Below are 143,877 nucleotides of genomic sequence, written 5' to 3' on the forward strand. Positions count from 1 at the left end.
GCACCAATTTTCACAGTAAAGTCATCTACAGTGACGGATGTCATGTTGAGGCATTGGTTTCTTTCGAGACAGACGTCACATTGGAAAATTGCTTTCTTTTTAGTGCCTACTGATGATAAAATTATGATTCATCGGTCAAAAAATCATTTTCCTGGCCCCACGCTTGAGATAATCTCTAAGAAATTTGACGAACGACAGAGCAGTAGCAGATTCGTCACTCGCGTGCCATGAACTGAGCGATTTGCATCATGCCGAGAATGTTGCGTGCCGTAAAATCCAAAGTAGAATTCACCGTAGACTCTAACCGAACGATAAGAATTTGGAGTTTTAATTTATGTATTTCTTCATCCATTTAATTATAAATCCGTTTTCACTCGCCCTTTTCACGTGATTTAATTTCATTTCCGATAATGCCGTGGTGGCTTACGCGATAAATCTGTCTTTTATTCCCCAACCATATTTATCTCACCACTATTTTATCCGGTTGTCGTGCAGTTTTTATTACACTCTCTCCCTTTATGGCGATTTCCTGGCCTTGTTATATCGACGAGGGTGCTTAAGACTTGGGTTTCCACCCGACGAAATAAAAAATGTTCGTTTCTTCAGCTCACTTCTCACGCCTTCACCCGCATCTCGGCCGCGGCCCCACGGAAAAGTTCTTCAGCCCTGTGTGCCGTCAAGTCCTGGGGTCCTCTGAAGTGTTGAATCTCTTGGTGGTTGTGGGGCCAGGCGCTGAATTAGCGGTGGCGTTTTTTTTCTTGGCAAGTATCGGCCCAGCGAATGGAACATGTGAAAGAACAAAGAGTCTCGCACAAGAACGGTCCACGAGGTTAACGAATGAATCGTGGGTTTTACAAGAAGATCACTCGGTGTGAGTCGTGGCAAAGGGATTCTCCGCATGAGCAACTCCGGCTCGAGGAGGGAGAGAGCTTCACGAGTGGTTAGCGACGAGAGTAAGAAGTTTCCGACGGAAGGGAAGTTTTTGTGTCTGAGATGCATAATATTATCGCAGAGAGAGAGAGAGTAAACAAAATTCAGCATACTAATCTTGATTCATTAGTCTAATCAATTCTCTACATTTTGCCATGATGCCATTGTATTTGACCTGTAATAATATTGTAGCGCACGACATCATAAATTTTGAAATAATTGCGTGTTAATGGGACCTCTGGTGATGGCCCAATGGAAATTATATTACGTATGCGTCTTGTCTATGGTCATTAATTCAATTATTTTCATTGACCACCCGCCTACGTAATCTCGTCGAAGTAATGCTTTTTTATAATTGTTTTGCATCATCGTCGGTAAACAGTGCAGAGATTAATGGGTATCAGATCGCTATTTTACTTCCTATTCCACAAAACTAATCGTTGTTTAATTGGTTTTTGACATTTATTTTCCCCATACATCCCATCGGCCATCGGCTTTCCTTTTCTGATGCATCGTATTACCATCTTCTGTGACCCGTTTTAATTCATGATATGTTTAATTAACCCCTTCATTTATTCTGGTCCGGGTCCTCTCCATTGGAATGACCGATTCGAGTTCGGGCCTGCCGATCGGCCGCGGAGGACAGAAGCGTCCGTTCAGTTACTAGGTTTACAAATGAAAAACATCCGAAGTCTTACTCGCATCCACCTCCTATTGCAGAACTTGAGAATTAAAAAAACTAATAAATCCCTGCGTCAAACCCTTTTCAGTTGTGCAAAGGAGTAATCCTTGGGAGTTAATGGAGGATCCGATGCGGTATAAAATTGTTTTTGATGTTGTATTATGTTGAGTGGTGCAGTTTTGCTCCTTCATTGAGATTTCCTGAAAACAAAATCGCAAAAAGTGCCTCGTGAATTTTTCTTTACTTTTTAGACCTTAAGGGAGAATGGGTGGGGAAAGAAAGTTTTCCGTCCGGAGTGCCAGAGCGTACTGGCCCCACCCTAACCTTAAGCCCTTTTTCTTCGCCCATTCTTGAAAGTTCTTAATTAGCCTCTCAGTTCGGCCATTCATTCTGCGTCTTTCATCCGTGGAACGGCTTATTACTTAAAAAGAAGTACAAAAGTCGGGATCGCCGTATTACAGACGGGACTTGAGGGATGTGACCTCCACATGCGTTGAGCCCAACCCGCTCGCAGTGTTTACCCATGCGTTCTTCATGGTAAAATCAGAATCCTCGCGCACGGTAGCTGACGGACAAACTTTATACAGTATTAGGCACTGTTTCGTATTCTGTGGTACTACAGCATGTGGCCCTTTGGAGACCTTGAGGACGTTCGAAGTCACAGCACGTGGACGCATCTTTGATCTTCTTCCATCCCCTCCTTCCATCTTCTCCCTCTCCGTCTTATTTCCACCGCTGTGTCTCCCCGTCTCTCCCCTACGGTTTCCCTCTCCCATTCATTCTATCTTTCCCTCTGTCTTCTTCAAAAGGACCGTCTCCCTCCTCCAAATCCAATGATAGCCAAGCTCCCAACATCAGAACGGTCTTCCAAAGTACTCCCGCAGCCTTTGGATCACGAGTCTCGGGAAGACGCGGCATGCGTTCGCCCGCGAGAGCGCAACCACGAGCGGGAGTTGTCGTTTCCCGGGAAAATATTCAAGTCCTTACGCTCTCCGCTCATCCCATAAAGTCGCAGTACCATATTTCACGCATTCCCCCACCCTCGGCGTAGCTTCTCACCGTGTAATCCATTGCCTCAACGGTCAGTCTCTTCACGGTGCATGGTTTGTATTTTCGAGGAATCTGAATGCGAGTTACCCCAGCACCCATGTCAGGCACCGTTTAAAGATCCTATCTTCCGGCCTTCCAGGAGAACCGTTCGATGCCTTCTGCATTTTAAACAGTATGGCTCTCTCAATTTTTATTATCCGGGAGGAATGGTGAGTTTCAGGTGCACATGAGAAATGTAAAACTGTGTTCGATCGAAGTATATTTTTATAAATGATACGAGCCAAAGGAGTAAATAAATTGCTTTCCTTAAAATTTCTAAGAATATGTTTTCCCGTAATTATGTGAATACGAATGGAATAATTAAATTGGTTTTTCCATTATATTAATTATTTTATTGCATTGGTTTTTAAAGTTTTGATAAAATGCAAATGATTTTTCCGTGGGACATAGTTTTCGGCTAGAGAAGTAGTAGTAGTTTTTAGGGGAGGCGACCGACAGCTAAGGTCATTTGCGCCATAGGGGATGGACAGGAAAGGATGAAGGGTGGAGAGAAACCCGGCGTCGGCACTAGTCTATTCTTTACGAAAGGCGCGCCAAGGGGTCCGTAGTTAAACATCCCATCCAACGGACGGCGTACTTACTCAAAGTGCCCTCCACAAAGCACCTCGAGTAGGGATCGTGATACCTCTGAAAATTATTCAACCCCGCACCCTCAGGGTGGGAAGCCAGTACGTTAGCCCCCGCGCCAACTTGATCCCCGGCTAGAGAAGTTGTAAGATATTTGGAAAATGGAAATCAGCGAAAGGAAGAGTTCTGCCGAAAGAGGGCAGACTAATTCAAGACCTCTTTCATTTTGTCGACTTCCTAAGGTACAACGCTTGGTTCTCTTTAAATTAAATAGGCTTTTTAGTGTGAGAAAGTGGATCCGCAGACCATAAGGTATGGAAATGTATCTCTGGAGCATATATTACGACTGACGTGAGATCTGGGATAAGTTAGGCCGTAAGCGATGTGGCTCCCATGTTTTTTTTAGTTGGAGTATGTCATTTTTTACCTTCGTTTTTATGCATAATCTTGATTGCCATAATTCAGGGATTTAATTTAGGACGTGTCATGGCGAAAACCTTTAAGCTGCAGTGCATGCTTACAATCATCCTGTTTCGCTGACTATGCATTTCGGTAAACGAAGTAGGCGTTTGTTTCAACCATATGTTCAAATGCATATTGTATCCAAACGTTTCCATGACTAACAGGTTGTATGTATGTGCATGTAGGTATGTAATATGGTTAATACGTATGATATACGAGTATAATATGTATTTTCGACGGTTGATACAGTAAAAATATTATTCAAAATAGTTGAGAAACGCAAATGAAATATGTCTGTCTGAATCTTGACAAAGGTGTTTCTCAATTGGCTTCGGCGCAAATCCTAGACCTATCTCTGCCCTTGAAATGGAGTCTATTTGGAAATGAAAAGAACGTATTCCTGAAGTTATCCATCGACTACGTAATTTTAATATAGTGACTTCGATATAAAAATATATACCTCAAAAATAGCCGCAATCACCTACTGAGTCATTTTTAATGAAGATTGAAAATCACGCTATCTTTAAACGGTAGCTCACGGTTCTCTGAGTGGCTGAAAGCATTTAATAGTTCTCGTAGCTGTCTTCCGCTGTTCTATATGTTTACTTTTAAAGTAATTTTTTGCGTTGCAATCGCACGAAGAAGTTTGGCAAGCATTCTATAAGATTAATTCAATTAAGATGGACAAAATGCTTAAGAAAATGCCCCATTCGAAGATTTACGTCTACATCAGCGTGATAACTCACGAATAAAACTGAGCTTCTATCCATCGTAGCGTAATATTCATCGCATATCCTCTGCATGTTACTTTCATCTCGATTGCACACGAAAATCTAAGGCCTCGTTTGTGCGCTGTTAGTGTCGACATGATTCACCCGCATGTACTAATTATTCGATCTACATAACTGGTATTTCGGCCGGATTATATCATGAGTAAAAAGCCAATTTACTCCACGTAAAATGTAGAGGAGCAAGAAAAGTACTCCGCAACAGTTTTTGCCAACGTTCGCGACATAAGATTGGGTCGGGCAACTTACGCGAGGATAAGAGTCACGTTTCGTTCGTTTATCGAATCGGCATTTAGGGAAACAAGAATAGATTCCGCGGCTCGCGTATGCACGCAACCTGTCTTTTTGACAAGAGTCTTATAAACAAAGAGATGCTCTGGGTAATACTCTAGTGCAATTTTTTCCTCGGGTAAAAAAGACAGGACCTTGTCCCAAAAACGGAGAATACACTCCCCCACCAAAAAGAAAGCTGGAATTTCTCCCGGGTATTCATTGCACTGGATACCGTAAGTATGTTTCGATAGTCACATTTCCCTCCCTGCAACCTCTCAGTCGTATCTCGCTCGATCCCTCGGACCCCAATATTCTTTCAATCCCCTCACTCTTTTCCCGTCCTGCCTTCACCGGTATCCTATCAATCTCCCTTTCCGTTTCGTGCACCCTCCCACAAAGCAACACACCCCCCTCCCTTCCCCCACGTGTCCCTCTTCTCCCTTTCTCTCTTCCCCCACCCTCGATCGCCCGAATTACTCCCCCCCTCCACCTCCACCGCGGCCACTCCCATTAATCACTCGATGCATTCCATGTTTCTCTTGAAAAGTTTATTTCAAATCCCATCTCCCTCGGAGTCCTTGCTGTATCCACTCGGGAATAACGCCCCTCCCCCGACGCGGCGATCGGAAATAATATTTTGCTCCCGTTTTTTCCTCTCTCTCTATCCCTCTCCCTCCCCTTCCTAAATTTCCCCCCCCTCCCTCTCCAGTCATTTATTCGTGTTTTTTTTCTTCTTCTCTTTCGAAAAATCTCCCGGGCCCAGTCCTTCATTTATGTCCCCGTGCCCTCCCGACCCGCCATATTTTTTTTATAATGCACGCCCGCGTCATTTCGTGCGTTTGGTGTTCATTTGGACCTCCCCATCCCCCACCCTCTTAATCTCATCGTATTTTGTTATTTAAATTTTTCAATAAAGTGAAAGGGGATTGATGTTTGTCAGTTGTCGTTAAAAAAATCCCCCCCCCTGGCTCAACTCCCCCCACCCCAGCGAAGGCGGTGTGCAACTCTCTCTCTCTCGGATCGTTTTCATTTTCTTCCTTTGTCGACTACTCGAAGGATAGAAAAGATGTTAAAGGTAGGGGTTTCCCTTTCAGAAGGAATAGTGTTTCTTTTGACTCCGAATGTTTTCTCTCCGTGCTCCGCGTGTATCGTTACTATTGACTTTATCCTGCCGTGCGCTTGAATCTCAAAGGTTGGCTGCGATACAAGTGGGAGTGATGAGCGACATTTTGAACGTTGTTTTTCATGCCCTTCGAAGCCCTCCTCCGGTAATCCCCTCCGGGCCTCCTCCAGGGAGGATCCTGGAAAATAAATGAGCTCTCGAGATCGGACGCGATTGCCTCTTCACCTTTCCGGGTCCTTTTTTTTCCTAACTGGTTGAGTTTTATTTCAGGTGATTTTTTTTGTGTACGGGTACGCAGATGTAATAGTCATATAAATGGCGCGAGCGGTAGGGTACGTATATGAAAGTCGTATCCTCCCATTCACTGATAGCCAAAAGTTTGGATGGTAATTGGTATCTCATAATCCACAGCGTTGGATACATTTCAATAATTCAATTCATTTCGGTCCTGAGGCTTGTTGAATGTTTTTCGATGAGATTAATGCAAGACTCGTCGTGACTGTTTCTGTTGAATTCGATCTCTATGATGTGTCCTGGAACTATTAATGCAAGGGCTCTTGAAATCGGTAATTTTTGTGAGATTGAAGGAATTTTTCATAGTGGATGATCGATATTAATTTATGGGATTGGAAAAGGTAAAATGAACGGGAGGGAAACAAGTGAAGAAATGCTGGCCTTGGTGGGGGAGGAGAGATTTTTTTAATAAATGTGCATTAAGCAACAATTAGGCACCAGTTAAATCTTAAAATATTTTATCTAGGGAGAAGGTTATATTGGCGAGGTAGATGGAGGAAAAGAACTGTCACGTTGGACGCAATGATGGGAGATAGAAGTAAGATGGGGTTTATTGTAGTATAGAGTGTCAAATTATGTCGTGTTAGGCGAGGCGTAGAAATTTAGCGCTGGTTTAGTGACGAACTTAAAGTTTATTAGGTCTAGTTGCGTGTTTATTTTATATTGATTTTCTTTGTACGTTGATAACTTCATTCTGAAGCCAAACTAAGAATTTCCACGTTTAAATGAACAATGGAACATTAAAAAAGAATAAGTATTCATTATTCTTGATCACTTTTTATTTTATGAAAGAGTTCGCCAGTATTTATAGTTCATTTTGTGGATTTCCGTTGTAGGAAGTATACTTTCATGCTCTGTATTGTGTTTTGAAATTTAATAAAAAAATTATCGGAAACTGGGTAGTCAGAAAATGTCGTCAAATAAAGCATGACTGTGGGAGTCAATAGAAATACTGTAGTTGCGCTTACTTCGGATCGAAAAATGGGACGGTAATTGAATTCTGAGTGGCTAGTGAAAGTTGTCAAAGATATAGTAAATTGAAAGCTTTTAATTCTACGTCAGTTTGGCTGGAGTTACAAAATATGCCATGAGATATGGTTATTACTTTCAAAATGAGGAAAACTCCGACTTTGTTTTATTTCCGAAAAAAAAGTCTTTTAAAGTTAATATTCATTTGATGGGGATAGAAATTTCTTTTCCTTTCAAATATCTTCTCTAAGAAAGCCTCTGAAGTGGGAAAATTAATAGTTTTTATGTTTTCCATTCCGGAAAATGGAGATTTAAAAAAAACAATTCTCAGAAATAATGCTCAATTTTCCATTCCTCAATTGGCCATTTGGAATTGGCATTCCATTTCCCAAATGCTCCAGTGGTCGTTCGGTGAAATTTCGGAATGGAAAAGTAATTACGTCGGCATCAGTTTAACGCGTCAAGATTTTCATGTGGTGACCGGATATTATCCGAATATTATTAGCTCAATATATAAAACAATCCAATATATATGATTGCAACCATTGTCTCCTGATTTATATCATCGGAACATTTTAGTGCTTTTTCCCTCCATTGTATTGGTTAAATGCTTTTGTGTGCTTTCTTTTTTTTTAACGCTCACTTTTCGTTGGTTGAATTAACATTCCCTATTCACATCAACATTGGGATGCGCATTGTGTCGGTTTTGAGGCTCAAATCGTTCCTTTTGTGGCCGTCAGCATATGGTCAACTTCATTTTCGGTCCACGCGTCGATCTTCCTAATGAGTCAGGCGTAGCAGAAAAAAATCCTGGACCCGCGTTGAATGTGTCCTTTCTGTATGAATAGATGATGAGTCTATTGAACCTATCGGTGGCCGCTTTAAATCTTCAAATGACCCGAAGCAAATGAACCTGATATTTTGGCGTCACGGCCAACCTTGGCCTTTTGAAGGTTGGTGCTCCTGGCGAGCACGCTCCTTCCGTGTCAAAGTCAAGACCTTGCCCCGTCATTGACACTAGTATTGGCCGTCCCTTCGGAATCTCTTGCCCGTGGCATTTAAGAGGCGGCAATGCATTCCTCCGAGCGCCTCGCTCGCTCCAAGTCCTCCCGATCCCAAGGGCTGCCTGCACCTCCGCCGTCCGTCCTATTTCTATCCTTAACACCGGCGCCCTGGTGTCCTTTTTTTTCGTTTCCTCTTGTTTTTCGACCCCCTTCCTACTCCACCTCACTCCTCTCCTCCTTCCTCAGGGTATCCCCCTGATTCTCGTCCTCACTGTTGCCAAATTTCCCCTTTCCAAACCACCCCTTCCAGAAGGGCATTTCATGAGTGCCCACTCCCCATCGCCGTGGTGCCGTGATGAAATTCACCCCGCTCAGGAATGAATGCTAATTTGTTTGTTTTGTTTTCCCGCTCCCCATGCCTCGAGCAGGCGTCGGCGTGGCTCGGATGTTGCCCGCATAAGTTAGCGAAAGAGACTTGAGGTCGGGAAGGGGCGAGTGGGATAAAATGCGGCGTCATTTCTTTCCTTCAGTTCGGGGTTCGAGTGTTGATAGTACTTCTAAACAGTCGATGCCTTGGTTCGCGTCTATCGTCTTCGAGCTCTCAGATGTTTTCGAATTTTAGTTTCTGGATCGAGGTTGCAGGGAGAGAAGAAGATGCGTCAAGCACAATGATTTTTGCAATTGGTAGGGAATTGATGATAGGTACGCAAAGAAAGTACGGTGAAGTTAAGATTTGTGGATATTTAGATATTGATCGTTGTACTTTATAGATCCAAATCATGGTATTTGAGGCATTAGTATGGGTGTAGTTTTAAACGCTATTTAGATTCGGGTGTGGAGAAAAAGGAGCAAATTAGTTGGACAGGGTAAAATGAAGTTGGACACGCTGAAGTTTTGAGCAAGGTGGGCAAAGAGAGGAAGGTGCTTGGGTAAATTCAAATCCACCATCTAGGAAATGCTATGGACCAAGTTGGTGCAAGTATTAGGAAAACAAGGAGAAGAATTTCATTAGGCAAAGAGGCTTTCGCAAGAAGGAAGGAGTTGATGACTGGGAGGTTGAGTAAGAATGTTAAGAAAAGGATCGTTAAAACTTTGAAATGGAGCATTGTGTCGTACGCCGCGGAAACATGGTCGTTGAAGCAAGATGTTAGGCGTAGATTAAGAGACTTTTGAGATATTGATGTGGAGAAGAAGGGTAGAAAAGGTAAAAATGGATGGAAAGGAAAACAAGCAAAGAAGTACTAGACGTGGCGGAAGAGGAGAGAGGATTGTTGGGATAAGTCCAAAGAAGGCAGGAGAGATGGATGCAGAGAATTTTGATTGACGAACGAAATTTGAAAACTGCGATAGACGGTAGAATTCAGAGGTGTTGAATAGGGAGGCGATGTAACGGGAGGAAAAGTAAAAGCATGTTCAATGGAATGGAGTTAGAATGTATGAGGAATTGAAGAATGGTTTATTGTGTACGAGTAGTGTATCGTGTGGTGTTGTGTTAGTGAGGTAAATGTTACACGTGAGGTGTAGGCGGTTAGTCTGCGTGGGTTCACCCAAAACCTAGCTTAAACGGTGGACAATTTGATAAAAAAATCATTGTATGCGATATCTTTTGAGATTATTTTTAAGAAAATACTATGATTAACCAATACCATACTAATTTTTATGCTATGTTCAGCGGATAGTTTATCAGGATCAAGTGACTTCATTCCGTAATTGATAACTCATATCATTCCCCTCAATGTTTTCCAAATATGCGAATTTTGTCCATGTGCAATCTGCTGACTTTATCTCATATTTGATTTTATGACTTTTTTAATATGAGCAATTCTGGGAATTCAAATGCTTTAGAAAGTTTTAAACTCTAGTCATTTCTTCTGTCTCCCGTTCCATTATGTCCCACCGATAATTTGAAAATAAACATAGAAATTTCTCAGGTGATTCCTCTGAACTTCCTTCCCAAGCATGCACTCAGCCTCCGCTGTTTTCGGTCACCTTGAAATACCACTTGTTGATCTATAGTAAACCAAATCGACCTTTCTGATGCAATTGCCGTGTGATTGAATGGTGATTAAGCTGACTATTCCCAATGCTTCTGTTTTTCCTGGTCTGCGAGAGTGACCATCACTCCATCCATATTTTTCGAAGTCAATGATGGAGAGCGACATGTTTCCCGGTTCGCAAAGAATATTTGAAGGATCGTATAAAGTAAGGAATTATATAAAATTGCATCAATGAAAATACTTCAGAGGTCTTGAATAGTTCGCCATTCAATTTTACCATTAAGGGCTTTCCATTGAAGATTTTTGCGGATATATGAGGAATTATTGACCTACCCTGTTAGGCTATAAAGGTGTCTGCAAATCTGAAAATTGTATGACTCTTAAACTTAGGAGAATTCCACGACATGATACGTCATTTTTGGCGAATGTGGAGTGCACTTCCCAAAAGAAGAGAGTTCGAAAATTATGGTCGGTAAATTAATTCCTAAAAAATTAAGTAAATTTCGTGGAATAACTCTTTTAAAGACGTGTAGCAGCGTACATTGGCGTGGTTAAGTGGCATGGCGACGATAGATCTGGCGAACATGGGGGATACCTTGGGTAAATTTAAAACTCTGAAAAAGTTTATGCAATCTAAAGGGATTTGTAAAAAAAATAAAACGTTTAATTGGGAAATTTTTAGGGAAATACTCGATCACTTTCACGCGGCAACTCAGAGCCAGAGCTTGGTTTTTTTTAACGTTACCATAAGCAAGGGAGTAAAAATATTTTAACCGACTTTATCCATTTACGAGCAACTAACTGATGTTAGAGAGAATAAAGTGGGCCGCGGAGCAAGCTGCGTGGCAATAAAAACTCTGGAGGAATGAATAATAGCATAAATCTCCCAAAATAATGGAAATGGTGGTGAATTTTGATTGTTTTCGCCACCATGTGTAACTTCTACAATGCATCTGCGGTGCCGCTTTTTTAATTAGAACATGCGTTGGGATTTCCAAATTGCCGCGTCTCCCTCGCTGCAATTTTCTCCTGGAAGTACATACTTGCGCTTATAAATTTTGTCCGAAAGGGTCTCGTGCATTCGCAAATTCAGTGAAGTGGAAGCTTTTTCACTATATTCTACCCAATTAACCAAATTTCGAGGAATCGCGATAAATAAAAGCGTGCGTTTATTTTCGCCTGAAGGCCATAATCAGGTTGCCAACCGGATTTCAATTCCAGAAAATTCTAAAAGTAGAAGTGGATGGTGTTCCCTTTAAAAAAAAATTGGCAACATCGACAGCTCCCTTTCCCCTTCCTGAAATATTTTGTCAATGAAAAGGAAATGGTGTGAAATATTTTTCCGCCTTCCACATAAGTCTTAATGGCCATAGTGAGGGCGCGGTTGACGGCAAGAGATCTTAAATGAAGTCGACGTTCGAGGAAACATAAGGTACTCTGAGATCTGTTCTCCCTCCTTCCAACAGCAATGCTTCAATTGTTTCTTGCCTCATATTTTTTTTATTTTTTCCTCCCTTCGCCCCAGGTTTAGCTTATCCCATGGTTATTTTGTATATTTCCTGCAGCTTGCCTTCTTGGATAAAATAGTCCTTCCAAGTTGTGAATATGCCATCATGGTGTCTTGTCTGTTTTCAAATGCTCTTCATCCTCCCGCAGCTCCGAGGTGTTTTCCGAGCAATCCGCCTCACTCACTGCAAAATGAAGAAATTTCAATAATAGGAGAGGTCGTCGTCCACTCGCCACCATCCTCGTCCCTCTCATTGTCGCCATTGTCTTCCCATTGCTCCAGGACCTTGCGCGAATATCACCTTTCACCCTTGCACTCTCCTCACGCATCGAGTGACCGGAGTCCGTCTACCGTTCCCAGGAATTTCGAGTGAAAATTTCATAACCCATTTGTCCTCGTCGTTGGCTCCTTGTTTATGTCACGAGAGCGCTCTCTCTGCTCCCTTATTCACGCCTGCCCTGTTTCTGCTTTGTGAATCTCTGCTTTGTCCTTGATACTCTGTGTTAATATTGGACCAACTCATCTAGTAAAACCCTTTCGTTTGCGTAACTATACTACTTACCAGCAACTGACGCTGGTAATATACGATGTGGATGTACCTATTTTTATATATTGATTTTTCTTGATTGATATTTTATTAGTCGTCCTCGACGTCGGTGTTGAAACGAATATCCCCAAAACTGCTAAATAAAACTGATTATATTAGTAAATTGATTGTTTTCTGTTTGTTTCCTACTTGATGTTTGTGTTGTGAAGTATTTATATCTCCTCACGTCCTAAAAATGTTAGATATTTTTGGAGTCAGAAAATGAGGAACGTTATTCATCGGAGGATTTAGGGATTCGGAGGTATTCTCGGGGATAATTTATTTATTGAGTTTGATATTCGCCCGTCAATATACTATTATCTTATCTAATAAACGAGAAAAAATTCCTAGTCAAACTGTGGATAAAATCCATAACCGATAAATTTATTTTCAGCGATCTGTTTGTTTACTCGTGCATTCCCAAAATAGAGTGGAATGAAGTTGATTCTGAAATTTTTTTTCTTCTATGAGAGCCTCTTCTTTGAAGGAAAAGAACTGGTTCGAGTGATCCAGTTTTTAAAAAACTCTTCCGTCTTTGATTACGGGTATTTTTTTTCTCATGCAAATAGGACTTGACCAAGTTATCTGGGCGAAATGAGAATACTTTCCGCTGAATTTTGTTGCAAATTTAAAAAAAAACGAAGCGAGTATTTCTGTCAGAAGTTCATCCTTTCATTCATTTGGATGCATTGCGAAGAGCTCATGATGTTTGCCACCTCTTTGGCACCGTGGCCTTTATTTGCCGAGTCCTCTCCGACATCAGCCGTGCGAAAAATCGCCCACGGTCTTTATTAATTGGAGCCGATTTCAAAAATTTTACTCGGCTTGAAATTTTCGTCAGAAATCCGTAGTCGGGGAGAAAACGCCGCGTGCAGTCCTTTATATCCCTTAGCGCGGCCGTCTGTTGTTCCTCGGGTGTTCACTGCATTGGCACAACCCCCCTTGCCTCTTTCCCTCCCGCTCCCGTTTCCTCACACCACCTCCCACCCGACGCCCTACCCCATCCGTCCTCCCCGAAAACTGTCTACTCCCGCCCCCCTTCCGCTTGCTCCATTTTTCCCCTTTCCTCGGGGTCGGAAGGTGTGTGCTGGGACTCCCCCAACGCCCCCCTGCAGACTGTCTTACCCTCCGCTGCATGCCCCACCCCCCCTGGGTTCCCTCGTGTCTGTCTCCTTGCGTGCCTTTCCCACACCCTGGCGAACTCGTCCCCTCGTTCGACCCCTTCCCCCCTCCCCGGGATGCCTTCCTCTCCGCTCCCCCTGTCACACCCCCGCACACAAACAGACCCCGCCGGGCCCACCCCTCGTTCCCTTTTCCTTTTCCTCCCTCACTGCTCTGTTCACGCGCTTTTCGAACTCTATTCCCCCTTCTACGCCTCCCCCCCACCGCCCACCCATCCCTTCACAGTTTTCCTCCCTTCCTCTCTCTCTCTCTCCTATTTCCCAATCGTCGCCACATTTCCATTTCCTCTTCTCTCCCCCCTCTCTTTCTCTCTCCACATATCCTTTCACATCAGTGGTACACAAACCTCCCAGACGAGCGGGTCCACGGTCGCTCAGTGAAGACAGGGCAGTCTCCGCGAACTCTCCCGCTTCATCTTCCTTCACCACTCCCCCCTATATCTCGTTCACTCTCCGAGGCTGCCAATCCGTAGCGTATTCCCTCACACGCTGCTTTCTTGCTCGCCTCGCTTGTTTTATAAACTCCTAGTCTGCTTGTATATCTTCCCCCGTCCACCCAACAACCCCTCCCCTCGCCCCAATCCCGGTAAACGTAGACCGGCTGCAGCCGCCCGGCTTAATTCCCTTCCGTGAAGCTCCTCACTACGCCGACCCCCCCTTATTAATACTCCTCTCTCCGCCACATCTCCCCCGGAGCACGGTAAACAACTCCACCTTGCGTGGGGAACGGAGAGAAAGGGGGTGAAATCAAAGACTCCCCTGGCCTCCCTCCCCCCACCCCGTTAAGTCTTTTAGGGGTTGGTTTGATTGTATTCAACAGTCGGCCGGCTCGTCGGGACAAACGAGTAGTCGTGCCGGGACCCTGGAAAGCTGAGCGCGCTCGTGGCCGGCGACCCTAGGCTCTCAGGACTCCCTCTCTCCCGGCCCTTGCCCCTCCCGTTGGACGCGCTCTGCTCCCTCGTCTCCCTTCGAGGAAGTATTCGATGGTTCGACGTGCAGATCGTGAAGTGGCGACAACCGCCGCATCCACGACGGCAACGGCCGTTCAACAAAGCCCTCAGGGATAGTGGTGGTGTTTCGAGTGGTTGAAGCCGCAAGTTGCCATTCGTTTTTCCGTAATTGTTGTTATCGTTTTATTTTATTTCTGGATTTCAAGTGCTGTGAGTCTTGACGCCCGTGGGAGAGGAGGAGGGAGTTTGATACAAACCCCCGGTTATAGTGCCTGTTCGGGGGGAGTCTCTGCCGTCGCTAATTTTAGAGTCCAGTGTTTTCCGTCTAGCCATCGTGGCGTTTTATTTTCGGTTTTTTTTCCCACTCCTCTCCGCCGTCTTTCCCCTCGCATTTCCTCCTCCCCCTTTCCTCCCCTCGCCCCCGCAACCAAATTCCCCCCTCCTTCCGTCTCTTCTTCCTCTCGACAAGTGAGCCGCCCTAGTGCGTTGGACTCCCCGCGGAGGGTTGGGCCCAAAGAATCGAGGCGCGTGCCGCTCAAGCCCGTGATACACGCCCGTCCCTCCTCCTCCACCGGACTCGTATAGCCCCCCCTCATCCACATCCCCCCCTTACACCCCCTCTCCAGAGCGGAGGCCGTAGCCGGCAAGTGGATGGGCCCCCGGTGGTGGTGGGGGTGAAGCCCCAAGGGCCGACCTGGAGTGGTCGGGGTGGGACGAGGTGGAGGAGGCGGCGGCAGAGTTGTGGCGGGGGACTGTGTGGGGCCGGGGAGGGGAGGCGGCCAGGATGCCCGAGGAGGGGGGCGGGGGTACTCGAAGGCTATCTCGGACGCTGCCGCGGTACGGTGTGGCCGCCGGCGTCGGCAGTAGGGCACCGGGAGCGGCCCCGCCGGACAGGAGGCCCACCGCCATCGACGCGGGCTGGACGACGGACCTCAGAGCCGCCGCGTCCTCTTCCCCGCCGTTCCCCGAGTCGGGCCGGCCTCCGGAGTCGCTGTCGGAGGACTCGGATTGCTCGAGCGCCTCCGACTCGGATCCGTCTGGCGGCGAGGGCGTCCCCCCGCTCGCCGGGGAGGACGACGACGAGGATTTGGTATGCGAGGAGGAGGGCGGTGGGGAAGGCGGAGCGGAAGGGGCGAGGCCGCGGCTGGCCCAGCAGCCCGTCCATCCCCTGGAGACCATCAGCGAAGGGGACGAAGGGTGCTGCTCTTCCTCCTTGGCCCTCTCGGGTGAAGGTCAGCTTCGCTCACCGCCTGACTGCAAGAAATTAATAAAGAATCGTGGTGATGGGGTGGTGTTTTCCGGGGGATTTAAGTGTTTCCAGCCTCGTTCTTCGGGTGAAGCTTGTGAATCAGAAACGTTCCGCGGAAGTTGTGTGGTTCAGCTCGTTCCATTTATGTGTCTTCTCGAGCCCGGTGCTCCAGTTTTGTTATTTATAGTGATGGTGTGATGAGCGGCCCTCCTTTCGTGTTTGTGGAATCTTGCGAGATGTGTGTTGCAACGTGCAGCCAGCGTGGTAATGATTTCGTCCGCTTATCGTCGTCACCGGAATGGAATGCGTGGCGTAGGTTGTCCATATGCATCACTCTATTTGTGCCTCTTCACTTTTGAAGTGTCGCGTGCAGGGTGGATGAGAAGGGATTTCGGGTCTCGTCAAAATCTACATCTTTTACGCGAGAGACTACGGCGGGCGTCTTCCTCTTCGGAAAGGGAATATCGGTGCGATTCCCATGAGACGTCTTGACCGTACCGTCTTCTGTATATGCCCATTCTTGGATGTAAATCGCATCCAACTGTGTACTCTCTTTCTTTTCTGAACCCATAATTGAGGATTGATGAATTTTATTGGAGCTATTTGTGAGCAAAGCCTATAAAATCGCGAGGTACTCTAAATATATATGCCGTCCACAAGGTCTTCATTTGACCTTGAGCACCTCCATCTCTTTTACAACCATGCGTAATAAGTTAGCAGCAGCAGAAGAGTGAACATCTTGGCGTCTTGCATTGACCTAGCAGCCAGGCCTGCTGCTCTGTTAAGAAATATTAATACCAATGTTCATCTTATTTGCTCAACGTGGAGAGCTTTTAGCGTCAGCAGTGGACTTTTTTGCAATATCCCCCTCGTCAATCGTTCTGGGATTTCAATGTGTCCATTGTCACCCAATCTACTATTCTCGTCCATCAAATACTCTCGTCCGGTCGATTTATACTCTCGTCTTCTCTCCCCATAGCGCTCGTATTTTATTTTAACCCCTTTGCTTGACCTCTCCCGTCGTAATGAGTCTCCGGTCGCCTTATCTGTTCTATAGTATCGTTTTGCGTCGTCTTCGGATCAGTGGAACAGCCTCGGCGCTCGCGAGTAAATTCGTGCCCAGGCGGTCGTGATCTTGCGTCTGCTCCCTCCCACCCGTGGCGGTTCTCACGCGTCGGGGCGGCCCCCGGTGGATCCGTGCCAGTGTGAATATAGCTTCGCCAGCACACGGATTCGCGGGACGCGGAGGATTCTTCTCTCGCGTTGATTAATTCCTGTCGAAAGTTTCTTTGGTGACCTCTCAAATTTGTATACCACCCACCCGTCGGAAGTGCACTGTCGTCCTAAAGGCGTAAGTTTTTATTTCCTTCTGCCATCGGCCCTCATTTCGTGTGTGGGCATCGTGCTTTATCGGGAGTAACGTTATGGATATTCCTAAATGTAGTTAGCCGTTGACTTTCTGCTTCATCGCATCTTAAGAATGCAGTTCTGGCAATTTTGAATCTCTCTTATTTTACCTCTTCTGCTTACTTGCGTTCGAATTCTTTAGTTTTAAGTTTTGTATGTTGTTATTGATTGAAAATATGTTTTTATATTGTGTTCCCTAAGTAAGAACAGCTTTCTTAAGGTCATATGCATGTGTTGGTCCTTAACCTCAGAACTTTCATTCTCACCTGTAGTTGTTTCCTTTGAGCCGCTCCGAAACCGCAGTTTTTGTTCCGGGTCGTTTCATTAAATTATTTACCAATGTAGTGAGTGTTTTATTATCGGATAGCCACTAAATGAGACTCGACGAAGTCACTTCAGAGTCATATCTCTGACTTTGTATCATGTGTAGCCAACGCGCGCTTGATAATCTTCAGAATCCATACGAATGCCGGACGTTTAGTATTATGTGACGCCACGTGCAAAAATAGAACGCTACCGTTGATTTCCTCACGAACTCGAGTAAATGTCATCGGCTAAAATAAAGCCTAGCATAAAAAAGGGAATCATAGAAATTTCTCCAATGGATTTTCTATCATGTGACTCCCATTGGTGTACCTATCGCGTTCGTCGGACGTTTTGTGCGTAAAATTTAGTCTTTAAGTCCTTGCAGCGTGTTTAAGTAGGATGGAATGGATTCTTAAACTCTTGTCTAAGTTGAATGGTCGGAAATAGTGGCCGATGGTTAATTTAACGGAGATTAAGGATCGACCCCGTCATAAAACACTATCTTGCCTTTCAAACAAATTTGACAAATTCTTAAAAGATTTTCCGTTTAGCCTTGTTGTTCGTCTTTCATGCGTGGATTTGTTTATTTTTCTTGCGGAGAAACTTACTTATTTGTCTTCTCATTTCATAAATATTTCAATAAAACAATACTGAATTCCTGCAAGCACTTCAAGTCACTGATTTCATTCCCTTGGTTATTTGCGTGCTCCCCTTGTAGAATGAGGAGGATTGATAAACCGTATCTTCTGGGGGAACGAAATTTTTAATGAGGCAGTGACATAGTTAATCATTATTCTTCAATAATTGTCAGAGGGAGGAATCAGATTAAAATTGGGTTTTGAGATATTAAGTTTCTCAAACAGTCTTTGTGGCCCTAAATCTGCAGAAAATCGACGAGTCTCCTCGTGTAAGTTATCCCTTAAAGCAAATAAACCACCTCCTTAAGTCCCTTCATGATTTAACGCCCTCGGCTTAATTCGTCTTGGCATGAGCAATTCAAGATCATTTTGACTTATTACTTGGCGTGTTATTTGAAGTCTTCGGTTGTAAGACCCGAGGAGTAGATACTCTCAATCATCCTCGAATTTTACACGGGCTTACATTCGAAAGATCAATGAGTTATTTGGTTGCCTTCGTAACGAAAAGTTTTTTCAGTCAGTAAGTTAATCAGTTAGTAATTATGTAAAAAATCATCTCTTATTATATATTCCGATGGCATTAATGATGAGGGAGATGGAAAACGTTGTCATCTCGTCATTTCCTGCGAAGCCCTCGAATCGCCAGTTGACATCTTGAGATTTGACCTCCTCATTGAATCATTTCTCGCCTTTTCATTTCCGGATGCCACAGGAAGTGTCGCTAGATGTTTTCTATTCCTTTGGGCTTAGGTCGAGGCGTATTTTAGGGATCAATTCTTTCGCGCGCATTTGGCCAGTTGCCCCAGTACGTTCTTGGGGCGGGGTCAATTGTCGTCGCTCGCAATTGCCTCGTATCGCGAAGACCCTGAAAGCCTTTTCGTCTGTCATTGTCCGTCAATTGCCCGTGCTTGACGTGCCCGGTCGGAGATGACCGCAGGCCGAACGGGGCTGCGGCCCGACGGGGAGCCCGTGGTGTCTGCTTGCGTCGGGGCAGTGCTGGCGGTGAATAGTGATGGCAGACAGGCTTCCAATTCGTGGCTGTGCGTGCGACTGACATTAACGAATGCGTTGTTGTTGTGTGTGTCTGTGTGGGTGTGCTAACCCGTACAGTGTTGCTGTGCGTGGAAACATCATCTTTCATTGCGGCACGTCGTGCGCCTTATCTCATTCCTGAAATGAGATTTTCCGACAGGCCCGAGTGTCAAGCGAATGACCATCACGAGTGGCTTCCGTCGCCAGTGTTTCGCTGGGGAGGCGTCCTTAGTTAGCCATGGGAGTTTGATTGATCCGTCCCGAGCTCTTGTCTAATTTTGTCTCGTCTTGTTTGAGCTGCATTGATGTCAGGTTTGTGAGAAAACTTAATTGTTGTGTTGCGTAATGTTGCGTAAACGATTACTTGTTGAATTCGCGTCCCCACGTGGCACAATCGCATACTTATTTCCTTGTAAATCAAGCATGCGATTTGTTTATTGAATTTTTTATTTTTTTTTGCTCTCTTCTTAGACTTCCTAAGTTTTTTTAGATTGAATCAAATTTGGATCTCAGCGTAATTGACTCAATTGATTTAAAATTAGCTAAGTGTGAATGAAGCTCGTTCCCGGTTGAACTCTGAATCATTTTCGTTTGGGTTTGTATCCGTTAGTTGCATTTAGGTTTTTACTGCGAGAATATTTTACATTATTGAGGTCCTGTGTTGGAGCTTAGGTTTTAACTCTACATTCGAAATCTAATAGAGGTTTGCGTAAGAGTATCGTAGGTACGAGTACATCTCCAAGATATTGGTGAATCTTCATTATCGAATGCGATATTTACATATATGTGAATAGGAAGATAGTATTAATGTCTGAGGGACGTGGTAGTCCAGTGGTTGAGCGTTGGGCTACAGACCGCGTTGGGTTCGATTCCCGAGCAAGCCTCTGGATATCCTAAGCTTCACCCATGCTGTGTCATTTTTTGGGCACCAGATGTTTCTGGGAAACCACAGGCGGAACGGAAAATAACTGGCCTCCCTTCTCCCTTAGTGTGTGAATTTCATACACCGTTGGGGCTAGTAATAGGCGAACTCGATCATATATCTGTGTGTGTGTGTATATATATATATATATATATATATATATATATATATATACACACACACACACACACACACACACACAGATGGAAATAGATATTTGGAAAAAGGGATTGGAAGACACATAAAGGATGAACACAGGAGAGATGGTGAAGGTGGAATCGAGCAATCACAAGTGCAAAAATATTACCTCGACCGGGACTTGAACACCTTCTTTCGACTTGCCGGGCCGATGCTCAAACCACTTGGGCTATCGAGGAAACATAATTTACTCTGGAATCTGCTGGGGGGTTTTTTGCACTTGTGATCTGCTCGATCCCGCCTTCCTCACCTTTCCTGAGTTCATCCTTTATGTATGTTCCTATCCCTTTTTCCTTTATCTATTACCATATGAATGAGTAATTGTTCACCATACGGCGGGTTTTCGTGTTTGAATGTTTATGTGTGTGTGTGTGTGTATATATATATATATATATATATATATATATATATATATATATATATATATATATATAATGTATAACACTTAGCACTAGTGGACACATAAAAAAAACACAGAAATACACAAAAAAGAGAGACTCACTATTTTTCGAATTTTCGGTGGTCGTTACCACCTTTATCAAGGAAGAGAGGGACAGAACTGACAGTTCTCAGTTCTGTCCCTCTCTTCCTTGATAAAGATGGTAACGACCACCGAAAATTCGAAAAATAGTGAGTCTCTCTTTTTTGTGTGTTTCTGTGTTTTTGTCTGTGTCCACTAGTGCTAAGTGTTATACATTATTATTCGCGTCCGTGAGACTTTCATAAAGTGTTATATATATATATATATATATATATATATATATATATATATATATATATATATATATATATATACACACACACACACACATTTATATGAGACATATTGTCTCGTAAGCCTTTATTCATGTAACTTTACTCTCTGGAATCATTTTTAGGAATCTTGTTTTTCTTATATTGGTGGGCTCATTTCAATCATCTGGTCATATAATTAGTAGAATTCATTTCTTTATTATGCCCCTGGTGGATTGTCACCAAGTCACCACATTTTTTCAAATCCCATCCACATTTATTATGGTTAATTATTTTTGATTTAAATTTGATATTTGAACCTTTCCTGAATTCTGGATTTTACCATTATTGCTGCTGAAAACAGGTATAATTGGCAACTCTCCAAATTTTTTGGGGACTTCCGACTACTCGTCGTCGGGAACCGAGGACGACGAGGAAGAAGACTCAACTCTGAAGCTTTCGCCTGGGGGAACAGCCTCACACAGGCTCAATTCTTATACCGCCTCGTCCTCTCCATCGCCTTCGTCGACCTCAGTCAACTCTGAGGACGAAGAAGACGTGGTCCCGAGGAGCCACGTGGCCGGCCAAGTGCTACTGCTTGGCAGCCCTCAGAACTGCACGGGTGTGGGGGGCTTCACTTCGAGGGCTGGGGGTGCAGTCCGCCTCCCACGCCTCAAAAGCATGGTCACGAATGAAGGTGTGCATCATCGCCCTCCCAAAGAAATCGGAAGATCATTTCAAGTGCATCGCTTGTATCGTGAGAATTAGCTTTGCTCACGACGACAAAAGAAAAGTATTCATATTGAGTGTGGAATTCTTCCACCGTTCCCAAGTTCTGTATGGAGTGCTGTTGCTCCTGCTGGAAAGGTTAATATCAGGAAAAATCCCTCCATGCAATGCTTCAAATACAGAAAGGGCATGAGTTTAGTGTTTTTGAAGTCTTCATAGTAAAGCTCTTGTAGATTAAGATCGTTGGCGATGCACCATGGAAAGTTTTGTTCAAGTGCCGTAGTAAAGTGATAAACATTATTTCACAAGTATATTACTTTAGTAATAGTAGAGTATTACTTTAGTAATATACTCGTAATGTATGCATTAAATTAGAAAATCACGCAGATCAAAATTTTCATTACTAATTATCATGATAAATATTTTACTTGAGCGATTTTTAACGTCGTTCACCGGCCATTCATCATTATATTATTATAGAATCGACCCGGAAAAGGCAATTCCTCATTTTTTTAGTTTTCAATTTGTCTTTGTAATCATGTAAATCTTTCATTTCTGTTATTTTTAAAGTTGAGTAAATTCTTTTTCTTTATTAAAATCACGTGACTTAAAAATAAGTTATGAACGCCACATTCTTCTGAATCTTACTTATTGGAAAGTGGGTTATCACAATTTTCATCTTCAAGGGGGTCCTACACATATTTACATTTAAATATGCCAATTCTGTTCAATTATAATATAGATTGTTGCTTTAAATACATATTTTTATTGAATCTTATTATTTTTAACACTTCCATATCCCTTAAAAACTACGGAAGGCTTTTTGAGTTAAAAATTTAAATGACTGTTTAGAACCACAGATAAGGAGAAAGCCCTCATTATGTTTGCTTTTGCATCCCATTCCTGCTTCTCGTGGAGAGAAGACCTGACGACGACTGAATGCGAGGAAGATTTCCAGTGGGTTAGAGGGAGCTCACCGTCGTATGCGCGAGCAATGGGGATAGAGGAGGAAGAGCCGAGTATCCCTCCTCCGAATCACCCCCCACCGGATCTTCCCCTGCCCCCGCCCCTCCCGGCGAGGGAAACCAAGTGCCCCTCCGGCAAAGAGTCGAGGTCTCCCCACAGTTGCAAGTGCGACGGGAGCGACGACGAGGTGTTGTTCAGGCGGAGGTCCTCCCGCGGTTCAAACACCGACAGCAGTAGTGCCTTATTGGAGTCGCCAGCCCGGAGCCGCGACTCCCAGCCCGAGGACGACATGGAGTCCTCTTACCGCTCCACGACCCCCCGTTCGAAACACGAATCCTCCCCATACGGCGGCAGCCTGGACCGGGCCAAGTCTCGCCGTCCTCCCCCGAAGCTGCGGCCGCCCCTGCCGCCCTCACACCCTCCCCCGCCCCTCCGCCAGCGACCCTCCCCTTCTCGGAACCGGAAGAAGGAGGAAGATCGGGACAGTAGTTCCTGTCGCTGTTCGCCGGCGTCGATCCACAGCCTAGAAGGCTACAGACGCCTGGTGGAGGAGTCGAGGGAGGATGACGATGACGAGGAAGAGGACGAAGAGGACGAGGACGGGTACGACCCGTACGAGAGGCGCCCCCTCAGTATGGGCGATTACGAATCCTCACCCCAGCGACAAACGCACAGTCCGTTGAGTCACTACAGTTGTCCCCGGTCGAGGCGAAGCAGGAGTAGAAGTTACCAGAGGAGCATAGCATCCCCTCGACCGCCGCAGTGCGCGAATGCAGTCGCCCATAGACACCCGATGTGCACATCTCCATGTTGCCACTATGTGGATCAGGAGCATGAAGATATGCAGCTGTCTGTACCAACCCCCTATGATCTCTACCGATGGAAGTTTTTGCTCAAGGTAGAGCCTGCTTCATGTAGAAAAATACTTGTTAGTAATCTTCATGAGAAATGAATGTGATTTGTGAAAGTGCTGATTTCCAATAAAAATCATCACCATTCCAAAGCTTTGTTGATGTGTGTCAATCGCTTATACCACCTTTCTAATTTTCCACTGTTAACTGTCGTCAACTTTTCTAAATTTTGTACTGCACCTGTGGTTTTTTGCATGATAGTTGAGTAGTCCAATGTTCTTGTGCTTTAACAGATTTGTGTTGAATTTATTCTCCTGGAGTTGTTGTACATTTATTCACCATGAGTGTTTTAGTATATGTTGCATGAAATTTATAGTCAATTATGGACTTATTTTATTCAGGATATGAACATTTAATATGGTAACTCACTAAGGTACACCAACCATCGCTTTGCAACTTGTGTGCCAAGTGTCATTTGAAAGGTGTTCATTGACATATATAATAAATGCAGTTGCATCAATCAAAGGTGCAATAGTAAGAGTAAGCAGCTTGTATAATTTCTATAACATATGCTGTGGAGTGCAAATTTACTCACCACAAGGCACGTTTCATGAAGATTATGATTTTCTCTGTTGTCTAATAACATAATTCTGTGTTTCCATTTGACATTTTCTGCTGTGCAATAATGTTAGATATGTTGAAGTTGCTTATGCTTTGTGTTAAGAGTGATGGAATATTAATTCCACTCTTCCGAGTATGTACAAGTATAGTATGTACTTGTAGAGTAAATTCTTGAAACACCCAAGTTTCACCAATCAGTTCAACTTTGTAAAGGTGTCAAAGAGCTCTTAACATTCTGTATAAATTATGTTATGTTCTTTAGGAATTCATGATGGCTCTGATAATTTTGAAAATTAGTTTTATGAAGTCCATGGTGGTTTAGGAGTCAGAATACTTCTGTTGGCTGTTGTGACTAAGTCCATTAAAGATCATTTTTTTCTTTGTTTCCAAGACTTATCATCTCAATGAAATTAAGAATACAAAGTAACTTTCCACTGTCCTTTATTAGCGTACAACCGGTTTCAACGCTCAAGCGTCATCATCAGGTACAAAATAAAAATAATTTATTTTGTACCTGATGATGATGCTTGAGCGTTGAAACCGGTTGTACGCTAATAAAGGACAGTGGAAAGTTACTTTGTATTCTTAATTTCATTAAAATGAATTTCCACAAGGTTGAGCCAGGAACAATTGAATACTTATCATCTCATTACAGTTCTAGTATTTATTTTATGGAACACAGCTGAAGCATTACTTATTATCAATGATCCCATTCGATAGAATATTATCAGTTTTATTCTTCAATACTTCTAATTAAAAACCTTATCTGAGTTTCTTTTAGCCCATCAGTTAGGTCTGGTGGGTAATACACCTGGCTACTAATTTATGGGTGCAGATCCAAATCCTGCCATGAGCGTAGATGTTGTTTGACTCTGATGGAACAGCTCTTGGGGATACATGGTTAAAAACCAAGCATATATTGATTTGACTGTATATGTTGTACTAGTGACATCCAGCTGAGCTAAAAGATATAACTTAACGTAAATGTGTTAGTGTACTACATTAATTAACCTTGGTTTGTCAAGACTTATGGTTTGTGCAGTAATTATACATCTTGATGTTTGGCAAGGGCACAAAGATTTTTTGGTACCCTTTGGTATTTTGAATGTTGTGGTTAAAGTTCGTCTCATCTTGTTTTTCACAGGGTGGCAGTTTGGTGAGTGAATTTGAGGAGCGTGTACTACGCCTTGAAGGGGAAAAGGAATCCCTAAGGCTGCAGGTGTCAGTGCTTTCTGAACAGATTGAAGCTCAAGCGGAGAAGATATGCGATCTGGAGAAGGCACTTGGGGAGAGCCGAAGGAGGGCTGCTCACACAGAGGATCTCCTTCAAAGGGTAAATGAGTCAAAATCACTTTCTGACAATTATTCCCTAGTCCTTTAGATACCATGAAATCCCAAAATCTATTGTATTCCAAAATATTGAATTTTAAGGATACATCCAGAAATTTTATCTGCACTCCTTCAAGTCTTTTTCTTGAAAATTAACTAATGGTTAAATAGGAGTGGATGTGTGATGTGAACATACATGCATTTAATCTGAAATCCTAGTAGGATTTCAACCCTTTCTAGTTGATGTTCAGATGTGCTTCCTGTTAGGAGTGTTATGCTATATAGGTACCTTTCTTCTAAGTAAATTTTCCAATAATAATACCCAATTATTATATTAATGTAAGATGAAATAGCAAATTAATATCTAAAACTTTTAAGAAGCATGTGAGCACATCGAAAGCACAAGATATAGAAATAAACATTATTAGTTTGTATTATAATTTATGCGTTAAATTATAATTGACTTAATAAATGGCTTTGCCCCTTTAAAAAAATTAAATAATTTAAAGAAATCGGTAAATAGCTCTTTGAAGCTAAATATATCAATTTATCATACTGATAACAATGTCAGGTACCACTGACTCTAATAAAACAAAAGAAATTATCACCAAGTTTAAAAATGTAAAAATGGAACTTAAATTACAACCTAGAAATATAACTACAAAAAGTATACTTTTTTATAATAAAATACTAGCATATTCAGACATGAAAGTGTAAGCAAATCCGCGACTTCTATATTCTATATTAAATCCAGAGACCAGCTCTGACTCCCCTTCAGCAAAGTCAAAAGGAGTGCAATTGGTTTCAGCCAAACAGGAAGAAAATTGAATTAATATTAAAGGAAATCTTAAAAAGGCAAACCAAATATAATCTTGAAATAATGAAAACCCAATTAAATAATATTGAAATTACAATTAAATGTCATCACTGCTCTCTTTTAATTTGTTGTAAGCACTTCGGAGCTGAGTATTAGTGGGTCATAAAAATTTGTATTATACATATGACAGCACATTAGGTATGTTTGAAGTACTTTTGGAAGGATGTTAGAAACCAACAATAATTTTACTTTCCAATACTTTTATTGGTAAATACCATAATATCCACTGGGCCAACATAATTTTTTAGCTTACAAATAAATGAGACATTGTTTAAAATTTGTTGTCTCCAGCGTAACTTTATGGAATTAATAAAATATATTGAAATGAAATGAAATTATTGACTTTTTAATTCCACACACTTTATTTAGAACGCGGCCCAGGTTTTGACGTTGAACATCATCATTAGGTCAGACATATTTTCTTCAAATATATTGTTATTTTTACCATAGTCTCCTTTCAGGCGGATACACTTTTTCCAGCAATGCTCTTAACTTTTTGACCCTTCCAAATAGTAGTTGATGTACATCCCTACAAATTAGGTGTTTACTTATGCGATAACCTTCTCAACCAATGAAAATCCCTGTCCTCCAAGCAAAACTTTAAGGTTGGGAAAAAGTCATTGGGGTCCTCATGGTTAATACAGTGCGTGGTCCACCAATTTGAAGTGCAAATCATGAATTTTATCCATAACAACTGCCAAAGTATGAGCAGGTGTGTTGTCCTGATGGGAAAACAGGTACTTAATACTCTCCCGTACTTTTTGTTACCTTTTCAAATTATCAATGAACACAATTCCATGACTATCCCAAAAATCAGTTGCCTTCACCCACCCGGCCGATGTGACCATCTTCACCTTTTTCAAAGAAGATTTACCCTTTGCAGTCCACTGTTTTGACTGTTCTTTTGTCTCAGGAGTGTATTGGTGGATTCAAGTTTCATATACAGTTATGAATCAGTGCAAGCAATCTGACTTGCTCTGCTTAAACCACTCCAATAGGTTCTTGGAAATGCCCATTTGATTGTGTCTTTGTTCCAAAGTTAGCAAATGTGGCACCCAACGTACGGATAGCTTACACATGTCCAACTCTTCAGTCAATATATGACTAAAGCATATTTCAATATGACCATAACCTTTGCTATCTCTCTAACTTTGATTAGATGGTCTTCAAATACCATTTGCTGAATCTTTTTGATGTTATAGGCGATTGTCACAGTTTATGGCCATCCTGAGTACTCATCGGTGGGGGCATGTTTAAATTCAGTGGCCCAAAGTTTCACAGTTGTTAATGATGCTGCAGAGTTCTTTCACACAGCATCCAACTCATCTTTGATTTGTGTCCGCATATTACCCTTCAAAAACCATAATTAATGACAGCTCAATACTCAAGGTTTCCATTTTCACAAAAACCCTCTCAGTGACTCACTTAAGCAATTGTCAAGCCATAAATGAGTGTCCAAAAATGGTTGAAGTTTGGCGAGTACCTTTCAATGCATTTGCAAATACAATCTCCAACTTTTGTTGAAGAATGCTGCCATTTTCATGTTGAGATCGGAAACTTTTCAGACATCCCCCTTACATGCATGGACAATTATGAAAGTAAAGCTCATGATTTTACTGTGACGCGACTATCCATGGCAGCGTGGTAAAACTGGTCAGGAAATGTGGTGGAGGGTCTCTCCTTCCAACGCGGTTGGTCATCAGTTTGCTCCGAGTAGTCTTAGCAGAAGGATGTGCCTCTGCGTGAAGTGTGTTTTTTGAATTTGTAACATGGCGTGATGGAGCATTCACTTGAACAGCAATACGCCATCAAGTTTTGCGTGCAGCTTGGAAAGAATGCAACGAAAACATTCCAGATGCTTAAAGAGGCTTTCAAGGATGACTGAATTTCAAGGTCACAGTCCGGGAGGTGGCAGAAGCTGTTCAAGAAGGGGTGGGAGGAGGTAGCCGATGAACCCCATTCTGGATGCCCAACTATGGCCAGGACCAACTAAAACGTGAATTGTGTGCGTGAGGTTTTACGTTCCAACCATCGATTAAGCATCCAGCAAATTTCTGACACCCTACGCAATTTCACATTTGCGGTACATGGGATAGTGCCCGAGGATCTGGAAATGATCAAGGCCTGCGAGAAGCTTGTGCCCAAAGTGTTGCCACACGGCCTTCATCATTACTTCCTAGCCTGGAGCACCATCCCGGTGGTCCCCCAACCCCCTTACAGTCCCGACTTGGCTCAGTGTGACTTTTTTTTGTTTCCCCGACTGAAGAGAGAGCTGAAAGGAAAGAATTGGGAGACCATAGAAAACATCCAAAAATATTGAAATGTAATGAAATAATTGACTTTGTAATTCCACACACTTTATTTAAAAAACTTTTTTTTTTTTTTTTTAAATAAAGTGTGTGGAATTACAAAGTCAATTATTTCATTACATTTCAATATGTTATGCAAATTCCACAAAGTTACGCCTGAGACAACAAATCCAAAAATATGTTACAATATTCCTGAGAGACGTCTCCGTCAAGGAGTTTCAGGGTGCCTTCCAGATGTGGCAGACACGTCTACGCGTGTATTGATGCAAGTGGAGAGTATTTTAAAGAAATTTAAGCATTTGTACAAGTACAATCAATAAATCTATTTCCCCAGAGAAATAAATAAAATCATGCGCATTACTTTCATTTTAGACAATATATGGTTTTGCTTAAACCCAGAGCTATATCAGTAAATTGACCAATTCATGAATAAGAAGGGATATAAATTATTAATTGAAATATTTGAGTACCATCACAGAAAATTACCCGAAGGTTGGTTTGATTTGATGGGTGAATATAGAGCTCACCAGATAATATGTCCAAGGGTTTGTTAAATTCACACAGGAAAGAAGAGAGGACAATTCCTTTCCTTGTGCTATCTGTAGTTTCCCAAGAATATCTGTTGCTTGAAAAACCTCGAAGCTTGTGCAAACCTGAGGGTGCCCCAAAGTGTGCCCAGGGGTCAAACCTCAGCCCTTCAGTCAGTATCCCAGAAATCTACCCCCTAGTGAGGGTGAAAGAAAGAGAAAAAACAACTTTGCACTTCCACACACTTTTTTAATATAACACGACCATGGTTTCGATGCTGCGCATCATCTTCAGGTACAACATAACAAAATTATTCAACTTATATAGCCAGGAGCCAGGTAGGGGAAGTCAGGGAGAGGGGTGGTAGCAATCATTAGTGGGTGAAGGGAAAGTGAGGGGGAACTAATGGATGCAGACGGTACAAAGGGGGGTGGTTGTTTGCAACGGTTGACCCTCATTAACGGAGGGTCGGTGACAATTAATTACCGTTAATGAGGGTCAACCGTTGCAAACAACCACCCCCTTTGTACCGTCTGCATCCATTAGTTCCCCCTCACTTTCCCTTCACCCACTAATGATTGCTACCACCCCTCTCCCTGACTTCCCCTACCTGGCTCCTGGCTATATAAGTTGAATAATTTTGTTATGTTGTACCTGAAGATGATGCGCAGCATCGAAACCATGGTCGTGTTATATTAAAAAAGTGTGTGGAAGTGCAAAGTTGTTTTTTCTCTTTCTTTCACCCTCACCATGAAAGAATTCCACCAAGTTAAGCCTGAAACTGTTAGATTCATCTACCCCCTAGACTACCATGCTACATAAATATGGTGCTAATGTGTGAAAAATATTGTAGATCCCTAAACCTATGGCTCCCTGGAGATTTCCCATTTGGGGAATGCACTCATGAAATTATTATTATTAAAACTATTCAGAATAAATATGAATTTTGTGTCTCTGTTGCTCATTTTTTGGGACCAATCCACTAGACCTCTCATGAAAATGGCTTATTACATGCATTGTAGTTAATATTCAATGTTAATCTGTTAATAGGAGATGCTCACGAGGTCTTCCCTGGAAACACAGAAGTTGGAGCTACTGAGTGCGGCATCAGATGTGAGGCTCCACCATGCTGCCCTCGAGCGAGAGAACCTGCAGCTGCGGGATCAAATTGCTGCCCTGGGTGGGGCTGGCCGACCACAGATGCAGCGGAGGCCTAATGGTGGTGGCCTGGGGGTCATTGTGAATGGGGATGAGGAAGAAGATGGGGTGGAACAGGGGAGTAGGGGGATGAGACCCGGGGGAAGGATGAGGCCCTCAGTAAGGGACGAGGGTCCGATGGTGACGTCAACCCCAATGGCAGCTGCACCTCCTGTCGTGGAAAATGGGATCTCGGGGGCCAGTGGAATGGATGCTTTTGGACATGGAGGGCATCAAGGCCCGGTATGAATATTTCATTTTTCAGGGGTGTTACATTCATGTTTGAAGGGTTTATAATAATATTATTTGGTAGTATTACCATTTTGAGGTATGTTTTTGGGTGGACACAGACTGTAGACTCATACATTTTTTAGCCTTTCCTCTCTTATAAAACACCACCAGTGACTCAAAACTACTAGAAAATGTACTTCAATTCTGCATACACTTTATCTCTCTAATTCCATCCAGCAGACCTATCCTTTTCCTACCCCTGCCTTACTTGTCTGAAGTCCTTCCCTCTATCACAGCAGTTGTCAGCATTCCATCACCAATTAAAATGCTCTGCATCCATTGTTCCTGCCTTCTTTGGATTTCTCCCAACTATCCCCTCTCCTCCCCTTGCCATGCATAGCACTTCCTCGTTTGTTATCCATTCGGCCCACTTCACCTTTCCCATACTTCTCCAAACCCACATTACAAAAACCTCCAATCTACGCCCATCATCCCGCTTAACCGCCTTAATCGTCTACCACTTTTCATAATTGCCTAAAACCATCCCTATCATCAATTCCCTTCTTATGAAAGCGTCTTTACCTGATTCCTGATGCAAATCTTCTTACATCCCTACCACTTTCAACTTCTAGGTCCCAAACGCTGGTGAGATAGGTGAACTGTTCCATCTGTTTTAGTTTTTGTTCTTCTCTTTTAATGTTTTACTTAGCCTTCCTCTTTTTTGAAAACCCCTTAACCTTAGTTTTGTTACTTTGATTCTTATTCCAAACCTAAGAGACTGATTTTCTAATGCACTCAGAAATGCTTGGCTGACTGAAAAACAGCCAAGTCAGCCAAGTTTTCAGTCGGCCAAGGGGTCAACCCCTTGGCCGACTGAAAACTTGGCTAACCAAAGATTAATCATCCACTAGCCTAATATTTCATGAATTTCATTCTGACTTTCATTCCTATTTCCAGTTAACCCCATGCCATTTCTACCATGTCATCATTGAATATTTTGAAAGCATGGATGATAATGGGCATCCCTGTCTTACTCCTCCTCCTAATGCTAATGCCCATGCCAACTCTCCATTTCCCACTCAAACGTGAGCAGTTTGTGACATGTACTTGTTGTGAATAAGTCGCATCCTCCTCCAATCTGCTCATCTACTGTAATACATTCATTGATTCCACCAATATACTCTATTGAATGCCTTCTCAAACTCTACAAATCAACATACTAATACATATATCCAAATTCTGCTAATTAAGTGTTCCTAATTTTTACATAAGATTCTTAAATCTTTAAAAAGGATTTATTTTTTCACCTAACACCTTCCTTGCATTAAATGGTCAATTGCACCGCTCAAGTGAATGTTCATGCTTATTTCTCATATATTTATAAATGGTTATTTCTAAAACAGTATGTGGTTATCCCAGGAAATTTGCCTAATTGCAACGTAATTGTGTAAATAAATAAATAAATAATAAAATACTGGTGGTTAGAGCTATGTATGAATTTTTACCCCTGGATCTGGCTACTGGACAGTCTAGCCATCCATAAATAGTCTCTCCTTGATGGAAAATATGGCACTACCAGAGTTAAAAGTTAAAAAAACTGTTAACTTAATTAAATATGATTCATGAATTGCATTAAAGTTCATAGAGTTTAACATTTTAAAATAAAGTGTGTACGGAATGAAAATCCATGAAATTAGAAGTCTTGATATCACTATGGTATGTATGTAGGTACATTCATTCAAAAAGTACAATGTTGCTATTCACTGTCAGTTGAACTCCCTCATTTCCAAATTTCAAAGTTTAACAATTCTCTTTAAACACAAAGAATTGGATAAAAAACGTGTTATCAACTATTAAGCCTGTCTAACTTTTGATCACTAGCATTAGAACTTGATTAAATATAGGCATAAAAATTCATGGTTTAGTGGAGCTGTTGTAGAAATCATGCTTAATACATCAAATCCTTAGCTATGCAAAAAGAGTCTTCATATTTTATGATATCGCAGAAATTGCAGTTAAATTTCTGTTCGCAGAATTTTCTTTATAGCCACTCAAAAAAGCATTAGGTTATTGTAAAATGCTTGGTCTCATTTTTTATATTTTTTAGGGTTCAAAACTTTCAAATCTTTTTGTTCTGTTTTCTCATCAGTCCATTTACCATTTGAAATTTCACAGTACTCTGGATCACCATCTCCCAGTCCAATATCTTCTACCCTCTCAGGAGGGAGTCCCCGGAGAATAGGTTACATCGGAAACAGCTTGGATGATGGGCATGAGACCAGAGATCCACCTCCTCCAGCACCACGGGTATGTATCACTCTTTTGCTGATGTTTTAAAAGAGCAATGGGACACTGTGTGTATCAGCTGATCGCTATAAAACTTCAAACAATGAAAGTGAAAATCATGAGTTCTATATATTCGGAAAACTTTTCGGTTCGGTTTTCAAGATATTTCTATTTGAAAATTGATAAAAAAGCAGTTGAAGTTGAATATGTAACTACAGATTCATCTATTGATAGAAATATTAGCCTAGAGTTAAACTCCCAGATTGTATTTTGTGGATTACATCCTCACAATCACTGAAATTTTTCGACCCATAAAATCATTTTACTTTTCTCTCTTTAGCAGTTGCATATAGTAAAAGGTCTCATTTAATAGCATTTCTTGATTTTTAAATCTTGGCTTCTTAATTGTTCAATTGATTTAAATTCATTTTTGCCACTATGATTGTATTTTAATGTTGCTTTTCTGCCTAGACAAGTATTTTTCACATACTCTTGATCCTCTTCCATTGCAGTTGCTTTATTCAGTTTTGGTTAAATGGGATATCTTATGCCTTACTGCCTATTGCACCAGATATGAGTGGTGCTTACAAAGTTAGGTCCTTGTGTCAGTTATAACATAATGTCATGGAATTGGGTCAAGATGAAGAATTTGTGCTTTAGTGCTCATGAATTCATCTTTGAATTGTGTCTAATTTTAAGCAATGAAACAATTTATTTTTGTCATTCAATAAAGGCTACATTATACTCTGTTATCTTGGAACTACATTATTATTGTGCCTTTGTTTGATAACTGTTGACAGCTACTCAACATATGTATTTGATATGTTTAATTAATGTTAATTTTCACTTTCAGACACCCCCTGCCTCTTACCGTCGCAAAGTGGATCAGGCCCAGTTTGGAGGGACTCTTCCCCGACAACAGACCACGTTGCCATTAGGTTCCTCCGAGACAACAACACTCACGGCAACAGACTCACTGCGTCAAACAGTGCCTCGGAAGGGTGTAGCATTTGGTAGGGGCCTGCCCCATTCAGCCTCCTCCTACTCATCCTCCCAAATCCCCCACCAGATTAATGCTCACCCATATTACTCAATGTCGTCTGTATCGATTGCTTCTTTTGCTTCGACTCCCTCCTACCACACGTACCACTCCCCCATCACCACGCTGCAGCAGATTCAGGCGGAACATGCCAACAGTACAGCGTACTCTGCGAGGGTGCTCCGGCGGTCTGGTGCCAACACCACAGGGGCAGCCGCTCCCGTGGTGACCCCCACTTCCAGGCCAGCCGGAATACGAAGCTGTTCCGCCCCCAATTTAGGTGACCGGGCATGCAGTCGACTACTGTCGGCATTTAAAAGCCCACTCACACTCTAGCTTGCTCGCTCTCTGTGCTGACTCGAAAAAATAAATTTGCACTGCAAGAGAATGACAATGGGCATGCCCGATCGGAACGGCCAAAGGGCATGTGCCCGCCTACCTTTTCTGTTTTTGTTTGTTTTTTTTTTTTTAATGGAGGATTACCTATGATTCAAGAATTGAGTGCACATCTCAGTTGCCTGCTAATGGTCTGCATCCAATGCTAACAAAAATGCCTGAACTATCTCTTTAAGTGTGGTTTTTATGTTCATCTTTCCAGCCAAAATTAGCGCTTTGTATCATATGTCTTGTGGTATTTATTTCAAGTGCTGTACTTCAGTCATTTATTTTATACATATTCCAGCATATAACTTCTCAAAAAAAAAACTTGCTTTTATATATTAATGCTATCGAAACTAGTTCAAGATGCATGCCAGTTAATAAATCACTCAAGTCATCAAATGCTTATCTTAATAATGTGGCATTCTTGACAAAAACATATTTGTTCTGAATGCAAATATTCAGCACTTGCCTCTCTGAAGTATTGTAAATGACTTTTGTGGATTAGTATAGTAAATGTGATGCTATTGTGGTAGTATATTAAGTGGTTTACACACCCAAGTAGTCATGTTTTGGCTCAGAAAAAGTTGTTTACCTAATGACCAATGTCTACATTCCTCAAACTTCCCTATAACCTGCCACTTAAGCACTTGTTAGTTTTTAGTCTTGTGCAACATTTCCTGGATTCAATTGTTATTCATCCTTCTACTTAATTGCTTAGGAATCAAAGTTTGCAAGTAGTTTTGGAAGAGGGTTGCTATTGCTTGTAGTGCTTAAAATATCAGAGGGGAAGTGTGGCAAAGTTTCACAAGAGTTGATTCTGGGCATATTACCGGTAATTAAACAACCTAATCACAAGTATTAGGTATTCTTCGAGGGATAGAAGAAAGGCACAAGTGTGATGATTGATATTTTAGGTTAGACATGGTTAGAGGGGCATAATCTCAAAAAAGGTTACAAATGGGGGTAAAAATGTAGCATTATATCTTATCTTAGGCAATATTAAGAGTTCAGAGTGTAGGACAGATCCTCCCCAGGTTTGGCAAATAATGCTGGTACCCAGAAATTCTCAGTTTGAATCTTGGTGAAGATATTCTCTGGCATCACCAAATTTGAGCCCATGACTTTGATAGCTGGACTCTTATCCATTAGGCAACCATACTGCCATAATTCCAGATAAATATACCTTCCTTGAAGGTTTATTTATCTGGCATTAAAACTGCATCTTCATATGAATTTTGTGTCATAAGCTTCCTATAAGTTATAACTATGTAATTGAAGACTGCAATCACTTATACATCCAGAAAGAACTCATAGTCAAAGGACTTTGGCTTGCCATTCATATTCTCTAGAACTGTTACTTTTATCTCTGTGTGTCACTGGTGGATCTGAATCATCAACCATTATCTCATTGCAACTTCATGCCCAACTTGAGCTCCGCTTCCCACCTTTATCAATCTATCAGTTTCCTCTAGGTCTTCCACTCTTTCTTCCAGGTGCCTCCTCTTTCAGCAGTCTCTCATGCCTCAATTCAGTCAACCTCACTATTTTGATTCCTGTATCATCGTGGATGCATATAATCCCACCTCCATAGTACCTCGCGTCAAGTTCTTCTGGCCTTACTCTTTCCTTATAAACTGACTAGCCAACCTTGGAATTCCCATCTCACTGTCTATCCTCATTCTATCCTAATTTCTCTTGTCCCTGGCATGGCCATGGAGCCATACACCCACACCACCAATGAGTATATAATCACTTTCCATTTAGATGGTATCTTCTTGTCACTTGAAACTTCTGATGCCTTTACACAGCTCATCCTCTGAGCCTCTGTTTTTTTTGGAGGCTAATCATTCACCTAAATTTCCATTTTGATTGTTTTCACATGTGATTGAGTCTCTTAAGTTTGCATTTCTCTTACTTTGAGTTTTTGGATTTTTCTTAGCACCATAAAATCCTGCTTCTACGTGGAGATATATTTTGTAATATTAACCCTTTATATTTTTGAAAAGGACAGGGGAAAATATATATATCGAAATCTACATCCAAGATTGGAAAGTGAGTTTCTAGAATTTAGTAATTTTTTCTTTCGTGTCCCTTTAAATCTTCAACCGGGATATTGGATTTTGTGGATCGGTTTTGCCATCCAAACGCCTATTACAAAAAACGATTTTCCAATTCTTGGAGTGAATAGCATGAAGGTTGAAGCTAAAGTTTTCTTTTTCTGGTAAATATGATTTGTGAGGGAATTTAATTTGTTTCACGAGCAATGTTCACACACAGTTAAATTTGATTGATGTATGATAATTGGGAAGAAGTATCTGTAACTGCCAAGTATGAGCCATGTCAACAGGATTTTTGTAATTTTTGCATTTTATAAAAAGCATGTATTCCTCACTATAGAAAAAGACTTGGCCTGATAAATGGAAGTTGATAGGTGGTTTTTTTAAGACTAAATACTCCTTAAACACCCCAAAGTAAATGAATATCTTGTTAACATAGTCTCATAGAAAATTTTAAAATCTGATGACCAAAATTCTTACATTTTATATTTTGATCAGTATTTTTATTTATAAGTAATAAATGGGAGTTTACCGATCGTTCGATTGAATATATTTGAGTGTTTGAGTAGTAATTAAGGTCATTGACATTATCTAGAATTTAAAATTGGTTGGAAAGGTGAATTAGGATGAGATAACCCTGTGCAGATGTTTTCATACCTAACAAAAGACCATGTCCTGATTAATCTCCTTGATTATCTGTAGATTAATTGGTACTCATCTTTAACCTAATGCATCTTCGTTTCAGATAAATGTATTTGTCTTGTGCATGTCAAGCATTGTATGGAATACAGCAAAGCAAGCAGATCATGCATTTAGCTATTTTCAGTGTTTTAGAACTAAATGTTACTATTGATGGGTAATGCAGCTTATAACTTACATGATGGGGTTCAATTTTTTTGCTATTTAACAGAGCTTTATACTAGAGAAAAAGAAAATCTGAACTTACTACTTTAAAATTTCTAATGTCATGACCCAAACCTATTACAAATAGATATTCACTGTCAGTGAAAAAGAAAAGAGATTCCTGCTTTCAAGTTAACTCAATGCTTTCTTTTAGAATAATCTACTTCTGTAGTGATGAGATTCCTCCTTTTGCATTATGTATTCATTTTATTAATTTCATTATAGCTGAGACAGAGAAAGTAATAGAAGACTGCCAACCAAATGGATATGCTCATTTAGATGATGCTGTGGAGGGCACTCAAGAGAAGGGAGTTGCCCAAGGAGAGAATGGAAATGACCTCTCTCCACAGCCAAGCCCATCACTCCAGGGAGGAAAGCCCAAAGGAATCAAGAAAATATTTGGGAAGTACGTGAATTTATTTTCTGGAGCACCTACCTGTATTAATTGATCTAATGGATAGTTTGCTGAACTGTATTTTCCTTTTACAACAATCAATATTAAAAAATAATAAACTTTAAAGACACTTTTGTTAATATTATTTGATGAGTATGAAATATGTAATTCATGATATTTATCTTGAGCAAAAGTCACACGGATGTGAATAATAATTAAAGTGAAGGAACGAGATGGCATTGGCCAACAAAAATATACATATGTGTGTGTATCAAGGAAACTTTTTTGAAAAGCTTGTGATCTGCATCCTTCCACATTCCCCACCAATCCTGTGTTTGTATTTTATGTCTTCGTATCCCTTTTCCTTATATCTGTATCCATATGAATGAGACAGTAAAACCTCATACAACGAGCATTATTTGTTCCGGGACCTTTATCGTAAAGCAAAACACTCGTTTGATAAAAAAATTTTGCATATAAATTACCATAAAATACAATTATGTATCCCATGCTGAGAAAAAAATAAAAAAATGGGCAATTTTTCCTCAAAGAAAATTACATTTACATTGTTTCGGATCGTGGATCACGTTCATCTCTTCTTCTATCTCGGAATAAAGCAACTGGGAATGCGAACGTGATTTGTAAAAGCTAAACAGAATCAAAATAAATTGTTATTTTTATGTTACATACCTCATCCCTTGTTACTATAAGGCTGCCTAGAAACATTTGTTTTTGTTGACGCTTCAAAATTTTGTAAAAATGCAACTTGGCAAAATCAAAAAAAAATTGAATCATCTTCTTCCTAAAGAGATCTGTCTCGTCACAATAAAATCTCTTTTGTGGCTGCTAATCTGCAGGATATATGAGCTTCTGGTAATCATCGATGAAGTTCTATGCTGCATTTGAGTCTGAGCTAGCTTATTCACCATGCCTCACATCGCCATGGATGCAGGTTCTTCTTTTAAAGTTCTCAAACCATGCATGGCTCATTTTAAATACTTCTTTGACCATCCTGGCATCTTCTTAAAGAGGACAACAAAAATTGCTTTTGCCTTCTGGCACATGATATTCTTGATAATATTGTTGCATTGCAATTACTTTTTAATTATCCATGTAAGAAGTAACCTTTCAACATTGTTGAGAATGTCACCATCGGTTAGATATTGTTGTCTTTGAAGCATCCATCTCCTTAATCTTGTCCTTGGGGTTGAAGAAAAGGCAAATTGTCGATGTTGACCAATTGTACGTATGTTAGATCAGCCATCATCACACCTTGTTCCCGATTTTCAACTATTTTACTCCTCTCATTTACTGTTTATCTTTATTCTCTTATGGCTGCCTTCTTGTGGATTTTTCTTTGGGGAAATTTTTAAAATTACGCACACAAAATATTTTTGAACAAAAAATACTAATAATACACCTAAACAAATGTTGGAAAAATGCGTGAACACTAGTGACAATATGATGATAGTGGAACGATTTCAAAATACAAACTGAAGCAGCAGATGCACAATCATTCTGGCAATTCTCCTCTCCTCAGCACTCATTATAAGAAAAATCACTTGTTAAGCAAGTCATTTTTAGCCCAATACTTTTGATTGTCATGCAAATTACTCGCTATGCAAGGTACTTGTAAAGCAAGTTTCCATTGTGCTTCAAGTCTCAGTGAAGGAAACTTTTTTCTGCTAGGAATCTGCACCCTTCCACCTTTCCCGCCAGCCTTGTATTTTTCCATAACGTGTGTTTCTATTCCTTTTCTAGATATCTATATCTATCTGAATATATTTTTGCCATTTGGAGGATTTTAGTTTAAAATAATTTCACTGGCAATTAGCATCCTTTATAATTTTTATAGAGCTTCATTTTTCTAACAATCTGCTCACTGTTGGATATATTGGTAATTACAAATATGGTTCTGTGTTAACATGGAGATTAATAAGTTATTACATTTACCTTTGTTCTCTAATTGAATCACTGAGTAGACTGAAGCGTAGTGGTTCAGGAAATTTGGAAGATCTTCCCGAGGGTGACTTCAGGCGAGGAGGGGTGAGGTCAACTGCTGGGCCACGCCTTGGATGGACCAAGGATTCACCACAGTTGAAACTTGAGTATGCATTTCATCGTTGCTTCTCATAATTATTTAATGTTAATAGTTAACTAGGTAGCTATTTCCAATGGTGCAGTCATGTATATGTATAAGTAAAAAATTAATACAATAATAAAAGCAATAATTTTGTGTTATACAATAAATAATTTTGTTGATTCCTAGAAAATTAGAATGATACATGAAATTTTACATAATAGGCATATCGTAATTATCTCTTTTTTCATTTACTCTCTTTATAGGCCAGAGGCTCCAATTGGTTCTTGGGGTGTTGATGAAGTTTGTGCATGGTTGGAGAGCTTAGGTCTTGGGGCTTATGTAGCAGAAGCCAAGAGATGGGGTGCTTCTGGTTTGAAACTGCTAGATTCACAACCATCTGATCTTGAAAAGGAAATGGGGATCAAGGTACTTTCAAGCAGATTATGTGTACCATTCATAGTTAATGATTGCAACAAATTCTCGTCGATTTGCCCCAATCATAAATAAATATTCAATAATTTAAATTATCAATTTCATTTAAACACAGTGTTAGCCTGTTATTAGAAAATTGACTTGACTAAAAAATTTTTATGTACATATATTTGTGCCTGAAGAGCTTTTGTTTTCAAAAGATAGACATGTATATATGAATATACATACCTACACTATGTAAAGCTGAGCTCAGAAACTGAAGAAGAGTTCAATGCAACAATTTCAGAGTGTAAAAATCATTTGCCTTGACCGGAACTGGGAATGATTTTTACCCTCAGAAATTGTTGCATTGAAATGCACATTAGCGGATGACTCCGTTAAAAGTTACTGCTGTGGCATCTTCTGCAGTTTCTTTGGAATGAAGAAGTTTTGTCTGCAATTTTAGTCTCTCTCTCTCAGAATCCGTTGCATCGGAAAAAGCTCCAATTGGCTGTGATGGCACGTAGAGGTCCAGATTGTCCTGGTTGGGATCCAGGACTTGGTGCAGCGGACATAGCAGAACGAGGTGGTGGAGCCTCCGTGTCAGTTGGGGGTGTTGGTGCAGCATTAGGTACTGGATGGGTGCTTCGTTGGCTGGATGATGTAGGCCTGCCTCAACACAAGGAGGTGTTTGGTGCATCATGCATTGACGCACGATTACTTCACAGATTAACAGTGGAAGAAGCAACTACTCTGCTTCACATCACTTCCACTCTGCACCTTGCATCAATTAGAAGAGGTATACAGGTAAGATGAGGAGATCACAAATGCTGTTAGTTGCATTTGTAGTTAACTAGTCATTACTTTATTATAAAGTGAATGGTAATTGCTACCACAGAGTAAGCTTTCATTTTATGTGAAGTCATTGTGATGGCTGATGTGTAAAATCAAGGTAAAGCAGGAAATGTTATACCGAAGCATTTTTTTAAACCGAAGTTATTTTTATACTTTAGTGAATCCAATCCCTCTCAAGAAAATGACAATTTTTATTTGTTGTTTACCTTTTTCAGCTGTATATTTTCTTAAAAAATTGAAAACTTATGATTTAAATTAGTGTGCATTTTAATCCTGCTACTGATCCAAAATTAAAAAATATATATATTATGATACCCACAGCATTGAGCAATAGCTGTCAGGGTCTATCTAAAATCTAGTGTTGAATCATGTACTACTTCTATTATTATGGTACTATTCCAGAGGGAATGTTTTCCATCAGAAGTAGCTTCATCTTATAAAGCATGCAGCATTTCTAAATGATTTACATTTCATAAAAGATATGTGTAAATTGAAAAATCCATATTTTACTATTGCTAAACCATATTAATTTCAATAAAAACCATGGAATTGTGAAGTCATAATTTGAAGAACTATAATGTATGTATTGAAGCAAATATTTTATCTGATTTTGTCTTGTCTAGTTTAATTATTTTCTATATCTGGAAAAGATATCTATCATGTGGTTAAAATACAATAGTTCCCAGCATACTTCATTAAGCAAAGTATTTTCCCCACTAGAATAAGGATTGATAGATCATGTTGGTATTGGGTTTTCTGCCAGAATGCCTTGATTCTCTTCTTGCTGAGAGGTTTTGTTGATAAGATGACACTGATTAAGGGAGATAATGGTCTAATCAAATGTTTCTTATGCTTATAAAAATTCCACTAAATCACAAACTGCCGAATGAATTTATCATCAGAGCTATTTCTGCATGAATCATGTTACACAGATGCATATGTAAATAATTCCATGGATGCATTTTACCATATATTTTCATGTATATTCAAGTTAAATTGCAATCTTGGTCAAATACATTGATTTAGTTATTTAAACACATAATAAAAGGTATCATTTGCACTAATTAGCTGGAAAATTAGAAATTTGTAATACAATAGGTAATCCTTTTTCTGATTAATGAATGTGAAGAGCATTCAGTGTACTTCTTTTAAAAATAATTTTCAAAGTCAATGGAAGTTCCTGTAATAATTTAGGTTTCCTTTAGGAGATGAAGTTCTACTGACATTCCGAGAGGAAATGAACGTAGAACTTCAAGATGAAGTTCTACATCATAGAAATGTCTCATTGACATAATTTGTGGTTTTTGTTTTTTTTTCATGGGGCTGATCTGGAAACTAAGAAAACCTTGGATAATTCAGAGCAATGTAATCCCAGAATTATGTCTTTGATATGATGATCCATAATTTTAGTTGACTTTGTAATTGGTAGAATAAAGCAGCATGATTTTGATCTACTTCTAAAACTACTAAAATGTCATTTTTGTCATGTTTTTCAAGTTTATGGTGCTACATTATAACAATCTGTTGTATGTTTAGTGTTGAAGTAATTAGTATCCATTATGTCTCTTCCCCAAAATTGTTATTAAGAAAAATTGGAATTGGGTCTTGAAATAAGAGGAAAAATCATAAATGCAGAGCTGTAGCATCCATGTTTTACCAAATTATTGAGTTTTAAATACTAACTGGACTTAATAATTTTGATTTACCATTTTTCAGCATTCTTGGTTTTGATCTCAAATTGAATATTTCCATTCTGTTAATCTTTGTTTTTTTTCGTATTCCAGGTTTTAAGAGATTTTAACTTTGACCCGACCTGCCTGATTCGTCGCTCAGTTCCGGCAGATGATATTATCCGGGGCGATGGTGTTGAAGGCGAGGCAGCAACCACTCCTCCAATGATCAACCCTTCAGAAGTAGCTTTATGGACCAATCACAGGGTTATGGAATGGCTTAGAGCTGTGGATCTTGCTGAATATGCACCTAATCTTCGTGGATCAGGTCAAAGTCTTGTCATAAATTGTTTTAACCTAAGTTAAAAGCTGTGGTTGGGAGCTTTACAAGTCTGTATTCATTTTCTATTTTTTGTATTAATTGTGTTTCCCACACGTGCACCTTATTTCGACTCGGAGTTAATGTGGAATGACCTGTAGTTAATTTTGAAAATTAATTTGTTAAACAATTGAGTTAAATCGAATAGGTAAGAGGAAAGACATTACACATGAGCAGTTCACTTGAGTAGCTGATGTTGACATTTTTCTGTGTCCTCTTTTTTGATGACTGCAAGATCATATGTAAACTTTTTCGTGCTGTCAAATTCTCAAATAATATTTGTATGTTTCAATTAACCCTTTTTAGTAGCTGTTCAGCCTGTAAAATTTGTTCCATAGTCTTGGACCATTAACATAGAGACACTACCTGCTATTTTAATTTGGCGGTGGGAGATCATTTGATGTTATCAACTACTCTGACCATATTAATCGAGATTTGTCTTGAATATTCTGCTTTCCAAATGAAACATTTACCATTCTTTGACCATATTTATTTTTAATCATGAAACACATGCTGATCTATAGCTTTTTTTGCACAGGATTTTTTTAGTACAAAATTTCCATTTGTGTAAATAGAGTGGTAATGGGTTTCAAGGTTTAGCAAATGGGTGATATCCTTGTGTTGTGTTTTCATCAACATTTCACTGCTAAGGAGGACTTGTTTCATTATAACCCTGTGGATGATTTTATAACTTATAGCCTATCCTTTGCAGGTTTACACCACCTAAAATAATTAATATTTACAATTTAGTAAAGTAACAATTTTCATGTAATACCCTGATAAATATAAAGGAACTTGAGAGAATGGGAATTGAGGTGAAGATGTCATTTGCTTTTAATATTCATGGAATGAACATAAAAGCTATAATTTTTCAATTATGGGCATTTTATAGGGAAGATATTAACTATACATGTAGAGATTGTTGTACTTTTATGAAAAAATGCAATGCTGGGCAAAAATTATTTCATGGCAGTTGGCACCCATTCTCACTTTGTCTGTCCACTGGTCTTTCTAGACAAAGGGTTAAGCTCAGATTTTTTTATTTCTGACCAAGTACTTAGACTCATAAGTTACTGAGGTTTCCCCTTCTTGTCACTTAACTGACTCTATTGATAATTATTGCATTCTGATCCTGCTGTAGGCAAATAATTTTTCCCTCTTAGCATTCCTCTCCTTTGTGTGTTCACATCAGGCAGTGCCTCCGCTGAAGTCTCTGTCAACAAATCTCCCACAGTTTCTTTGCATCGATGTGCAAAGCTGTGCTTCATATTTTCAGTTTTGCATATGAATTTTTTTGCACAAATAAATTTTTGGCGTTTATATTCATCAATGTTCCTTTGAGATATTCATTTTTTTAAACATGAAATTGTACATTTTTAACATTATTTTTCCTCTTGGCCTCAATATTTCATAAACCTTGATTTTATCTAATTCTTCATGAAGTGTCATCAAAACATCTGTCATGAGAATGTGGGGAACATAACTGGCCTCACCCATGTGGAGTGTTGTCACCCACATGGCCTGGAGACGACAATATGGATTCAAGCTTTCCAGTGATGGCTTACGTGTGGTAAATGTCTCCGTGAATGTTTTTTCTCTTCTGCTTTTACAGGAGTGCATGGAGCACTAATGGTCTATGAGCCACGCTTCACAGCTGACCTCCTGGCAACCCTCCTATCCATCCCGCCTTCAAAAACCCTTCTTCGGAGACATCTGAGTACTCACTTCAAAGATCTAGTTGGCCGAAGTGTCATTGGGGAGAAAAGAGAGGCAGAGGCAACTCCAGGTTATGTGCCTCTCACAGCCACTGCCAAAGTTAAGGTAAAGTTGTGTACCTAACATTAAATCTAATTATTTCTATAAATTATAATTTCAGAGATTTTTTGATAATGTAGTTAATTTTAACCATGTTTATGGATTCATTCCCACCTTTAACTGAATGAAAAGAAAAGGAGAGAAATTCTGGGCACAAAATCTGTACACTTGGCACAAGGAAAACATAATTTAAGTTAACTTTCTAAGTCATTTGTCATGTCATAAAAACTTTTGCATCCATAAGATTGAGTGATTATCTCTTTCATAATTACATCTATAATAGAGCTAGGTTCAGCCATGTAATGGAGGCTGTTTACAATCTATCTAACATTATGAATCTTATAGCTCTTTGTAATTCTCTGTATTCAAGGATAAGTATAAGCAGGTTTAATTGATATTTCAAACTCATGAATTTAAAAGTTACATAAATTAAAGTGAGTCACTGTGACTTATGGACAACTACCATTCGATATAGGTTGTCATAAATAAAAGAGTCCTTAGTGCTATTCTGTAATGGACCTCAGAGCATATGTTCTTCATGTTAGACCCATTACTGTATGCTGACAATACAAATATTAATGTGTCAGCCTCCTCAGTGGACAGTTTGACTGAAAGAGTTGCTGAAGTAGCTCAGATTTTCAATGCATTGTGTCTTCTTAACTTCCTAAAACCCAATTTAAACAAGTCCAGCATGAGACAAATACCAAGAAACTACAGAAGATGCCGCAACAGCAACTTTTAGCCATCCGCTAATATGCATTTCAATGCAATAATTTCAGAGTTCAGCCGAGTGCTTTAGCCAGTTCAGCCTTTGAGGTGTCCTCTTAAACTCTGAAATTTTGGGGACTCGTAAAGGAACAAGATGTTGTGATGAAATACCCGTAATACTCCATACATGTACATAACATCTTGGCCATTTTGAGGTTATGACTGTTTACTAGATGCCTAAAGCTTTCAAAAACACCAATAGCGACCTCCAGTGGAACTATGATATGGCAGGAAATTCAAATTTAAATTTGTCCGGAGATAACTGCCTCACCCTGTATATGTTGCAATTTTTTTCTAAAATTGAGAAGTTTATTTCTGAGGTGTCCTATATTTGTGTATGTATGAATATGCAATGAATTTCCAGACAAATAAATGCATTACTATTATTATTCACTCAAGACCTAGCTGTATGGCAGCTTCCAGTAGAGAGCCATTTGTTCAAGGTTTATGAGATTGTAATTTTGTGGTGCAATATTTCTCTTCAATGTGTAAAATAAACATAAAGTTTCTTTTTACCCTCTTAGTGTAAAATAAAGTTTACTAATATTCCTGAAGGTACTCAAATGAAAAAAAGCAGGATGTACTAGGCTTTAAAAGTAATCGATGACCTACAATCAGTGATAGTTGTATTTTGATTCCCCTTTGGAAGAAATATTTTCTTTGTGAATAAATCATAAATGCTTACTTGAATTGTTTTCCCTATTTATTTTTCAAATGCTAATGTTTTTTGCTTTGCTTCTTCTTGCAAATTTCTGGAGCTATGAAATATTGATTTATATTTTCTAGGTGACAAAGAAAAGCCAGTTCTCTTTGAAGAGGAAAAAGTCAAGGACAGATTTTGATTTAGAGGATTTGATCTGTCCTCTGGTTTCAACTGGTAGGAGTAGTCCTGATCATAACCCTTCAGGTGATAAGGCAGGCAATGGTGATGTAAGTCCTTGCTTCTCTAACTCCTGACCCCTTCTAAGAAACCTTCTCACACAGGTCCTGGAAACCCAAGCTGAACTTGTGCAAGAAAGGGATTAGGGGTAGGAATTGTGTTTCTATGGCAACTCATACTGACAATTATGGCTGTCAAATGTTTGCGTTTCAACCTTGAAATAATATCTCTTCTCCTGTTATTCTTATAACAGTAGCCTGCTAAATAATATAACCTCTGTGAATGTTTATCAAGTCTAACTTACTGTTTCTTAGTGGATGAGATACTCCAAACTTGTACAAAATGTAGTGCTCTCTGAGCTGAGTATTAGTGCGTAACAAGTGAACTAGGAAACTTAACATGTTTTTGCTCCTAAATAAAAATAACCATAATTAATTGGTCTTTTTTGATTTAATCTCATTAATAACTTAAAAGTTATTTTCTTAGGGTATCTATAAAAGCTGTCTTGAATAGAGAATTTAAAAGAATCAATTTTTGGTTCTGATGTATTTATTATATTTGCAGTGAATTTTTCATTGTAACATTATATATTTATATAGAGGCCTAACTCAGTTAGTGGGTATAACAGATTACAAAGTTAATAACCTCTGACAAGTGTAACCTTTAGCGTCTAGTGGGTCAAGTAATGGTTACCCTCCAAAATGCCTAGCGTGTTTCTACACGTAGTTCGAAATACATATGTTAAAATTGTGGAATTTTTGGTTCTTCAGTTTGAGAGATTGTTATTTAATTAACCTTGAAACCAATAATCTGTGTTCAGAATAAAATTCATTAGCGAACATTATCGTGAAATTTTGTGTAAAACATGGTGTAACTAGTTTTGAAATTGTTCATCCCCGTCAAAAATGTCTTCAAAATATTTCACATTTTTCAAAAAAGCAAGGAAAGTACCACTGTCTGTAACAATTTTGGAATTTATGAAACAAAGTTCAGTTGTGTTTAAAGTTATTTGCAGTTTATGTTTGAGTAACGCACAAAATGGCAGCAAAACAGCTAAGGTTTAACCAAAGTCTATACACTTTTTCTATGCTTTATTACTCAATTTGTTCCTTAATGAAATATCTAATAAATTTGTATGCTGTAAAATTCCTCTTTTGTTGTATTTGCTTGAAATTTGCCTAAAGCTAATCAATGCCAACTCCAGTTTTCTATCATTCTGCCAGAAATTTGTGTCCCAAGCTAATTTTCTGTTTGTGCCTGTGAAATTGTCATACATGTTAGCAGTAGTGTAACAAATGTCTTCCCAATGAAATTTAAGTGATTTATACTTTGAAATATTCTGGAGTGTGTCATACCATCCAGAATTTACATATGTGTGATCTTTGTTAAATTTGGCTCCTGTTTAAACATCAGGATTATTATTACTGTATATTGTGGTGTATATGTGAGCATAACTTTTGATCAAAGAATTCATGTTTTATGAAATATTTGCCGCCAGAGGAAATCAGTATATTCACGTGTCAGAAAGTAAGTTCCAACATAGTAATACGTTTTTTGTTCTCTTTATGACATTATATCAGAATAGGCTGTTCTTTGATGAGCATAGATTATTATTATAACCATATAATCATAAGTTTTAAGACAGATGTTGAATATGCATTATTGCTGAAATATAGATCAGTTGATTCTAGTTGGCAACCATCTACATGGAAGGACAGGTTGGTACCAGAATTTTGGTATCCTTCTAAATGTTAGTATTCTTTTTCTAAACTTGTAGGTGTAAGGTGATTAGATATTCTACGTTGGAATATTTTTCAGCTTCTCTCAGTTAATTTCCTTCATTCTCCAATGTGTTGTGTCTTGTGATGGGTTCATTATCACACCTTCTGGTTGTGTGCCCAGCAAAGGATACAATGTATTGGAAAAAAAGCAAATTTATGCAGGGAAGCCAGAAAATATTCAAGAAAATAAATCCTGTGGCAATGTGAAAAACAAGTTGTCCCTTGATACTTAAGATAATTATTATTCGCACTAAAAAACTTGGCATGTGCACCACAATATACAGTGCCTAATTTATTTTGCCAAATACTTGTCAGCTACCATTTTTTTCAGCTTATGCAATCTTCAATTGATGAATGAATTTGAAAAATCATTTCATGTGGTAACTGCAATTCTTCATTCATTTCCATTTTTTTTTCCTTTGCATTTCTGATGAAAGACCAAAGTCAGTCAGAGTTCATTAATGATTCCTCATAGGAGCACCATGTTTACATTGATTCCCTCATATTGCAGAGCGTAGATCACGAAGCAGTTCAAGGAGTAGAGGATGTCTCTCAGGAGAATCGTAATTCCCTGGTGAGTTATAAGATTTTATGACAGGAGAAGAGATATTAGCACAGAGGTGAACCCAAACTGAATTTTGGTGTTGTTTACTTGGTTCGTATGTTTTATTGTGAAAGGTATGTCTGAATTTTGAGAAACTGATGCATGGTATGATCATTATGGACTCAATGGGAAGTATCATTGAACTGTAAAACTAGGGCGTATCATCACCATAGTGAAATTAGTGGAATAATGTACTTGTGAAATATTTTATACTAATGTACATTTGCTGGAATTTTACTGCCCAATTCTACTGTTCTGTGATTATATTTTTTGTTGAGTGAAAAATTAAATTTTTGATCCTTTTACTGTACTTGTCTTTCATTTTATCCGAACTTTTATGGCGAGTACCCATAATTGAACATACTAATGTCAAAGTAAACTATGTCATCTCTATTAAATTTACCTTTTATATCATTTTTATTACATTTTGGTATTATTTTATGTATGTCCCAGATCATTGAATTTATTATACCTTATAAAAAAAATTATTTTTAATTTGGCTTTGGTTCTCATATTATTTTTGTTATTCAGGGCCTGCTGTGCAATGATAACTTGGCTCATCTTGAGAGGACCAGCAATGTTTAAGCATCCATTGTATGTAACGTAGTTGTTATTACCAAGGATGTGTTAAGGAAACTTTAACTGAAAATGAAATGTATAATGAAGAAAGAAGAGTTATTATCAATGCTGCAGGGTAATATGTGTGTGCACCATTTTCTATGAAAAATCATGCGTGTATACAGTAATATTTTCGTAAGGATATCACAGTTGCATTATCGTCATTAAAAGTTTAGTTTTCTACGAATATTAAATGCTGTTACTATTATTTGGCAATTAAGATGAAATGCATTTGGTTGGGCATTTATAAGCAAAGCTCAAATTTATTTCCTACCTCCACTTGGATAAATGGTGTGAGTATCAAAGGGAAATAATGTATTAATTACTGCAGCTAATGTAAAAAGAATTTCCCACAAATATTCTGAAACAATGCACAACTGTTAGCCTTGTAATTAGTTGATGCATTTGACAATAATTCCTTTTTGGTACTAAAAAGCAGCTGTAAAATGTCTAAGAAAATATCTAGGAATGAGCATTGAAGTTGTTGTTGAAAATCATGGTATATATATAAATATATATATATATATACCTAGCCTACTGCAAATAATTGCAACACAAATCTTGAGGATCAGACTCTTTTCATATCTGAATTAGTTTTGTAAACACTTTTTGGCTGTTTTATTCAGTCCATGAACATGTTTTAATGGAAAAATTTATGTTAATTATCACTGTTTCTACCACCAATTATTGCACAGATAATTTTGAACTAATGTCTAACTGCACTGTCTACAAAGAATGCCATCAAATTTTTAATTATTCGTTTGCATATTTAGTTGACTCTTTGATGACATTCAAAATTATTTGCTTAATTTAGTTGTTAATTTTTGCACGAAAACCCTGGGTCTCGCAGGTTCATTGCTATCACATACCTTTGTGCTATATCATAATATGACTAATTTTTTAATGAACCACAGGAAATTTTCATATGTTATACTGACTTACCCAGAAGCTTTGTTACATGTATTTCCTATCTACCATTTAATTGGTGGTAAACTTGGCCAATGTATCCAGACTGCCATTTCTCATATGGACATCTTTGATTGGATACTCTTTATAAACTTTTGAACGTAAATGCAATTTTTATTAATTTACCAAACTCTAAATCATTAGTACATACATGGTATGACTACCTCAAGTATAATCTTTGGACTTTAATTTCTTAACTCAAATAGTATTTTGAAGTGGCATTAACGGTTTTTGACTAAAAACAAGCAATGTGCCACAAGTTCACAAGAGACAGTAATTATTTTTAATTGGCAGTTTATTTAAACTCATTCTGCTTAGTATGCAGTTTTGGTAGAATCCTATGATGTCAGTTTAACTGAAGTAAGTGCTTTTAATTATTTTATATTGCTTGAATACTGGTCTTTTTTTTCAACCTGAATCACTCCCATTTTTTATACTAAGTATGAGGTGCCTGGGAATTGTGTCAACTTGTCTTGTTCAAGTCGGATTCTTGTCATTGGACCAAATAAGAAGTTGGTGTGATTGTAGAATCAGTCATTATTTTATATATTATTGTAGCTAGTTTATTAAAAGTAAATTATACTAAGATGTAACAAGAATTTTCTTATAGAAAAATTAATTGTTTAATATTTGTAATGCCAGTGATGAATGTTCATTCATTTTGTTTGAACACAGCACATATAATTACAATATGCATTTGGTTCATTCCTCCCAAGGATTTGTAATGCTATTATTAATACATTTCTATTGCAAGTTTAAAAACCAAAATTTCATATTGATACACACTTTTATAAATTAGAGTTCCTTGCTGAAGAAAGTGTTTTTGAAAACATCTTATGTGACTAATGAAAGTTGACCTTTCATAATATTCATTATGAAAAATGTTTGTTGCCTACAGAGACAATAAATCAGAAAGTAATGGTAGATAATTAAAATTTGTTAGACTCGTGTATCAGTCAGTGTTGCTGTGGAAAAAAATATTATAGGACATACTGTTTAAGAAGTACTGTTATGATACAGAAGTGTTTACCTTTCATTATTGACAAGCAAGAATGGAATGAGTCATTTTGGTCACTATTTCATATGTTACTACTGTGTCTTATTGGCACAATGAGGTGTTTGATGATTACTATAATATCAGAGTGGAATTAAAGCAAGGTACAAATTTTGCATGTCACTTGTTAGTGAAGCAATTATATCTATTTATTTATGTATTTTAGTGTAGGAATATAATTTTTTGTTTCAACTACCTAAGGTTTTTGATAATATTGGAAATGGAAATGTCTGCAACCGAATCCCATAGGAAAATAAAAGGGACAAACATGCATCTTTGCACTGTGCCAAATTGAGCATAAAATCATCGATTGGTCAAGTTGAAAAACATTGTTTGTAAAGTGATAGCTCTTGGAAGGCCAATTGCTTATTAAACATGTAAAATTATTTACTGAAATAAAGAATAATTCCATTACACAAGTAACTTTTTAACAAAAGTGAATTGAATGTTCTTTAGTTACGCTTGTATTTTATATTATTGGTTTCCCAGTTGATGTAAAGTATGTTATTATAAAATTATCAATTATAACCATTATAAAGCCTTACCATAGGCTCTAAGAATATGTTGTAAGGCTTGCCAATGAGAATGCCAAGTTTTTTATCATAATAAGTACATCAAAACTGAAATGTTATAATAATTTAACTGTTGCTCGAATTAATATGAAAAATCCAGAGTTCTTCCATGCTGATTCAAATTTGTCATAACTATCATACCTAGATGTATTGAAATGTAATGAAATAATTGACTTTGTAATTCCACACACTTTATTTAAAAAACACACGACCCAGGTTTCGACGTTGAACGTCATCATCAGGTGGTCCTCATAGAAGCACGCTGGCTATATATACCTTCTGATCATAGGAGGGGGGGGTTGGTCAGAGAGGGAGGTCGGAGGGGTAAAAAGGTTACAATGTAGCTGGGAAGAAAAGACAATTACATTTTTGATTTAGAAGAGTGGTAGGTCTAGGAGTGGGGAGTGGGAGGGATACAAAATTTCGTTGGCAAGATCATCTTTCCAACGGACACATTTCAAAATTTCTAACTGCTCTTGCCAACGAAATTTTGTATCCCTCCCACTCCCCACTCCTAGACCTACCACTCTTCTAAATCAAAAATGTAATTGTCTTTTCTTCCCAGCTACATTGTAACCTTTTTACCCCTCCGACCTCCCTCTCTGACCAACCCCCCCCTCCTATGATCAGAAGGTATATATAGCCAGCGTGCTTCTATGAGGACCACCTGATGATGACGTTCAACGTCGAAACCTGGGTCGTGTGTTTTTTAAATAAAGTGTGTGGAATTACAAAGTCAATTATTTCATTACATTTCAATATGTTATGCAAATTCCACAAAGTTACGCCTGAGACAACAAATTTTATACCTAGATGTGTCGCAGTAGTCCAGAGGGAGAGCATTGGACTACCGACTGGAGGGCCCGGGTTCGATTCCTGGGCATCCTCAGCTCCACCCAAGCTGTGTGATATTTCAGGTACCAGATCTTCCTGGGAAACCATAACTGGCATAGGGAAAGGAATTGGGCCCCTTAACCCTGATGTGAATTTCACACACCGTCGGGCATAGTACTGGGTGAACTCTTCCATCACCTATCAAACCGACCATCGGATTGATTTCTGTATATATGGTTTTTTTATCATACCTAGTCATCCTGAAGCACTATAACCTTGATGTGGTGGGAGAGCATGTGAAATCTGATGGCCCCTATAGCTGTGCTGGCAGGAGCAATGGTATTTGGTCTGGGTAGGGTCACCCATGCAAGATAGTTTGAAGAATAGGAGCCAGACAAAAGGTAACCATGAAGCCTCTGTTCTTCAGTGAGGTGGCTGCAAAGACATCTCACCCCAATGGGGTGGCCATTGAGTAATGGTGTCACATTAAAATTACTGCTGAGGAAGGCAACGGAAAAGGTTAATAACCTTATCAAACGTGACCACAAAAGTGACTTTGATACAGAAATTCTGCATTTCAAAAATAAAGGCCATAGACTTGATGCATTCGAGCAATTAGAAATTTTAAAATGTGTCCATTGCAAGGATGAACTTGCTAATGAAATTTTGTATCCATCCTACTCCCCCCTCCTAGATCTACCACTCTTTCATGTCCAGCGCACCCCACAGGGGATATCCCCCTCTTAAACAAACCCCCATCAACAATCGACACTGAAAACTCTACTTCCTTTTCCCTCTCATTTAGCCAGCCTTGGTGGCAGCAGGGTAGTGTCCTCACCTGCCAACTCTTGAGGTCTCGGATGCAATTCCCACCTTGGTGGTTTTTCCTTCATCTAGGGCTTGGGTGTTTTTAATTGTCTTCGATGTAATATTTAGGGGTTAGGTGGAAGAAGGGAATAAAAAGTCTCAATCTCACCCAAATGAAGCCATTAAATAAACAAATCTGCATGTTAACCTTTTTACCCCCCTCCACCCTCCCTACCTCTCCCCTCTCTTGCTCTGAAGGAATATATGCAAAGTTGTGTTCTGTGAGGATCACCTGATTATGATGTCCAACGTCAAAACCTAGGTTGTGTTCCAAATAGTGTGTGGAATTACAAAGTTACTTATTTCATCTCAATATGGGTATAGTTATAATGAAACAGCCATGTTAAATGTCATCAATATAAATATTACTTGATTGGAAAAAATAAATTTTTAAATGTGATAAAGATTGCCACAAAAAAAACTATCAATTGAGTAAAGTGGCTTAGCAAGTAACCTGGTAAATACCCTCTTCTTGAAATTTTGGGATGCAATAGGATTTTAACTGAGTTGGCAACCAGCTATACAATTAAATGTTCACATTATGAAATCAAATGTACGTTGAGAGCAGCCTAGAATAAGTAGTATTCAAATTTGCTTTGCCCCTAATAGTGTGCTTATGGATATCAGATCTTAATTGGTAAGATTCTAGATTAGTTTTCACACAAATCAGAGCCTTAAAGATATATAAACTAAATACAGTTGTGATTACATGCCTAATAAAAAAAGGCAGAATCACTTGTCGGTTTAGTAGCAAGAGAGCGAATAGCTTTCTTTTGTGGTTGCAAGATTTATTTAACGTGTGGAATGACCCCATGCCTCAACACCATAATTCAAATGGCAATGTAAGAAGGTATGGTGAAGTGTTTAATGATACTAATTTGAAATGAGAAAGTTGAGCTTTCTTAACATATGAACAGCTTTACTCAGTTTATTACAAACTCAATGTCTACCAGTTAAGTATTGCTTCAATCTAAATTCCTCGTATTTAAGCAGTTTCAATTTCAGTTATTTTTTATTTGAGACTGCATGCAAAATGCTGGGTTTTTTCAAATTTTAAATGTTTATGATTAATATTAAACCATTCATTAGCCTGTCTTCGGCATAGTGCCTTTGCATCTTCTGAATGTTGACATTTTTGTACAAAAGTAGTGTCATTAGCATATGAAACAGATTTGGATTTCATATTGCGAGGGTAATCCCAGAAGTACCCGACCCAACAAAGAAAATACAAAAATTTATTTAGTTTTCAACATAATCTCCTTTCAGCGCTATACACTTTTCCCAGCAATATTCAATAAGTTTGATACCCTTTTCATAATAATAATTGTCTTGCTCCTCAGAATAGCCATTAACTACCGACATCACTTCTTCACCATTGGAAAATCTTTGACCACCGAGCCATTTTTTTCAAGTTTGCGAACAGAAAATAATCCAAGGGGGCTAAATATGGCAAATTGGGTGCATGAAGTAGCAACTTAAACTTTAAGTAATTAATTTTGGTTATTGCATTAACGGATTTGTGAGCTGGTGCATTATCTTGATGAAATAACGCTTTCTTCTCAGCCAAATGCGGCCACTTTAGCATGATTTCTTCACTCAAACGTTGCAATAAGTTTGCATCATACTCGCCGTTGATAGTTTTTCCTTTTTCAAGATGGTTAATGAAAATTATTCCACGGGCATATAAAAAATCTGATGCCATGACCTTGCCTGCAGATGAAACGGTCTCCACCTTCTTTGGAGGCAGTTCTCCCTTTTGAATCCATTGTTTTGATTGTTCTTTTTTCACGGGTGTGAAGTAATGGACCCATGTTTCATCCATGGTTATGAAATGGCACAAAAATTCTGCTTTGTTGCTGTAAAACTTAGCTAAACACTGAATTGAAACATCTTCACTACACTGGTTTTGCTCGAGTGTGAGTAAACGCGGCAACCATCTTGTACACAGCTTTCTCATGTCCAAATTTTCACTCAATATATGATGTACCACACTTTTTGAAATGTTTACTTTGTCTGCTAGCTGGTGCACTTTCAGTCAACAATCATCCATTATCACATTGTGGATTTTCTTCACCTTTTCTGGAGTCGTCACCTCATTTGGTCTACCAATGCGATGCTTGTCTCGACAGTTTGTATGCCCTTGTTTAAACTCTGCAACCCAATATTTTACTGTTGTAAACGAAGGAGCAGACTTACCCAGAGTAGAATCCAGTTCACTTTTTATATTGGTTGGGCTGAAGCCTTTAGGCTGAAGAAGTATTGTATCACATAAGGGTGACCAATTTTCTCCATTTTCACAAATTCACTGAAAACTTTCTCTATTGATGGCTGCCAAACAAATATTTAACAAAGTAGCGTCTTTAAACTTGGAATATATGTATTATAGATTACATCCTTTCCAATACAGTGATATTTTTCCAACAACTACCGCCATCTCTAGGTCAGGCCGGATACTTCTGTGGCTTCCCATGTACAAAGCAAATCACTGATCATGATGATGAACGGTATTTGGCCAAGCACAAAACCCTGTGGAATACCACATTTTACTTAAAGAGCTGAAGATTGTCCGCCATCAAGTTCAACCAATTGGTGGCAATCAGCCAGATATGACTTGACACAGTTGAAAGCCTTAATGAGATTACATAGTGTTACAGAGTCTTATATCAGAGCCCTATCTTTTAATGCATTAATGGCATAATTATCTCTGAACTCCACAGCCATAATTGTAGATTTCCCTGATCAAAAGCCATACTGTGATTCAGAAAACAGATTTTACCAAAAACAGGGACAATGGAAATGGGGCGATAGTTGGCTAAATTGTCTTTATTGCCTTTCTTATGGACAGGTACTGATTTGGAATATTTTAGAACTGTTGGGACAGAACCATAGATATCCTTTATATCTAAGTTATAAAAAGTATTTACAGCCAATATAATATCCATTGAGGTGACAAAATTCCATTTAAAATTTAAATTATTTGTGGAAATATTTTGCAGCATATTGCCATTATTGGCAGCATCAATTTTTTCAAAGAAGGTATTGCCTTTAATAGCTTTTAAGAAAAAATTGTTTGCAGTATCTGGGGTAAAAGGAAGATTTTATTTTGCATTACCATTACCAACTTCTTCATTGATTACTCTCCATGCTGCCTTTTGTTTAATTTCTCAATTGAAAATAATATCCTTTTATGTTTTATTTTCTTCACACCTAATTGAATAATAATAATATATGCTATATTTCATGTTAGCCTCTTTGTCATTCAGGCTCCCACTGGTTTTTTAAGAGTGGTACTAATTAAGTGAATCATTTCTAAGAGCTAATAACTCCTCAGTATACAAAAGATTATTTGTCCTCTTAGTGAGGTTAGAATCAATTGTAGGTATGGTGAGTTGATAAAATTTGCTCATATTTATTGAAAATCATTATATTTTTTATTTATTTCAAATTAGCTTAAAAACTGTAGTTTTCCACGCTCATTTATGGTAACACTTGGCTGGCTTTGACAGTTTCAAATATTTATCAAATATGCAAAGTCAAATTCATTCGCAACTAACTTGAATACCTAAGAGGGTATATTTGATAAACATTTTCTGGATAACATATATGTATCTGATTTTATTCCTTAAATGTGGTATATTTTTGACAAAAGGAGAAAACTGAATTTAGTCAATAAAAACTCTTCCTCTCACTTTTCCCCAAGCCTTTTAAGTAGTTCCTTAGGAATGTTGACTATCCATTGGCCTTTTTAGATTTAAATCCCTTAGGGCCCTTTCTTGCCATCAAGTATGCATGGCCATCTAAAACTAAGCCATCCTCATCTATGTCATATTCTCTTCCCATGTCTAATCTTGCTGACCAAATATCTTTACAATAACGTTCTTCTATATATTCCTCCTTCTCTCTTGTATCTTATCTGGTAGAGCTAATATTTTTCGTGGCGTACCTTTGATTTTTGTCACAGATTTTCCCTTCTTACTTCCTGACAGTGTTTTGACCTCCCTGTTTAGTATACCAAATACACCCTTCCTTTGTTATGTTCCATATCCTAGAACTGAATCATCCACCATGCTTCTTTTGCTCTCTTTGCTCCCTATCTCAGTTAATTATTGAACTCTTCATACATCCTTCTACCTAACTCAGTGTTTACATTCTTCTATTTCCTTCTCTAGTCTACCTTTCTAATCATCTTGTCCCTTATCCATGGTTTCCTCGTCCTTGTGCTGATAGTAATTATCAAATGTTTCCCTGCAAGAACACACCTGATTAAGTCCTCCCAACTGATCGTATACCTCATCGACTTCTTCCTACCTATGATTGTTCGATGGCATGTATACCTGAACAATGACTAAGTCCATTGGGCCTACTTTTACTTCTACTAATAATATTATTAATTGCCTGATCTATGTTCACTATGCTTCCTCTTACATTTTTATTTAATATTGTAACCACCCCTAGCTAGTTTTCTTTCCCTCTGCTGTATACTACTCTATAGCTATCACTCTAGTAATTCCCCTTATTATTCCATCTCACCTCACATTGACCTAAAATATCTATAATTCCCCTCTCCATCTCTTGCTTTATAGATTTTGATTTTCCTATCCTCAAAATTGTCCCAATATTCTAAGTGTCTAGTCTAACTAATTTGGTCTTCTTCTGCATCTTTGTGCAAATACTGTCGCTTTTGCTTTTCAAGGATTTCATGAGATAATGACAGATGATGATGATTTGTAGTACATGTACTATATAACTCTAAATTGTGTACAATCACCTTTTAATTATGAAACCTAAAAAATTATATAAAATACTTTGACAGTATAAGAATTCTCATATAACTTCTAATTAGGTGATAATTTCAGAAGATAATCAAGCTTTTCTTAACCATTTGACTGTATAGAGATTGGTATTTATCCATTCACTGGAACTATTGAAATTGAGAACTGAAGATAAGAACCAAATTGGCGTCGTAACTGAAAGTAGAACTGATGCATCACTAGTATGTATTTATGCTAACTAAATGATTATAGTATGGATGTTTTCATGTGTAATAAGGTATGTTCTCCTGTCATATTTTCTAGCAACAATTGAATCCCTTGAGCCCTAGTGACCTCCGTTAATATGTCTGGGGACTAGGGCGTTTAAGGACAGGAACCATACAAACCAAAGGAAACCAATGGAACATTTTCAATTTAATTTAAAGAGGTGAACTTTTAGCTTACATTTTGTATACCAGAGACTATACAATTAGTGCTACATTTGTAGATGGATGTGATGGTTGAAGGTGTCATTTACACTCACATATATTTTAAAAGGAGAGCAAATAAGATTTCACAGAGCTTCCTAGTGTATGCAAGGTATGCAATAGATAACAAAAACGTTATCTCTATATCTTCAAAATTCATATTATGGAGCTAAATTAAACTTGATTTTACTGCCATGAACTATTTGAGCTAGATTGCAACAGCCATGACCACACATTTTGCTAAAGAAAAAAGCTTGCTGTGATAATCATGGCAATAATTCATTAAAGAATGGTTTTCAAATGCACCCTGAAAAAGGGAAGCCACAGAAGTATGAAAATGCACTAAGACTAATATGACAAACATATCATATGCTCAAATGTAAAAATGAAGAATCCAATTCTCACAGAAATACAGGAGTACAATGTTGTGTAACATGTTCAACATTTAGTGAAAACACTTTTGTACAAGACTCACTTAAAGACACTCAGCAGCTGTTTCAAATTCATACTGATGAATGCTCAAACCACTGACTCCATGGCCTCATTCTACAAAAAACAAAGTGTCACCAATGCACAGCATATTTTGACATTTCATGCATATAAACTAAAAAGGCGGAGCCTTTTCATAAAAAATACTGGAATTGAAGTCCATATTCATTTTTCTCGAACAATGCCCAGTGGTAGCTTTGCACTCTATGCTTAAAATAACATTTTCTCTTCTCATGATGAGAAAATACTTGTAGTGATGCCAAATAAAAAAGTAATGGTGGTTTTTAGTAATATCCGTTTGGTTTTTTTAAAAGATGTATTGTTATATATTCCATCTACATTGATATGCGTACACTTTGTGATACCTTTAACCGACCATGTTGATGATTTGTAAGGTACAGTTTGTGGTGGCAGTTTAGAAATTTCTTTTTGAGTGCCTTTGCTGAATTGTGCCGGCATCTTTTATGGTTTGAAATGGATGAAATTGAGGGGAACAGAGCTTCTCTTGGGTTTGGTTATCATACTGGGGGAAGCAGTTGAGGTCATGGTTATGCAAAAGAGTTTAGCCATCTTACTATACATTAATATTTATCAATTACATTTCCTTTCTTCTCACAATTCCCAATGATGATATGTGCACAACATCACTCATAATGAGTGAGAGTCACTGAGGGAAAAGAAAGTTTTCCACACATGTTCCTCCCATCCCTACAAGCCATGCTATCTATAAATGTACTGACAAATACACCTTCTTCACTGGTATTTACATATACCAGATGTGATATCTACATCCCTCCATCAGTGCCCATATCCAGATATAGTAAAGAGATTATTCCTTTTTACTGCACATTATAGACAGCATTACATTATTTTACTTTGTTTGCAAGGATATTAACAAATTAATAATGTGAACGTCGGTATTGAGCATGTGTACTGCCTTTGAAATGAAGGCATGTATGAAATACGAAAGTAATGCAGAGTGGTGAAAGTGAGTATGTAATACAGCACTCTTTTTGATATTTCATGGTACTTGTAATTAAGGCCTATAAGTTACCAACAGTAATGCCTATTGAATGGGTCTATGGTTATGATAAGGTTACTTTATTGGCAAATTATTTTGAACACTTACTTATATTCTTTGGAATTTTAAATGTACAGGCAGGTACATGTACCTGTATATGCAGTAGAAGTGGTGCCAGAGAGGAAGTCAGATTGAAGTGACAAGAGAGATAGTGCAACTAGAAGGCCATATGTTACTGTATACAGTTGGAGACATGAGGTGAAATATGTACGGATAAGCACAGATCTACAACGCCCATATTATCACAGTAGTCAAAATGAGTACGCTTGGGGAGTGGACTAATAATGATATGCACTGCTAAGCATTTAGAAAGTAGGATTGTAGTGAGTTCCCTTTGGCATTTATTGTACGACCACATTTCCATTAAAGGGTCTAGTAGAAATTGTTGAATACATTTTTCTAAATACAGAAGCAAAAACTTAAGATAAAATTTTTTATGGTAGAATACAAGAAAAAATAATTATTTTCTGCTTTGATGATTGATTACGATATATTTAAGTTTTAAGTTTAGTGATAGCCATAAAGATGAATTAAAAATGGTGATTTTGATGCCAATCACACTGCTCCTGCAGTTGATGTTGTCACTTCATTGACCGGAATAATTAGATATGCTAAAGTACTTGATATTTAGAGGTGAAACCTAGATTATGAGGCCAAAACTATGACGACCAAGTATACATGGAAGGTCTCCTCATGAGGAATGAATTGGTTTCATTTTATGATGGATATTACAATTAACATTAGCAGTTTTACTGTCTATGAATAAATGGAATGATTTCATCAATTACAGTGACAAAGGAATACATTATAATGGGAGAGATGGAAGGAGAAAGGATTATGACTTTGAATGACAATGCTGTTTCAATTCAATGAGTCATTGGGATGTACATGCATGTAGAGAAATTGAGGTTAGTGGGGTATGGTTACTTTCAGAGGGTACAAAATGGGTAGTAGGAGAGATGGAATGTTAGATTCTTGTAGCTGTTGGTGTTAGCCATGGCTGCCATTGAAAAGGTAAAAGTAAAAACAGCGAGGTAACTGAAGGCAAAGGATATAGGGTCGATGTTATGAAAAGGATATATGTTTTGGTTATGGTTCTTCAACCTGAAATTTATACTTCCGTATTTGTTGGAATAGAGGAAATATAAAGAAGGGGGAGAGAAATGGGTTTGTGATATCTTCAGATGAAAAGGTTTAAGTTACATCTAAGAGCAGGGGCAAGGAATTAATGGTGGTACCTTAACAAGGAGGAAAAATTTCATAGGTACAACCTCAGAAATAATGGTTTTAGTATAATTAGATTCATTAGCTCCAGAGTGGCATTCGTGGCCTTTAAAAATTATTTAACATCTGAATTGGTGCTTTCAACAAATTGACTCAAAGATTAACATCACAGTTATGAATTAAAACAATATTCCAAACTTTCAAACACAATTTTGTGGATGACATTCAATATCTTTGGAAATAAAGGATCATACCAGGATTAATATTCTATATAAACATGCAGGACTCATATGCCCTATTATCTACTTAATTTATGGATGTTTCCCATCTTTAAAAAGTACAAAGCTTATTTAGTTAGATAGGATGAAATGAATATTGTCGATACAGAGATCAAATAATTTTTTTTTTAGAAATACCAGTTGATCTGAATCCAAAATATTAACCAGTCTACTTTATATGTTTTCAAAGGAGCCAAAGCATCTGAGTTCAAGGGATATTAGAGAAGTACTTAAGTGTAATTATTCAAGAATTAGATGAAATAACTTTAAAACACTTGAAATCTGATCATAAAAGGCATTTTATTTTTAAATTATTTTATATATAACATTAAATAGTTATAGTATTAATATACTCTTCACAGAAAACTTGGTATCACAAAATAAACAGAACACTGTACCAACAATGGTATATTTAAGCGAAATATTATTTCCCTTTCTTTCATATCAAATCACAGACCCGAACACTTTCATAAACTATTGGAGGAGTATGACTGAAAAACACAACAATGGAAGCCTCCCCTGAGTCAGTCAAGCACACACAATCATACAATAAACCTTGATGATGTGCATGTCAGGTAAACTAAAATCCTTTCCTTCAAAACTGAAGGGTAATAGATAGGTAGTGTCACATCAGAATCTCTCTGTGTTACAACCCCACCGTTCATCGCATCCAGCAATGAGCCCTTCATCACCCGAGAAGGCTTTGGGTGTCTGGTACAACACTGATGAAAGGTTTATGTTGAACATACACTGATGGCATGAGTGAGTAAAATAACTTACGAAGACCACACATCAGTCACTAAGAAATCTCAAAGAACTCCCCATGCACTGATATCCTCTGAATGAACGGTTGAGCAGTGCACGTGAGATAGGAATAGTCATTTAGCCATGTTGCATTCAATTCAAAGCGTGAATCTAATCGAAGTCTTTCCAAAAGTCTCTGAGGGTCGAATTGGACGTACTTATTGTGGGTGTGACTAGGTGATATAAAAGTTGGAGCTGAGGTGGAGGGTTGTCTTGGTCCTCCACCTCGCTGAAGGATCACTTCCCACTCAGACTGGCTAAGGCTTTCCTTCCTGATTGGACCTACTGGTTTCTCTGCATCAATTTTCCCAGAGAAATTGGGGCTTGTGTCTGAAGATGGCACGACAAGACCTACTGGTCCTTCTTCTTCAGTCTTCTTAATAATCTTGTCTTCTGCTGGCTGTATTCTAATGCGGCGACGTGCACCACCTGTCATGTCTCCTGGTATTTCGTCTTCAATCTCTGTCCCCTCAGAATCCATGGAAGTTTCATTGGGAACAGTTAGTGTCTGCTTCTGCTGTTGCCATGACAATGAATCATCATCTACTACTGGTGAAGATCCTTCAATTGATCTCTTAATACCATCTCCGTTGACTTTATCATCAGATTTGGTATAAGAAATTTCATCTCGTTCAAGATTATTTTCCACTGCTTCTATGCTGGAAGATGCCTTTGTGCTTATTTCATCATCCTGAAATGTAAGATACATTGAACTACATTGAAATGTAAATTAGATTATACAAAGCAGGAGTCACTTTTTTCACCAGAGATAAGTTTTAGCACAAAAAGCTTTAATTTTCAACTGACAAGAGCTGAACTGTCCATATAAATAGGAAAATATACTATTACACATGAGTGTTGGAATTCAAGAGCCAATATAGTATTGTAGAATAAAAACTCTCCTTTTATTTCCTACATCTTGTGGTCTGAAATCATATCTCGTTGGCTCTTAGAATTCCGCATGCCTAGTGCTTTTGGTAGCCTGGCACATACATCTGACATGAGATGGGTACAACATATGCTACATAAGAATGCATTTTCTTTATTGAAAACTGATAGGCAAATCAAAAATTCATATTACAATTGAACCCCATATCTGCATTATCAAAATTTAAATTTTCCTGCAATTAACAACATTTCCTTTTCAGTTGTCCCACTATTTACATCACTATGTGCATGATTTAAAAAAATTTACATCATAAAACAGTTACTCATGCACATCAGCCTTTCTAAATGACTTTTTTGACTTTGTTTTGAACAATATACTCAAAAAAGACAAAAGAGAGCAGTAATGTTAATGGTGTTAGCGAAGAATTAGCAGAGCTACAGTGTCCCCAGGGACAGAAATGTGACTGACTTAAACTCATATTTTTTTTTTTTTAATTCAGTATTAGTCCGAAAACAGCGCATTTTGGCCTTTACATCGAACTGTTAACAACAATAACAATGGTCACATTTACAAACACCCAAGCCCTAGATGGAGGGAAACTCACCCAGGCGGGAATCGAACCCGTGACCCTTGGAGTGGCAGACGAGGACGTTACCCCGCCGCCACCGGGGTCGGCGGGGTAACGTCCTAAATAATTTGTGTGCCAGTAAAATATTCATGTGGAATGAATACAATGTACAACTAGGAGTTAGTTGCGTAATTTACACATTGTAAGAGCACCTGAGGGAGACTATTCAGACTGCCCATAAGTTGAAATTTGGAGGAATAAAAATGACTCTGACCCAAGCATGTTGAAGCGTGAAAAACACAAGAACTGGTTGACTGACAACTGGGATTATTTGTGCTATCTAAAGGCAGCATATTTAACAGTGATGGGCTCCTGAATAATAAAAAGTATCGAAACTTGCTTCATTGCATTGTAACTACATTGGATCAAAAAACATTTATTTCCCTCAAAATATTTTGAAGTTGGCCAACTGTTTGCACTAGTCAAACAACTCAGAATCTCATGTGTTCTCCTTTCCTCAATTACTCGGGAATGTAAATATTATTCTGCTTAAAAATTGAAAGATGAGGCCAAAAAAAAGGATACTTTCACCAGTGAAAATTCTCCTTTTCCCACAATTTACACTTTCCTGCATTTTACACATTCTTCCTGGGGAAAGTGCAATTAAGGGGTTATATTGTACATCAAAGAGATACATTTTACAAATAAAACAGACATGAGTAAGGATGAGGAAGAGGAGGCTAAATCAGCTCCATCCTGTATAACATATAAAGCTGAGGAATACGCACGCCTTTCTTCCTAAATATCTCCACCAAAAAAGAGTGCGTGTCTTGCATAATATCAAGTTCCTCACTTTACTCTTTATCCTTTTAAGAAGTCCCTGGGGTAGATATGTCAACCTCCCCTCCACCTCCTGAACCTTATAGAACAGCATGAGAATGAAAGGGGGGGGACTTTTTTGTTTGCTTTAAATTCTAGGCCACCAGACACTAGCATTGAAAAACTAAAAGTATTCAAAGAGGCTTAAGAAAGAACAGTTTCACTTCTCTGATATACAGAGGGCAGAAGAGCCTTTAGAAGAAAATCAGCCAGTTATCCTATCACAGAACACTAACTAACTGAGTACATAAATGATAGATGACAATTTGGTTATGCTGTAAGTATTGGCGGAAATGGCTGTGATGAGCCATAAGTCGGACCAAAGCAAATATTCTGCTATTTGGCAGCCGTTTTTGATCCTGATCAAGGGATTAATAAGAATTATTTCAGAAAATTCTGTTATTAAAACAGATGTTGAAATAAATGCTCTTACTTTCATAATAAAAAGTAGTCAATCTTTACTAATTCAGATGTTTTCAGCTCAAAAACCAGATGTGCATCTTACGTGGGTGTGAATGGTATTCAGCTTTATACAGGAGTGATTATAGAAGTAACTCATGCTTGACTACCACAAGGACAAAAAATTCTGAAGGAATTCCACAAGGTCGAGCCTATAACAGTTTTGAGCAACTAATAAATTTATCTTCACACAAAAAGGGTTATGGGTTGCAGTAGTCCAGGGGTAGAGCGTTGGACAACTGACTGGAGGGTCCCGGGAAAGTCTCGGGGCATCTCCAGCTCCACCCAAGCTATATGATTTTTCGGGTAACAGATCTTCCTGGGAAACCATAACCGGCACAGGGAAAGGAACTGGCCCCCCTACCCTGATTTGTGAATTTCACACGCCATCAGGCTTAGCACTGGGTGAACTCTTTCATCACCTACTAAACCAACCTTCGAGTTGATTACTGTGCTTATGGTTTTATTTTATAAAAAGGGGTAATTTGCTGAAAATTTATGAAAATGTTTCCATTTCCATTGTGAACCAGGGCTTACCAATGTGGCATCTCCTTTTCCAACATGCTCATTCTTTTCAGAGGTATTCAGCTTCTTTTCCTCAGAGTCCTTCTGGCTGTTGTTATTTGCTTTTGCCTTTTTCCTTCTCCTCCTTTTCTTGCTATCTGATCTCTCCATCAGTTTGGTTCCTTGGAATGGATTAGGGAGGCCAGGATCCAAGCCTTCAGCTAACTGTACTTGAAGCTGCTCTCTGACAGCTGCTTCCCTTGTGCCACTACAGCAATGCAAAGCTCCTGGATCAATTGGATGGGCCTCTACAGGAAGAAGAGCAGAACACACAATGTGTAACTACACAAAAAAGATCCTTGCAAGCTAGAGATATTGTACAAAAGCTCTAAAATGCACACACAATTTATGTTTCCCCAGGAAGCACCTCTGCTAATCTTCCATTCTGATTTTTTAAGAAAAAATTTGGTAGTGTAGAAACATTTGAGCAAGTCATTTAGCAAACACTCCCCAAGTGAAGAAGAAAGACTTTTTGTCATCACTTAAGTACAAAAACTTGGAAATAGATTAGAAATTATACTATTACAGATAACTCAAATTAGTAAGCATATTCAATCAAATGAACTCAATACTATAAAATACATTCAGTAGTACCTTGACAAATGAACAGTTCAACATGACCTTTTCCAGATATTCCCTTTTTTCATATCGTTTAAGCTTCTAGATACAAACTAATGTAGCATACCACAGACTACTGAATTCAAGCAATTATGCACCTAATAAAATTTGTTCAAAGGCATGCACTTCAAGTAATGCAGTTCCGTACACTTGTATGCATTTCCTAACGCAAACTTCAAGTATAGCTTTTCAACTACTGTACTTAAGCATATGTATATACATACATGTTCACTGCTAAAACTTTTCTTGCGTAACAATCATTGCTACTTTGTAAGTATCTAATTGTGATGGACGCTTAATACGTTTGGAGTTTTGTCTTTTCTTATACCTAAGAGAGGAAAAAAAGCTACTAATGGCAACTAATCAAAAACTGAACTGCAAAATTAGTCATAAAAAAATTGATTTTCATAAATTCATTGAAGATTTTTTTCAATAAAATATGTTACACTTAAATACAAATGCATGTTTGTATTCTTTCCACAATTTATACTTCTGAGAATGGATTAAATGATTTCCCATAAGATAAAATACAAAATTGAGTTTTAAGACGAGAACTTTTACATATACAAATAAGAATGAATTATGTTTACAAAGTGAAGGTGCCACTGTAATATTCCCTCTTATTTGTGAGTAGGAGTCATGAAAAGTTAAAAACACATCCACAACAGTTTACATTGAATTAAAAAACATCAAATTATCCATCTAGTTCAAATAATAACTATAGCAATACAATATACTAAGCCAGAATAATTTTCTTTGAGACACTTATTGTTCATACACCTCATTAGAGAAGTCCCTGATGATAACTTGAACACCAAATGGGACTTGATAACCAACGGAGACTTAAAAACTCAAACTGACTCAATTTGATCTTGAAAAAATTAATGATATGTGAGTGGTGAGTCAATCTGTGTGTCGAGCACTATCTACAAAACAATTCAAATTCCCTATGCTGTCATTTAAATAATAAGTATTTGGCACACAATCATGTTTGTTGAGTGGTGGAAGAATGGGCACTTCATTTTATACTTTTTAAATCACAAAAAAAGGAACAACATTTTCTTTATTTAGAAGTTTAAAAAAATTGCTTCTTTTATAACAATTTGGGTGTGTTTATAATTTAATTGTGAGTACTTGAACTTCAGCCATCTTTCAGTTATGCAATATGAAATTTCTTTTTTTTGTGAACTTGTAAAACATCACTTTCCTGATATGCACTGTGGGAATACCAGAGAAATACGTATAGAGATGGCAATAGAAAATGTTATTCGGCTATCCTCAAAAATATCTGAACTTTTGAAGATTGACAATACTGTAATTAGGAACAATTGTGCATGTTATTTAAATTGCATATGCTATTAGTACGACATGTGTATTGACTTCGCTTGACTTTACCCCCCACACCACACCCCCTTGTGGCAGCTTGCAGGGTATGATGTGGATGTATGGTTATCTTCAATGTCAAAACCTTTGTGCTTTCACTCTTTTAAATTATAATAAGTTCTGTGTTGCACATTAATCAGCATTAGTTGTTTAAGAAAAACTTCCACTATCCTAAAAATTTTTATTTCTTGGGAAAAACTAGATTCTGAAATACTTAGGGCATACAGAAGAAACTTTCAAGAATTAAGGATGGTTTCCTAGGAACAAAACCTGTCAGAATTCAGAAAACCAAGTGGTCAAATATGTTGAACTAAAATGGCCAAAAATTCCTCCTCTAGCTTCAAAATGCATAGCATTTTAAATACTGGGAATTTGATTCAAAGACCATCATAAAAAAAATAACCAAAGCACTGTGCAATTACCTGTATTGAACACATATCCTCCAGCTTGGACAATGCATTGACCCCAAGGGGTGCTTATTACAGTGCCACTAGACCCAGTGTCATGTAAGAAGTTCCCTGGATCAAACAAAAGATATAAATACTTTGTCGTCTCTGCCAAGAAGAAGGATTCCATTCTGTCCTCTTTGCAATGATTCTTCACATCCTTTATCTGAAATTAATTTTAAAATTATTAAAAATACAGAATTTGGAATTCTACAAGCTGACCAAAGGAACTAATGCAGGATTGCTACAAGTTACTGGCAAGGCAACAGTGGCGCTGACCACCTTTCTACTACCCTGGCCTCAATACACTGTGCTAACAGACTGTAAACAACAATCTATTTGAACTCTCATCTAATCTGCTCATTTAAGAATGATTCTACACACAGTATTCAACAGGCTTAAGTACAAGTATTGTATTATACATTAATATGTCGAGATAAAAAGTTAATTTTTCAAGTTTAATTTATTTATTTGTCGGTATTTCACTGCAAAGAATGTATTTTCAAAGAAAATTTAATGTAAAATTTGACATGTCAATAGTTAACTTGTCAGACAAAAGATTCCCCAAAGGTATTAATTCAAGTTTTATCAATGCAAGGTCAAAAGAGGGAGAGTTCAAAGCCATCAACTTCAACAAAGGCCTTCCGCCAAATTTTAAGAAAAGTAAATTTCTGTCAGGTTCTAAAATGATTCATTTTTTCTTTGAGAATAGGACAAATTGTTTAAATTTATTTGCGGAGTTAAAAATACATTTGTTATATGAAAGAGCATAAAATTAAAAGTTAATCCTTGCTCAACTTAAGTGTACTCAGCATTTTAATGTTTACCTTAACTCTGTTAAAAATAAGAAATTTAAGTGAATTCAATTTAAGAAACCATCAATTGGAATAAGCATTCTATGCTTGTGATAAGTAATTAAGATCACTTGTTACACTTCCACACAATTTATTCTCCCAACCATGGTTTCAACAACAAGTTAAAGTGGAACTGAGTCGAAACAGTGGTCGGTAGAATAAATAAAGAGCAGAAGTGTACCAAGTGATTTTAATTCTTCAGGTTGAATTAAATTTTACTGTTAATGATCTCAAACCTCATATCCAGACAATATTTTCACAGGGATGATCAATTGATACAGGAATGATTATTCTGAGGAACAGATCTTCAGAAAAAAGTTGAAGATAAGCTGTTATTATAAGGTGGTATACACAAATCTTACTTCAAATCATCAATGTGCCAAAATCCATCATCAAATGTGCCAAAAACCGGTGCACTGAAGATAGTCATTGGCATCTTAATTTTCAGGGACCCAACTGCAATTTGTGAAATAGGTTTGGTCACACAAAAACAAGTTTGCTGAGGCCAAAATAGAGGATTTCCACTAAATTAGTTGAATGACACTGGAAGGCTACATAATTTTCAATCCCAACTAAAATAAGATAACATACAGCAACAGTTTTACCTGAAACCCATTATGGCTTCATGTAAACTCAGAAAAACTAGTAGCACTAAAATAAAGAACAGTGGAAAAATACATTGTGTTCATCATTCCATGAACACTAATCTGACAGAGTATTTCTGCTAATTGAAGCCGTTGGAGATGGAAGAAATTGGATTTATGGGTTTCCAAATCATTTCCAAGACATGTAATTAAGAAAACCATAACTTCCAAACTAAATAAATTACTACCCATTTATGCATGAATTAATATTAAACATTACAATAATTGAGTAAGCTGATAAGCTTTATATATTTGCTGCAAAAAAAGGCATTCCCTTGATTCAAATTCAAAATTTACATCTAAGGGAATACCTAAACCAGCACAAAGTAGTTGGTGCATTACATTATTAGTACAAAATTACATTTTACATCGCTGTAAATCAAAACTTATCACTGAAACTTGCAGTCGCATATCCACATGGTGTACGTGAGCTGTGCTGAATACTTGAAAGAATGTCCGCACCAACTTCTAAGAGATATGGATCTTTGGTGACCCGGTACAGGTACATAGTTGATTCCACTAACTCCGGCCTGAGAGGGTATCCTTCCCTGTTGGTTCCTGGTTCACCCTAAATGGAAAGGATAGACAATTTGACTTGATTTGATCCATATTATAAATTTAATCAAACTATCAACAATCTAAACATAGAACTGCAGTAGGAAGATATTCAATTAAGGTAACACAAGTAATACAGAAGAAAATTAAAACACACACGTAAGTGTAATTCTTAGTTTACTTTTAAGAGAGAGATTTAATTCGGACTTGAGACTTTTAACTATAAATGTTCATTGACACTGAAACAAATAGTGTAAAACTTACAAAAGTGGACAGTTATTAGCGAATTTAACTCAGATGTGCATACATTGTATGAGATGAAATTAATTTTCTCAATGGATGAAATCCATTATTTTCCAATGGAATTCCATAATCATTAAACTAACTAACATTCACAAAACTTGACAACACAGAGCTAATAGATTGGCATAAAAAATATATATTTTTGGACAAAGCACAACTATTGTGGGGAGAACCTGCTTCCCAATGACAAATATTTAAATTTACAAATTTCCTGGAATGGTTACCATTCCTATATAGCACCACTAGCCTGATAAAACATCACTTTCATGCTTAATTTTGAAATGAACCTTCAAAGTTGTCATTAAAGTTTCTCATATGGGGATTATATAAGGTAAAGCTGTGTACAATGCCCACGTAGGGTATACATGGAAGCCCCTTCAAAAGACACCAAGAATTTGGCAAACATGCACCACTGACACTAAACACCTGTGTACCAATGTATTGTTTTCATGAAACACAGCAGCAATACTGTGGGTTGACCTTTGCAATCACTACATACACTCAGTCAGTCAATACAGTGATGCTATGTAAAAATAAATACTACATGAAGAAAATATTGTTTTACAGTAATACCTCCAACTAAAAATATTTTTTGAAACAGGACAGAAGAATGTTCATGAAGCTGTTGAAACTATTTTGTCTAAAAGAAAAGGTAGGAATTGAGACATCTACTGCTGTCATCATAAGTGTGTGTACATGGAACTGCATACTATATAGATGCCGTATAGAAATAATGCATGCAAAAAAATTATCCTAAATTAAAAACCTTTAACTCAATTGAAATAAGAGAATAGAATCTTTTGGGAACAAATGCAACCAATCTCTACAAGAAAAAAAGTGCTCTAAGCAATTACACATCATTTTCTTATCTATAATGCTTGTGAAATGGTAAATGTTATTACCAGACTTTAACGAATGCTTTAAAATTGAGCTCTATGCTTTCTACCTCCAAGCCATCCAACTTTAAGCTTGGAATTCCTACAATTGCTTAGGAATAAACACTTCCAATTTTCAAAATTGAAGTCATGTGCCTAATATAGCAGAATTTGATTTGTTCAAAATATTGAATATTTTACATTGTTCTTGTTTCCCTATAAATTGCCACAATGTTAAAAAATGATATTTAACTTGAAGCATAAACTTGAATAATTCAAAGCTATAATGCAGCTTGATTGGAGTGAGTTTTTTTTTAATTACAGGTTAATAACACTCAAATTACCCCATGCCATAAGATAATCAATGACTTTGGTGACTGGAGAGTGTGAATTAATCATGCAATGTTTTTTGGCATTCATTTGGTCCGATACCTTCATCTATGTAACTCAAGATGATATTTTCTCATCCCCCCTACCTCCTCTCCCCCTATTTTTGTATGGATTTTATCATTTCATCAGCTTTTTACTATACTGTGATGAATAGGCACTGCACAGACCATGGAAATGAACTTGATGGCTTCTCATTATGTTGTAATTAGATGGAAGTGAGCAGGTATTTCACACAGTTGGCATATATTACACACAAAGAGCTTTTTTATGCCCTGAAACAAGTAAAGACGTTGTTTGATATCTGATCCTAGGAATATCAAGGTAAATACGAATATTGAAACATAAATAAGGAAATATATAAAAGAAACATGTCTTTATTTCTATCCAGCTGCATTGGCTATCATATTTTGTTTGATTTAAAGTCTCAATTCAAAACATCTGATAGACGTTTACTTTAGTCATTCAATCTCAATGAGTACTGAAATGTTAGGGGCCTTAGAGACTAAACAGTTTGCCAAAATATGGAAAAACATTGTCTGAAGAATGGCCTCACAGGAGATGTTTTCACAAATAGCAGTTTTGACGACTTAACTCAATGAAACTTTTTTATTTTTCAATGCAGTCTCCCTATTCACTAATGCACTTGGTGCAGTGATATTCCAATCCCTTGATCTCATCTCGAAAATTAGATGCCTTCAGGCCTGCAAAATACAGGCAAATATAAAATACAGTACCTGTCTACTTTGTCTGTTAGTTCTTGTTCAAAGAGAATCTCTGTCCAATGAGAAAAATTGTAAGCATGGGGAAGAGATAGAATTCTGATGGAGCCAAATCAGATGAAAAAAGGTGGGTGTGGCAACAATTTGTACCTAAGTTCACCCATTTTTGCCATGGCAATGACACTTCTGTGCAGGCAATCATTGTCCCGGTGAAAGATGACATTCTTCCTTGTCAAACCTAACCTTTTTTCGTGTATCTTTTGCTGTAGTTGATATGAATTGATACACTATGTCCATGTGAGTTGATCCCAGTAACTTATGAATAATTACTTCTAGTTAAAACAAGATGGTGTTCGCTAAACCATTAATATCTGTAGGATTGGAATCCACTTAATTCTCATAATTCCCAGTAGATATAATTTACGTGGTACAGGATTAATGCATCTAAATTCATGCAGTTTTTATGGTAATGTCTAGAGGTTGTTTAAAAGAGGTGCCTTGCCTATGAAAATGTATTATTAGGCTAAAGAGGGAGGGAAATATTCTGAAAAGACAGTTTTCAACATAATAGTTTTCCAACATTCATCCATTACTGCAGGCAACTTCAACATTATTTATCGAATCAACTACAGTGGTTGACATAGAATTATTTCTTGAGTTATAAAAATGATTTGTATGCAACATATTTAAATTAGAGTAACTTCTGATGACTAACCTGAGGAATGTTATAAAATTCTGGAGTGAAGCCATACTGTTTCCAGACTCTGTGGTAATTGTGAAGAGATTTCATGGCTTTATCAATGTCACCTGTTGAAAGGTTAAGATGAGAAGCTTCAAAAGTTGGTGCAGAAAATTTTGTACCCTCAGCATACTCCATTTAAAGTTTGTAAGGAGATACAACTAAACAAATAGGCATCACAATTGATGAACTAAAAATTCAAATTAGGGTTGCCAATTCAAGTTTTTAGCCAAATAACTCTTGAATTTCTCTCAGAAGAATTATCTTGTCACGATGAGCCATCATTTGGAAAATAATCTACTATTGAAAGATATTTTGTAGCATATACCACTTTAATGTTGAAGGCACTATTTTAAGTATTTGATCATTATGAACCCAAATCATTTGATAATGTGGTAATTTTGAGTTACTGAAAGATTAAACTTATGAAAGTAAAACCATAGCTGAATGGTGTATATGCTTTGCAAAATAACATTACCCAAATTTGTGACTGAAAAGTGTTGCAGGAGAGGTATATAATAAATTGAAATTATGTGCATACATTACAACAGCATCAGATTTTCTCCTTGCATAAATTCTTCACTACACTCTATAAATATATTTAGTTACATATTTTAAACTAACATTTCAGCATATTTGCTAGTATGCAACAAAAATAAAGCAAGAGTATTATGAAAATAGTAGTGATACTACAGATAAGGCCCATGAAATTAACATAAAATATATTAAAATGATTTACTTTTACAAAATGTGCAAAAGCTGTGAGTCACAATAAGCAGCAAACATTTTAATTTTGCCATCCTTTACTGAGATGGTAGGAGAGATAAACAATATTGAGCATCATCAACAATTATACAATGCATGTAAAATGCTCTGGTACTGCATAGGATAATTTACTATGATGATAGTCATAATGTACAATGATCTTGGCATTTTGGAAACCTAAAACATGCAAATGGCATTTTATAGACAAATTCCTTTCTTCAAGACATGGTAGTTCATAGGAAATGACGTAAGCTTGAATATTCCAAATAAAACAATTACCGGCAACATAACAGCAAAGTTGCAAACTTTTAAAAGACAGGATAAAGAGAAAAACATGAAGCAACACTTATTGGCAAGCTGACATAAAAAAGAATAGATTTTATTTTGTGCACAGTTTCTTTGACAAAATTACTTGAGAGTAGAGACAAGTTATTAGTTTCCTGTGATGTTATCTTTGAAAATATCACTATCAAAGATTTTATGAACTTAAGTGTAAAGAGATTGGTACTTAGAGAACTCTGTGCAGATAAAAATACCATTGGTGAATCCATTATGCCTCACATATTTGTAATTATAAAATTTAAATAATTTCAAGAAGTCATGAAGATCTTGGTAACAAATAATTAGCTATTAGTGACTATTACTGCAAAGGTGGTATTGCTTCCATGCTTTCACAGTTCAAAGGAGGGAGTTAAGTGTATTTCTTTCTAATCATTGGAGATGGAAGTTCTTGGTTACCATAAAATATGCAGAATGGTTCTTCTGGCAAATTAAGGTGGCGAACTAGACTTAGCTAATGTTAATGGTGAATACTTAAACCATTTAATAATAGGATTCCTACTTACTGCCTTTTGAGAAAAAAATGAGCTCTTTGTCATGTTGACTGGAGAGCTTGTGAAAACTAGTGTGTGCAAAATAACCATGTCAACATGGGTGATTGGTAGATCCTGTTAAACTCCAAACAACTGGTTGACCATTAAAAATGGTTTTGTCTAATTTTGAATGCTCCCTTTGGTTAACAATTAACCATATCAATTAGCTATCAATTAGACCATTCCAATCAGCTAGCCAGCTTGCCAATCATTGCAAATATAGTGAATAATCAATGTTCATTACTCAGGAAATCTCATACATTAAATGAATAAACAAGTATTTAGTTGATTCATTGATTGATTCAATGAGTAATATTCTATGCAATACCAGGAGAAGTGATCATTGAAATTAACAGCATATATCCTAGGTTGGATTTTAGATTATTTTATTTTGATTTGGCTTCTTTATTTCATCAAAAATATAAGGCTTTTAATGCTCATTCTGAAAAAAGTGTTTATTAATTATATAGTTAAATGGCTATCAGTAAAGTTCAAAATATCTCTGTTTACGAGGTAATACAAGATATTCATTGATATTGCCAATATTTTGCCCAAAGTTTAAAGAAAGGCAAACTTTAGTATTTTCAACTTGACTAACTTCACCGCAGAACAGGCTGAAAACACACATTATCCAATATAACTAAGCTAAGGGCATTATTAACAGTTGGCTGGTTTCTAAACAATATGTGATAAATTTTAGATTAGCAAGAAAATGCACACCAAAGATGTGTCTGTTTTGTTTAAGTATTCAGGGCTTTTGGGGATCAGGTAAACAAACAGGACACAACTAATTTGATGGATTACCTGGATAACATAAAAAATGGGAGAAATCCTCATCCTCACTTATAACTACAAACATGGATCTATCATTGTGTAAATTGAACTTATCTCACTGGTCTTAGTAAAAAAAAAGGAAATTATGCATCAAATTTAAGTGTGCACTTCAAATATTTAATCTTTTGATAATAATTTTCTTTCTAATTCTAATATACTTCAATATTCAATCCAGCCTGATGATGACAACACCTAACGAAACTGGCTGAGAAAAATAAAATATCTGTGGAACCTTGTAATTGCATTTCCTTTTTTTGAAAAAGTAGTGAATTACCCTGATCAGAAGGAGAAATATTTTTTTAATAAATTGAGATAACCTATTGGCAATGATTGCTATTGTGAATACACAGCAAGAAGCTTGAAAGCAAACGTATTGTAGAGAGAAGAATACACTAAAGCAATGTACTAACCCACAAGACTGAGAGTACCAGGCCAGAAAGCCTCAAGGCTTTGGAAAATTGGAAGAGCCACTTCACCTCTGGTCATGGAGACCCAAAAGTGCCAGTCATTTTGGCGGAGATACCTAAAGATAGCCTTTCTACTTTCTGCAAAAGTGGCGGCTAGCTCTGGTCGGTGGAGCAACACAGCTCCTTTGGCCAAGTATTCATAGTACGAATCCACACCAGCACCAATACCAGCATCAAGTGCTGTCCACCTTCCACTCTGGACATCAATGTGGTTTCCCAGGAGACCAATGGAAGAGCGGTGGTGGCGAAGGGCATTCATGGCCTTCAGTGCTACCTGCCAAATGACATAATTGTGCCCATATATTAACGACAAGTCATAAAATTTCAGCTGCACATTGCATTTTTTTTGCCTGCCAGTGTTTTGAATGACAAATTTGCAATGGCTCACATGTTGCTAATGCTTAAATTAGTCATGTATTCTATTTATACATATGCGATTCATTTAATCGAATCCCAATATACACATTATTGCAACCTCTCTACCTAATAATCGACACATATGGGACCATGGTCCTAGATAACTTCAGGTACTTCTCAAAAATGTAACTTCTGCAGTTGGTGAGGGATTTTTTTTACTGTAATTGCAAAAAGTGCATCAACATTTATTCTGTTAATTTGTACTTTGCTTTTCGTGTTAAAAATTATATTATTTTTAAGTATTAAAATAAAGTAAGGTCCTCTAATGACCTATCAAAACATACATTATCCAGTATTTTAATCCTAGATTGGTTTATACTGCAGCCCTTCATTCTTCCTTATTCAATGTTATTTCCCTCACCCCTGACAGCTTTCTCATTTTACTTCCTCCTTAATCTGTCCAATATACTTGTCTCCAGGTATTCTTTGCACCATCTTCCATTCAGGGCATAAATACACACGAAACATACATATTTAGTAATTTTATGCATTATTGAGCTAAAAAGGCCTTCGGACCGGATATTGAGGGATCTGGGTTCGAGTCCCAGTCAAGGCGAATGATTTTTACGCTCTGAAATTGTTGCATTGAAATGCACATTAGCGGATGACTCCGTTAAAAGTTACTGTTGCGGCATCTCCCGCAGTTTCTTTGGAATTTGTCAAAGGGAAAACACCATAAGTGTTTAAAGTTGGCTTTAACCTCGTGGACAGTGGCGCCTCGCGCACGACTACGAATGCATGTGACATTGTATGTACGGTATTTCGTCATAACATCTAGTTCCTTTAAAAGCCCCAAAATTTCAGAGTTTAAGAGGACGCCTCGGTAGCTTAAGTGGCTAAAGCACTCGACCGGATATTGAGGGATCTGGGTTCGAGTCCCAGTCAAGGCGAATGATTTTTACGCTCTGAAATTGTTGCATTGAAATGCACATTAGCGGATGACTCCGTTAAAAGTTACTGTTGCGGCATCTCCCGCAGTTTCTTTGGAATTTGTCAAAGGGAAAACACCATAAGTGTTTAAAGTTGGCTTTAACCTCGTGGACAGTGGCGCCTCGCGCACGACTACGAATGCATGTGACATTGTATGTACGGTATTTCGTCATAACATCTAGTTCCTTTAAAAGCCCCAAAATTTCAGAGTTTAAGAGGACGCCTCGGTAGCTTAAGTGGCTAAAGCACTCGACCGGATATTGAGGGATCTGGGTTCGAGTCCCAGTCAAGGCGAATGATTTTTACGCTCTGAAATTGTTGCATTGAAATGCACATTAGCGGATGACTCCGTTAAAAGTTACTGTTGCGGCATCTCCCGCAGTTTCTTTGGAATTTGTCAAAGGGAAAACACCATAAGTGTTTAAAGTTGGCTTTAACCTCGTGGACAGTGGCGCCTCGCGCACGACTACGAATGCATGTGACATTGTATGTACGGTATTTCGTCATAACATCTAGTTCCTTTAAAAGCCCCAAAATTTCAGAGTTTAAGAGGACGCCTCGGTAGCTTAAGTGGCTAAAGCACTCGACCGGATATTGAGGGATCTGGGTTCGAGTCCCAGTCAAGGCGAATGATTTTTACGCTCTGAAATTGTTGCATTGAAATGCACATTAGCGGATGACTCCGTTAAAAGTTACTGTTGCGGCATCTCCCGCAGTTTCTTTGGAATTTTTCTAAAAAGGCTAATTTCAACTTCACATTGATATAATATATTGTGGATAGGAAGTTTTCTCTGTATGAATTTTGAATGAATATTTAACATATCCCTTAAGGACAGTAACTCAAATGAAATGATTCAACATTAAAGCATTCATTTCATACAACAATTTGTAGATACTGATTTCCCTTTACAGAATATTAAATACCACTGAAGCTATATCATGGCTGAAAAAATCCTATTTAAGAAGAACTCTCAATTCAATCTTTTTTTATGAACTAACTACTAATAAGGAGCAATCATGTCCAAACATGAAAAAAGCTGAATTTGAATGAAGATAATTTGGTAAATATTGGAATTTTTAAAATATGATTATGATATGCATTAGAATATTTACAAGATGTCTCGGAACAATTACGTGAACAATCAAATGTTTCCACATGTGTGCCAAACAGATTGAAGTGCAAATTGAACAAGCATATAATAAACTGGAGCATTGGATCTAAGGTACTGGCTGCTATGGTTGTGGATTTCCCATTCTGTAAAAAAATTTCTTACCTCTTCATACAGAGGGTCACCAGTAAGTCGTGAGAGAGTACCAAATTCAACAATGAATGTCCCAATACCCGCAGTACAAGTGACTGAGGTTTCTCCTGGAGGAACACCATATCGCAAGTTTACTGTGCCATATGGCATACCAGTCGCGGTATCAAAAGCTGCTAAGAGGCGGCGTGCTACATCTTCAGCCAATCGAAGAAGAGGACCGTTGCAAGGCCAACCAGGTTCCACATTGACCCCAGCCCTGGGAAGAGAGGGAGAAGTGGACTTTTCATTCAAACACAAAAAAGTATGGAAGACAGAAACTCATTACCGGAACAACCACCACTTTTTATTCATACAACAATATGTATGAGCCCCCTTACAAAGCTATATAAAACAAAAGTTTCAGACTAATCAAAGACGATTCAAATGCTTTTATCAGCTGTTATCCTTTAGTACTGATTTTTTTAAAATTTGCTTCAAAGAGGATTAAAATTATCAATAGAATTTACATTTGAATATATTACCAAACTGATGCAAACAAAATGTAGGCAAGTTAAAAATATAATTTGATGGAAATAATCAACAAAAATTGGTGAAAGATCTAGTATTATGAGAAGGCACACACAACTGAAATAAAACCATATATTAGAATATATAAATAAATGAATCACAATTTTGAATAAGATGACAAGGTCTTGAATGAGTCTATATCTAATTTCAGGTCATTATGAATATGACAAAAAATAATATCTCTATTATAAATACTGAGTAAATATGACAGTTTAGACTTGTTGTTCAACTGTAGCATAGCCCTATTTAAAATTAGTTAGGTAGCCATTAAAATACTGTAGTTAGCAGTGCTTTTCATTGCTGTTTTGTTTATTTACGTTTCTCTTGTGATACATAGAAGCATTCATATTATTCATGGTCCAATATGTGGACTATCCAGTGAAATGCATGGTTCACTTTATTCAATAGCACATCCGTCCACACCTATCATCTCACAATATCCTCTCCTTTTGAACACTCATGGCCACTCCCAGAGATTTTACTTTAACTACTCTGAATCTAAATACAAGTTATACATGCTGTAGGGCTTTCGGTAATCCACCACATAAGCTGTCTCCTCATGACAGCAGTTTCATTCCCATTCCATGGGTTATCTTCACATTTAAGTTATTTCTATTAAATTAGTTCTTGTGACAAATAATGCGACAGAGCAATGACAGGCCTGCAGCATCAAGCTATGAACCACTATGAAAACCTAAGTCATAAAATCTTTACTTCCGCAAGGAGTGAGGCTTCTTCACAGGGGGAGCACTATATCAAACATATACTGTACACGGTTGCTAGTAAAGATTCTTTTCTTTAACAACTCAAACACAACTTGTTTACTTAGATCATAAATCCTCATATCGCTGCTGTTGCAAAGCTTTTTCTGAAGTAGAAACCTCCAAATATTAATAAGAAATCCAATGCAAAATTTGAAACTCAGAAGTTCAATACGTATGGGCAGAAAATTACTTGACACTCATTTTATACTTTCAAGAGGTTTAAATAGATTCCAAATTAATAACAATAGAGCTTTCAACGACACAACAGAATGAAAACTTACTAAATCCTTACAAGCCCCAGTCTTGTGTAGGTGACTGATAATCTCAAAAGGATATCCAAGTTTAATTCAATGGCAGCCGACAGAGGCTCTACTGCTAATTCATATGGTAAAAGTTTGTAGCGAAAATGTTTGTTTATCATTTAGGAAGCACACAAATACGTTTTTTGGAAAATGATTCCAAATAAATTATTTCATGAACCAATTTTAGAAATATTTACGGTTCCATTGCTTTCCTTAGGATCATAACAAAATGATGCATAACAACAAATAAACCACGAGTAGATTATATTCACCCGTATACTCGGTACTATTGCAAGATTTGTTAGCATAAGCAACTCACCTGTAGGATAGCAAATGGGCGCTGAGGAGCCCTCCTATGATTCTTATATTCGTTTCGAACACCGACACATTGATGTTGGCATCAAAGTTTGCATTGTTTGCTACTATCTCGGCAACTCTTTGAAACTCACTATAATTGCCCATGACAGCAAGAGTGTCAAGGGCATCGATTAAAGTGAGAGAATAGCTACCCCAAGTATCAATTCCGTCACAACTTATAGGACGTAACTCATCATAAGGATAAGCATATTTTAAATAGCTATCATATGCATGCTGAAACATAGACCGAACTTCCTCTCTGGAACAATAAGACAGAAACAGCTTAAGTTACCCTGTAAACTTGATTGATAAAGATAGTATCATTAGCGATTTAAAACGACCAAAAAGTTCCATACCTTAATCCCTCTAAATCTTTGGTGCTGTAATATCTTAATCCAGTAACAAGATTCACTGAAATAACATTTATTATTAAAAAAGCCACGTAAACACAAAAACACAACTTAAGCAGAAACATTTCGTCGAAAACATAAGAAGTCCTATCGGCGATTTCACACATTCCATACGACCCACCAATCATGTGGCCGCGCAAAATGTGAAGGTGGTTAAACTTCTTGACCGCATTTTTGGACTGGATCTTTTCAATTAAATTCACATTTTTTTCGCCTGAATATTTTTTCAAAAGAGCTACTTGATGTAAATTTTTAAGTCCTGGTAGTGTAGCAATTGTGAGTATGGTAGATACAGAACAAAAATATAATGGGCGCCGAGTTGAAAGAAAATCAATTTTTCTTGGAAACTTGTTTTTTTAGCAGGATGGAAGGCAGGGTGTGAAAATACACGATATGCCAGTCATAGAAGTATCAAGAGCTTACCTTGCAACCTTTAACCTAGAAAGCAGTTTTTTAATAAAAGAATTAAGTGGCAGTATACCTGTTGCCACGACATTCACTTAACAATCATCATTGCAATACTTTCATGTCTAAGTTGCAATATTTCTATTGTACAACCTTATGTCACCAATGAAATATTTCTGCAGCTTTTCATACAGGTTTTGAGCGGACACAGTAGGTTAGTTGTGCAGTACTTTATGAATTCTGATTGAAAAGACGACTGTCACCATAAAGAGTGGACCCTGTATCCTTTAATGTGCCATTAGCATTGAGTTTCGTTCACATTCAAATAAATGGTAAGCTGCTTAGTATACCTTTTCTGTTCTTTGGAAAATATGTTCTATTTCAGGAGATATCGTCTACAACTTGATCAATTCTGATTGAAAAGACGATTCGTCTCGATCTGTGAGCCTATTCCAGGTCGTGAGCATAGGGTTTGCGTATACATACGAATAAAAGGAGTACTATTAACTGCAATAGGTAAATTTTAAAGAGAAATATGTGCTGGTTAGGAGATGTCTAATACTTCGATATAATAGACGAATGACAGCGTGGGCTAACTTCAGTCAAGTGTCTTCGTCATGATTGGTGGCCCTGGAGTCTTCATATGTATGAATCCGTCATGAATATGGGGTTTGCGTATGGAGGGGGATAGCGGGAGTATTACCGAGTGTACTGTGTCAATTTTAGGTAGATAACGTGTTGGTTTCGGAGACATTATCTTGTACTTTGTGAAATAATATTTTTATATTGGTATTGCTGAAAATCTAGTAGTCTGGGCCGGCCGACACGGAATCAAGGGGCTAATTTCAGTTAACATACCGCTGATGGTGTCGCTAATTGATAAGATAAATTGTGTTTCTACAGCTCCTTGAAAGTGAAATAGGTGTCTTAAAATTAACATAAAGAAGGTAGCCTTAAATACCTATATATTCTTTGAAATATGTCGATTGATAGATTCTACGGTCCTTACGTACTTTAGTGTACATGTTTCGTGTGATTCACTTGTTGTTGAAGAATGAAATTGAAAGCGCGGTGGTATAACTCATAGTTTTGGATGAATTGAATTCTGGTGTTGAGTAAATGCTTCACTCATAGTTCTTTACATTTGCAGTTGTTTCACGGCACTCATTTTACGGTTATTTAGCATTTCTAAACACGAAAAGAAAAGGTTAAGGTGGTTTTACGACACAGTGTACTCATTTCATTATTTCAGGTTCTTAATTCGATGAAATCGAGGAGTCAGGATGTCGTCTTCTGCCGTGTATATCCTCGATGTGAAAGGAAAGGTTAGTTATAGTTAATACAGATGTTCATCGAAAGTTCTTGCCCCACAAAGTGTATCACGTTTATTATATCAATTAGGTGTTAATATCAAGGAATTATCGTGGTGATATTGATTTGGGGATCATCGAAAAATTTATGCCACTGTTGATGGAGAAAGAAGAGGATGGAATGTTGACACCAATTTTACAAACCACCGATTGCACATTTTCGTACATTAAGTACAATAATTTATACATTGTTTCTACTACTAAGAAGAATGCCAATGTTGCATTGGTCTTTGTATTTCTCCACAAAATCGTTCAGGTGAGACTTTTCAGATGTTCAATGAAATTCTAAATAAAAAATGACCAGTTTGTATTTTCTATTACGTGACTTCTTCATTTCATGTAAATCCAAATCTTGACCATGTTTTAGGTGATGATAGAGTATTTCAAGGAACTGGAAGAGGAAAGCATAAGGGACAACTTTGTAGTTATTTACGAGTTGTTAGATGAGCTTATTGATTTTGGATATCCACAAACTACTGACAGTAAAATACTGCAAGAGTAAGTGTGTTTATTGATAAACTCCAATGGAACATTCCATCACGCCCAGTTCAGAAGTCAGGGTGTTACCATTTCGTTTTTAATAAGAGATTAAATGTTTATACTTAGTTAAGATTAAAATAATTATCAATGTTATTACCAATTATTTAATCTCCCAATTTACGAAGCACCACTTATAAAGTATGGCCTCATTATCTGGATATTTTCTTTATTATTGTATTGACATTGTTTTATTTGTGCATGCCGAAGTCTCACTATGGTGGTTGGTCTATATACTCCTTTGGTAAATGCCACTGTTTGATTAGCAGTTGAGGAGTATTCTCCTAGCTTATGCCAGCCCTAATGCTCCATACCACATGCTCAGCACCATCCTTTTGATAGATATATTACATATTGAACCCTGATGCTCCGTAGTTAATTGTGTACCCATACATCAGTCTCCAGACTTATTTTGATCATGGGTGTGTCTATTAAGAAATAATAAATGCATCTACTTAAAATAAAAAAAATCTCTTGATTTGTTTCATTGCATCTGTATGCATAGTTACATGTGCTCTTCACAGAAAACTTACATTGGCTAAAGGGAAACTCGAGTTTAAACTAGATTTTTAAGCCTTTCAAATGACCAGATATGTGTGAATCTGTCTCATCAGTTTTCATTTCCTCAGACCTCAAATTCTAATTGTGTAGCCATATCATGTTCATGAAAGTAAACTATCTCATTTGGTCTTGATTGAATATTCCACTCTTATTGAAGTTTTTGGCAATTACTTGTTCATTAAATGTTTTAAGTATTGTAGTTCAAGTACTAATGATGTAGATTTTGTGGTACTTACAGAATCTCAGTTTGTCGACTAACTGATGGGATGTATGTCATGGCTAGCTCCATCTGATGAGCATGGAAATAATGGCAGGTTATTTTCCTTCACCACATTATGGACTCCATGTGGATATTGAATCATTACTTGCACAACATTTTTACGGTGTCATTTCTGAGGATTTTCCTTGCTGCTTTGCCCTTCAGTTCTGTATAAAACACCTAATACAAGAGCTTTCAAGAGTTGACTCATTAAGTGTAAGGTATTTGAAATGCTAAACATCTCATTATCAGCTATTTATCTGTAATCAATGATTCATTAAAAATGTTCCAAGCTTGCTCTAGGCTAGCTGGCTCTATATACATATAAACAATTTACATTCAACGGTCATTTTTATATCTCATACTGCATTGTAAAATTGAATAAGGAGAAAAAAAGAAAAAAATATATGGTGAAATTGATTCTTAGAATTTTTTGCATCTTATTTAAAATTTATTTATTGGCTGAAAGGGCTCCAATAACTCTATATAGACTATTGATCGTAGACTTTTTTATTCAGGTATGACATTTTTTATATTATTCATTTGTGACTACCATTTCACCTTGTGTTGGTGGGAATTTCATCCCATGAAATTTTGTTTTTTTCATGGTCTTCTTTTGTTCTTTCCATGCTTTTTCTTCATGTAGTAGCAGAACATTCACATGTTGTATTTTTTCTTAGTTTGTAAAGACTCAAATCCCAATGCTTTTAACATTTCTGTTACTCTTCATTCTCTGATGACTCCCCAATACATAACTTGGTACATTTTTTTGTTCATCTTCAGGTTTTCATTGTGACCTATGCACAGGTTCCACTCCATTGATGAATGCTCTTAATATTTTTCTATTAGAGAGGTTATTCATATAGAGGTTGCACTGTTCTCCTTCAGGTTTTGCAGAACCCTTGAAAAGTGCTCTTGTTGTTTACTTCATTTTAAATTTTAATGCTGTTACAAGATCCATGCTGAAAGTAAGCTAATACTTTTTCTAATATTTCACTGAACTTGTAATGTCCTCTCAAAGTCAAATGAAAATACTCACAAAATATAATGCATTAATCAAAATTTTGAAGAAAATACATGCATATATTTTATGTGTACTTACTTGCTCATTATTACCTGTTAGTACAATGTGATTGTTTTGCAGTATTTTTCCGAAAGCATGCCTGTTACTGAGTATTCATGGTATGAAAATACTTCATGGTTGTTGGCCTTTTCATTGATTTATGGCATGCTTCAATACCAGAATCTGCCCATGTTGAGTTTGCTCCAAACAAGATGACATGAAGGCAAGAAAAGGGCATTCCTGACTCTACAGCTTTATGGCCAACTTGTCTTTTCATATAACTGGCAACTAAAAGCAAGATTTAATCTTTAACTACTGATTTTAATCATTTTCTTGCTAGGATCAGAAACATGTGGCAATATTCATCTCAGTTCTTTAAAGCGTATCTTCTCTTCTGCCCTTAGTTTTGTAAAGTGCTTTCAGCTTTGTTTGGATGTTTGTTTTTTTGGCATAATATGTATGATGCATAAGCAAGCTAATGCAAACTGCTTGGGAGGGCAAAAGCCACCTGTTTTTTTCCGGAAAATGGTTTCACATTTCCAGAAAATGAATGTTCCTCTTTGGGAAGATCCTCTGTCAGTAACTTGCAATTAGAAGAGAATTAATCAATATAATGAATTGACTTGATATTCTATGAAAATTCATGTATGTTTTCGACATATAACTGGATATAATTTATGTAATTAATATCATAATGAGACTACTAACCATTCCCACTCATTAATGACTGCTGTAGTTAATATTTATTAACATGTGGCCAATATGTGTTCTAATATAAACTTGTTTAGGGATGTGGTATGCTCTGTCAAACTAAAAATATTCCATGGAAATCCATCTCTGAGAATTTCATAATGGACACAATTAAAAAATTTCTCTTTTGGGTGTTCAGGTACATCACTCAGGAAGGCCACAAACTTGAAATACAGCCTAGGCCTCCCATGGCTGTAACTAATGCTGTATCATGGAGATCTGAAGGCATTAAATATAGAAAAAATGAAGTTTTCTTGGATGTCATAGAGTCTGTTAATCTTCTGGTAAGTTACAAGAATTATGTTAGTGCACAATTCACTTAAGAATACTTAAAAAGAGGTAATTAATAGAAAATTTTATCCAAGTTCATTCAAAGTTCACTCAAGGAATAGTTGAACAGATAACATAAACGATGTTAGATTCCAATCATGTAGTCAGTTAGACTCAAGAAATTATGGCTTATAACAGAAGTTGTTTGACAAAGAGAGCCCTGAACATTGAGGTCTGTCTTCTGTTGTGTTGCCAGCTTATGCTTCATCCATTCAAATCTAAAGCAATACATAAAGAACGAGGGCAATGTTTAGGGGGCTCATTATCTTTTTAGAGGGTTCAACCTCATTTATTAAATACAATTTTGTTTAATTTCATACAGCTCATATGGCTTCTCTTCATTAATTCTTTTACATTTTTTACTGGAGCTGCCTGAGCACTTGTTAATTTTAATTAATGACATACTCTTACTATCGTAATCTCAATTGTAAGTGCATAAAAACTATTTCTGAAAGTCTGAATAATTAGTAAGGCCTCACAAGCGCAGCCAGGGAGAAATATTAAACTTTTTGTTGATGTTCATCATTAGGGAAAGGAAGGACATTAAGGTAGGGTGATGGAGATGAAAAGGTTGAGGTGTTGGAGCAATTTGAGTGGGTTATCATTCACTCTTCATCTTTTGCTAGGACCAATATTCTTTGTAAGTGATAAAACCTTTGTTGTGCATCCCCTCAGCCTAGTTCATCATGTGTCAATGAAGGAATGTAGCGAGTCCATATGCATGTATTTGTATTACAATAATCAAATAATGTCTTATTGTTTATTTTGTCTTCTTAACACACTTCCAGTTGGATAGACTTCATTTACAGAAAGTGGCATCACACTCATGCTTTTGAATTTTGATGAAATAGTTATGTAGTGCTAGAAATTCATCAAGAATTAATATAAACATGATTTCATTGTTATAATATTTGTTGCAAGGTGTGTCGAGAAAGTAATACAATTATATCTGCAAAAACATTTTAGTCAAGATACCATTACATAGGTTAAGAATTCTTTGAAGTATTCCTTTTGGTATCTACACATTTTTGCCAGTGACTCTGTAATATACTGTATGCATCCTGGAAGGTGTAGACAGGAACCTTGTTTAGAGCCTTTGTCATGCTGGCTTGGAACACTTGAATGGTTCCAAAACAGACTCCATTCAGACTGGCCGTGATTCTTGGGAATAGGAGATAGCCTACCAGAGTTAGGTCAGGACCTTAAGGGGGCTGGTGCAGCAATGCCTAGTTGTGCTTGGCCATGAACTCCAGGATGTGCTGAGAGGTGTCGGTGTTGTGGTGCAACTGCCAGTTATCGGTGATCTCCATTGGCATTTGAGCGACCCTTTTTTTATTCTCTCAAGCACATCTATGTAGGATGTAGTGTTGACTGTCTGCGCTTAGGGTGCAAATTCTTAGTGAACCACACCTTTGGCATCAGAAAAGAAAATAGCATGATTTTTACTCTTGACTTGTTCATTCTTGCCTACTTGGGGTGAGGGGAATACAGGGTGTGCTATTCAGCATTTTGGTGCTTTGTCTCAGGGTTCAACTCAAATATGACCAAACTCTTTCAGTACTTCCTACCAAGTGATTTTGTCACCAGTAATGACATTGTCCCAAAAATTAGGTTCATCTATTCCAATAGTTCACTCACGATCACCACTTGGTTGTTCTTGTGGTCATCAGTCAACAGTTTGGGGACCAGCTTGGCACATATTTTCTGCGTGATGGAATTGTCACTAACAGTGTCATGCATGTTGATTTTTGGAATGTTGAGAGTCGCTGCTGTCATCAGTGCACTCATTCAATGGTTTGTATTCAAAAGATCATGAACATGACACACTTTTCCATTATTATATTCACTTTTGCTTGTGGATGCCCATCTAGAGTGGAAGTCATTATCCACCTATTCCTGGCCCTTCTTAAACAACTTTAACCACCTTAAAACTTGAGAATACAACAAAGTGTCGCAAGTATGCGACATGGTTCTCCCTTCCTGGCTCCTCCGAATACCCACCCCAAGCAATCAACGACGCAGTGTTGCAGGTGTACAGCATGGTATTCCCTCCCTGGTTTTCCCCAAAACTCCCACGTGACCAACGACAATGTTTCCAAGCGATCAACAACAATGGTATTCCCTCCCTGGTTTTCCCCAAAACTCCCACGTGACCAACGACAATGCTCCTAAATTGGGTATAAAAGCCCTGATCGCGGGGCGAAAAGCAGTCAGTTGGTTATCTGGCGGTGACCGGTAGGGCACGAAGCTTCGGCAGTGTTGCGCTAGTCGCGACAGCGTGTCCTATTTCTGACTCAACTTCGGACGAGGGCTCTGCCTAGGTTATGCTTGTCGTGACCGCGTCCGCCCTGCCATACTCCCTTCCTTCCCGACGGACGAGGGCTCTGCCTAGGTTATGCTTGTCGTGACCACGTCCGCCCTGCCATACTCCCTTCCTTCCCGGTGGACGAGGGCTCTGCCTAGGTTATGCTTGTCGTGACCGCGTCCGCCCTGCCATGCTCCCTTCCCGACGGACGCGCGTTGGTGTACTGAGGGTCTAGCCATCCATAAGTTGCGTATATCTTTGTAAATGGTGCATTTTAACTGTATTTTGTATAATAAACGATTGTTTGGGTAAGACTCGGTGTAGTAATTCTGACTTTCCCCGATACCCTTTGTGTCGCACCATTAGGAATGCCCCTTGCGACAAAGACTCCAAGGCTTGCTGAATCATTTGGCAGGTGCCAGCAAAGCTTTTATTGAGCTTCCTATATGCATGGGTGGTTTGAAAAGTTTCCAACCTGACAAAGATACAAGACATTTTTTCTGAAATTTTCGAGGTCAGAAACCACTCAGACCACCCTAATGTCGTAGCGTACTGTCATTCGAATTTTGACTCAATTGCATGTCACATGCACTTTCTGGAGATTCATGGAAATGGTGATCCTGATGCTCCCAGAGCTTGGAGCGGACTGAGCTGGCAGTGCTGAAAAGCTAAGAGTCCCCAATCTAACTCGATTGATCCAACAAGCTGGGACCAATTGGTGCACTTAAAAAAAGAATTGCATTACTTTTCAGACACCTTGTATTTAAACTCCTTAATTCGTGAAATTGTTAATAACGAATTTTTACCGTAAAGATTATCAGAATAAAAACAAACACATTCATTTGTCAGCAGCTGTCAATTGATTCAACTTCATAAATGCATAGAATTCCGCTATCACAAAGAAAACTGTCAGCTGTATACATCCTTAAATATTTCAGCATTATAAGTTATATGCACACATAACACAGTACACATAATACAGTATTTTCCTTCTATAGATGGTATAATTAAAGCATGCCTGAGAACAGAGTTGACTGAGCATTACGTCAACACTAATAAAATTTGCAATAGAATACTAACTCAATTTCCCTAAGTTTAATTATGTAATTTATTAAGTATAAACCTGATCTTTTCACTTAAATTATGTAAATAGATGAAATAATGAGGATAATATCATTGATAACATTGCTAATAGCATATTACAATTACATTACATATGACATATTACATTATGTATGGTAGTAGTATTAATAGATTTAGGGGTGGCAACAGACAGCTGAGGTCATTTGTGCCATTAGGATTGGTTGGGAAAGGAGGAAGGGTGGAGAGAAAATCAGCTTTGACATTAGCCTACTCTTAATGGAAGGTGCCAAGGGGTCCACAGTTTAACATCCCATCTGACAGACGGCATACTCTCTCAAAATGCTCTTCAAACAGCACCTCAAGTAAGGATGGCAATACCGCTGAAAAAGATCTGCCCTCTCCAGGATTCAAACCCGGGCCCTATGGGTGGGGAGCTAGTACGCTAGCCACCATGACATCTCGATACCCAGCATATTATCGTTGTTGATTAAAGTTACTTAAGAACAGCTAAGTTCATTTCTGAGGACATTCTCCGATGTATTTTATTTAATTAAGAGATTGTCATCTTTGCGTAAAGTTAATTACTGTACGCTTGAAATTTCCTGTTTCTACCTAAAGTCATTTTAAACTGTCTGTGATCAAGTGCTTACAAGAATAGTGGTGAAAAATACTCTTTGGTGTCACTTGTGTCAAATCATCAGTTAATCTGGATTTCACATAATCTGTAACAAATTTCTGGACCCCCTTTAGTTTAGATTAGCAAGGTTAACTGTATTAAACATTTTCAGGTCAGCAAGTTAAAGAATGAATAAATTTTCGAAGTGATCAGTGATTAGTAAATTAATCTCAAACTAATTTTTGTTGTGTGTAAAAAATATCCAGAAAATTTGAAAATCCCATCCATTATATTCCATCAAACCTCTTTGTCTGCTGTTGCTATATCTCATATTATTTCTTTCAGGCCAATGCAAATGGTAATGTTCTCCGCAGTGAAATTGTAGGTGCCATCAAAATGCGTGTTTACCTCTCAGGAATGCCAGAGTTGAGGCTAGGATTAAATGATAAAGTGTTATTTGAGAGTACAGGGAGAGGAAAGTCAAAGTCTGTTGAATTAGAAGATGTGAAATTTCACCAATGTGTGAGATTATCAAGGTAAAATGTTTACTTTTTTTAATTTTCCATGCCTGCACTGTTAATGATGATGTTGGTTTTATTCTGTCGGCTCTCAATATTGGTCATTATCTTGGCCAAGTAAATCATATGGTGTTAGTGATGCTTGACCTGTATAATTGTGTGACAGTTTCCAGATTTTTCACTCACAGTTTGTGTTTCAACCATTTGCCTAGTAACTACCAATTACTGGCAACTTCCTCTCTTTCCAGACCATATTAAAAAGTTGTTGTTTGTCTTCTTTTCCCAAAGTATTTTATTCCCAATCTTCACCATACCTGCATATCAGAAGCCTCATCTACTGTTATTCTCTCTTATCAAAAGACCAGAAACCATGCATCCCCCTTCTTCATATTAAAAACTTCACTAATATTTTCTTTATGCTTTAATTTTATGTGCCAATCATCCCTTATCAGTCAGTGTTTCATGCTGAACTTGTCTCAATACCACCATCAGCGTTGTCATATATATAATCTTGGCTTATATTAGTTGCACATGGCTACACCAGATAACCCTGTATATTTTTTATATCCATCATATAAGTTTATAATAAGTTGCTTATTGCTCCAGAGTACTCCCATATTTTAAAAACTTTCATAATATATGTCCAATCTTCTTGGCTGAGTGCCTTCTCAATATCCAAAGCACTTAAGAGACATGCTGGTTTTATGGTCCTCTTTCCTATTAGTGTTCGTAGCGGAGGAATCTCAATAAAGCAAGACCTCACATTACCAAAAAATCACATTCTGTTCAATTCTCATTCTAATTTTTGTTCTTATAGCTTTGTTCAAATTATTTCCTCTGCCTCGTTCTTTCTGCCCACCCTTTCTCTGCAGTTGCTGTCCTTTTTTCCTATCATTCTGTTCACTCATATGGCATTTGCCTTTCTAGGTCCCAGGAAGTTCACACCTTTTGTTGAAACATAGGTTTCTATAAATATTTTTTGTGAGCCTAATATAAATGCAAATGTGGCAGGACCACCCACATTGGCGCTAATAAGCTCAAAATTAATTTGCAACCTGATATTAGTTTTCAGCCTTCCTCACTGTTTGTTAATATTTATAGGATGAGTAAGAATTTTTTTACCTTAAATTTCCGAAATGGCTTAAGTTTTTATTTAAATCTTATATACTTGCAGCGGGTCGCAGTAGTCCAGTGGGTAGAGCGTTGGACTGCTGACCGGAGGGTCCCGGGTTCGATTCCTGGGCAAGGCACTCTGGGCACCTGCAGCTCCACCCAAGCTAAAGTGATTTTTCGGGTACCAGGTCTTCCTGGGAAACCATAACCGGCACAGGGAAAGGAACTGGCCCCCCTACCCTGATGTGTGAATTTTCACACGCCGTATAGGGCTTAGTACTGGGTGATCTCTACCATCACCTACTAAACCGACCTTCGGGTTGATTACTGTGTTTATGGTTTATATACTTGCAGTGATTCAGGTTTCAAATAATACCATTGATGTTACATACCTATGAAATCTATGTCTCATATGAGTATTTGAATATTTTGCCACAAATTTAAAAAAATATATCTCTAAGACAAGGGAAGTGGTAGTCCAATGGGTAGCTGGCCTTCTGATTGAAGGGCCTAGGTTCAACTCCCGGGCTTGCCTGTGGTCACCCTCAGTTTCAATCAAGCTGTGTGATTCTTTTGGGTACCAGGACTTCCTGGGAAACCGTAGGTGGCCCAGGGATAGAAAATGAACCCCTGTCCTAATGTGTGATTTTCACATGCCATTGGGCTTAATATTGGATGAGCTCTACTCTCATCTGTCAAGCCAACATTTGGGTTGATTACTGTGCTCGTTAGCTCTAATGCATTTATTTTAGTTTGATTTTATCTTTCATTTGTTCAAGCGTGGCATGGATTCATTTGCAACCCAATATGTCCATTTTACTTATATTGCTCAATTTCAATATGCTTTTCTCAGGTTTGAAAATGATCGGACTATTTCCTTCATCCCTCCTGATGGTGAATTTGAATTGATGTCTTACCGGTTGAACACACATGTAAGTTCGCCCGCACTCAAAGCCCCTTCACCACGTATGTGAGATTCCAATTACAGTAAACTTACGATTATCTGTGTGCAGATTATCCATTTTGTGGATTATCGGTGCTACTCTTTCCCAGTGACTAAACATTTTAATGAAATTATATTCATAAAGATAATTAAATGCTTTTAAATTTCAACTTAGTTTTAAAAAATTCAAGTGTGAAATACTTGGCCTTTCTAATTAATTTAAATTTTACAAAATATAAAGTTGCCAATAGTGTGTAATGTTTTAATTTAAATGTTTTTGTACTATCAACAATTTCCCATTTCAATTCCCTTGAATTCATTAGCCCTGAGAATTCCATGTTTTCCTTTAAGGTAAATGTATAGCTTTATCATGCAGCAAATAAGTCATTAAATATCTACTTTGCATTGCATTAATTGGTATCATATGATGAATATGAATCCATATCAGGGATCATTTGTCCATATTTATCCATTACCAATCATTTGTTTTTCCTGTCTACGTGACTAGTTCGGCTGTCTGAAGAAAATATGTGCTGCTATTCACTAGATGATAGTTTTGTGCTATGGTAAAACTATATTCCACCTTTAAAAAAATTGCTGAAAACCAAAAAAAAGGTACTTCCCCTTGCTAAAAAACATGAATTTATCACCAGGAAAGAAAAGGAGAGTAGTATATATCTATTTATATCATTACCATATTTTCTGCATATTTTGGTTATCCATGTTTTTTGATTATCTGTGCTTCATTATACATCCATTAGCACGGATAATTGAGAGCTTACTGTACTTTCAATTCATCTTCAATTCTTGCCCCAGTTCAACCAATCACCTAAAATGCAGGAAATTGGCAGTGTATAAATCATTCTACTTAACCAGGTTATTTCTGGTCGAGGCAAATGATTTATACACTTTGAAATGCTCACATTTTGTATATACCCTAACAAGTGACTGATAAAGTATCTTTTGTGACATTTTCTGCACCTTCTTTGAATTAGTTGAATCGCTATTCAAATTGTGAGCATTTGTCTAGATGGTTAATCATATCATAGCTGTGAGAACCTCATGCCAACAGAAGAGTCAAGTTAAGCAACCAAGCAACCTACTCCAGGTTTACCAAGGCAGGATGCATTGTAGACTAATCAAATGCGATCAAATAAGCATTATGGAATCATTATATTTATATTTGCATTTTTCCTTTACGATTATATTATATGACAAATTGCCTGGAATTTAGAGTTTTGGCAAGACAACATCATTCGAAATGTCAGTAATCTTGTATATATCAATATTTTTGGGGTGTTGGTTATTGTCAAAAAATTAAATGGTTTGCCCTATCTACTCTGAATTTACCTGAGTTTTAAGTTTTTAGACACAAGTATTGATAAGATAATCGCCAAATAAGTTGGAGCAATTGACCCAATGAAACCGTGTTTTGAAATAAAAATTCTATTCATTTGCCATCGATAATTAATTAATTAGCACTCTTCTTAGAGTGTTACTACCTGTAACTTAATTTAAGCAGTTCATGGAGTCTCTTGAGTTCATCTTTGATGAGTTCATGGCTAATGATGATCTTGTTTTGGTTACTGGCATAGCTGAATAATGTCTCTTGGATTAATGCAAAACCTTATTTGGTTTAAACTCTTGACTTTAGGGATTTTCAGAGTTGTGGAGTGTTATGATGAGTACATGGCTCTAACATCCCCCAGTGGAATTAAATAAAGTTTTTCAGCTTCATCATGGTTAATTGGAAATATGACCAGAAATTTTTAATATAATGTAATAAGTGCGTTTTAATAATATATGGCAAAGTCATAATTTAATTTTTGATGAAAACAATTTTACTTGTCATCACTTGACTCAAATGTCACTGAATTTCACCTTGAAAATGACATTTTAATATCAGAATCGAGTAGTGTAAATAAAGTACCATGTTGAATCACATGGATCATTTCTCTCCTCATCGCAGATGTGAAAATATTCCACCAAGTAATGCGTGAATTCATCAGTTCAATCAGAAGTGTAATTTTGCCTGTCCTTTATCCTCTTCCATACTGTTGAACTCCAACTTCATTGCGACCGATACTTGAGTGAATTTTGCATATTTAAGTTAGAATAGCTTGGCTATCTCCCACCACTCATACATCTGTGCATCGAGCAGTGAATATTTTAAAAGTTAGCAGATCTCTTCAGGTTTTATTTGTAGATAAACTATAAAACACTTTAAGTGGTAGAGAAAAGCAATGGAAGACATTGGACAGTACTAAGAGTATTTTCATAGAGTTATTTATGAAGAAAATCATTTAACTAGAGAAAGGGACATGAATTCATCAACTGTATAGCCTTGATGATGACAAAGGAATTGATATAGTTTAGACTTAAATAACAAAAAATTATCTATTCCCCTTGATTTTTTCGGTAGCGCTTTCTAGAATTTCACACCAGCATATCCTGGGTTCTTAGCAAGCATGGATGAGTTGTGAGCGGTTATTCTAAAGTCATTACCTCTCATGCTGTACCTATGTACATCGGGGAGCATTTGTTGAAAGGCAATTTATATTATTTTAATTGTTTTCATTGAGGCCTAGTGCAGAGAAGTGTGCAGATTTTAATGAAGACACCTATTCAGTACTCGGACTGTGGGCTGCAATCAGCCCTTATACTCTCAGTAGAGGGTCGATTGAGCAAGTGGTGTTTGAGTGAGTTGGAAATGCATTTTTGTTGGTGCCAGGGCAGAATTTACACATCTATGTTATACTAGCTCACCACCATGTTGTTAAGAAAGGGCAAAAAACTGCCCCAACACATACAAAAATATGTCAACTGAAATGGCCATTACGTATAAAAAATAGTGTGGTTTGTCAAAGGCAATTGAATCTCTTGTATAATAATCTTAACCCTCTCTCTTAATTTCTATCATTCTTTTGCAGGTGAAGCCCCTGATATGGATTGAATCAGTCATTGAGCGTCATGTTCACAGTAGAGTTGAATATATGATAAAAGCAAAGTCACAGTTCAAGCGTCGTTCTACCGCTAACAACGTTGAAATTGTCATTCCTGTCCCAGCTGATGCTGATTCTCCAAAATTCAAAACAACCATTGGGAGTGTGAAGTATGCACCTGAGCAAAATGCTATCATATGGACTATGAAATCCTTTCCTGTGAGCAAATATTTTTATATTTGACTGGCTTAACTGAAGTTGTTTCTGGAGAAAATTTAACAGATAAATTTTATCTCTTCCAGGGTGGAAAGGAATATTTAATGAGAGCTCACTTTGGGTTGCCGAGTGTTGTAGGGGAGGATTCTGAGGGTAAACCACCAATCCAAGTGAAGTTTGAGATCCCTTATTTCACTACATCTGGTATTCAGGTACAATTAATGAGTGTATAATTCATAATGATTTAAGTCAAAGAAACTGAGGAAGATGCGACGACAGTAACTTTTAACGAAGTCATCCACAAGTAGCCATTACAATGCAATGAATTTCCAAATTATAAAAGCCATTCCCCTTGACCAGGTTTCAAACCCGGATCCCTCGATGTCCACCAAGTTTTTTAGCCTGTTAAGCTACCGAGATCTCCTCTTGCACTTCAAAATTTTGGGGGCTTTAAAGGGACAAGATATTATGGCAAAATCCCATGTATTCTGTGTCACAGGTATTCATAATTGTGAGCATTTCTCCCCAGTCTGCAACGTTAAAGCCAAACTTAAAGCACTAGGGTACTTTTCTTATGACAAATTAAAAGAAACTGCAGGAGGTGCCACAAAAGCAACTTTAAAGTTTGGATTTAACCATGAGAAATATGGTGCAATGTGCATGATTATGAATACCTGGGACATTGTATGCTAGGTAGTTCATCATAAAATATTGTTCCTTTAAAGCTCTCAACATTTCAGAGTGTAGGAAGATGCCTCAGTATCTTAATTAAATAAAGCACTCAGCCAGACATTGAGGGATCTGGATTAGAATCCCACTCAAGGCAAATGATTTTTACATTTTGAAAAATTGTTGCATCATAATGATTTATTTACACAACTACCAAATAAATATTTTGTGACTCCTAATAAAACAATCCAGCAACCTACTCCACATCAAGTCCCTCTTCATCTCTGTGTACTTCCTTCCTCCCTTCATCCCGTCGAACATCCCTATCCTGTTCCTGCTCTTTCCTCATTTGCCCAACATTCTCCCCTCTATTACAGTCTTCAACATCCAATGTCGATCAATACCCCTTTATCCATTTTTCCTGCCTCCTTAAAATTTCTCCCAAGAATCCCATCTCCATGCCCACCATACCTAGCCTCGCCCACCACACTTCCTCATTTGTTTTCCTTTCTGTCCGTATATTCTTCTCCATCCTTCTTCACACCCACGTTTCAAAAGCCTCCAATCTACTTCTATCATCCTGCTTCAGTGGCTCCGTTTCCGTGCCATACATAAATCCACTCTATATCGAAGTTAAAACGTGCCTTTACTTCCAGGCAAATGCGTCCTGATTATATTCTATATTCCTCTTGATAAGTGATTTTATTACTGCAATGGCATCACGCGTGCCTCTCCTCTTCCTAAACCCAAACTGATCATCCCCTCATGGGAATGATTTATTATTTCATCTGAAATATGCATTACTCATCCATTGATTATTCCACTCATCTTGAAAATAGTGGTTATATGTCAGGAGGTCTTGTGACCTGGCAAATGGGAAACCCAAGAATATGCTGGTAATTTAGAGGTACTGATAAAAACCGGAAATTTGTCAAGGATTTGCCAGTCAACTGGGAATCTGTGAGAAAGAAGGGGGCAGTTGCTGCATTTAAGCAATAGTTTATGTAAATATATTTTTGTTAATAGGAAAGTTGAAATCCTCTCCGTTGGCCAATTCTCAAAATATATGCATAATGTTTACAGTGCACATACTGTGTAGACCAACTGCTTATTTCTTCTAGTGTACCATGTCCAGTTGTACTATGACAGGGTGTACAGTTAATGAGAAGAAATAATTACAATGGTTCTGGGAAGGAAACATTTGATAGTGATGGGGAATTGGAACATGATTGTAGGTGAAAGGATAGTTGGTGGTGAGGTAGGGGTTGCAGTGTGGGAACAACTACCCTGTGGAAGAACCACCGGATAAAGCATTAGTGTTCTGCAGGAGATGGGGATTAAGCATAATGAATGTTTGGTCAAAAGCCACTACAGGCATAGATATATATATCGAAAATGCCCTGGGATTCATCATCATTTGTTGTTTTACCATGTAGCAGGTTTACTCACAGTAGACCTCTATGTCTTACTGCCACCTTGAGCCATTCTTTGTATTTCTTCCTATCTTCCCTCAGTTTTAACTATGCCGAACATCATATAAATCTTTCTCCCTCATCTTCTTTTCCCCTCTATCATTCCATCTAGCACTGTCTTCAACAGGTACTTCTTCCATATTCCCTTACCAATTAGCCTTTCTTTCCTTGATTGTTTTGTCCTAATTCTCTCTCTTCTCCAATCCCTCATAGCACCACATCATTCTTTATCCTTCCAAGTAATACCCTCCATCCTCCTCCAGATCCACATATCAAAGGCCTCTATTCTTTATCTTGATCTCTCCGCCAAGTCCATATCTCTGCTTCATGCGACATCACACTCCGGATGTAATTACTTGCCAATCTCTTTCTCAATTCCTTTTTCAAAGGTCCACACCGTAGTGTCCTCTTCTTATGAAATCCCTCTTTTGCTGTAGCTATTCTTGATTTGATTTCCATGAAACAGGACATGTCAGTCACACAGTGATACACTTCCCAGATACCTGAAGTTTTCTACTTGTTTGATCACTACGCCTTCCATTGTGATACTGATCCTTTCACCTTTACCTCATATTATCATACTTAATAGCCTTTTTCTTGCATATTAGCATTCGATATTCTTTACATATGTCAATAAGGTCCATTAGTATTTCCATGACCTTTCATTTACTATCTGCCTCTACAGCCATATCATCAGCAAACCTGATGCATTCCACTCTTTCTCCTCTGAAGATCACTCTACTTCCATCAAAGCAGTCTGTTATTATCTCTTCCAAATATATGTCAAATAGGGTTGACGACAGGCTACACCATTGTCTAACACCCATTCCTATTTCATTCTCATTTATCAACCGTTCTCCTATCCTTACTCTGACTTTCTGACTCAGATACAGGTCTTTTATTAATTGTCTTTCCCTCCAGTCAATCCCTTGCTCTTTCAGAATTAACATTAGTTTTTCCCATCTAACAAAGTCTTTCTCTAAATCAATGTATACATCATACTTTTTTATTCTTTTGCCAGTTACTCTCAAGAGACCTATTGCATCTATTGTATGTACACCTCATCTAAATCCAAATTGTTCTTGTTCCATCACACTTTTCAGGGGATTGAGAAAGATATCATTTAGACTATTTTATGGTTAGGCACAAATTCAAGAATATCGTGATTAATTCACATGGTTTTCTTGGAGAGGATGAGATCATAATTTGGTAATAATAAAGTATAGCATCAGATTCAAGAGGATAAAACATGGAAGGCATTTGAGGCAATGGAATAGAGGAGTATTAACCGTGAGGATAAGAGAGGAATATCAATGTCTTGCTCCCCTGCCAAGCACTGCCCAGCCCAACCCATCTCTCCATTTACTATCCTTACTTAGTAGCCAGAGATATGAAGGTTCTAACTAAGCCATATACCAAGTGTACTCCTATCTCTGCAAAATATTCATTAATGGTGCTCTATTTACTCCAGTGAACACCTACAATCCATGAAGTGTACGAATACATCCTGGTTATACTCAGTCGAAATTTTCCTCACTGACCTCATCATTGTTAAAGCATCATGCTTAAATGCCCATTCTAAACTGTGTATGCATGATGGGTTGGCTACAATAATTTCTAGTGGCCTCTCTTCATTATGTCTCTCCTAGGTTTTTAATTTGCCAATTGCTGAATGTCATTTTCACTGTTACTGTTTTTTTAATCTAATGCTATCTGCTCAGTTTAAAGTAGGTATTTCCTTCAAATTTTTATACATTGAACTCAATTTCATTATTAGTGTAATATTTCATCAGTGTTTTGTGAGATCCCAAGTTCATTTTGATTATCATCTTGTTTCCTGTCTCTGTCATTTTTTGTCTTCTTATTATTACCCAATGAAGGCAACTTTAGTGAATGAAAAGAAATTGTCGAATGACTCATAATTTTTCTCTTCCATTTCTATATAGCTTTGGGTGTTTGCATTGTCTTATAAGTCTTCCCCATTCTATTTAAAACGGAAGAATTTCTTCTAAGAGTCTATAATGACTATTTTCTAAGCTGTGATTTCATGAGGAACTCTTACCTTCTTAGAGTTTTTTATATGAAAAATACTGTAGTTTTTACTACATTCGTAAGGCCACTGCAAATTATTTGTGTAATGAGCATTGATGTGTAATCATTTGAGTGAGAAATAATTGGTGATTGTTTTTCAGGTTCGCTATCTTAAAATTATTGAGAAGAGTGGATATCAAGCTTTGCCTTGGGTTCGATACATAACTCAAAATGGTGATTATCAGCTTAGAACCAATTAATGCATTCGATCAACATTGAAGAACATAATTTTATTTTCTACTGGATATATAATTACATGCTCATCAAGGTTTAAATGATACTTTCACTCTGTGCTGAGGATGACTTCCTGTTGTGAAATAAATTCAGAGAAGAAAGTGCAAACAAAATTAAGTAAATAATCAACCTTGCTGTGAAGACTTCTGGTGAAGTTGATGTGATAAAACAATTTTTCAAGTACTTCCTGTATTATTCCATATTGCTGGTTGATGATGTTGCTGGAATGTATTGATTTATTATTTTATTTATTATTATTTCATCTTGTTATTTTACAATGGTAAAATGTAAGATATGTCACACAAAAACAAAAAATGTACTCCTACATTTTGAAAATTGGTTATAGTGGAATAACTGCTTGTCATACCTTGACAAAAAATGTTTATTTAGATCATAAAAATAAAAATTGTTATCAGTATTGTTGGACTTGAGGATGCTAACTTCAGTGCCAGTGAAACCTTTGTTCATAAAGGTGGAACAATGAGGTTGCAGCCCATAAACGATATTTTCATCAGATTAAAATCAGCTGTTTTATTAATACTATTATCAATTCAATTCTGTTTTATTACTCTTGTTTTTATTTGCTAAAATATATGTTTAACCTCTAAATGATTGTACAGGTTAAGAATCAGTTGAATTTTTAATAAATAATTCTGCATTTTTAAAATATATTTTAATCCTGTTTCTACATCCTTTTTTTTACTTATATAACGCTTATGTGGATAACATAAGAGGTTTGTTCTACTATTATTATGATTAAGTAATCTATGGGTTTAAGTAGGTTTTGAATGGACATAACTACCAAATAAATATTTTGTGACTCTTAAAAAAACACAATCTTGCAACCTACTCCACATCAAGTCCCTCTCCATCTCTGTCTACTTCCTTCCTTCATCCTATCCAACATTCCTATCCTGTTCCTGCCATTTCCTCATTTGCCTAACATTCTCCCCTTTATTACAAGTATTACAGTCTTCAACATCCCAGTGGCGGTCAATACACCCTCCATCCATTTTTACTGCCTCCTTAGAATTTCTCCCAACAAAACCCTCTCCTGCTCACCATACCTAGTACTTCCCCATTTGTTTTCCTTTCGATCCATTTCACCTTCTCCATTCTTCCCCACACCCACATTTCAAAAGCCTCCAGTCTACGTCTATCCTCCTGCTTCAGTGACCACGTTTCCTTGCCGTACATAACTTAGCTACGTATCAAAGTTTTAACGAGTCTTTTCTTAACATCTTTATTCAACGCCCCTCCCTCCTTGTGACAGCCTCTTTCCCAAGTGCAATTGTTCTCCTCACTTCCCTACTACTTACTATTCTGTAGTCCTCACATGATGTAGCTTTTACCTTCTTCGGAATAGAAACTATCACTGTTCTCACAAAGTCTTAAGGTCAGATTCCTTCCTTATAGATGCTATGAATCAGTCCATGTAGTCTCTTCCTGCCACATTTTCCTAAACCTTTTAGTAGTTCCACAGGAATGTTGTCTACCCCTACAGCCTTTTTTAGTTTCATTTCCCTAAATGCCCTTTCTATCTCATAGTCGAGTATGCCACCAATTTCACCCTCCTCTGCCAACTTTCCATATCCTCACGCTGTATCTTCCACCATGCTCCTTTTGTTTTATTTGTTGCCCGCCTCAATTTATTATTCAACTCATTGTACTTCCTTTTGTCTATCTCTTTGTTTACATTCTTCCATTTTCCTCTCTCATACATCTTTGTAATCATCTCATCTGTGATCCATGGTTTCCATGTCCTTTTCCCTTTATTGGTTCCTCTAGTGTCTTTTGTGGCTTCTGATATCCCTTACTTGATACCTTCCCAATTTTCTTCGATAGTACTCAGCTCTTTGCCGTCATCCATGGTTTTCTCCCTTGTCAGTCCATCCTTCTACATTCCATTTCCTAAACCACCACCCCAGTCTTATCTTTTTGAAACGGACTCTACACTTAATAACAATAAAATCGTGGTCAGAGTCCACTCCCAGGAAGCTGTGCGAAGTGATCACACTTCATGAATTTGTGCCTAGCCATGATATAATGTAACTGATACCTTTCTGAGTCACCTGGCATTTTTCATTCATACCTACGCCTTTTGTGGTGTCTACAGGTAAACCAAGTGTTGTGATGATTAACCCCTGTCTCCTATATAACTCAATTGCTTTCTCCCAGCAGTCATAGTCATTCCTCAAACCTAAACTGTATTCCCCCACCTCATCACCATCTCGATTCAACCATTTGAACCATTGTCCAAGAATATAATGATGGACAATGGTTCTACAATATCCATTTTGTATATTGTTGCACAAAACTAAAAAAGAACTGGCAATTTTTCTAGCTGGATCAAATTAACTCAAAATAATTCCAATTGTGGTAAATAATGATTGAAACTAACATTGGATTTTTTATCATGAGCCCCTGAGTCATCTTCTCCAGATAGAAAGTACCTGGACTAATTTTTTTGTAATTGACATCAGCATTTTGCTTGCTTCTATCCAGTTTGACAAATTCCAAAAAGAAGTTGGATCAATTTCTTCATGTTGTTTTGTTGTGTAGTGGAGTCGTCCACTGTTTTGTCTTTCTTAGCCCTGGTACAACTTTTAGGCTTAGATAAATTTTCAACCATCCATTCACCCTCAATTAAGTTTTCAAATGTCATTGAGGTTAATATGCAGGGAAAAAGAATTTATTTAAATGATCATATTTACCAAGAACTTATTATCCAAAATGTGAAATGATGTCTTTTCATCTCTTGTAGTTTGAGCAAGAATAAACTTCATTTTTTGCAGCATCTTGATACGTGGTGAATGAATGTTTTCCCCATTGTCTGATCATGAAGTAATTTTATAAGAATGTGTATTTGGTTTCGGAAAGGGACCTGATAAAATATCTGTTATAAATTATATGAGAGAAATTACACATGCACTATTCTTGCTGTTGCCTTTCAGGGTGTGAAAGCCGAATAACACTATTTCATTTCAGGAAACTACCTCCCTTTATGAATACCTTGCATACTGCCCTAGTCTTGTGTACTTCCTTCATCTCTGCCACATTCATTTACTGTTCCATGAATGTTCATCTATTCCTACCCTAATGATAATTATTGTCTTTAGCCATATTCATCCATGACTTTCTTTTTTTATCCTACATGAGAAACATTTCTGCTTCTGTTATATATCTGCTTGGTGATTTGACTCTCATCCATTATCTTTAAATGATCAAACCACTGAAACCCACTTGTCTGTATCTGTTGTATCTATGTAATCAAAAATCTTTCATTGCCCACTCATTCCTCACTCTTTGTACCCTATTTTTACTGAGCGCTACAGGGAGATATGTAATGAAGCAGTTGAATTCTGTTCTTTAAGTGGTAGTTAAACATGTCAAAAACTCATGTAACAAAAGTACATAGTTTATTTTTTTCTTCCTTGCATGATACTGTGATACAATCTAATGGTGGTGATGCTAGTATTTAAATGCACATATAGATTGCTGTATTGCACCCTCACTTAGAGCAGATTCAACAAATTCGTCATTCATTGTACCCTCATTTTTTAATGTGATCATGAAAATAGCGGCTACAATTTAATGTGGCATGATGACATAAAGTTCAATCAGTAACACAGTTCACTGCTTATAAACTGGAGAAGAGATATGATTTGGAGATAGAAAGACAAAATCCTGCTTCATTCGAGATATTAATGAATAGATACTAATAGAAGATGAATACATTGGGAAAAGATGGAAAGAATATATAGGAGTGCCCTACCAAGAGCTCAAGTGGCTTGAAGGTGACTTAATTAAATGAGAAATGTTGATAAAAGGGGATGAACATGGGCTGGAAATACTGAGAGGAGAAATCAACAAAACCATGAGAGATGTAAAGAACAAGAACGCACCAGGAGTTGACAAAATGTTGAAATAATAAAGGTGCTTGGGGTCAAAGCAAAAGATTTACTTTAGAACAATCAAATATAGCTACCATAATGGAAATCTACCAGAGGACTTAGTGAACATTGGAAGATTGATAAGAGATTGAACTTAATGACTTGCTTCAAAAATACTTGCTCTGATAATTCTCAAAAGGCTCATTTTCCATGTTTTCTTTTGATTAATTTTCATCCCATGCATTTTGCATTATCCCTATAAAATATTCAATAATAAATCCAATCCTTTGGCTCTTTCAATATTGATTGATCAATTGCAAACCTAACTGACCTTCTGTTCTTCTGTCCACTTTTATTCCCAGCTCAAGCCCTTCCCAGACTACTTTAACATTTACTACTGATATAACTTTTCATTAGAAACTTAAAGTTCAATGGTCTAAACAAGTTTGCATTTTATAAATAATTTTAAGAAGGGAAAGCTAATTGTGTTTACATATATTGTGGAGAATGAGTGAATTTTTTAGGTAAAAATTAGTTTCTGTTAACCAGGCTTAAACTTTATTTAATTTTATATAAAACATATTTACAAATAAAACATACATGAAGACAAAGGATATCACAGAAGTATATGTCACATGTGTTCAATGCCTTAGAAATATTTATGCATATTCCTGAAAAAAATGTCAGAAATATTTGCCATATTTAAACATTATTTCAAATTTTTAGTTTCTCTTTTTGATATCACAGAAAAACAAAAAAATGTTCCATAATGTCTGCCATAGTTGATGTTATGCATGGTTGTTTCATTTTTCACATTTTAATGCATGTCACTGGCATCTTTGCAAAGAGGAATTTTGTTTTTAGATTTGAAATCATGAATTGACTTGAAATTGATTTTACTGCCATCCAAACAGGAATCTAAATAAGAGGGTGGATATTAAGCCTAAAAGAGGGTTGGATAGTCTTGATGAAGCGTTACACAGGTCACCCAAGCAGAAGCACATGAACACTTCCTTGTGATTCCATTTTGTGTAGGCACACCTTTCTTCACTATCAGAAGGACCACGCTGAAGGCAAAGCCTTTGAGTTGCTATTCCATAGTCTGTTGGAAGAGATGATAATTAGGGAAATCCAGAATCTTAATGATACTGCACTGAATACATATTACATCATAATGACACTGAAAGTATTACATATTTGAAAAATTTTCTCTGAAATAACTGAAAGGCATCAGTCAACCCTTACAGTGGTGCTTTTTCAAAAAAAGTTATGTCATTCAGCAAAGACAAACTAAACTAATTGGCTAGTTATATATTGCTCATGTAAAATTAAATCCAAAACAATTATTATTATATCTTTATGTACAATTTATTGAAATATAGTTTTAAATGAAAAGTAGCTCACTAATAATCATTTGCATTATGCAGCATTAATAAATATGCAATATTTGTATTAAATTGTTATCATATGCATGTGTATTACTTGTAATTATATGTATTTAATATGGCACTTTGGACAACATATATGAAATTAACAGTTTTGTAGCAGAAGTAATTGGGAAAAGAAGGCAGACAGGTTTGTAAGGAGGGAGAAATGTATATAATACTTATATTACAATAAACTCACCATCATCCTTAAAGCTTGTACCCCCTTCTAAGAACTTTCCACACCACCCTGAGGCACAAGGAACTGCTTGTACACCATGAGAATCATCAACAGATGTTGCATTGTATGTGAATGGATCTCTGCATGTCCCCAAATCACCCCGCGAACGGCAAGCAAAACATTTACGAACCAACCCTAAGAGAGATGGGCAAAGAACAATGAACATTAAACCAAAATTATAGTTTTCATCATTTATATATTGCTTTTGAATTTTAAATAATGTTTTCCAGATATCCATTGTAACTGAAATATTGATTCAAAGGTACAATCATTTTGTATGGACTCACATTTATTTAGAATCCCATTTAATGTGAATACACGGACATTTTGTCATTCTATTAAGGAATAGGACCCATATAATAAAGAAGGCCTTCATACTTAAATATTGTGATTGAAATATTTCAAATGCAGCCTCTAACCCAATCGAATGTAATATGTCTGTTGAATACAACTTCCCTTTCTGGTTGAACATAGGAGATGTGATCAGAATTTTGCAGCATTAAAGCAGTTATATTAATATAAGTGGTGTTTATGTGTGCATGAAATTCAAACAAAATGTTTAATATTAAAATATATTGGTTGTATTCATTACAAGGCTGTGAGAAATGGATTCAATTGTAATCTCAGGTAGAAAACACTTTTCTGTTATCAGGTCATGGGATGAGACAAGAAGTACCAAAAAATATAATTTCGAAGAATAAAGCACTCTGTTCAATGGATATATATTTAAAGTTAATTATTTCATACAGGTATAAAATAATTTCAGTAATCGACCCAAACTTTGGTTCCCTGGGCAAGGTTAGACTTATAAGGCATATGAAATTCAAAAATTAACAAGGTAGGGGCTCCAGGACCTTTCCTCTTACCACCTGTGGTTTCCCAGGGAGATATAGTACTGGAAAAATCATACAGTTTGAATGAAACTGATGGTACCCAGAGATATCACTTGGAATTGAATCCAGCTCTGCAGATAGTAGCCCAGACCACTCTACATGCTGGGCTGATTGTTTTATATCAGGTATGCATACACAATATGGACAATCACAAGGTTAGGGGGAAAATTGGAAGGATTTCGATTCCATGTTGAATAATGTTTCCTGGGCTAGGAACCAAAGCATGTACCTTCAGCTTGCTGGCCTGATGCACAGACAGACATACACAGCACTGTGATGTGCGATTCACATGCCAGTTCTAGGTGAGTTCTATCCTCACCCTTCAAACTATTGCGTAGTTTATGCTTTGTAGGTAGTGATTGAACCATGTTTATGATCATATTTTCTCTCTTTTGTGAAATGCTTTCCCAACCTGAGTCACTCATGGGTCCCTCACTATTATATATTACATAGGTACATACACCCTCAAATCCCATCTCTCTCCACATTCACTCTCTAAGGTTCAGACTCCATTTATTATTATGTCTTCGAGGTACTGCTTTTATTTGGCTACTTTTAACAGTTATGTTATGACAATGGAACCACAGTCAGGTCAATAAAATAGTGCGGAACATTACAAAGCTTTGTTTTTATTATATTTTCATTATTCGTACCATGTAAGCATTCCACTAAATGAAGGCTGGAGGAGTTACTACACATCCTACATATCTTCAATCTATCACTCTGCCTACCACAACCTTTTGTGTTTAAAGCCATTTTAAAGGACTAATTTGTTTACTTTTATCTTTTAAGAATGGCCCAATGTATTTTCTTAGTGGGATCCAGTTATTTCCTCTAGTTATCATATACACTACCTACCTGTTAATCTTTATGATTTGCTGTCTTTGTGTTCACCTGGAAGATAGCTAGATTTTTGAAACGTTTTCAACTGATAATCTGTTATCATTCACCTGCTAAGTATTTTCTACAACCTTGCCAATTTTACTTGGTAGGTATTCATGTGTAGCTATTAAAATATGACTATCTTATCATCTGTTAATAATTACTCATTATTGTTGCTCAAATAGTTGTTGCTGTCCTTCCATCTCATATTACACAATCCCTCTATAGCTATTCTTATACTTTCTCCACTATATAACCTTCACTTAGTAAACTTTCTGCAATCAATAGTCTTCAAACTTCTTTAATGAGGTGGAGGCAGTGCAAGGAATGTCATTTATGACTCCTAATCTTTGATCTATTAGGCAAAGGTGGCTAAATGGAAAGTTCTATAAATCAATTAAACATGAGGAACTTTATACTGCATTAGGATGGCACACTACCCAGAATGTATAATAGTTGACCAGAGTGATCAACCTGAAGGCTGGTTTGGTTGGCTAATGTGGAGATAACTTGGTGCTAAGACACGACTTACAAAATTCATGCATTATGAAAGAAAAGGACAATTACCTTCCCCTGTGCTACCCTGAAGATTGTTGTGTGAAGAAAATAGCAACTTGGGTTTTGCTGGTGATTGCCAAATTCTCATTTCAAATCAAAGTGTCCCATACATTTTAAATCAAGGTTCTCCAGTCTGTCACTACAAATTACATAAACTTTGCTACTATTCTGTGTGTTATGATGGATTGATGACAAAATTCAATTTTCCCTCAATTTCACCTTGAATTAATGTTGGATCACCCTTTGCTTTTTATTCTCCAAGATCAAACTAAGCACAGCAAAATTATTCAATTAAGTTAGCAATCAAGCCTTGACTAAAGTGTGGGTTTGTCATATATTTAAAATTAGACCTACCAGAATTATAGAAAAAGTGCTAAAAGGGGTCAAAACTGTAAAAGTTTAAATGAATTTTGTAATCAAGTGGCCCTTTTCCATGATTTCGATTGCATTTAAAGAGGGAAGTGAGTACTAAGAATTGGCCATTGTGGTTCAATAGTTTTCTATCCAAATCATTAATGACAGAATTGGGATAAATACATGGTTTACATGTACTTGTTCTGAAATGGGTTGAGGAAATTGCATCATCACCAGCTTGCAAGCTTAAAAATTTGCTCAGTCCTGTTCAATGCTCAAAGAACCATCAAATAGACTCTGCCATGCCTGGAATGTCCTCATAATTCTTAGCTGGTTTTTGTAATATCTTTTTAAGGGAATCAATCTTACATCTACATGTATTAGATGAGGAGAACAGTAACTAATCCACCTCTCTCCTTTACAATATATATATATATATATATATATATATATATATATATATATATATATATATATATATATATATATATATATATATATATATATATATATATATGTCTCTAAGGATTTTCAGTTTAGGGATATTATATTAATACTCTGGTACTATGCTCAACTTATTATAAAGTATATCAATATCTGCACTATGGTGTGTAGCACAAGTTGTGCAAGTTTTTTTGAAAGCAAAATCAGGGGTGGTTACATCATCCATATCAAAATTATTTGTTAAAACCTTGGGATGTATTAATAATAGTTTTTTACTTTGAATCCTTGGGTTATGAATATTTACTTCATGTATTGTTGCAATAATGATTATGAGTAGCCAATGGAAAAATCCAGTTTTCAATGATGTTATGCTTAGGAATAATATAAAATTTGCTTCTATTACAGTTAACGTACTTGATGTATTATTTTTATACTGATTTGAAATGACAAGTACCGCATGTATTGCTGTCTGCACTGATAATTAAGGTAGTCTGGCATTTTTACCCTAATGTTTATATGAAGGAAATGGCAAAAGAGACAAAGAAAGACTAGAAGTAGGGAAAAAATTTGGTTGTGAATGATTAAATGAAATTTGTGGCTGATCAAGCCTTATTTTAGTCACTCAGTCAATGGATTTCAATTACTTCTCAGCACATGACAAAACTAGTGCCATACTCAGTCATAAGAGTACAAAGGTAATGGGATCCTCAAGAAATAGAAAGGTTGAGATCAGACTACAAATCAGAGTTAGAGGATATAAAGTACAGCAGGCAAAACACCGATTATTTAGGAAGTGTTTTGGATTAAAATGAGAATAGCAGAAAGGGCATTAAGAAGAATGGCAAGATATAAAAGAACCAATTCAGAAGATTCTGGTGATATTGAAACAATAATCTGAGTAAATATAACTGCAATTGGCCACTGTTTAAAATTTTATTTTATTATATTCATATATTAATATTAATATATTTTAAATAGTGAAAAACTGCAGCTTTTGTATTCAGATTATTAATATTTTAAGGAACATTCAAAAAGTGAATGGAGTGCATAACAGAAGTATAAAGGAAATATGTTTTTAAAATAGTGAAATGTTTAATTTTGGGTGCAATATTGTATGTTTTGGAAGAATGGTTATTGAGGAAAGAGCATAGTATAGACTGGAGATTTTGAGAGGTGAGCGTATAGAAGATTTGAGAAAATAAGATGGTTGCAAAGAAAAACAAATTCAAGTGCTTGTTATGGCTGGGTGAGAGGGAAATTTGCTGGAAGAAATTTGAATAGAATAGGAAAAGTTGATAGGATAGCAGATTTCAAGAGGCAGGGTAATGTTAAAGACAGGTAAAGGGAGACTGTTAGGTATGAGAGGTAGAAGGAGGAACATATTAGGTGGAGGGCATGAAGAGAGGAAGAAAGAGTGTTGTATTAAACAGGCCCTAAAAGTGTAAATGATTAGCCCCAAGGTATATCAAAAGTTATCAACGAATTGTAAGCTACTTCATAATTCAAAAAAAGAACATGATACATTTTGCCCAATTTGTGAGATAATATACTGCAACAAATTGCTTGAAATACATAGATTGCTTTTTAAATTATTCAAACAGAATTTTACAAAGTTCAAGTATTAATTATAGGGGCAAGGATCATTAAACGATGAATTAAGTTATTATGATAGATGAAAGGAAACATTCCAGAGCAGAAAATTTTCCTGATTTGTAATAACCCTTTTTAATAAATTATTCTCTGATCACACTGTGTTCATGTTTTTGTACTCTTGTTTTAAAATTTTCACCATTTGTTAGAAATTACGGATATTAGGTACCCATAACAGTAAGTTAAGATAGTGAGATAACTTATTAGTTTCCATTTACATTTTAAAAATTATATTCACAACGTTTGGTTTCAACAATACGGGCTGATATCAGTATAATACACTCTAAATAAGAAGTGTACAGAGAGACGTGATAATCAGCAATTGTGTCGATAGAGTGCTCAGAGTGAGTTCGATTCTCAGGTAATGGCAACCTGATGTTGATCATAATTCCGCTGAAAACATTTTCTGCTCTCTTAATTCCCACAGGGTGGGTGCCTTGCCGACGGGAAGTAATTGCATCAGCATTTGCATCGATCCAGTTACTATAAACGTGTTTCATCGCTATTGAAGTTTAGGAATAATAAGGATTTGCTGGAGAATTTTAAATGCTCAATATTCTACCCAGGGTCCTGTCATGGCACCCTGGGGAAGAAAGGGGCTCAAGCATAGACAGCAAGTCTGTGGGAAGTCATCATTTCGTAAAACAGAAGAATATTAAAAACATAGTATTAGTGTTCCATAATGAATCTGCATTCACTCATTCTTAGAGGCGGCCCGGATTAACTTGTAGTTCGAACTCAGCGCGCCCGACGCTTTGTGCATTTCAACATATCCAGTTGGAGGAGGGTTTGGGTGATGACATGCTCCCGTTGGAGCGAAGGGCCGGGGGCCATGGCGTGTAGGTTATTGGTGGAGCGAAGTTTCCATTCTCCCCCATTCCCAATGGTCGAAATGTTACGAACATGCTCTAACTTTTTCCGTCTTTAGGGGTCGGTTGAGTTCCCTGCATGTTATGCATGCATATATTGAACGATCCTTTAACCCCTCCTGTACTTTGAATATTTAGCACTCAGTCCAGAGACAAAGACATTGAAATGCTTTTCTAATAATAAAAATCACAAGGAACGTGCATTATATGGAACAAATTCAATTTTTTGACAGCTAAAATTATTTCATCAACTGCTTCACGTTATTAATGACTTCCAATTGGCTCCTGTGTAATTTTTTCTATAGAAACTTATTTTTCAGGTTTTTAATAATATTAAATTGTGAAAAATAATGTGTTAAGTGTAAAATTGACTTAATCTTTCAGGATTTAAGTAATAGATATTGTTTTAGCGTACGTTCCAGTAACCATGGTACTGACAAAATAAAAGCAACAACCTTTTTTTCGCCCCGTTATATCCGTATACAAAATCCGTATGATAAGTCATAATTTACAAACTAATTGATTTTACTCATGACATTTTTTGTAACTTTTCTTTTCGGGCATTTTTAATAAAGTAACATCATTGTGATTTTTTAACTAATTTAGGATTTTGATAGTCTCTATGATGCTAGTGTCTTTGCGAATGCATGCGGATGGTAATATCTGGAGCAGAAATATTTTTTCATTTTACGAATATCTGGGATTGCATCTGAGCGTAGATGTCCACCATTGTGCTCGTCGAGAATCTTAAGAAACAAAGGCTCGTCGAGTTTCCTCATTTCCACATCAAGGTTGCCCAAGACAAGTGCTACCGCCAATTTCCATGGAGAAAGTCCAAAATTACATGTTCAGCTCTCAACCGATTCATTACGTTTTTAATCGACCATATAGCAATATTTGGTGCGAGTCAAATATCATTACTCCAAGTAATGCCTGTAGTAAAGGCGCAATTATCATACGCAAGCTCTAGTATCCAGGCATCATGTCATATGCCACATTGCGTTGAAAGCACGAATGAAAACTGCCTGAAATGATCACATTCTCCTTGGGTATAAGTAATCAGCGACATTCGATTGTAATGTTAGGTTCACTTACCGTTTCCAGTGCTAAGGTTGCCGATAACTATCAGGAACACAATGCGAGACACGAAGCTCCAATCCATGGCTATTTATCCCAGACGTGCGCTGTTTCACCTCGAGTTTCACTCTGCGACTACGCCCGTATCCAGCGTGCCACTTTTTACAACTTTTCTTCCCAAAATATGTGCCACCAGGTGAGTACGATCACAAATGTTTTGATGCTGGAAGCCAGCTGGGGTTGGTGAGACTTCACTCTTAGTCGGCGCTTCCCCCCCGACTCTCGGCGAGAAACTTGCCCAGGCCACGTCGGTACCGCTATATTCCCTCATTCCAGTCTCCCACGGAGTTTCTCCTCCTTCCTCCCCCACCCGACACCCCTTCTCACCGCCCTCACCTTTGAGAGAGACCACCCGTCCACCTCTCAAAACACCACGCCCGTTCGACCTTCGACGAAGCCTATGGTCCAGCTATAAGAGACGTCCATCACGACAATAAAATATTTTCATCCTCTTCCCAATCAATTTGATGAAGACGTCCCATCATAAGAACACAGATCAGGGAATGGAGACATTCTGTCCGTTTAAGCGTACTCATATCTTATGGTAGTCAAAAATAGTGTAGAAGATGCAAACATTATCAACCAGTCCAGTTTTCCGTTTTTTTATTTAGAACCACCCAGACAAAGAATTCAAGGTCAAAAATGTCATCGAAGAGAATGGATATGAACAAAAAGGAAGTACAGAAAGTTCGTCTCCTAAGGATAGGCAGGTAGAGATAGTTATAGTATTAGTGGTTACGCGATAGAGTATTTTTGGACTTGAATGTATGTTTTAATGGAAAAGTTAGCTTGGTTCCAACCTGAGGATGCGTGGAAGTTGTTTTGTTTCCTTCGACCCCCAAAATAATTTTTCAATATTTTCACCAGTCTTTCATTAGCATGCTCAGTAAATGTACATAGATTATTCAAATTCCTGGCAGTCGGTTTGGGAGGCCCTCGTTGCGTGAATAGGCTGTCAATCCTTTCTAATTCACCAGTTGGAATCTCCAGCCGGCTGGCTTTTCCTTTGGCATTCAGCTTATTTAGAATTTTGCTACTTCAAGACCCACTCCTTACTTCAGGTTAAACCTTCTTGACAATGGTGGTATTTGATTATTTTGTATAACTACCAAGTAAGCGTATGACGTTATACCTATGCACTGTGCATCAAGGAACTTTACTCAATCGAGAAAAATTTTAAAAGGTTAAGTCTAACGTGGTGACATTCTCATCCTGACGTCATCTTGTTGGGTCGCCGTGATGAGTTGACATTGGCTTGATGACATCATAAAATGTGGAAGAAGTACTCATACATTGATATTTCAACTACTTCCTCAAAATCCTAATTCCCGAATTTCAACTGTAACCACGAAGGTAGAACAGTCACGGTGACTTAAATTGAATTCCCCACCTCGCCTGTACTTCTGTATAAGAGACTCTCCAATCTCACCAAAAGACATTTTTTGTTCCGTATTAGCACGTAATATTTCCGCATTGTGTTATTTTAATTGAATGATAGTCTTTCACTCAGTGAGGCTAAGATCTGAAACTGAAGTGTTGTTTGCCCCTAATGAGACAGCTCTCGAGTTTAAGGAAAGCAATAGAACGCCACAGAAAACCGCAGTCTTCGTCAAGACGCGAGTCAAGAGCGAATGACCTTGGCCAGTTTCCCTCTTACCTGCTATAAAAAAACCGGAATAAATGGAAGCCGCCATCTTTCAAATTCAATATTGCTACTACCTCTCCCTTCCCCTTTGGAGGATTATTTTTTCTTTCGAATCTCTACTCTTGGGCACCTGTGACCGAACATGCCTTACATGCATAACGCCAGGACTTCCTCTTTATACATTTGTTGTTCTTCGAGCTCTTCAAAATCCCCTATCCATCCCTCCTTCCTCCGTCGTGTTAACCTTGTTGTATCCGGATGGTTTGAAGCGATGTTTTTGGCTGTACGCGACCGCAAGACCGGAACAATAGACGACAAGGCAAATTCCCATGATGACGCCGAGGTAGATGTTGTGGCGGAGGAATTCTGAAAAGTGAAAGCATATGGGTTTTAATGCTCGGGGTCACAATATTACATGAAACTACTGCGTGGACCACCGATTAAAAACTTGGTGCGCTTCCGAGGAGAGAATGTAACCAACGCTTGTTGTTACATATATACAAATTTTTTGGCATGAATAAAAGCGGGAGCATCCTTTCCAGTCACCTTCTGTTAAACTTAACTTGTCTATATTTTGATTGTAGCCTACCGAAAAATGAAGGCTCCAAGGCTTAGGAACTGCTACAGTTCTCAACCTCACGTACACGGTAGCAAATGCCATGATCTCGCTCTCTCATTCTCATGGCCGGAAAAATGGGAGCCATGGCACACCCTGAGGGAATATTTTTGGCTTTAATAAAATTCAAAATGAATGGTACATACCCTACTCTACTTTTTAATACGAACACATCCCCGAACATAAAATTACCTACTGCAGGGTACGTTGTGTTCTCAGCATAAGAGCCATTTGTTTAAAATTTAACGCGATTATCAACTTTCTTTGTAAGAGAAAAGATTTCAGCTCATACATGGTTTGTATAAAAAGTATCGGGAAAAGTGTCGAAAAATATATTCATTTTAGAAATTGTTACGATACCTTAAAATTCTTCAAAATTCATCCCTTGAGCGTAGACACATACTTTTGCCAGTGGGTTTTCCACGACTTGAAGGATCCCTGGTAGGCGGATTCCGGAAGGTCCTTTAGGGTACGCGTGCAAGCTTCTTTTAAGCCACTTAGGGTGCAATGGTGGTGCCTTTTGAGACAGGATTTCATTTTTAGAAGATGGTGCCAATTCGGGACTGTAAGGGGACTGGGGAATCGTCTCGATGCCGTTGCAGGTCTTCGCAAGCAGGCACTCGACTTTGCTCTTGATCGTCCAAGACCTTCGGGACGAGTTAAGCGCAGATATTTCGCATCGCCAAAAATTCAGTGATAATTGTGTGCACTGTCATCTTATCTATGCCAATATGATCTTCCATCATGCGCACACTGAACCGACGGTCTGAATATACCACTTCACGCGCAAGCTAGGAAAAAAATTGTTACCGATACTTTTTATACAGACCTTGTACTTATATCATATGTCTACCTCCTCTTTAGAAGTTTATTAATTCGATGTTGGTAACACCCCTGTCACAAATTTTGATTTCTCGCCATTTTATTTGGTTGAATTAATATTCACATGTGTACTCTTAATGCCGGAGATATGATTGCACGAATAAAAGAATACATTAGCTACTTAAGAAATACTCTACTAGCGACCCATGAAATCTCGTGATAGGGAGAGCAATCCTTTAAGTATCCTTTTTTCCCAGGAAATTGTATGTGCGCTTACAATTTTAACAAGTAAAAATCGCGAAAAATGCTTCCTGCTTCCTCTCGCCAGCGTCCGAATCCTAGTTAGCGGCACGCCGACTCTGGACAGAGGAAATCGAGGAAGTACAAACATTTGTCGCGTGGTTTACGGGTGATCTTGGAGAGGGGAGGATTTTAGTGTGGATCTCTTCGTAAACAGCCTTTTCTCTCTAAGTGATGTGACCTCTGTACTTTGGTTGGGGACTGTGTGAGTACCCGCGACGTCACCTAGTGGACCTTCCACCCGAGAGATATAAGAGGATGAAACAACGGGAGCGAGCCACTAATAGGGTGTGGACTCTGTGGCTGTAATCCTCAAGGGGGCAGGAGATAACTGATTATATTCAACATATTTAATGTAAACAGTTGACCGGCCTCACACCATCCTGCTCTCTGTGTTCGTACGCCGCTGTATCGAGGGAGTCGACGCCGTGGGGCGGTGGGTTGGCCGACTCCTCGCCGACTGAGTCGCTCCAGCATATCTCCCCAGCAATGATAATAATATACCTATGGAAGAAAAGTGCAATAGAAATTTCCCGGTAGCAACTTGACACTCTTTTATCGATATATGTATTTCCTGCTACACTTCAATTCCATAAACGCCAAGCATTACAATTTTCCGACTCAGTTTTTTAAAATAACTGCGGTGTCATAGCGAAAGGAACGTGAACGAACACTCATCTATTGCCCATTAAAATTAACGTGGGACCTGGTTCTCAAAACTAAAATTCAATTCATAGAATTTTTAATTTGTACATTCCGAGTAGAATGGTGGCATTAAAAGGCGCAGTTCTTGTTAATAGCCCACATCACACAGTCCATGAATTGTGAAAGATTTATTTTCAATTCGAGGCTATTTTCAGAAAATATAAATTGAGTCGTAACTTTAACAAACGGACTCCACAATGGCTGGGTTCTATTGTCTAGTGTGACTTCTGGTTCGCTCATTAATTCAGGGATATACATCTGTACACGTAACTACGTCCATCCTAGATTGGCCCCCGTCTTCATAATGTTAATTAATTATTTTAATTTATGTTTTTGCTTAGTTTTCTCTCATCAAAAATTTTCTCGGCTCTTTATTCCCTTCCTTATTGCATTAGTCACATACATATTCTGTACAATTAATTTATTTTCCTGTAGACTGTCGAGGATCATTGCAAAATAAATACATTTACTTGATATCTCAAACAAGAATTGGATACGTGAGGAATTTAAGAGACCAGTTTCATGATGCCCGGCCGAGGGCGAAAAAGACAACCTGCTGGAAGGTCAGTAACCTACCATGGCTCCACGCCTTGAATCGTCACATTTGAGCGAACAGCGTTGATGTCAAGTAAAGGAAAACACTAATCAGGGTATACAATTTTGCAATGTGTATTACATTACATGAAAGCACCTGATTCACCAGCACAACAGCCACAGCTGATAATACATATAAGTAACAGTCATCGGTACGGGAAATGTTCCACTTTTTAGATATGCTTGCACTAAATTCCTTTTCGTTTCTATTTTTAACAATGTGCACTGAACATCACAAAAACTGGAAGTTATATTGACGTGCGATTAAATATAGTATATCTGAAAACTTGAATCTTCTACCTGATAGGCATTGTTTTGAAATCTAATATTTGAAATTTATGGGAAAGGTATAAGAACAAGTTGCCTTGAAAATATTGACATTTTGAGGATTCTTAAAAGTAAGCCAGCGATGAGCAACCATTCTCTGTGCCTTGAGTATTTAAATTCTAGTAATCCGTCAGAAAAATTACTTTCCTGGTGCAGTAGCGTGAATACAGAGTTTTCATTATATTAATTGGATGAAAATTGTCTCTGAGGAACATTGGATTTCTGTCTTAATTTTCTTGTAAAAGTCCCTGTATCTTTTTTTTCTCTCGAACTTATATAGGACAGTTAAAATTAGCCTCAGGCACCGGAAGCAATACAAACGCGATAAATGTTGTTTATTTGTCTGAATCTTCAAGTTTATCACCCGCAAATATTGTTTCGAAATTTTTCATCCTATGGGGATGGTACTATGAGTAGTTCACGAAGACTACCGATTTCTTAAAGCAGAGGTGCTCACTGAAATCTAGACTCACTAATCCCACTCCCCTTCTAAAATAAACCAGCCACCTCCAAAGCAAAATGGATCCAATCTTATGACGCCTACAATCTTTTTCAATTATATGTTGCTTATATTGGTAAAATGTTATATACTCTTAATTTGAATGAGCAATACAATTTCGAATTAATGTAAATTGTAATATAAGTAAATTAATGTTCATTGGACGTATTCAGCCGCATTGCTAGAGTGGTATGATCACATTAGAAGATAAAACAACAAGACATATTATTATCAAGTCATATTGATCTAAAATGTGATGACTCAAAAATGTTACCGTTTGACCGCTTTCTATGCAGCAAATTCGGTAATTTTGGTCAAATTGTCTTTATTTTAGAATTTGTATTCGATATTTTATACGGCCCTTACTTCCAAATCTGAATGAAGTAGATTGCTGAAATATCCAACATTCGTATTCTTATGAAATTCTGCACGTTTGCTTATCGTGTATGAAATGCAAAATACGCGTTCCACGAGGGCGTTTAAAGGGTGAAGCTATATTATGTAATGAAGTATTTTGATAATTTATGAGCATTGTTTAAACAATTCTGCTGGATATTAGTGAATTAATGAAAGTGGTTAAGATTATTATATAACGCTTTAGAACATTCCACCATTAGAATTTGTTGGGATTAACTAAATAAAATGTAGTCTTATAGTATTATTATTAATTTTTGCACCAGTTTAAACTTTTTGCACGAAAATGTGATTCGTTTATATTGTCCCTCAATTGCATACAAATTATTTTTTATGGCCATGTCTATGAGTTCATCCTATTTGAAAATAGTACCTTTATTTTAGTTCAATTACAAATATTGAGATCCATTATTAAAATAGAAAGAAAGACTCGTACTTTTCCACAGATTTTATTATACGGTACTATTTATTGTACCGTATAATAAAATCTGTGGAAAAGTACGAGTCTTTCTTTCTATTTTAATAATGGATATCAATTACTTCCACGAAGTGAAGCCTGAAACAATAGGAAATATTGAGAGTTTATAATAAAACCACGTTTATTTATCGCTATTATCTGAATTTAAATGCCATTGAGTAATTGCAACGCAATTCAGCGTAAAAGTAAGAATTTCACTAAATGTTTAATTTCATGCTCACAGATACGTTTTACTTTTGTTAAATATATGAGTGAAGCTTCCATTGAGTGTCTGCAAAAACTAAATAAAAATATATGGCCAAGTTATCTCACCTATGACGAGCCTCAGTTCTCAGTTTGAGGGAAATTTTTTTACCCGCATTTAATGCATTACAATAATACTTCACCGAAAAATAAACATTCAAGGGATGAGTTAGGCATGAGAATTTTATAGTATCATGCCTTCCCTGTCATAATATCTATATTCACTGTTTATTTCGAGTTAGAAATCATTTTATCTGTTTTCAGTCATTTAATTTCGGATATTTGAGACCTGAAGGAAATGCGGTAATTTGGTCGGTGACGGCGATCTCGAGACTTGTACGCAGCCTTCATAACTCGCCCAATTTTAAATCCTTAAAACCTAACTCAGAATGTGAAGTTGACACTTAGGGTCAACTCCTCTCCATAAACAAAACATTTTAATTTTGGCGGCGTAATAAATACTAAATTTTTATGAATGGCATCCATGGTAAAAAAATCATCTTTTGGAAAAGTAAGATGGCTTTAGTTTCCACAGTAATATGATTGTAGGTATCTTCGAACATTTTATGAATTATTTATTTTTATTTCATGAAAGTAGTGTAATGTATATTTAACTTGAAAAAAACTGTGGATTTGAGCAATTTGAAACTCTTTTTTACGGCAATGCTGTGATTTAAAAACTGGGAAGTAAGAAGCGTTAGGCACAGCTGTGAGTGGGTTCTACGGCTAACAGGTTTCCTATTGGCAGTGTTTTTGCCGCCCTTTCTAGAACCTGGAACTAATTTCCCGATCCAAGCATCGATTCATTTGAACATGTACCATAGCTCTAGTAAAATCTCATACGTTGATATGAAAGCACATGTTGACAGGCCTAAAACAATAATGTAAAGTTTTCAATATAATTTTAAAAAACAGTGACAGTTAAATGTCCGAGGAATGAAAAAAAACATTTAGCAAATCCATTAGCGTAAGTGTGCCTCCTGGAATAGATTTGTCCTTTATGAATTGGGACAATCTTAGGAAACTTGGGAAAATACATCTATTCAGCAATTAAATCGCTATATTCGAAAGGATTATGGGTCACCTCGGTAATTTATTCAGATTATCCATATAATTACCGGGTTCATGATTCTGTGAAACAAGAGGCAAATTTGAGGCTCACAAGTATGCTGTCGATGTCATCTATCTGACAGCTATTTTGCCTTGCAATCTGATGAGTTCGTTATATGGCTGGAATAAAATTTATTGACCAATAAGCTAATTAATATAATATACCTCAGTACTAAATCCATTCCTTCTAATCCTCTAGGTAAGCACACAATTAAGAGTTTGCGATGATGTGGAATTTATTTCATAATAATATCATGCGGAATTTAGAGATTCAGAGGCTCAATTTCACTCGTGACGTTCATAGCATGGCAATTCCTTCGAGGTCTTAATTTCCATCTGTCCTTACTCTGATTGATTCCATCATTGAAGAAAATATTCTAACTTCGTTCGATTGACGGCCGCAATCCCGGCGCCTACGCATGAGTCTTGTTTGATCAGTTTATGTCGTGCTGCGATCTGGCGGAAAAGCGAGTTACTACTTAATTTCCATCGCTGGCGTCACCGTGGTGTAGAAAGGTGACCGAACTACGATGCGCTCCGAAAACGATTGTGCCTGAGCGTGGACACAAGTGGCGTAAGTTAGGGGCAACGGTAGTTAGAGCCAAGTTAGGAAATAATTTCACCCGCCCGCAATACCGAGATATAGCGGTGACCGTTGGAAGCACGGGAGACAAATAGGTATTGGTTTCGTAAAACCGTGCTGATGTATTTTGTTAGCATGTAAAGCCGGCTCACTATGAAAAACAGTTTATATCTATCGATATCTATCATTAATTGCTTAAGTGTATGGAAACAACTCAGGGTCAAATATGCCTCTTCGTGAGAATTCTCCGTTTCATAATAGTCACTTTCAATTTTAAATATGGTCTCGTCTTAATGAGAACTTGAACTTATTATATTGTGACGTGGCAATAAATCAATGGCAGCCCGGTAAGGGGGATCCTAAAATGGTTTTATTTAAACGTCAATGAAATCATTATAAATCCTTTTATATCGAAAATTTTTACTATCGTTGTTATAAATTAAAGTCATTAAATACAGTCGAAATTGGGCATTAATAGAAAAAATTAATTGCTGCATCTTGGAAATTTCGCACATTAGGTCGTCCCTTTAGGTGAACTGCAAGAGGTACTAAGTGCATTTTTCAACAATCCTGACTTGAAAATATCCTGTACATAACATGATAGTTAATATTTTTCCGATGATTCAATCTCAACGAGAAGATGATATATCAGTTGAAATTATGAACGGTGCTTTTGCACTAATCGAATTCCGGATTCGCCAACTGAAAAGCAATTCGGATGAAAATATTTAGCTCGAAGGTGTATCATGCAGCGTATCCATGCAGTGTATATTAGCGATTCTCAAGGCAGTCCTGAAACTAAGGAAATTATGCGGCTGATTGGGTCGTAGGTATTCAGTCATAACTCAGATATGAACTCCTGCCTTTCCGGATGACAAGCAAACGCTCCAATCAGTGGGACCCATCGTCACTATCAGCGAAATATAAAACGTAAAGGATATTATTGCCATGTGCAATATCAAATAAAACCTAACCTACCTAATGCTCTAATTCAAATTTTTCAAATCTATTTCTCCGCGTTAAATTTTGAAAACACCCCTACTGAATGTAATTTTTCAAGCGATTCTATCTCATAAAGTATCACAAGTATTTTTACATATGCATTTATAGTTGTGTCCACGCTATCTAAGTGTCATTTAATCCGCATTTCCATTTGCTACTAACGGGGTTTATCGACTGGAATTGGATTGGTTAAAGCAATGCATAATGTCACCGAAATTCGAACTGCAGCTCTCATATTTTATGACAATGCGTATTGGAAGGTATGTACGTTTAGAATATGATCTTTAGGATTTGCTTGCCACTCATACATGTAGAATATGATCTTTAGAATCCAGCTTAAACAAGGCTGGAAGTCTGGTCACCACATTAATTAGGAAAGAAGTGGGTAAACAAAGGTCCGCAGAGCACTACCGTGACTCGAGAAATGAATCGATTGGCTAACCTTGCGGAGTTCTTGAGCCAGAAAATACCTTACCCTTCCTAATTACACGTAGATGAAGGGGTGAGTACACATTCCGCGATGATATGGGTCTGGTGTTGACAGAAGGTACCCGGGGGGGTTTTAAGTTAATGTCCCATCCAACTGACGGCCAGTTTCGTAGTTAATGGGTGTACCTGTGTACAATAACCCGCAAGCCGACGCAAAGAGCGTGTGGTTTCGTGGTTCTAGGACTTCATCCATTCATGCACGCATGTGAACGTGCATATGAATATGCATTAACTCATATACACAAGCACATACACATCGCTGTATAAATTATTCAATAAATGGCATGTTTGATTAAATCATTAAATTTTGCTTTTTACATAAAAATATTCAGTTGCAAGGGTACTTTGCTATGATTGTGCATCACGCGAGGGAAGAACGAGTGAACGGGAAGAACGAATCTATCGGTGAAGGTGTCTCTCTTTCTATCCTGTTTGATATTGTTAGTAGAATCTACCAATATAATTTTGCACCGTAATAATTCCTTCGGTCTCAAGAAAACTCCTGGGTCCTGTAGTTTTCTGAAAGTCTAAGTCTTGCCTAATCTCATCGTGAATGAAGGGTCTTCCAACCTAATTCCACCCTCACGCTTACGTCTTATTCTAATCGTATCATTTTTCGACAAATCTAGGGGATTTTATAAGAACCATATCCAATTTTTCAAAGTTTTACATACATATCAAAGTTTTCTCCCATTGATTCCAGATACATGCGGCGCATTCTTAATGTTCGCCCCCTAAATCCGTAAAGCAATACCTCCTATTACCTTTTCATTGCGTTTTCCCTCTGTTGTCCAATGACGCCCAATGTCAATTCTGATTATTTTGATGCGTGAACGCGATAAAAGAGAGAATGCTAATGAAGTGAAACACCCAACCATTTGACTTGTTCAGAGTTCCTAAATTCGATCCCGTGTGTTTTTTAATGTACATCTCATTCCTCTTTTCTTTTGTTCTGAAAATTCTGAGTAAAAACGGGGAGGAAACGTTTCCTGGAGAACAGTTTTTTCATTTCAAATTTTGTTAGGTGTGTTCACGCTTGAAATCTTCATTAGAGAACCTATTGTAATTTCAATATCCTTCCGTGAGTTCGCTTGCGTGGAATTTCCCTGCTCTCAGGGCACGGGGTTTATTATTAACTTAATCTTTCTGAGCACAATATAAACGGGAACTGATGTATCTTGCATGGGGTTACATAAATGGTGTGAATCATTAAAAACAAGTATTGGCACAACCAACAAATTACCCTAGTATGGACCCGAGAACTGGTTTGAAAGGCGAAGGTAGAATTCACCAAATGTTAAGCTCAACGGTGAGTGATATTCACACATCAATAAGGGATTCCAGTTATTTCTGCCGCCTGAGGTTTCCCAAGAAGAACTGGGATAAAAAAAATCACACAGTTTGGGCGACAGAAACAGCAAAAAACAAGGCTCGACACATGACAAGTAAAAAATAAAACAGATTAATCACATGTCACATCCGGAATTAGAACCATGGTCTTGGTATGGGTGGTACCTATGGTAAGGTATGCTCCAAAATTCAATGTTAACAAATGATCTCGCCATCGCTCCGCGAGCGCATGGCAGTGGACGTTGAACAGAGGCAGAAATAGAGGTCTGAGAAGGATGGTAAATGATGCTGATTGTTTGCAAAATTCACTGCCAATTTTACAAAGTTGAGGATTTTTTTTAATAGGTAATCTCCTGGTTGAGGTAGGTTTTTGGATGAACACAGCTTTTTTTTGTTAGGTAATCTACCGGTTAAGGTAGGTTTTTGGATGGGCACAGCTACTATAAAATAAAATTAATGCGATCTTGAATGCTTACCACGTGCTCAAATTTCTTGCTTTTTTTCACCACAACTAATGACATCGTTTAACCATTTGGATTTTTAACGATTCAGAAATGACAATTGCAAATGAATGAATTAGTCGGGCTCATGTTGAGTATGCTCGCAGACCATTTTGGTGTAATGTAATCAATTTACGGGAAATATCTTGATCAACTCCGGCTACTTATTAAATTCGCCAACGGGCTCAGTAGTTTTTCTCCCCTTTCTTTCATTTTATTTTTTGGGCAACCACTCAATTTACCCTCCGGTGCATGTATACCTGATAAGTTTCCACTCGAAGTCACACGCCAAGCGTTCACTCCTTCCCGCTCTCCTCGAGTGAGTTTCGGTGCTTTTCGCCTACAGATTCATTTTGCCGCCGCCAGCGACAATCGGATAGCTTTTTCACATTCCTTCGCCCCCACCCCTTCCTCATCCCCCCTCCCGCCCCCGGTTCTGCTTTTGGAAGGACTGGAGAGCAACGGCGCTTATGCTCCCGTGAAAAACTTCGAAACCACCGGAAGTAATGCCTCGCTTCCGTAGTTTATGCTTGGCAGAGCCACACCGAGTGCCGTCTTATCGTTCGTGTCATTTTCGCCATTGGTCGAAGGGAATGAATACCTTTGCCTGTGCGAGTAATCGCTATCTGCTGTTCGAACTGGAGTTTTCTGTTTGGACTCCCGGGAGCTTCGCATTAATTTACAATCGTAGAAGGAGAATATCTATATCGTCTTCTGGTATTCACTTAGGTCCCGAGGAACGCGCCGGTTAAAGAGTCCAGTAAAAATGAAATAAACTTACAAATGCCTAACAACTGCGCTGCTAGAAACTTATTTTCTTCCAGTAAAAAACTCCGATTCCCACCGGAAAAATATGCTAATGCTGTTTAAGTTCATTTCGAGGAAATGCAGCACTTGCGATTAGTTGAAAAGGCTTATGCCCCGCAATAATGCTACCAATCATTGCGAATACACTTTATAACAACCAAAAATGGGTCACATCTACTAGCTTGAGTTGGGGACCTCCGGAAGCAAAAGTTTAAATGCTTAAATTAAACTAAATATTAGAGATTAGTATTAAATGATTAAAAATCATTCTCAAGTTTAACCCTAAAAGAGTGTATTGTAATTTTTTCCCGTAGTGCATTGGTAGGAGAGACCTAAAGTAGAAACTGACTTCCAAACAAACTAATGTAAAGAATCATTTTTTTTACTGCAAAATTCGCGAATATAGCTGCGGAAAAATAAAGTAGCCAACGATTAATCACAATTGATTGAATTGAAGCACGTGAAGAGTTGCGGTCACGTATCGTATGTATGTATACTATATGAACCACTAGTAGTTTCAAAAAAAACTAGGTACGTTTCTATGAAAAAAATCCTATGTCAAATGGGTAGAGAAAAGACCGTCACTACCAGTAAAGAGATCATGCTAACAAAAACAAATATTTGCTACCCTTAAAAAATTAAGATGTGCCCTTAGGACTAATGAGTGAGATAGTAATTTTGATGTTATTTGAAAAATTAATTTGTCACAGTTAAAGTGGTCATAATTGGTGTTCTTAATTGAGCGAACTAGAGTGGGAAGTCCAGAAATCATCCGAAAACCGGGAGAACATAAATTATTTTATTATCTCATGAATAATTTGTCTCAGGATTGCTTCCCAGGATCTTTCATCGCCACTCTTAACCATAAATAATTTTATGATGCACAATTTTATGTATTACCGTTATAAGGGTAGCTACTTGAATATATATAAGAGGCTCGTGTTCTAACATCCCTCAGTACATGCTTATGAGGTGGCGTTCAGGGAATTGTGTGTAGGCTCAATGCAGTGTGCATTGAGCTAGAGTAAATGAATCTAGCATAGAATTTACTAGTCTACATTTAACTCTAACCCTATAAGCCGCCGCCAGGGCTTGTGGCAAGGGGTGTTAGTTCATCGGCCATTAAAGTGATTAGGCACAAGTGATTAATGGAATTCGGGAAGTTCAAATTATCACTTTGCTTCATGCTGTTGTTTTCACGGATTTTGCGAGTAAAAATGTTTCCTTATTTCGATCGGTCTATGCAGTCAATTTCCCCTAACTTCTCAATGTGGTCTCACATCAAAGCATACGCAAATGACCTGCACGACGATAAGACCATATGAATTAAGTGATATATTAGCAGTTATTTATCGCTGGTATTCCTATAATTGTGTATATTTTTCAGTGGTAGGTATTGTGTGTTCCATTAGAGTGTACTATTTACTAGAGAACTGCGATAAAGCGGTAATGGCCAGTTCCTATGGTTGCTCTATAATTGCATATCAATGGGATGACAATAGCCCATCAAAAAAATGAGGAAAATGAGCATACGTGCATAGCCATCTTTTAATAATCTCGCAAATTTAATTTTACGCCAAAGTAATTACTCTAAATCTAAAAAATTTGAAATTAAAAAGGTGAAAATTATATCAAATGCAAAATTAAAAAACCTAAGTTTACACAATTCACCACAATACTAATTAGGGTAATTTTCCCTCGAAATAAATAAAAAATATGATCGTATGTGAGTAATATCTACGTGTACCGATATCGCAAATATGTTGGATGCGCGAAAAAGCTGTCACAAATATGTTGGATGGCGAAATCATGCATGCTGTATGGTAAGTGATAAAACTTGCTACTAGAGACTGTTAGGTTTTCAACAAAACAGAAATGTAAAAAAGAAAAGATATTTGCTATCGGGGCTCTGAAGTACAGATGTTCGTCGTTACTATTATGTACGCTCTGAGTTCAATTGGTTTCTCACGGGATATACGGCTATCGCCATTCCATTGCTGGGTTCCGCGCTTGGTGACATTGAAAGACAGCGACTCGTGAATCGGCGTGCGTCGATTACGGGATACCACGCAGGCATGTGTTGGAAACGATATTTTACATACACTAGACAGAAGTTGAAATAGCGACTCCATTTTTGATCAGTGCGAGGAAAAATGGGAATCTCCATGGCATCATCACTGCCGTGCTATCAACTGTGAAAGACGAAATCACATCTCTTAAGGCTTCCATTCTGAATATGTAGCACAGCTCGACTGCCGAATGATGTTCTCCGGAAAACGAATGTAGGTCGTTTTAATTATCGCTTATCGTTGGCTTACGGCGAGTCGCCAGAATGTTCCGATCCACAATGGGCCGTGTAATATATTATACACTTTCATTTCAAATGTGCATGTATGTACGTGTGTATACGTGACTCCTATACATATATGCACAGGGTCCGTACAATAAGTATCGGGACTGGTTCCAAAAATCAAAATTTATTGCAGTTATCATTACAATTACTTAATAATCTTCAAAATGCATTCCTCCTGCATCGATACATGCTTAGTTCGGCGCGTCTGCCACTCGTCAAAAGCCCGCTGGAAGTCGGTTTCCGAAATACTGTTGAGAACCTTTGTCGTTGCCTCTTGAACCGCCTCGATGTTGTCGCGCCGATATCCTTTGAGCTATTCTTTAGGGTAATAACGTTGTCGAGAAAATCTTCATCTTCCTGGACGTAGTCCAAAATTTCTTGCGAAATTTCCAGCCGCGGCAGCTTTTGTTCCTCGCTCAAGACTTTCGGCACCAGAATCGCGCACACTTTCCTCATCACAAGATACTCAGTCAGTGGACGGTTCCGACTGAAAGGGCGGTCTCCTCACTAATAAGGGCGATGGTTTAACGCCTGTTAGTGGCCAAAACTGTGTCACTTTGGCCACCTGAGCATCGGTTCGAGCGGTCGTCGGGCGTCTGACGCGGTGCTCGTCTTCGGCTCGTGCGGCTTGAGGTATCATCCCCATAAGCCTGTTTAATGAGTTCAAAGGTCTCCGACGCGGATTTCCCGAGAAAAACGCAAAGCTCCACAGCTGCTCGTTGCTCGGCCTTGTGCTTCATGCTGGCGCGACGACACCACAAGCAATCACACGTCACTAGAATCCACCTCCTGTCTCAACGCATGCCCGGAAGCGACAAAACTAAAGTGCGCCTGAGTGGTGAGGGACCCCTACTATATACCGAGCCGACAAATGAGACCCCCATCCATCACTTCGTTGAGGCTACAGCGAACCATTCACGATACTTATTGTACGGACCCTGTATAACACAACACAGTAATCAACCCGAAGGTCGGTTTGGTAGGTGATGGTAGAGTTCACCCAGTATTAAGCCCGACGGCGTGTGCAATTCACACATCAGGGTAGGGGGGCCAGTTCCTTTCCCTGTGCTGGTTATGGTTTCCCAGGAAGACCTGGTACCCGAAAAATCACATAGCTTTGGTGGAGCTGCAGGTAGATCGCAAGCATAAAAATAGACCTTGACCAAGACTTGAACATCGGATTTTTCGATTTGCCGGGCTAATGCTGTAGCCACTTGAGCTATCGAGGAAACCTATTTTATACTGAAATCTGCGGGGGATTTATGAAACCAAGTGCCCCAATTCTTTGGCCAATAGATGGCGTTAGGGAGCTGTTTCACCCACCAAAGGAGAAATAGACGACACACAAGAGGAAAGGGTAGTAGGAAAGCAATCATACAACGTTATAAAGTATAAGAACAGTGCGTTTCGTGGTCTGTATGTGTGTAAACATCGTTCAGTAATAGGTATATGACTAATTAGGTAAAAGTTGGTTTTAAATAAAAATATTAAACTGATATGGCTCCATTTTGTTATGATTGTGTATCGTGCGGGGGAAGAACGAGTGCGTGAATATTTCGTATTCGTGAATCAAGGGGTTCCAAACCTAATGCCTCTAACATATCCGGCATGCTTACTCTTTTCTCGGACAAATTTTTAATTGGCATATAATATAACCTAGTTTCTCCAAGGCTGACCCATCTAGTGTTTTTATCAATGCGCCTAATGAAATGTTTATTTAAGTGTAAAACCTTGTAACCTGCACCTATTGCGGAATAGCACTATTTCTATTTTTCAATGTGTATTCAAAACATCCACAGAGTGAAATCTAAGTAGAACTACATTTACATAATACTCCGCAAACCGCAGCAAGGGCGTGTGGCGGGTGGTAGAAGAGTACTTTTATAGAGTAGAGGTTGGCGACCTAACACCCTCTACCAGGCACCGACATGACGGCTCATAGGTTAAGATGTACGTTACATATGCAGTTTATTCACGAATTTTATAAGGTATCGCTACCGCGAATTTGATGTTTTTAAAACTATTTTGTCAAGCAACTGGGTGCTTCTACTGGTTTTCGATCCGGTTCGGGCTGAAGTCTTTAATTTGGAAAAAGGTTTACGTACTGTAATGATCCTTTTGGGGAGAACGAGAGAGATTATCTTTTTTCGAGGAATGCCAGTAATCAGCGATCGCTTGTCATGATAAGAATCACCGTTTACCCCGACGTCTAATAGCATAATTAGACTTGAAGGGTATGTAGCTTTGAATACGGATCCAATAATGTTAGATCACTGAGTCACTTAGAGAAGTCTATTCTCCCTTTGCTCTCATGTGTGTTTTTCTGGTTCTTCTTGCCACCTGTGGAGAAGGGTCCTTCCAGCCCCGTGAGTCGGGTTTGCGCGGGCTGGATGCCCTCGCAATGGCAATGACCATTGAGTCATGGCTTACCTGCGGTCTTCAGCATGGGGGGTAGCTCGACTGACACACCCACCACCGTCGATTCCGCTTCGTCCACGGCGCATGCGTAATTCCCGGCGTCTCCGGCAGACACGGCCCCTATTAGGAGTGTCCCCATGGCGTCTACGGTTTTGGAGTCTTTCCCGCCGCTCACTCCAAGAGTTTTTCCATCCTTCGTCCATGTCACAACTGATGAAGCAGATGCCCTGGGTATAAGAAGCGGTAGTTTCAACTTCAACTACATATATACTCCGCGGTCCACCAAAAAGGTGCGTGGCGGGGGGAGCAAGCAACATGTGGGATAGGTAAGGGATAAGGTAGAATAAGGGAGAGGAAGGGAAAAATATTCACTAAAAAACCCCAAAAAATGTGCATATTCAAACACAGGCTGGCGCAAAACTAAGTACAAAACAAATGGCAATTCCACCCAATAGAATAGTTCTTTGTTACGTCTACAAGCCGCCGAAAGGGCGTATGACGGGGGGTGTTAGATCACCAGTCATGCATGCACCATCATGACACTGACTCACAAATGTCAGTTCAAATATAAAAAATAAGGAATGATTTTCACTCTGACCAATATAGGGATAATAGTTTAGCAATTCCCGCAGAAGCGGGTGAAAAACCTTAATCGCCATTAGAAAGAGTCTAAATTTTTCCCCAGAGTACAAACCACTTTTTGGGTCACATGGTTTAGAAACATGGGTTCATGGCTCGTGCTCTGACAGTCCCCACCACACGCTTTTGTGTCGACTTTCGCGGTGTTCTATAAAGCTACATGCATACATGTTGTATGCTACTCTAGCATTTCACAGTCGTGCGGAAGTGGATATTTCTAAAATTTCATTCATTAAAAGTACTATCAAATTCCTTCTAGTTTTAATTCAGTCATCTTTCCTGAAGGTTAACAGAATTACACTCCATAAAATTTTATATTTTCATCCACATCTACATAGTACCCCGCAAGCCGCCGAAAAGGCGTGTGGCGGGGGGGGGGGGTTGGGTCACCACCCGTAAAAATGAACAATACCACATGCAAAAACAATACATGCATGCAAAACAATACCCACAGTGGCGAACACTTTCATAAAAAATCCCTTCATCCCACACGCAGACAAACACATGCACCATAAACTAACAAACAATTGCACCCCAGGATACAGCATAAAATCCATCCAACAACGCACAAGCCAGAATATGAAAGGTAAGAAGGCGTAATTCCACTACCACATGAACATGCAACATAAAACGCTCTCCTCCCCGAGGAAACAGGTAGGGAATGTGGCCCAACGCAGCGTATTCTGTTTCATTATCAGCTTTAATTACACATGCCCTACTCTCCCCCACCTCTTGAGTTTAATGTAATAATTATTTTTAATAGCTCTATTATCAACCAAAACTTTTGTCGTTCACTGTGGTTAAATGCTCTATTTTATTTATATCATTTACTGATCATCGTATCTACCCACGCAAGAGTGAATTTAAACTCTGAATTAAGATTGATGGTCGCATATTAAATCGAGCCGGAATAATTAAGCCCAAACTCCCTCCGATTTTTTCTTCAAGTAGTATTCTTACATGAGGCATTGTGATTGCATAGAGAGCAATTTCTGTCCATTCAGCTCTACGACTTTGCTGACTAGCGTCTATGGTCTTCAGAGAAAATCACGTTTCCTTTTTACTAACAAAGCTTGCTTACTGAGAACATGCGCCTGTAATATGTTGCAACTAAAATATACTTGCATCCCTAAGTATAAGAGAGCACATCAAAGTTTAGGTAATGATTGCGATAGAGGGTGCGCCAATAATGCAGTCCGTAAAGCCTGTTATATGAGATACTCGGAAACCTGAAAAAACTGGTGAGGTTACAATCGTGGGTAATAATAATACGAGATTCAAATTATGATGTATATAAAATCTTGTTTACTCTCTTCTTGTAGTAATTGTGGAAATCCTGGAGTGTTTAAGTTAAGTTTTCTCCCATGGATCCCAGATAATTGCGGCGTATTCTAAATGTACCCTTACTGAAGCGAAGTAACTGTTTTCTTTCTTATTTTTCATTACATTTTCCTACAACCTAGAAATATATATATATATATATATATATATATATATATATATATATATATATATATATACACATATATATATATACATATATATATATAGATACAATACATACCTATATATATACATATATATACATAAATATACATATATATATATATATATATATATATATATATATATATATATATATATATATATATATATATATATATATATAATATATATATAACCAAGCTTCTTTAAGACTGACCGGCACATTTTTCTATTGTTACATAATGAAAGATTTGATGTCGTTGTAACACCCAGGTACCTGTTCTGAAAGGCTTCTCTCCCATCAATTTTATAATTTACGTATTGTATATATTTTATTTTATTTCAAAATTCCAGATGTACATTTTTTATATTTAATTTTAACCTTCATTCATTACACCACTACGATGTCGCTATAAATGAGTGGCACGCTATCTGCCAGTGTCCTTATTACTCTCTAAATAATTCTACATCTACATCTACATCTACTCAATACCCCGCAAGCCGCCGCAAGGGCGTGTGGCGGGGGGTGCTAGGACACCACCCATAATTTAGAAAAGAAAAATAATAAAAAAAAAATCGCATGCAATAACGACAAAATCATATATAAAAAAAAAAAAAACATGGCATACATTCATGCATGAACACTTACACCCCACACACATGCAAACACTCAAACTACCAACTAACATACACATGCACCTGAAAGTATACCTAACATCTCTATAGTGTTTAATTTTGTGCCGACTTGTAAATTCAAAGTTTTTAATATTTCTAAAGTGACTTCGGTTTCTTGCTATTATGATTACTGATTGTTCGGGGAAAGAATGAGTATTTGTACCTATCTGTCTTGGAATCTATCTCCCTTAGTTTATCTTTGTGGTCTGATCTACCTAAGTAGTGTGGGGCCATTATAATTCCTTCAGTGTCATATTTAAACTCGTTTGTTCTGAACCTTTCTAAAAGTCTAAGCCTCGCTTGTTCTCTCCGCACTTCAAGTGGTTCCCAGCCTAAATTCCCTAAGAGACCTGTCACACTTGTGTTTTTATCATAACAATTTTTAACAAATCTAGCGGATTTTCTCTGGACTTTATCTAATTCTTTTTGCCAAATTTTCTCCCACGGATCCCAAATACTTGCGGCATATTCCAAATGAGGTCTAACTAGAGCAAAATAACACCTCTCTTCAACTTTTTCATTACATTTCCCCACCACCCGTTTTATGAAGCCAAGTTTCTTTAAAGCTGATCCGCATATTGTCCTGATATGTGCTCCCCATGAAAGGCGTGGTGTTAGAACAACCCCCAAATATTTAACTTGATTTGCCGTAGTCAATACTGAACCCTCTATTTTGTAGTTTATATCCTGTTCCTCGCTTCCTTTATTCCAAAATTTCAAAACTGCACATTTATCTATATTAAGTGTTAATCCCCATTTATTGCACCATCCCGAGATATTGTCTAAGTCTCTAGAGAGTAGCTCGCGATCTAGTTGGCTCCTTATTTCCCTGTATATCACCGTGTCGTCAGCAAATAACCTTAGATTGCTACTAACGTGTGTGCTTAAGTCATTTATGTATATTAAGAACAGAAGAGGCCCTATTACACTTCCCTGGGGGACGCCCGAAGTAACTTCTCTCTCCGTTGAGCACAACCCATCTATGACTACTATTTGTTTGCGGTTTGACAAGAAGTCCCTAATCCAATTAATTATTTTCTCATTGATCCCATAGTATTTAAGTTTGTGTAACAATTTATTGTGTGGGACTTTGTCGAAGGCTTTTTTGAAATCCAGGAATACTGCATCGACTTGGGTGTTGTTTTCTCCCGATCTAAGTATATCGTGAATGAAGAGACCAAGTTGTGTTTCGCAAGATCTGCTTTTCCTAAATCCGTGCTGGTTGTGGATTAGTATTTTCCTACTATCAAGAAATTTCATAATGTTAGTGACAATAACGTGTTCCAATATTTTACAAGAGATCGATGTTAAAGAAATGGGTCGGTAATTGGTTGGTTTATCCCTATCGCCGCCTTTATAGATGGGAGTTATATGGGCTAGCTTCCAGTCGCGAGGCACTGAGCCTTCTTCTATCGATTTTAGAAAAACAATATGTAAAAATGGGGCAATGTCGTCAGCTAATTCCTTTAATATTCTAGCAGGTATTTCTTCCGGACCAGGTGCCTTGTGTGCTTTGATACTACGGAGCAGATGTACTATTCCCTGCTTGGTCAGTGTTAGATCGCTCATGTGTTCCCCGGGTGGGTGTGGAGGATCGTTTGGTGCGTTTGTGTTTTTGTTGTAGACGCTCTGGAAAAAATGGTTTAAAATATTTGCCTTTTTCACGCTATCTGTAATGATTTCTCCATTTTCCGTCTTCAAAGAGTGAACAGTGGGACGTTTACCCTGTATTTCCCTAACATAGGACCAGAATGACTTTGGATTTTCCTCAAGATATTCGCTTAGCATTTTAGATTTAAAAGAGTGTAGTGCTGTGCGCATAATACTTTTCGTCTTACTACGACATTCTTTTAGTAGCTGTTTGGTTGTATTCACAAAACTTATATCGTCACTTTTTAAACTCTTTTTGAAATTTGACTGTAGCTTTCTTTGCCTTCTTAATGCCGATCTGACTTCCCCGTTGTACCATCTAGGTTCCTTACTGTCGCATTTGAGTTTGGACGGGATGTACGTCTTTATTCCTTCGCGTAAAATATTTAAGAAATAATTCCAAGTGTTCTCTGTATTTGTTGTCAGTGTTTTTGTCTTGTATTCCGGTAATTTTATCTTTAAATATTCTCTTAGTCCGTTAAAATTTGCCTTGTTGTATAGGTATATTTTACGCTTTTCTTTGTTTATTTTGACGAACTTAGTTTTTAACTCCACAAGAATAGCCTTATGGTCACTGATTCCGTCTATTATTTCAATGTTAGTAATGATTTCGGGCATAGAAGTCGCAAAGATGTCTAGTATGCTTTGGCCCCTTGTTGGTGATTTAACTATTTGTTCTAAGGAGTGTTTTGTGAATATATGAAGGAGTTCTTGGCATGAATCTCTGTTTTTGGCAGATTTTCCCACGCAGTAGTTTTCCCAGTCAATTGACGGTAGATTTGTGTCACCAGCGATTATAGTAATACTGTTGCTTTGTCTGCTGCTGATAGTGGATATTTGTTCGTCGAGCTTGTGTAGGACATCTGTGTTAGAATCTGGGGGTCTATAAAATGAACACACGTATAGGCTTCTGCCGTTGTAGTCCTTAATGTTGCACCAAACGCTTTCTATGTCATCTACGTCGCATTCATATCGTTGGCTACTAAGATGTGACTTTACTGCAATGAATACTCCCCCACCCAACCTATTTGGTCTGTCCCTTCTGTAAATTGTGAAGCCGTTTGGAAAAACCTCATTGTTTGCTATATCTCCCGTGAGCCAACTTTCTGTTCCAACTACTATGTCTGCGTTTGTACTGACAAAAATATGTTCAATATCCGATATTTTGTTTCTAATGCTACGGCAGTTTAATGTTATAATTTTAATATGGCTAATAACTTCTTGTTTTTCGGTTTTATGTACGCTAACAAAACTGTTTTGAGACGATTCGTGGTGAACAGAGACAAAAGAATTACATTCACTTGCATTGCTATCTGTTATGTATGTAGAGGCACCAATTTTATTAAATTTACGTGGGTTATATGTTGTTTTAACGCAAGTGCTTGTTTGTTCAATATTTTTGGGGATTTGAGAGGCATTACCTGAACTGAATTGACAAAAAGCGCTGGATTCTACTTTATTTTTCCCAATATATGACCTACGCTCTTGCCTACCAGCTATGCTAAACCCTCGACACGTGTTCGTGTAACCTACGCGCTACCAACTGCGATGCCTCGGCAGTATAATGGACCCCGGAGCGATTAAGGGGTACCCGACACGATGAGAGGACGGGCCTCAGATCAACGAAGTCCGCTCCGATTCCCCGGCAAAATCCCAGCAATCTCTCATTTAAACCCTCAATGCGGCTCCAAACGAGCCTTCCGCGGTCTGAACGCGGCACAATACTACATATACTTAATTTAATTGGGACCTTCAACTCTGCCTCGACTCGTTTCACCTCCGAGTGCATCTCCTTAAAGGAGCGCAGGATCTCTTCAGATCCACGTTCCGAGGCGTCGTTTGTCCCGACATGAGCCACAATGCGTAGCTTGGAGCAGCCCGTATTACTGACGGCCGCCTTCACCGCCAGCGTCGCCTGGGGTACCCCGCCGCCCGGTATACACCAGGACGACAAGAATCCAACATCTCCCTCCTGTTGGACTCTGCGGCGCAGCGGGTTCATTATACGCCGGACATTTGAACTACCTAATATAACGGTTCCCTCCCTCCCCGACCGCTGATGCCTTACCCTAGGCAGTGCCCTCGGAGTAGGGATAGGGGCTGCAGGTACGGTGGTGCTGTCATCCGACAGCACCTGGTACCTGTTGGAGACGGGGATGGTATCTGCCTCCGCAGAGTCCAATCCTCGCCGCAGCGTTACCTTCCCCTTGCCCCGAGAGACGACCCTCCAATCGTCCGACCTACGGATGTGAGACACTCCCTCGTTGAGAGATGGGACACGGGGTAGGTCTCTAATCGCCCAGCCACGTGTTGCATTCGGACGAATCCGTGCACCCCTATGGGCGTGGCGGGTTTTCGAATTCCCACCCTGAGCACCATCTCTCCCGAGGGGAGCCCTCCGGCCGGCGATCTCCGATCGAAGCTCCCGCACCATTCTCTCCAGCATGACGATACGGGCCCTTAAAGCCGCGCATTCGCCAGTGCCTTCGAGCATAGCAACAGGGGACCTGGATGAAGCCATCCTAATTTAATTACCAAGTTCCCAACAAAAGCTAACCTGTATACACTATGCTAAAATTTCTAGAAGGGGTTAGCTAACTTTAGCTCAAACAATAAGTTACGATTTCTTCGAAGTTTAGAAGTTAATTTTGTCGTCTGAAAATCATCTAATAATACCGATAACGCGGGAACTCAGGACGTTTACTTTATGAATACCAAGTAGAGTAGGGGGCCTATAACACTTCTCTGCGGCACTCCTGATGGTCTGGCTCTAAAGAACTCACCCTATCGACAATTACATTTTGTTCACGGTTAGATAAGAAGTGCTGAATCCAGTTGGTCAATTTATCATTAATAAAATAGCATTTTAGTTTGTGAAACTAAATTCTCTTAAAGGAACTTACCGAAGGCTTTCTAGATATCTAAAAATACACTATCAACTTGTGCATTCTTTTCTCCAGATTTCAGGATATCATTAATGCAAAAACCCAGTTGTGTTTCGCTTGATCTACTTTTTCTAAAGCAATGCTCGTTTCGGCAGAGTATTTTCCTACAGTTAAGAAAGGCCAATATTTCACTAATAATTATATATTCTAAGATTTTGTAGGATATTATTGTTAAAGAAATCTGGAAATTAATTCAATTCAATGAGAAACTACGTAATATCATACCCTGGTCATGCACTGCCATGGTATATGTATTTGTTAAAATAATGAGTGGTTTTACGAATTTAAATCATTAATCATAATTTCTCTGGGTAGACAATGAAAACAGTAATCTCTAACAGATACAATCTCTAAGTAATGAAAACATTTACCACTATCTACTAGTTCGAAGAATAATTCGGAAGAAGGCATGACGCGTATCTCCAATCGATAACAATTTAGTAGATACCATATCATATTTACTATATTCTCAAGCATACAGCAGCCGCAAAATCTACAAAAGAAGTTCATACTGACATTCATAAATTTGCGTTATCTTACGCCGGAAGGGCCTCGCTTCATTGTACACGAGCCTGAAGGATCTGTTATTTCATGTCTATGGTGGAGCTAGCCGTATAAATTATCGCTCAATTTCCGTTTATTGGGTAGAAATACAGATGTTATAGATATTCCGTGGTTCTAACTTCAAACTTCTATTTCTATTAGAAATTGGACAAGTTTTATTGCGACATAATTGCGTTTTATTTAAATAATGTGTAATTTTAGCAATGGGAGATATCTTTAATTGTTCTTATGACTTGCTCGTTACCATGTTAAAATTCAATGCAACAATTTCAGATTGTAAAAGTCATTCGCCTTGACTGGGTTCGAATCCAGATCCCTCATTATCTGGTCGTGTGCTTCAGCCAGTTAAGCTATCTAGGCGTCCTCTTACACTCAAAAATTTTGGGGCTTTTAAAGGAACAAGATGTTGTGACGAATTACCGTACATACAATGTCACAGGCATTCGTATTCGTGCGCGACGCGCCACAGTCCACGAGGTTAAAGCTAACTTTTAAACACTTGGGCTGTTTGCACCTTGACAAATTCCAAAGAAACTGCGGGAGATGCCGCAACAGTAACTTTTAACGGAGTCATCCGCTAATGTACAATTCAATGAAACCCAATGGTTATAACCTCGTGGACTGTGGCGCGTCGCGCAGGACTACGAATGCCTGTGACATTGTATGCACGGTATTTCGTCACAACATCTTGTTCCTTTAAAAGCCCCAAAATTTCCGATTTTAAGAGGACGCCTAGATAGCTTAACTGGCTAAAGCACTCTGGGTTCGAATCTCAATCAAGGCGAATGATTTTTTACACTCTGAAATTGTTGCATTGAAATGCACATTAGCGGATAACTCCGTTAAAAGTTACTGTTGCGGCATCTCCCGCAGTTTCCTTTGGACCATGTTAAAATGTCAGAAACAATCTCATGTTTGCATATTCGTCATTGTAAATCATTCTTTCCTTCATTTTCAAATTCTCAGTCCTGCTCTATTGCTTCCTTTGCATGATACTACATCGTACTCGCGCATATATGTTGCTAGATTTGTTGCCAAGGGAAAATGTTCCGACTAGAACTACAAATACCGTTGCCTAACCTGTCCATCTCCGAATTACTCCATTCTTCCCTTCTGGTAATTTCCAACCATTAAACAAATTTGCGTTTGAAAATAGGGTGTTAAATTCTAATGTGAATTCGAGGTTTCCAAAGCGATTTAGTGTATTCGAAGTCTTCATTACGATTTAGTGTAGTTCGTTTTGTTAAAACTGGTTTTTTCATCCATTCCAGTAAGGAAATGTACACCAAGGTAAGCGATTACCCTGGTTTGCGACGATTAGTGGGAGCCCCTCATACCTGAAAGTTTATCGCAAATTCCTAAGCACTCGATTTTCAACAGAAAGACAAATGAAATGACATTTTCAAGTGATTATTTCTTGTCACTCATCGCTTGATACAGAATTCATGATACGTAATTAACGCAATCGGAGATGAGGCGCTGGTAGTTGTAAGCGATATTATTTTCTGGTGAACCGCCTTGGGAGCTCGTCGCGCATGCGTTGAGTGGTAATTTAAACTTAGATGCAGTAGTGCATGATCAGCTGTTTATAAAAATGGTGTCCATTGCTCAAATTATAAAACGTCACGAAATATTGGTTAGTAATCTTTCAAAACTTAACTTTATTAGTTAAACTGTGGTGATGATGATGGCAACAGGATGAGCGTAGATAGTTGGCCTTTGAAATAAATATGTGGCGGAGAATAGAGGAAAAAAGTTGGGTAGAGAGGAAGGCAAACGCCAAGGTTTGAAATAGTCTGGGCGAGGAAAGGAAGTTGCTGGGAGAAATCAGAAAAAGGCAGAGAAAGTAATGTAGTTAGAGTTAATATTGAAAAGTACTGGGATTTTGATGGCCGCTATAGAAGGTTTAATAAGCGAGTCAGAGGAATAATAAGAGTAGACTATTTAGACAGAATGAATAGGGACAGAAGTTACGAAGAAATGAAGGAAGACATAATGTAGGGGAGACATAAGAAAGTTCTCTAGATATGCGGAAGATAATGACCGTTTGGGGCTGTCCAAAACATAAACAGTTAGAATACCTTGAGCGCATGATCGATGATGAATGAATCTTAGCTCATGAAATTCGGCACTTAAAGAGTCGACCGTAAATGAAACAGAGGCTAGCTGTGTATAGAGAGCAGATGTCTCTCCTAAACAGTGAAACACGAGCCACAACACTACCATAATCATGAACTTTTATCATATATTTGTATCTAAAGATCAATCATTGATCTAGCGATTAATCCCTCCCATATAAGGGATTATATAATTCATAATATAAGAAAATTTGACACTGCCTCACCTATTCTTCGTGGTGCAATCCTCTATGGCTGCACTGAAATAATGAAGCTAAATAGTAATCAAAATCATCCTTAAGCTTTCATAACACTGCCTTAATTTTTCAACTCATTCTTTTATGTTTTATGAATGAGATGTTAAGTGAAATAGCACGATTCCTCTTCCAATGCTGTGAAATTTAAGATGAAAGGCAAAAATCATAAATTCGGACTAGTGGATCAATCCACGGCGATCTCTTGCATTGTGAGGACTGAATTATGTACTTTCTTTTCATTTCATAAAAATCAAGTACATAAATCCCACTTTTACATTCTATTGTGACCTTATTTGTTGCTGATATAGGTTTGAAAAGATTGTGATCATATCTTAATTTCGACCGCGCCTAAGATTTTTTGGAAAATCTTCTCGTGTCAAAGTTTCGTTTCTCCACGGAGCTCTTGCTTATGCTTAAGTGGAGCTTCATCGTTTGTTTTGAGGGCTAAATTTAGAGCGGACGGACGGGAGTGCTCTTTCGTGTTTCCACAACATGCCCCTTCGAGCGTTGGGTTCGGATCCAGAGATTCGTGTTCATGTGACATCGGTCTCATGGCCCATGTCGAAAACTAAGTCACCAGAATAATTATTAACTTGGATGATAGTTTAAAAACACCTAAAAATGTTGTTTCTTCACACTCGATTCTATTCCGGAGCAAACTGATGAGGCAATAATAGTCATTCAATGTAGTCCAAGCCACGACGCTACAGATATGACCACGCTATGAGTCGACATAGGGTTTACCGATCTTGTATGGAAATCCCGTGTCTACATTCGGTCACTTCGGCAGGCCACATAGTATATATGCGCTTTTTTGCTCCTTGCGTCCCAAGAAACTGAATCGCATATGAGGAAGGTGAGAAGGTGACAGAATCAAGGAAAAGATATGCCATCGTACCCATTTACAATCAACCTCTCAAGTGTCGTGCATAGATATGTCGCCACTCTCCTTTCATTGAGATGGTGATGTATGCATTCGCACAAACGTAACTGCCTTTATACTTTTGCATTCGCATCAGCACATTCAATCATATGTCAATCAGTCATTTGCATTTGTGTCAGTATCATGCATCAGTAGTAACCTACGCCGGAATTAATTTGACGTGTGTCTAACCTCAACCCTGTTTAACCTCCTTATGCGTCTACCATTTCATTTCTGCAGGTATCATAATTTATCTTTCTCTGAACGAAAACGGATACCTGTTTCGTGCTGACGCTGCCTCTCTCTCTTTTGCGTATTTTGTTGCCATCAACTAAACTACTGGACGGCTTTTTGAAATCATTTCTGTAAAATTAACTTTAAATGACGAGTTAAATAATGCGTCACGCTTAAATTGACCCCAGTTTCCATGGTCCCTCCGTGAAAACCGTGATATATTAAGTGCTCCGACGGATGAGGGAATTTCAAAAACGTAAGTCATTGACAAACATTACAAAACACTATGGTGCCCGGGCACACATAGGTATTATTATTCGCGAATTTCCAAATAGTACGCTTCTTGTTATGTTTAATCTTGTGGATTGGCCCTCCCAACTACCGGTGAATCTTTCTCGTCGCTCTGGAATTGGTAAAGGTAACTGTCAATAATGACGGGAAATCCAGACGCTGCACTAAAGTGAAAGCGAGTGTTTTAGCTGCGAGGTTAGTTAGTTGGTGTCGAGGAATAAAGGGATACCAAGCACTCTTATATTGGATATGAAGGTGTAACCATACCTATAACATATTCATCTTTCAAGGTGAGCGTAAGACAAGGTTTACAGTTTCTCAAAAAAAAATATTCTCTATGATTTCTCATCATACCTGTCAGGTGTGTGGAAAAAACATCTAGTATGCAACGAGTTTAGGCACATGGGGCAGTTTCTCCCGAGCCTTCTTAAATTGTACCAAAGTTAATATTAAGAGTTAAGCTGTTAGATATTTATAATTTAATTTAATATTTTTACTCTCACGACTTTGGTCGTAACACTTCGCGTCATCTGCAGAAGTTGAAACATTAGTGGTGGAAATCAAAATATTTGGTGGAATTACAAGAATTCTCTTTCCTATCCAATCATGGAAAGTTTCCATAGTGCATGTACGCTTTCTATCAGAGGTTCAGCTGAAGGTCCGAAAAAATTAAATTTTGCTTTCATACGTACTCACAAGAAAATAGTGTGTGCCCGCTCCACATGCTTAGAATGTACATATTAAGCCTTTTATGTTTTTCTTAATGTCCTTTGAGTCTTTGTGCCGATTGAGTGTGTTATTCTGCTGCAGTTCATGAATACGCTTGGGAATGAATTATCTGCATCACGGAATATGCAGCATGACCGCCGACGTTGATGCATTATCTCGTCCCCTACCCGACTCGAAACACTTCTACGAGTTCCCTCTACTTGTTATTTAGATGCCGTCATCACAAAACTCTCGCGCTGACGTGTCACCTCTTACCCCGGGCATACGAGCCGCAGTCGTTCTCCGTGCCGGAGTTCCAACAGCCGAAATCCTCTGCCTTCGACGGTGGCGTCGTCTGTATCCTCTTCCTCCTCCTCCTCCGCCTCCTTGATGACGTTCTCTGACATCTCCTCTTCGTCATCGCTCGACTTCCTCACCCGGGCACCTTTCGCCTCGCCGGTCAAGTCGAAATGCAATTTGGATGGGGCGCCTGCAACTGGAAAGTTAGGAAGGATTGGGGCAGTGGGGATGTTTTTTTGGAGGAGGGACGGGAGAAGGTGGAGGGAGGGGTTGGGGAATCGGCGTTTGTCGCGCGCGGTTCCTG

At 37.8% G+C, this 143,877-nt stretch overlaps 4 protein-coding genes across 6 annotated transcripts; 2 read left to right on the forward strand and 2 right to left on the reverse strand.

Moving 5' to 3' along the window:
- Nucleotides 1-15,207: 15,207 nt before the first annotated feature.
- Liprin-beta (liprin-beta 1) lies at nt 15,208-51,908 on the forward strand. Its single transcript, XM_071597052.1, has 16 exons — nt 15,208-15,655; nt 21,272-21,604; nt 22,560-23,500; nt 25,219-25,407; nt 30,168-30,557; nt 32,721-32,852; nt 33,685-34,150; nt 37,437-37,617; nt 39,588-39,713; nt 39,952-40,114; nt 40,580-40,906; nt 42,739-42,952; nt 44,616-44,824; nt 46,373-46,516; nt 48,759-48,821; nt 49,383-51,908. The coding sequence occupies exons 1-16, from the start codon at nt 15,208-15,210 to the stop codon at nt 49,434-49,436; spliced, it is 4,380 nt and encodes a 1,459-aa protein (XP_071453153.1). The 3' UTR covers nt 49,437-51,908.
- Nucleotides 51,909-62,377: 10,469 nt separating this feature from the next.
- Nucleotides 62,378-81,764, reverse strand: LOC139697549 (ER degradation-enhancing alpha-mannosidase-like protein 2). Of its 2 annotated transcripts, XM_071596299.1 has the most exons (9): nt 81,656-81,764; nt 81,262-81,558; nt 79,322-79,565; nt 76,644-76,974; nt 73,739-73,830; nt 70,585-70,749; nt 68,660-68,849; nt 66,210-66,484; nt 62,378-63,568 (listed from the first exon to the last, which is right to left on the reverse strand). In XM_071596299.1, the coding sequence occupies exons 2-9, from the start codon at nt 81,540-81,542 to the stop codon at nt 62,873-62,875; spliced, it is 2,274 nt and encodes a 757-aa protein (XP_071452400.1). In that variant the 5' UTR covers nt 81,543-81,558; nt 81,656-81,764; the 3' UTR covers nt 62,378-62,872. The 2 variants fall into 2 exon arrangements, with proteins under 2 accessions (XP_071452400.1, XP_071452401.1); XM_071596300.1 differs by lacking the exons at nt 81,262-81,558; nt 81,656-81,764 and adding an exon at nt 79,816-79,837.
- Nucleotides 81,765-82,769: 1,005 nt separating this feature from the next.
- On the forward strand, nt 82,770-101,799 carry LOC139697637 (AP-1 complex subunit mu-1-like). 2 transcript variants are annotated; one of them, XM_071596423.1, is made up of 10 exons: nt 82,770-82,840; nt 83,367-83,439; nt 83,516-83,740; nt 83,852-83,982; nt 86,794-86,938; nt 91,334-91,524; nt 93,473-93,551; nt 96,493-96,723; nt 96,807-96,932; nt 101,054-101,799. In XM_071596423.1, the coding sequence occupies exons 2-10, from the start codon at nt 83,398-83,400 to the stop codon at nt 101,150-101,152; spliced, it is 1,269 nt and encodes a 422-aa protein (XP_071452524.1). In that variant the 5' UTR covers nt 82,770-82,840; nt 83,367-83,397; the 3' UTR covers nt 101,153-101,799. The 2 variants fall into 2 exon arrangements, with proteins under 2 accessions (XP_071452524.1, XP_071452523.1); XM_071596422.1 differs by lacking the exon at nt 82,770-82,840 and adding an exon at nt 82,849-83,061.
- Nucleotides 101,800-105,628: 3,829 nt separating this feature from the next.
- On the reverse strand, nt 105,629-113,768 carry rtv (QVR superfamily protein rtv). Its single transcript, XM_071596618.1, has 3 exons — nt 113,490-113,768; nt 106,706-106,879; nt 105,629-106,181 (listed from the first exon to the last, which is right to left on the reverse strand). Exons 1-3 carry the CDS (start codon nt 113,554-113,556, stop codon nt 105,976-105,978), a joined length of 447 nt encoding a protein of 148 aa, XP_071452719.1. The 5' UTR covers nt 113,557-113,768; the 3' UTR covers nt 105,629-105,975.
- Between the last annotated feature and the right edge of the window lie 30,109 nt (nt 113,769-143,877).

Source organism: Hetaerina americana, unplaced genomic scaffold (genome assembly GCF_022747635.1).
Source record: "Hetaerina americana unplaced genomic scaffold, ioHetAmer1.1.p SCAF_8, whole genome shotgun sequence".
Taxonomy (NCBI): domain Eukaryota; kingdom Metazoa; phylum Arthropoda; class Insecta; order Odonata; family Calopterygidae; genus Hetaerina; species Hetaerina americana.

Excerpts from the sequence above, each read along its gene's own strand:
- LOC139697549 (XM_071596299.1), bottom strand. The coding sequence starts at position 81,542 with ATGTTTCAGCATGCATATGATAGCTATTTAAAATATGCTTATCCTTAT. Across the intron at positions 76,975-79,321 it reads GTGACCCTCTGTATGAAGAG|GTAGCACTGAAGGCCATGAA; the intron begins GTAAGAAATTTT and ends GTCATTTGGCAG. Across the intron at positions 73,831-76,643 it reads TGGTACTCTCAGTCTTGTGG|GTGACATTGATAAAGCCATG; the intron begins GTTAGTACATTG and ends ACCTTTCAACAG.
- rtv (XM_071596618.1), bottom strand. The coding sequence starts at position 113,556 with ATGGATTGGAGCTTCGTGTCTCGCATTGTGTTCCTGATAGTTATCGGC. Across the intron at positions 106,880-113,489 it reads CAACCTTAGCACTGGAAACG|GGTTGGTTCGTAAATGTTTT; the intron begins GTAAGTGAACCT and ends CATCTCTCTTAG. Across the intron at positions 106,182-106,705 it reads TACAAGCTTTAAGGATGATG|ACTATGGAATAGCAACTCAA; the intron begins GTGAGTTTATTG and ends CTCTTCCAACAG.
- Liprin-beta (XM_071597052.1), top strand. The coding sequence starts at position 15,208 with ATGCCCGAGGAGGGGGGCGGGGGTACTCGAAGGCTATCTCGGACGCTG. Across the intron at positions 25,408-30,167 it reads CAGAGGATCTCCTTCAAAGG|GAGATGCTCACGAGGTCTTC; the intron begins GTAAATGAGTCA and ends ATCTGTTAATAG. Across the intron at positions 40,907-42,738 it reads CAATTAGAAGAGGTATACAG|GTTTTAAGAGATTTTAACTT; the intron begins GTAAGATGAGGA and ends TTCGTATTCCAG.
- LOC139697637 (XM_071596423.1), top strand. The coding sequence starts at position 83,398 with ATGTCGTCTTCTGCCGTGTATATCCTCGATGTGAAAGGAAAG. Across the intron at positions 86,939-91,333 it reads TAGAGTCTGTTAATCTTCTG|GCCAATGCAAATGGTAATGT; the intron begins GTAAGTTACAAG and ends TATTTCTTTCAG. Across the intron at positions 91,525-93,472 it reads CAATGTGTGAGATTATCAAG|GTTTGAAAATGATCGGACTA; the intron begins GTAAAATGTTTA and ends TGCTTTTCTCAG.